We start from the raw sequence: 121,079 nt of genomic DNA on the forward strand, positions 1-121,079 counted from the left end.
TGTACATTCAAAGTGTTTATTAAAAGGTCTATAGCCTATACTATGCAGTAGTGTTAAAGTTATGGTATCATGTTATGTAAGAGGTGCGGTAACGGGTTGTTATCTTGGTTTTACAGATGCAGTGTTTGCTTTGCCCGCAGCTGCTGACGTATAATAATAATAAGTCATCAATGCTGAGGCATTATTGAGTCAAACACGAGAACACTCAGCCTCCTGCCACCAATCAAGGTCAGCATAACATAGACATACATGCAGAATTAGAAAGAATGACAGTTAAATGTAAGTTAAAATGAAGTTACTTTTCTTTATTTATTTTATGTAGGATCCAGAAAGCAAGAGCTTGATGAAGCTCTTGTGGACTTCATAGTGAATGTCTCCCAGCCTTTCTCTGTATCCAAACCTAAACCACCCAGCCAAACAGTTCCTGGTCACACCAGCCTCCTCTGTTCCCTGTGAAAGAGTATTTTCCAAAGCTGGAGAAATTGTCTCAAAAAAAAAAGAAACCGTTTGAGTCCTTCTACTGTGCAGAAATGACTTTTCTTGAATAAAAACACCTGAAGTAACACAGCACCCTCTTTATTACACCAAGCACAATGTCCAAAAACACTCAGTACACCAAAGAAAATATGAATGACAAATCAAAAATGTTCATTTATTTATTTATTTTAGTTATTTATTTAAAATGGGACAGTGGAATTTTATAAAACAAATGACAATTCAAGTTAAAGAAGCCAAAATTAGCCTAATGGCCATTTTTCATCTGTAATCCCCTACAGTTCATATTGTTTTTAAATTATAATTTTTTTCATGGTTTAATTACTCAGAATCTTTAATGAGTTACTAAAAACACATATGTACAACACGCATATATACATACATAAGAGCCATTATTTACACAAGAGGTGCATCACATTCACAGGGCTTCATTTGGTGCAACAATCACTACTGCCAGTAGATGTCACCCAAGGGAATTGAATGAACTTCGGGTAGTGAACCACTTTATGACACAATGGTTCAAAATGATTCTATGCTTCAAAAAGCCTCACTTTGACATCACTAGAAATTAGCTATCAATTAATCTACATTTAACTACAGTTAATTTGAACATTAACTCTTAAACTGGTTGCTTGTGAAATTCAGCATAAGTTCACAACCTAACACCTATAGGCTTACTATATAAAATCTTAGTATTCTGTTCTGTTGTACTCTTTTCAACCCAGTTGGTTAGCAATCCTCTGCATTTGGAAATAATGCAAACCAGAGAGCTTATATACTGAGGGAAAGTGGAGCGAGAACAAAGAACTGGGAGACAGGCTAATCAGAAGAGATACTGAACAGGTGTGGACCAGGGCTGCAGGAAGCGGGAGTGACTAATTGAACCTGATTACAGAGGAAAACAACAGAGACATGAAGAACTGACCAGAAAGTAAACAAAGAAACTAGACTATATAACAAAACCAAGAGAAAACAAGATCTCTAAGGAAATACAAACCAAACATATGAAACACAAAAAATCATGGAGAAACAAAACTAAACAGAAGGAATCTAATGAACCTGAATTAACAGACAACACCTGGCTGAGAAAAGTAAACAAAACACTGGTAGAGCAGGGGAAGTAACCTAACACAAACTCAAAGCTCTAGCACAAGCAGGACATTTAATCTGTCTGACCTCACCTCTGTCTCCTTCAGAGCACCAAGGTCCATGCAGCCTTTTGTGTCAGCGTGTGTAAGTACAAAATAAGCTAATATGTTCACCTAAAGTTTACTCTTTTTTTTAAATAACTCAGAGTTTTAGTCTTCTGGGAATTTCAGTTCAGTTTATTTATATGGCACAAAATCACAAAATGTTGTCTCAAGGCACTTTACGGAGTCAAAGCATCAAAACAGACGGATATCAGGTCAAGTACATTCAATCCACTTGTGCATTCTTCTCCATTTGTGGTTCTGGGGATGCAGAGAACACCTGAACCAGAAGACCTGAATAGTCTGGGAGGTTGGTACATTGACTGGGGTGATGTGCTCTACATTTCGTTTTCTCTCACACATTCTTTTTGTTTTTTCCTTCTTTAATGTGCCACTATGTCATTCAACAGGGATATTTTTGCCTCACTGTAGGACATTTTTAAGAATTTCTTTTTTTTTTTTTCCAGCACTAGCAGCCTTTATTTTTTCCAGTATATTTTCTGAAAGTCAGGAGACAGGAAATGGGGGTGGAGAGAGGGGGAAGAAATGCAGCAAATGTCGCCAGGGCCAGGACTCGAACCGGGACAGCCGCGTCGAGGACTAAGGCCTCCATGCATGGATTGCGCGTACATATCCTATGGTATGTCATGTGTCTCTGCATATCATATTGCTGATCATGGTTGGCCACCATGACCAAAAAATGCCAGGGCCAGCCCTGGTCTCTGCCCTGCTTCCAAATACGGTCCAATTACCACCAGCACTAGTATGGGGAGCACAAAACCTTTTTTTCAGACAAACCGATGATTGTGGATCTCTGAATTTGGCTATTCTTTATTCCAGCTATTTGTGAAGATAGGCTTCACTGCATCACTATAAAAATGACACACTCAGCAAAAAACACACAGCTTAAAATGCATTTATTTGGTACATTACTGCTGCAAGAACATGTGTTAAAGTACTGATAGAAGCTTGAAGAGATGTAGTACTGCAGCAGCGTGACAGGGTCTTGAGGTAATTTAAATGCGTGTGTAAATTGGCTGCTTGTTCAGTGTTTCATGAATTCATTCTTCAGTGCAGCAGAAACCGGGGCTTTTTAAATCGACAGAACCTTTCTTTGGAAAGGTACGGTTTTTCAGAAACAACTCTGCTCATCCCATTCAGATAATAGAAATTACAGGTAAAAAATAGCTCAAAGAATTATAAACTTTTAAATAACAAAAATCTGGAACACGAATAAATAAGCAGGGTCCAATTTGAGATTCTCACATTGAGATAATCTTTAGTTCAATATCACAGTGTTGACACAAACATTTAAAACAAATTATATGACAATATCTTATATGCTTTTATTTTAAAACTGAAAAACAGTATCCTACCTTCTGCCGCTAAATTATATAACATAGAGAGCGTAGTCATAATGCTGTGATCAATATTTTTGATTTTGATACATGGATTATAGCCAAAGTGGAGAATAAAAAACAACTCAATTTAAGAAGTAGCTTTCAAGTCCTTATTGCATTGAATATAGTGTGTTTTAAACTGCTGGACTTGTATGGCTGAAAATGTTAGCATTTTTGAAAGCCTCTGTATACCTTGATACAGGTAACAGGACCTCACCTTCCAATAAATCATGACACACTAGAGAGCACAGCAATCTGATCATATTTCAACATGGTCATATTCACACTTCCAGTCTACCCAGAAGCCCTCTCAGAATGTGTAGACTCCATGTTTACCCACAAATATGCAGTAAAAACTGTTGCATTTATTTGTCCCTCACAATTTTCTTTAGACTAGCTGCATCAGTCCCACCCAGTGAAGAAAAACATGACAAACATTAGTGATCTCTCCATCTTGTGAATTTCATGAGAGACTGCAAAACGATTCATTCTTCCTAAAAGGTCACATGACATTTGTGTTGAAACCTGCAGCGAAGCAAATAGTTCTCATCTCCAGAATCAATTTTGCAGTGTATAAAAAAGTAGGAAAGATTACTTCTGTTTGTACATTTTGTCAAATTTTGTGTTTCAAATCATTAAACAAATTTTACTATTGGAAAAAAAAACAACCTGACTACATACAAAAAGCCATTTTTAAATGATGATTGTATTTATTAAGGACAAACAGCTATTCAAATAAACCTTCCCTATGTAAAAAAAAGTAATTGCCAAAGGTGGATACAACTGAGATAAGTTTACTCTGTTACAACTAATTGAGTAAATAAAAATAAGTTCTCTTAGAAGTAGATTTCCAGCACCACATTTTTATTTGGCTTAAGTAATAATATTTTGAAGTGAGGTACCCTTACTCGGGTTACTTATTTTTTGGCTACTCAACCCATCTCTGATCATTTAACTGAGTAAAGAACAACTGAAACCAAACATGCACCAGACCCAGACCAACCCACAACCTGCATTGTTCTAGTATTATTTTATATATTTATATTTATATAGTGCGCCTTGCAGTTTATTGTGCAAGTGAATTTGCAGTTCATCTTGTCTGCTCACTAGAAGCAGTTTGCACTGTTCAAACATATATACTTTACCTACTGTAGGTATTGGTTTTGAAAGCTTTATATTGGGAAAAAGTGAGATTTGAAAATATGTTAGTTTGTTATTTTGTAAAGATGTTATTTATTTTTGTTCATTTTTATTAGATTTTATTTTAAATAACAGAATTTACAAATTATTTAATATTTTTGTCTGTTGCTTAACATTATTTTGACACAATTATATAAGCATTCTGATTAAAGATTCAATGAGTACTCACGTAGACCTTTCACCAAAAGTACGTTTTGGAGGTTCCTCCAGCTATTTCTCAGTGTTTATTAATTGATATCTTCTTTCTCACAAGCACATTTGATTAGAATTTCGCTTTTTATTTTTTTGTAATATTAGTTGAAAACAGTAGTTTGCTAATATGTGTGCACACATTTGGCAAACAGCTGTCATGTATGTTTAGATCAACAACTGTCTCTATTTTCGCTTAGATTTAAAGAATTGTCTGGAGGAGAGGACTTTTTATGATGCGACACCAGAAAGTAGAGGAATCCAGACTGCTGGAAGCAGCGGACCTGTCTCTGTAGAAGCTATCTCTAAATAAAATGATTATGTGCTTTTTTTTATTTTTAACATTTGTGTTGTACTTATAATTTGTTGGCTTGAATTAGTTCCCTAGGTATATCTACTGTTTGTCTTGGTGCACTCCGTCCCCACCCCCCTCCTCGTTTCTTGTAGGCTACCCTTTGTGTATACATTGTAAGGTGTGTTTATTGTTAGGGTAGTTTTTTTGTTTGTTACCTTTAGTTATGTTTGTCTTAGTTGAAATTTCATTTTGGGCCTTTACTCTAGATTTTTTAAATAATTCATTTTCCATGGACCTTTTGTTAATTATTTTTTGGGGAAAATTAAATTGAGAATATTTTTAAATACATTGGTCCTTGTGGATTACTGCATGGTCCCTGACATACTCTTGCTTATTTTGTTTTGTACTTTTTAGTTCTGCTTAAGTAAAAATATCAGAAAAAAATGCAACCCTTACTTGAGAACAATCTTTTTCTACTTCTCTAGTATTTGTCCGCTGAACCTGATAACTGACTGTGCAACCCTTGGCAGCAACTACTGCTATCAGCCATTTGTGATAATAGGTCTTTAACTTCACAGTGGAAAAACTGTGGCCCACTCTTCCTTGCAGAATTGTTTTAATTTAGCCAAGTTAAAGGATATTTACGTATGAACAGCCTACTTAAGCTCATGCCAATACATTTCAGTTGGATTCAATTCCATACTTTGACTATGCCACTCCAAATTTTGGGGGGAATTTGTTGGTTTAATTACCAATTCAGAAGTGGACTTGGTTCCATGACACTTTCATCACAAATCCCCCAGGTCCCGAAGAAGTAAAGCAGCTCCACACTCCCAAACTACCACCACTGTGACTGTGAGTATGATGGTCTGTTTCTGAAATGTTTTACACAAGATACAACAGGAAACACACCTTCTAAAAATTCCCCTCAGAACTATGACAGGAAAGGCATGTTTAAAGTCTTTTCTGGAGCTAATTATTAGAAACACAAACCAGTTTAGGAGTTGGAGGGAAATGACCCAGAATCTAGAGCTTTGGATTTAGAATATTAAAGGACACACAGAGGATGAGCATTTATGATGAATAATAAAAAATCACATCCTTTTGTGTCATTGCTGAGAGAGTACTGTATGTCCAAAGCTCATCTGTCACATTTAATTCAGGTTTCAACACTCTAACACAGTACATAATCTACTGTTTTACCAATTTATCAATGTTCATGTAAAAGAAACTGATATGAAATATCTGATATGAGGCCTGTAACATGGGACAGATTGCCTTACAACAAGAAGCTCCTGGGTTTGAATCTTGGCCTGTGATCTTACTGCAAGGAGTTTGCATGTTAGGCTCATTTGTCTTTGTAAATTGCCATTAGGAGTGAGCGCATAGATATTTGTTTGTCCTGTGGGTTTCTGTGTTGTCTTGTGATGGACTGGCAACCTGGGCCCACCACTGCAACCCTACTGCAGCCCTGCACGGATAAGTGGCTGAAGAGGATGGATAGAGGAATGGACGGATGGATGGAATGTATGTTAAATGTATGATAAAAGAACACCAGCATTCTCTCTGTGATGTTATTCCACCTAAGCCCTCAAAGGAAGTACAGTCTCTGTGGGTTAGATGTTTAAATTTTGGTCTCATCTGACCAGAGCATGTTCTTCCACATGTTTGCTGTGTCTCCTATGTAGCTTGTGGTAAACTGCAAACAGGGCCTCTTAAGGCTTTCTATTAATAATAGCTGTCTTGGAAGCTTCTAACAGCACTTCACACTTTTTTCATAATAAATGTGCTGCTCTTGCACGCCCCCTTGTGGTTGATGACATTATTAAAGTGAATCTGGGATACTAAGGATTGACGAATGTAATCTGAATATACAGGTCCTTCTCAAAACATTAGCATATTGTGATAAAGTTCATTATTTTCCATAATGTAATGATGAAAATTTAACATTCATATATTTTAGATTCATTGCACACTAACTGAAATATTTCAGGTCTTTTATTGTCTTAATACGGATGATTTTGGCATACAGCTCATGAAAACCCAAAATTCCTATCTCACAAAATTAGCATATCATTAAAAGGGTCTCTAAACGAGCTATGAACCTAATCATCTGAATCTACGAGTTAACTCTAAACACCTGCAAAAGATTCCTGAGGCCTTTAAAACTCCCAGCCTGGTTCATCACTCAAAACCCCAATCATGGGTAAGACTGCCGACCTGACTGCTGTCCAGAAGGCCACTATTGACACCCTCAAGCAAGAGAGTAAGACACAGAAAGAAATTTCTGAACGAATAGGCTGTTCCCAGAGTGCTGTATCAAGGCACCTCAGTGGGAAGTCTGTGGGAAGGAAAAAGTGTGGCAGAAAACGCTGCACAACGAGAAGAGGTGACCGGACCCTGAGGAAGATTGTGGAGAAGGGCCGATTCCAGACCTTGGGGGACCTGCGGAAGCAGTGGACTGAGTCTGGAGTAGAAACATCCAGAGCCACCGTGCACAGGTGTGTGCAGGAAATGGGCTACAGGTGCCGCATTCCCCAGGTCAAGCCACTTTTGAACCAGAAACAGCGGCAGAAGCGCCTGACCTGGGCTACAGAGAAGCAGCACTGGACTGTTGTTCAGTGGTCCAAAGTACGTTTTTCGGATGAAAGCAAATTCTGCATGTCATTCGGAAATCAAGGTGCCAGAGTCTGGAGGAAGACTGGGGAGAAGGAAATGTCAAAATGCCAGAAGTCCAGTGTCAAGTACCCACAGTCAGTGATGGTCTGGGGTGCCGTGTCAGCTGCTGGTGTTGGTCCACTGTGTTTTATCAAGGGCAGGGTCAATGCAGCTAGCTATCAGTAGATTTTGGAGCACTTCATGCTTCCATCTGCTGAAAAGCTTTATGGAGATGAAGATTTCATTTTTCAGCACGACCTGGCACCTGCTCACAGTGCCAAAACCACTGGTAAATGGTTTACTGACCATGGTATCACTGTGCTCAATTGGCCTGCCAACTCTCCTGACCTGAACCCCATAGAGAATCTGTGGGATATTGTGAAGAGAACGTTGAGAGACTCAAGACCCAACACTCTGGATGAGCTAAAGGCCGCTATCGAAGCATCCTGGGCCTCCATAAGACCTCAGCAGTGCCACAGGCTGATTGCCTCCATGCCACGCCGCATTGAAGCAGTCATTTCTGCCAAAGGATTCCCGACCAAGTATTGAGTGCATAACTGTACATGATTATTTGAAGGTTGACGTTTTTTGTATTAAAAACACTTTTCTTTTATTGGTCGGATGAAATATGCTAATTTTGTGAGATAGGAATTTTGGGTTTTCATGAGCTGTATGCCAAAATCATCCGTATTAAGACAATAAAAGACCTGAAATGTTTCAGTTAGTGTGCAATGAATCTAAAATATATGAATGTTAAATTTTCATCATGACATTATGGAAAATAATTAACTTTATCACAATATGCTAATATTTTGAGAAGGACCTGTATATAGATTCAAAGTGATGTTCCTGAGTGTGGTTTATTGGGTGGTCATTATTTAATATTATTGCATGACTCACATTAATAAAGCTATATTGCAAAGTCTGTACATTTTAAGATCCCTTTTATTTAAGGGGTATTCTAATTCGATTTTAAATAATTAAGACTATAGTTTTCTTTGACCTAGTTATGGTAGCAGAGTGATAAAGAGACAATACAATATGGAGTTTTGTGAATATTGTTGCTCATTAAGCATTGAGCAGTTTAAAGGATGTCTGAACTTCTTTTTACAGAAGAGTCCTTAAACCAATGTTCTACACTGATGAGCTTTTCTTCTGATTTTTAATCTTTGTTGCATTTGCTCAAGCTGCATGTTTTACTTTTCCATCAGCTGTGGAAAAAAGACAGGCTGTGAGTTGTCCCTCATGAGGAGATCCCTCTGTCATGATGGGGGCAGGAACTGAAGCCGGAAAGGTTTCTCTCAGATAATCTTTCCTCCAATAGCGACAGCTGGATAACTGCCTGATGTTCTCAGGCAGAACCCATCTGGATCTAACAGTCTCAAAACCAGTACCTCTCCCGGTTTTGTTCAGGATGGACAGGGTGCTGCTGATGTTTCGGGGATCAATGTGTGAGACATCAGAAGGTGTGGGTTTCCAGTCAGCCATAGCCATGAATAAATCTGACATCTGAGAAAAGACGTTCAAGATAGGAACCTAGTTTTACAATAAACTGGAACAGCAAGTGTGTTTCAAGCTACAGGACATTGCAAACCCTTCTTGTAGTTTAGTTCCACATTTTCCTACTTGAAAGTGTTTTTAATAAATACTTCTTCAGGCTCTCTGAAGGTCTTTCAAATGTTTTCTTTGGACCTTGTTTGCTTTTTCACCTGTTTATTGGTCCAAGAATTTAAGCATTCTTAAAAGATTACTGAAACTTGCAGCACAACTTTTGTAGATGCTCAGCTTTTAAAAACTAAATTAGGAAGATACTTTTTAATTACCTTAATCCCATAAAACTCTGTGCTTTCAGGATCGCCATCCTTGTTTTGATTGTCCATGACACCCAAAACAATTTTAAAATCTAAATTATGTTAGGCTCTCCTTCATCAATTTAAAACATGTCAGCTTACTTAGTGAAGAAAACTGGACAGTACAGATTCCGTAAGTCAAAGTTTAAATGATCATAGCAACACGTGTTTTTTGTTGTTCTTTCGCATAGAAAGCACACCTGACTCAGGTATCCTTCCGGTCCTTTCAACCCCCAGCTAGTTGTAGAAGATGGTCGCTAATATTGAGACTAGCTCTGCTAAAGGTTTGTTCCTATTAAAAGAGTGGGTTCTCTCCACTTTCGCCACATGCTTGTTCAGGATGATCAGCTGGTGCTGCTCAACTCAGTGGCTTCCTTAGAGAAAGGTTTTAATGTTCAACAGAATCTGAGTTTATTGCATTGCTGGGTTGAATTTCTATGTAACTGGGCCTGAATTTGACTACATAACAGGAATAGATTAGACTAACCTGAACCTAATTTGGCCAAAACTGGACTCGATATTTTTGGATATGAATCAAACCTGTTCATCTTGTACATATGATTTGGAAAAAGATAACAAAATTGAACTGTACTAAATTAAAAGTGAACATGCCAACCTATAAGTCATAAAAGCAAACTGTAGATAAAACAGAACAAGGAGCTGAATTTTGCCTTTTATTATTTTTATGTACAGACATATTGCACAGGTTAATGATTTCTAAGAGCACACAGTCAACATAAACAATCTTGCCTCTGATCAGGCTAAAACAAACTATCAGAAACCTTGTGTACTCTTACATGAGGGATACATGTTTTGTGCATTTGTTTTTGTGCGTGTTTCTTGTTCAAGGAATTTACATGTTTCTTTTCTATTTACACACCGATAAATATATATTTAGCAATGTTACAAACTGATAAAACAGCTTCAAGACACTTGAGCTCATCCAGTTATTCCACAGATTACACTGGAGAACAGGACACTGCCTTAGAGTGCTCATGTTGGTTTGTCCTGTCTGGACATCAGTGGAAATGGGATTCTTACTACTATCATACATCCTAATAGGTTTAATGACCAAAACCTCTCCGGCTCTCTGATTTAATTAACACCTCCTTGCACTATTTTTCTCCTGCAGTTATCTTAGATTTGACTGAAAATATAATGTGTAAAAACACTAAAAACGTCTTGCTTCTGGATCCTAATGTTTTCTCAAACACAGAACTGAGAATGCAGAGAAAGGTTTTCAACACAAGAGGAACTTCAACCTAAAATTATTTCTGGCTTTGACTACAAATCCTGCTGAAATCTTCTAGGGAACACTAAAATACATAGCTAGATTGATCTGGTACGAATGTGTGAATGGTTTGCAGGAAAAGAAGCGGCAGGAAATGAGGGGTGTCCACATCTCAAAGATTTCCTCACACCAAACATCCTCGTCAGCAGTCTATGTCTTTAGAGAAAGTCGGGGTTTCCGAGCCAGTGAGAGGAACGGGGAGGGATGGCGGCTCGATGACGCTCAGATGTTGAAGCTTTCTCCGCAGCCACAAGTGCCCTTGATGTTAGGGTTGTTGAAGATAAATTCACTGGACAGCTTTGACTCCACAAAGTCCATCTCAGTTCCCAGAAGGGTGAGCTGAGCCTTCTTCTCTATAAACACTCTTACACCTGAAAGAAAACATAATAAACCACTCAGATTTCAACTACAAGAGTCTGCAGCTTTCAATCGTGCACTTTGATCAGGGGGGTTAAGAGCACGACCCATGTAGGGAGGTCTGAATCCTTGACGCAGGCTGTCGCAGGTTCGAGTCCCGGCCCATTAACGTTTACCGCACGTTTACCTTCCCCCCTCTCTCTCTCCACACTTTTTCCTCTTTACTTACTTTTGTAAGATGTGAAAAATAAAGGCAGCTAATGCCTTAAAACAAACTTTTAAAGGTTTGATCATATTAGGCAGTAAATGCTTTCAAATCCTGCAACACCCTGCAAAAAAATACTAATTTTCTAGTTATAGTAGTTTAATATGGAATTTCTGTTTGTTTTATAGTTATGTCAATACTTTGTTTCTGTACACAATCTCTTTAACTTAAAGGCCAAAATGTTGGTGATTTTATTTATTCAGGGGAAAAAAAAGCTTATCCAACCCAACCTGGCCCCTCTTGTGAACTCAAACATCCACCACATTTTTAGTCGAGTTCAATTTCATCCGACATACCAAGGCCTGATTAAAGCCAGAGCTGTAGAATCAAGAAATCACTTTAATAGAACCTGTATGACTACATGAAGTAGGCTAAAAGATCTCAAAAAGAAACGGATCAAGCCTTGAGTGGCCCAGTCAAAGCACGGACGTAAATCCAATTGAGATGCTGCGGCATGACCTTAAACATGCAGTTCATGCTCCAATGTGACGGAACTAAAACGACTTTGCACAGAGTGGGGCGAAGTTCATTCACAGCGACGTGAATGACTCATTGTCAGTTTTCAGTTTGATGCCAGCTGTTTCCACCAAGGGGGGAACAGTTACAAAGAGCCAGGTTAGTTTAAATCGCTTTTTTTTTTTTTTTTTGCTTAAATCAATAAAAGAAAATTCAAAAGGTTGTGTGAGAATAAATTTGAATATTTTTTCACATCACTGCAAAATGTTGTATGTTGTCTTTTCCCTCTGTGTGCAACTGATCAACCAGAAAGGTATGATAAGTATGTGGTCATTATCATATTGATGGTTATATACATTTAATTGGTATTTGCAAAAGCCTTGTACTTGCAAACATTGTAATACTTTTAAAGTTTCTTTAAAACATTTCATAAAGTGCATATTAGTTGATTTAGATTATTTTGTCTATTTATGTATTTGCTTTATTAAAACATGCAAGGTAGGCGAAGGTATAATATCTGCAGCAACATGCTACATATTAGGACTCCACCGTATATCAATATTGCAATATCAGTATACACAATATGGATACTACACTTAAATATATGTTGACTGTTATATTCTAGGTCTGATAAATCCTGCATTAAAACTCATTGCAGGTGATACAACTGACACAGATGATAATGTTGTTAAAGGTCACAGAGTGTTTGAAGCTTCGTAAGGCTGGATCAGAACCAGGAGTGATATAAACAGGAAGCTTAACGATGAAGAAAAATGCTTACCATCTTGTAGGACTTCCTCATCCGATTTCTCTTTGTCCATTGTGTATTCCAGAGTGTAAGTCAGACCATTACAGCCGCGTGTTCTCACTCCCACCTTCAAACCAATCTGTTGATGAAGCAGCACAAACGTATCAACACACAAAAGAACAGGCATAAAAAACTAAAGGTCAAGACATTTTATCAAAGCAATCCTCAACTCAAAAAGTGTTGCTGCTCTTGTCTCTCTCATTTTGAACTAAAATCCATTACAGTCTGGTGAGTCACTGCAGTCTCCTTCCACAGGACATCTCTCAAGATTATTTTTCAAAGGATATCTACATACACTATAAACCGAAACCAGTTTATCAAACCCAACTCAACGGAGAACAGCAAAGATAAACTGTTTCTCTGTGAATCATTTTGTATACTTACGTATTCTGGTTTTTCCTGCAGCAGCAATCTGATTTTGCTCACAGCTGCGGGAGTCTATAGAAAACAAACACAGTGTCAATCAAAGTGTGAGCCACAGAGCTACAGTATGTGTTGGGTTCAGACAGAAAGCATCTGAGAGTCTACAGAACATCCAGAGAAACTAACAGCAATGGATACAAGACAAAGCTATGTAACAAGGTTTTCTTCTGCTACTTTGATACCTTTCATTTGACTAAAACGACATAATAACTTGTGTGAAATTCCAGCCACCACCTGCAGCATAACAAAATAACCTGCGTGGTCACATGTGGAAGGGATTTGGGACTCTGAGTTAAAACACATGGGCCACAAGGTGTTAATCCCTTAAAGCATGACCACCAGTCTGTGCTGCTGTTATTAACAATACAGACTAGAGCTGTGCAGTTTACTGTATTGCAATCATCACCGCAATACCACTAAGTACAATGAAGGAAAGGATGGCTTGGATGCATTTATTGGTCGGCCGTTTGTTTCGGGTTCCTGCGGTCGCGCTCTGCGAACCAGAAATATGCTAGTTGCATTGACTCTAGACACTTAAAAAAAGATTCGAGTGACTGAGACATTATAGAGTGTGTGTCTATGTGTGTTGTTGTTGGGAGGGGGTGGGTGGGGGGGGGGGGGGGGGAGTGAAATGTGGTTTAGTCCCCACTGATACGGTCGAAGCAAAGTTCAGCAATAATGTCATATCCGTTTTCCTAATATCTTGCAGTCCTAATAGACAAACCTAACTGTGTCACAACCTGCAGTTGTTTCATAAGTCAGCACAGAGTTAGAGGGGGGTTTAGGTAAGCTTATGGGTAAACATCCTAGTTGGCCTTTTAAGAAAAAACCAAAACCTGTATATACACTGTCGCTAACCTCATTAAAGCTGTCTCAAAGATGTAACCCCCCACTGCTGTTGGCCGTGTCACCTCTCACGGTGTAGCATTTACTTAAGGAGACTTTATCTCCTGAGGCCACTGGACAAACACATTATCTGGCTGCAGCACTGTTAGCAGAGCCCCTCAGCTGATCTTCTCCATCAGCTTTTTAACCCACCCATTTCAAACGCATCAGGACCACGCTAACAGTTTACTTTTCGCTCCATTTCATTCATGATAACAAACTGTTTGCTTGGCCTTGCAAAAACACAAATTACGTCAATGCAAATAAACCATCAGAGCATTATATTACGTATAATATTAAGACTTAAACTCTTTAGATAAAACAAATGACAACCTTAGAACATTTGGGGTTAGGATCATACTTATTAGGAAGTAATAAGGAACTGTATGTATTGTCTGTATTGTATTAACAATACTTAAAAACTGCCAGCGTCTCTTTCTTTAAAATATGAAGCTTTTAATTTACCAGATGATCTGCATTCCTAAACTTTGGTCATGTGGAGCGGGTAATTACCCAAAGAATAAGTCCAAGAAGCTGAAATGAGCTGCCTCCACAAGGTTGGAGGGTGGACTCGCTGGGTGAGGAGCTCAAACGAAAAGCACAACCCTTCCACTTTAAAAACAGTCAGTAGTGGCGTTTCAACAATCCCCCTTTTTTGGAATCAACTAAATAGTCTGTATGATGCTGTTTTCAAGCACCTGTATAGCAATAATTAGCTCATCTGACACATCAGCACGTGGTCCTGTCGCCCACAATTTCGGTATAAATTAAAACACTGGAAATAATTTTCATCCGAATCACATAATTTATCTATAATCTTTATTTGGAAAAGAAGCTGAGGTACAATGTGTTTTTACTGCATGACAGAATGCTCTCTTTAGCTGCTTTTTATGTAGAAATTATAGTTAAGTAAATTTCGGTTTAAAAGGACTTTCAAATAAAGCTCCTACTGTACTAGCTGCTGCACATCATATAAAAAAAAAAAAAGGTAGCAACAAATAAAAACCTTACGCATTCACAAATAAAAAGAACAAGAAATAAAAATGAGAAAACAAAATCAAACCGAGCAGCATAGAAAATAAATGTAAAAAGCAAAACAACAATCTGGGGAAACTGTCAGGCTCAAGTTATTTTAACCAATTTTTGCCTGCAGGACCATTAAAGTAGCATTCATCAAAGAACATTTGCTCAATACCTAATTCTGAGATTCTTCTTCACAGCCTTTTACATGTTTTAATGCAAAATAGAGGACATAAATTACCTCCGAGTTGTATTTAAATACATAGATTCATGATTTTGGCATCATCTGTAAGGTGTCCTTTAAATGTAGCTTTAAAAAAAAAAAAAAAAAAAAAGATATACAACTCTTTTGGGAATTGTATTAACAAATCTATTGGAAAGAATGCTTTCCTAGGAATGTGTTTTCAACATGTCCAAATGGAAAAAAGCCTCAGATAGAACAGGATTAATTCGATTATATCAGACGGTCAGGATAGGAAATGCCTCAGACTTTCCCCCTGATGGGCTGCAGGGTGTAGCTGGGAATAGGGAAGTCTGGTGTCGTTGTTTGACCTGGTCTCAGATAAGCAGTAGAAGATAAATATGTGCAGTTTTGTTTCTACTTGCCAAAAATGTGTGACCCAGACCTTGCAGATCCTTTGAAATGAGTGGTTTTATTAAAACCAGGAAACATTTAAGGCATTCCTTTGAGAGAGGTTTTGTTGAATAGAGTGGTATGTCAATGCTTGCAATTCCTTTTGCTAGTTTACAAGACAAAATATAAACGAACAAAATTTATGAAACTCAGGGGAACCTTCGAAGTCAGCAAGTAATCATAGATTTCCATAAAATAGCTCTTATTTTTCTTTCAAATTACCGTGAGGGATGCACTAAATGTCCTTCATGTTTTTAGCTAAATGTATTATAACATTTAAAGGCATATCGCTGCCCTATATGTTGAAGTTATAGATAAATTAATATGATTTGAGGGCCTTTGGTTGGATCAAAGATGCGTATCACTGATCGGCTACTGAGTTAGCAACAATGTAAGCGGGATAGTTTTGGTGTCGAGTAAATGAAACTTTAAAACCAAAGGAACTAAACATGTATACATGTATCAGCTATGATTAAGCTGTTTGCCAACAAACTAAATCGTGACACTTCAGCAAAGGAACAGCAGGGACAGAGAGTCACCGATGGCTAGCTAACTTAGCCAACTTACACAACTGACACCATGACCGTTAGGGTCTAACATCACACTTTTCGAGAAACGCACTCAAACAAAAAATGTGTTTTTCTTTTAATTCTGCAAACTAAGTGTTCAACTCACCAGTGTTAAAGCGGTTCTTGTTGGTAAAATCTTTCTTTTATTGACCGCCCGGACTGTCGCTCGCACCAAGGAGGCAGACATGTTGATAACTGTTAAATATCATAACATTGATTTGCGCAAGCGTGTATACACAAATGGGAATGGCCTTATAGGAATGCCGGAACATGATTGGCTAAGACTTTGACAGGCTGGTGAATTAACCAATGATGAAAGAGGGAGCGGTCCAGAACGATGAGCGTCAGTTTCAGTTATGTAACCCGTTTTTAAAACATACCACATGTTCTGTAACATCCTATTTTCATTTTACTTGATTATCTGTTGTAACACTGTGTTGAAAACTATTTTTATTTAATCTCTCGTATTCATACAGTGTGTTCTGGTTGTTACCTTGACGACACACCCTGTTGAACGCCATTTGTTCCAGCTTGTTTTTGGATTTTGTGCCGAAAACATAAAGTTCGGAACAGTGTGTACCCGTCACAATATAATTATGTCCCAGCCCCGCCTCCGTCCTCACAACAAGGGCAACCTAAAGAAAGCGCGATAATTATTTGATATCTAGTTTTAAACTTTTTAAACAATTAACCTACATATTAATTCTACACCACAATCTATACTTGTCCCAACTGAGTGACTGTTAGGAATAACCTTTATTAATATGCTCATAGCTGTTTTTCCCTTTTATACTATAGTGAAATAAATATAAGTTCTAATGTTTCCCTTTTGTTACAATAGGATAAGAAGCTCATAGACATACAGTACAAGGATAAATGGCCCAAGGATTGTCATACATGACCTGAAGCTGGGGCACTGGGGTTGATAGTGGAGCAGCTGGTATAACTGGTTGGATTAGAAAGCTACAGCACACTTAGATTAAGTATGGACACCCGCTACTACACAACCTAACAGATAGACACCACAATGGTGACACATACTGGTCCTTCTCAAAATATTAGCATATTGTGATAAAGTTCATTATTTTCCATAATGTCATGATGAACATTTAACATTCATATATTTTAGATTCATTGCACACTAACTGAAATATTTCAGGTCTTTTATTGTCTTAATATGGATGATTTTGGCATACAGCTCATGAAAACCCCAAATTCCTATCTCACAAAATTAGCATATCATTAAATGGGTCTCTAAACGAGCTATGAACCTAATCATCAGAATCAACAAGTTAACTCTAAACACCTGCAAAAGATTCCTGAGGCCTTTAAAACTCCCAGCCTGGTTCATCACTCAAAACCCCAATCATGGGTAAGACTGCCGACCTGACTGCTGTCCAGAAGGCCACTATTGACACCCTCAAGCAAGAGGGTAAGACACAGAAAGAAATTTCTGAACGAATAGGCTGTTCCCAGAGTGCTGTATCAAGGCACCTCAGTGGGAAGTCTGTGGGAAGGAAAAAGTGTGGCAGAAAACGCTGCACAACGAGAAGAGGTGACCGGACCCTGAGGAAGATTGTGGAGAAGGGCCGATTCCAGACCTTGGGGGACCTGCGGAAGCAGTGGACTGAGTCTGGAGTAGAAACATCCAGAGCCACCGTGCACAGGTGTGTGCAGGAAATGGGCTACAGGTGCCGCATTCCCCAGACCTGGGCTACAGAGAAGCAGCACTGGACTGTTGCTCAGTGGTCCAAAGTACTTTTTTCAGATGAAAGCAAATTCTGCATGTCATTCAGAAATCAAGGTGCCAGAGTCTGGAGGAAGACTGGGGAGAAGGAAATGCCAAAATGCCAGAAGTCCAGTGTCAAGTATACACAGTCAGTGATGGTCCGCGGTGCCGTGTCAGCTGCTGGTGTTGGTCCACTGTGTTTTATCAAGGGCAGGGTCAATGCAGCTAGCTATCAGGAGATTTTGGAGCACTTCATGCTTCCATCTGCTGAAAAGCTTTATGGAGATGAAGATTTCATTTTTCAGCACGACCTGGCACCTGCTCACAGTGCCAAAACCACTGGTAAATGGTTTACTGACCATGGTATCACTGTGCTCAATTGGCCTGCCAACTCTCCTGACCTGAACCCCATAGAGAATCTGTGGGATATTGTGAAGAGAACGTTGAGAGACTCAAGACCCAACACTCTGGATGAGCTAAAGGCCGCTATCGAAGCATCCTGGGCCTCCATAAGACCTCAGCAGTGCCACAGGCTGATTGCCTCCATGCCACGCCGCATTGAAGCAGTCATTTCTGCCAAAGGATTCCCGACCAAGTATTGAGTGCATAACTGTACATGATTATTTGAAGGTTGACGTTTTTTGTATTAAAAACACTTTTCTTTTATTGGTTGGATGAAATATGCTAATTTTGTGAGATAGGAATTTTGGGTTTTCATGAGCTGTATGCCAAAATCATCCGTATTAAGACAATAAAAGACCTGAAATATTTCAGTTAGTGTGCAATGAATCTAAAATATATGAATGTTAAATTTTCATCATTACATTATGGAAAATATTGAACTTTATCACAATATGCTAATATTTTGAGAAGGACCTGTAGTCTACTGATAATCACTGAGGGAGAGAACATCCATTGCATTGGAGAACCAGATATAAAATGTGACTTTCTATCGAGACTCTTCGTCATCCTCTAACAGACAACGACGGTCTGAGACGAGAGCCACAGCGCTGATCTCTGCAATCATTCCTCTGTCTTAATTTAGATTAAAAAGAGCTCAAACTTAGAAACTGGTTGAGAGTCGTTAATGTAAGAGTCTTTAGATAGTGTGTGATCGCTTCATGGGAACCAAGTACCAGAGGAGCTCCGAGGCGTCTGACCGCCAGCAGGGTGCGGTAACCCGGACATGACTGCTCAAATTCAAGGCTGGAATGAAACAAAATTCACGTACCCTTTGAAAAGACCCAGTTTCGGCCTACACATAAATCTGAATTAAACTACTACTAATCGCATTTTCCTAAATTTGACAACCAGTGAGGACCACAATATTTTTATTGCCTTTGCACATAAAAGCTCAGAAAATGTTCATTTAAAATTTACGCTTTATAGTGACTTTGCATTGGAGTTTGAGGACTTAACTGCATATTCCCATAATAGCACTAAAGGTAAAATACTTATGTTAGGCTATCCTAGCAGTATTTATAGGTATTTGATCTGCCAACTAAGCTCCTAAAAAAACAACCTGAAACTAATTAATTTTGCCTTGAAATTTGGGGCTGCAACATAGCAAAATCAGGGGTGTAAGATTTAAGTGGGCACCTGGAGAATGCTAGGAATAAACACGAAGTGAAACACTTTATGACACCTAAACCTTTGTCTACCAATATCCTAAAGTTCATGGTGCAAAAGGGAAAAAAAAAACAAAAAACTGTGACAATTGCAGAATCAATGTTCTACATTTTCTTGAATGTGAACTGTACCAAATAGTGTAGTTTCTATCCAGCTAAAGTGGCAAAAAAAAAAAGTATTAAATTACTAAAAGTTTTTTAGCAGTATGTTTGTCTTTTTGTCAGAGCTGCTGAGCAACATTTGTTAGTTTTACATAGACAATATAAATATCTAGTAAAAGTGCACATATAGCAATATCGGACAAATACACAGAGGAAACGCTCCACACAGAGTTGTAAATTGATGTTTAATTTGTTTTTTGCCAGACAAAATGGACTGCAAGCAAACCTTTCCTGCCTGGATCAGGATTCCTAAATTACATATCAAACCTTTGATCATTTGAGTCCATCAAAACATATAGAAGAAGGCTGGCATTAAAATAAACTTTAAAATTAGAACTGACCATGAAACCAAATATCATTTTTGTTTTAGGAACAATCTAAAAATGAAGGCAGAATTCCCATAATTAACGATGAATGAAATCTTTAAAACAAATCAAGCAGCAAAACAAATTGAAGGGGTTGAACCTTCACAGTGCAGCTAACAATCTGTGGCAATCATAATAAAAGGGAAGAGATTTTCAGGTCTATGTGTATGTGGAGTTTGCAGGAGGTAATACAGACAGCTGGAACAGTTGGTGTGTTTTTTCTAAAAATCCTTTCCAGTGCAGCTGTGAAATTTGTTCCCTCTACCGTGTTGTTGCACCGTCATAACATTTCCAGGCATGTGTGGAGAAACAGTGGAGGAAGTTGAGCCTCGGTCTTCTGGTGCACACCAGCAGGCAGATGAGAGACGGTGTAGCAGTGAAACGAAGAGAGCAAATTGCAATTTAACAATAAAATAAAATGTTGCCATTTTTCCAGCCAAACTTAATGAAGCATTCTGAGCTGGACAGAAATGAATAGGCCTCAGTGCTGAGCAGAAAACAGAACGATTTAAAATACGTAGTAAAGAAAAAAAAAGACTGCCACAGAAAAAAAAAATACTGCCAATAAAATCTTCATTAAACCTTTCTTAAATCCCGATAAAAATCTTAATCTTTAGAAGACAAGAACCACGTAAACTGAGCAACCTTTTATAGCATAGTGATTTTAGTTTGAAACTGAATGAAGACATGAGAAAAGATCATCAACCTTCCTTCATTCATTTCAGCACACACCATCTTTATATAATACCTTAATAGTTGTTTACCCTAATAGCTTTTGAGGGTATTTGGGGGGAGACGGGATTTGAAATGACCATTATTGGACTGTGGTGTAAAGAATAATAATAAAAAACAGAATTCAAACAAAGACACTGGACATGCGTAATGGCTGGTCTTGATAAAACAAAAGCTTTAAAAGCTCATCTGAGGAGGAAATACACACATAAAAGGCCCTATTTGGCTTCAAGTCTTGATGTCCAGGCTTTGGCTTTTTAATGGGCACCCAAAGGCCCAGTAGTATTCAGATTTAAGGATTTCCCCGAATTTGAGATGCAGTCTGTCGGGACAACAGCAGAAATCCTGTGCTCTGAGTATCCAGTGGCCCTCCTCACTCTTCTGGGCTTTTCCTGGGACCAGAACGACCTACATTTCGACGAGCTAAACTACCTAAGACAACACCACAAAGCAGATGTTAAGATTTTTGCAAGAATAATTTTAACAAGATAAAGGGGGAAAAAAAATACATGGCAGATGGACACATCACTCAGACACGTTAACAATGGCTTTATTTTCAAAAATCCATTAACAAATCCTGTTCTCTGACTGTAAAGAAAACAAATAAAAATAGCACAAAGATGCAAAAATGTAGGCAAAATAGAAGCATGACTGCGCTCCACAGTTTAGGGGAACATGGAGGAATCTGGGAATGGTGCAAATATGGACTGTTCTCATTCTCTCTTCTCACCAAACCTAAACAAAACAACCACCCACAATGAAAAAATGCAATATTAATTGTCCTTTTCAAAGACCATTCATTTCAAAGTGGATATGCCTGCTGGACATTTATTTGTTCTAGAGGGGAAAGCTGAAACAATTTGAATGTACATGGAACATTAATCTGAGCGGGTTTATTATGCAGGAAAACAAGAAGCATCCCCATTGAGAGGTCAAATGAAAGTCAAGGCAGCCAAACATCTAATGATTATGCACAGACTCTTCTGATTTCGGATTCTTCTTACTGGGATAGTTCTGTTTATTTGAAGTAAGGTTTTGTGACGCAATTAACCATAATATTTATAGTACACAGATATTAAATCAGCTTCATCAAGTGGAATCTTATCACAACCGAGTGGGAAAGGCTGAATGTCAGTAAAGTTCTCCCGAGAGGGCTGTTTGCTGGCCTATATCAGGGGAGTAGTACAAGCCATTTAACTCTTGTATTTTCTTTAGCATCTACACCTTTACAGGAAACTGTTAAATCTGTTGCTGTTTTAAATGTGGTAAAGCTGCTGGCTTTACAAGTTTGCCCAATCTTCTGTGACTCATCAGTCTGCTGTGTACATCTAAGTCCACTTAGAGCGGAGTAAACTTCAGGATGTTGCAACAGGCTGTCCAGCAGCATCCTGAGATGATATGTTCATCATCTCATAAGTGTTTGGAACTGATCCCAGCAGACTGATGAGTCACAGCTGATCAAGTAGCCTGATTTGAACTTACTGCAAAATGACATCTTTTGCCTTCTTCTTGCCTTCTAAAAGTGTATTTAAAAAAAGGCCAAACTGAATAATAAAAGTCGAGATATTTTATGTACAGTTAGCCTACACTTATATTAATGCCACATACACTACTACATTGCCAAAAGTATTCAGTGCCCCCCCCCCCCATATAAGCTTGAGTGACGTCCTATTTCTTTATCCATAGTGTTTAATATGTCGGCCCACCCTTCGCCCTATAGAAGCTTCAACTGTCCAAGGAAGTCTTCCACAAGGTTTAGGATTATGTTTTTGAGAATATATGGAATATGAAATTATTCAAAATGTCCTGGTATGCTGAATAATTAAGAGCTAATTTCACTGGAACTATGGGACCTCTGGAGAGCGACCTATTCTTTCACAAATGTTTGTAGAAGCACTCTGCATGCCCAGATGCTGGATTATTAAACACCTGCGGCCATGATTGGAACACCTCAGGTGAATTATTTGGATGGATGAACGGATATTTTGGCAATATAGTGTGTTTGGCGCACAAGAAGAGACTGGAAAGTCAAATACCTGCTTGCGGACTTAGAATTACATTCTGTTTCTTTCTCCTCCTCTCTTCCTGTGCAGATGAGCCCTGAAAAAAAGCCACAAGATTACACATCAGAACATAAAAATATTCTGCCAAAAATAAATATGGTTTTGAACTTATTTCAAGAAAACAAACCTGGTTCTCCTTTTCTCTTAAATGTTTAAGGTGGCCTGATGAGGAGGATGTAAGGTTTTCCATTTTCACATTACCTGCAAAATGACGATAATTTAAGAATGCAAGAGATATCTTCTCCCAGTTCATCAATATCTGGTGTAGGTATCTATTTTGTTTTAGAAACTTTAAGTGAAAGGTTGGTTTTGTTAACCTATGATGTAGGAAGAAGGTAAAGACAAAGTCATACTGTCCAGTGTATATGTCCCCAACATTGATGATGTGAAAGAACCCTCTATTCTTTGCCTGATCCTGGCTCTTATCCCCTCATACTTCTTGCTGGTTGGACCCCACGCTGAATCTTCTTCCAATCCTAACACAATGAGCAAGTCCGCTTCTTTAATAAATTTCTTTCTGTCTGTCTAACTATGAGGTTTGACATCTGCACCATCTCCATCCTAACGGGAGGCACTACTCTTTTTTTTACCAACATTGCACCACACTTAATGTAGGACTGCTGACTTTCTTATTGATAATCTGATTTACTGAACAATAGCTTTGAAGGTATAGAAGTTACCAAAATTATGTAAATTTTCTAAACCTTCATAATAGTGAGATCTTCCCTGTGGATCGGGGGTTGTTAATGTCAGAGAACTTCAGTTCTCCATTTAAAATAGCATACAATTATATATCCACTTGGGTAAAGTTGTTACAAGGAAGCATAGTTGTCTCTTCAAAGACAATTTTCTTTCAGCCTTAAAGATCACAGCAGTCTCTGATGCAGTGGTTTCTTCTTTATCTTTGGTGCACAGTTTCAGTTACATGACATTAATATCCTCCCTAAATCTTTGTATTTGTTAATGTAAATACCAGCCTCATTATAGAAAGGTACACAACACTGGCTGATTAAAGCTCACCAGCAAAACTCCAGAACCATTGGAGGCAGCCAACACGCTGCATTATAACTTGGTTTTACTTCTATAACCAAAGTAATTCTCCATCCTGGATCTCAATGGAGGTGAATCTTACCAAAGGTTATTCCACTGTAACGCTGCTTCGATGTTCACTTCCTCATTCCCCAAAGAAAGGTATTGATAAACCAGTTAACTAAACAAACTTCATTTATAGTTTCTTCACCTTCCTCAATCTCGAACGCACAGAATTCTGTTAGGACAGCAGGACACAACCCCCTTACTTGTACCCTGTGGTACAAGAATCTCATCTTTCCTTCAATATGTGAAAAGGGGAAAAATTCTCGCGGTAAGCTATGGAGGGTGTGGAGACTGTTTCTGCAACATTGTACAAATCTTCAAATCCAGATTCCATCCTCCAGGGCTTTTCAGGAAAGGGTTTATTCATACATGGATCTTATTCTAATAAACTGGCTGCAGATTTTGATTTATGTTGGGGAAAGAGTTTAAGACCAGATCATCATCTAGGTTAAAATTATAAAATAGACATTTTAAGCTTTGTGTTTTAGGGGGTGACCAGCTTCAGTTGTGATGCTAAGAAGTTTGTGCTTTGTTTCTCTATCATATGTACTTGCTGATTGTATTAATCATAAGCTAGTCTGCATCTTGTCCTTCCTGTTAGTTTATTTATTTTTTCATTCAATAAAAATATGATTGAGAAAAACGAGCCATCCAAGAACCTGCGGGGCTTCTGTAAAGGTGACAGTCCTTCTTGATGTGGGCGCTTGATCCACACAGGAAGCAGCAGCGCATCTCCAGTGCATCTCTTTTCTTCCAGTGTTCATTCTTGTACCTGACTGGATCCATGAACTCCTCGGCTGAATCCTGAAAGTGCTCTGGCCTGTTCTCCGAATCCCGTCTGTGCCTGGGTCTAAGAACAAAACATGCGATGAGTCATGTGACGTTCCAAACATTTGAGTTGGAAACACTGATCCATTCACACACGTGCTGGGATTATACCCACTTGTTCCGCATGGGGCAGTCTTTCAAAAAGTGTCCGATCTTGCCACAGACGCGGCAGCAGCGATCGTTGGGAGCGACTTCTCCCTCAGTCAGAACGTCTGGGTCAAAGAAATACTCCTGTGCACAACAATCATATAGTCACTGCTTAATTTAGACCAATAAAATATGAAGCTATGGTGTCCAGATTTCCAAAACTGACCATTTCACTGGGATACACTGGTGGTACAACTGTCACGGGTGTGCCAAACAATCTTCTTCCATTGATGAACGCCTTCATGATAAAGTTTGTCACTGTTTTGATGACAAAAATGCAAGAACTTAAAAAAAAAAAAAAACTGAGACAACAAAGTACAGTTTACAAAGAAGGTAACATAAAAAATAATCATACTTCTCCTGGAGAGACCAGCACCCAAATTATGATTCAGGTCAAATGGGTCTGGAATGTGAAGAGAGAGAATTTCAGGACCCAGTCCAATAATAAAATTTGAATCTTTCTAAGTGTTGGTAAAACCGACCTTCAATAACAATGTACTTGGACGTCCACTGTTTGTTGAACGTGGTGAGGCGGGCATGCTGTCGGATACAAACAACATGCTCTCTAAAGTCAAAGTCCTCTGTGTAGAAGCGGAGCAGGCCGAGCCAGAGCTCCCCCACGGTCTCCGTGTTCTTTCCATACTGTGGCCATTGACGAGGCTGCAGGTGGACGATGGTGACAACATATCACAACAATGGTACAAAAATGCCCACTTTACTCCTTTAAATGAACAAACAAAAAGTGCCTTGCTTCATTAATCATATCCTAGAAAATTTCCACACTTCGTCACAAAACTAAACTAAAAACTTAATGTATTATATTTTGATTTTATGTGACAGACCAACACAAAATAGTGTGTATTTGTGAAAGTAAAGGAAAATGATACATGGTTTTTACAAATAAAAATCTGTAAAGTGTTGCTTATATACGTATTCATGCCTCTTGTACCCTAAATAAAATATAATGCAACCAATTGCAAAAACCTAAAGACTTGCAGTTCTAATTACAGCGAGAACACTTTTCAGCCCTTTTTTGTAAAAAAATCATGTTTAGCTTCCACCTTACAATGTTTTGGAATATCACCTAAAACCCTAAAAACTATTTAGAATTGTTATTATTTTTTATTTATTTATTTGTACGGCCTTTTCAAACCAAAGTGCAACCAAAGTGCTTTACAAAGCATACATAAAAAGAAAAAAACATTTCATAAAAGGTAAATTAGCAAACAACCAACCATAGAAACAGCTATAAAACAATATAAACGCTGGAATAATGTGCCACCAAACTACTGGATATTAAAATCCTTTCAAAAATAATAAAGTTTTAAGTTTCGATTTAAAACAGCCCAGGTCAGAAGTAGAGCGTAGGTCAGGAGGAAGCTGGTTCTAAAGTCTAGGAGCTGCTACTGAGAATGCCCTATCACCCCAATCCACATGCTTAGTCTTTGGTACATTTAATAAAAACTGGGATGAAGACCTCAGGGATCTACCACGCACACAAAGACACAACAAATCAGATAAATAAGATGGGCCCAAACAATTTAAAACCTTAAAAACAAACAGTAGAAGTTTAAAATCTAGCCTAAAACGGACAGGAAGCCCATGCAAAGAAAATAAAACAGGAGTAATGTACTCTCTTTTGGTGGTATCCGTAAGAAGCCGGGCAGCTGCAATTGGACTAGTTGCAAACGACTGAGTAACGACTGACTGAGACCAACATAAAGAGCATTAGAGTAGTCAATTCTTGAGCCGATGAAAGCATGTATAGCCTTCTGAAGGTCGGAGTGGTTTAAAAAAAGCTTAACTTTGGAAAAAAGGCATAGATGGTAAAAGCTTGACTTTGCTTACTAAACTAACCCTCATCAAAAATCACTCCCAGATTTTTAACAGTATTGCTGAAAGTAAAATTTAAAGCACTCGCTAGTGGCAATATTACTGAATAGAATATGCTCAGTCTTTTGTTCATTTAAAAACAAGAAATTTTGGCTCGATTGTTTAACTGCAGAAATGCAGTCAAGAAGGTAATGTTGTAACTGTCACTTGGTTTTAAGGACAGATAGATCTGGATGTCATCAGCGTAACAATGGAAAGACAGGTTGGTGCAGTGTGATAATCGCTCCGAGTGGCAGCACATAGAGGGAGAAAAGAAGGTGGCCAAGGATGGAGCCCCGTGGCACCCCACACGACAGAGGCACGCTGGAGGATGCCAAGTCGTTGATCAGAACTGAGAAACTTCTATCAGTAAGATAAGATGTGAACCACTTGAAAGTTGAGCCACAGAGACCAACATACAGGTCCTTCTCAAAATATTAGCATATTGTGATAAAGTTCATTATTTTCCATAATGTCATGATGAAAATTTAACATTCCTATATTTTAGATTCATTGCACACTAACTGAAATATTTCAGGTCTTTTATTGTCTTAATACGGATGATTGTGGCATACAGCTCATGAAAACCCAAAATTCCTATCTCACAAAATTAGCATATCATTAAAAGGGTCCCTAAACGAGCTATGAACCTAATCATCTGAATCAACGAGTTAACTCTAAACACCTGCAAAAGATTCCTGAGGCCTTTAAAACTCCCAGCCTGGTTCATCACTCAAAACCCCAATCATGGGTAAGACTGCCGACCTGACTGCTGTCCAGAAGGCCACTATTGACACCCTCAAGCAAGAGGGTAAGACACAGAAAGAAATTTCTGAACGAATAGGCTGTTCCCAGAGTGCTGTATCAAGGCACCTCAGTGGGAAGTCTGTGGGAAGGAAAAAGTGTGGCAGAAAACGCTGCACAACGAGAAGAGGTGACCGGACCCTGAGGAAGATTGTGGAGAAGGGCCGATTCCAGACCTTGGGGGACCTGCGGAAGCAGTGGACTGAGTCTGGAGTAGAAACATCCAGAGCCACCGTGCACAGGCGTGTGCAGGAAATGGGCTACTGGTGCCGCATTCCCCAGGTCAAGCCACTTTTGAACCAGAAACAGCGGCAGAAGCGCCTGACCTGGGCTACAGAGAAGCAGCACTGGACTGTTGCTCAGTGGTCCAAAGTACTTTTTTTGGATGAAAGCAAATTCTGCATGTCATTCGGAAATCAAGGTGCCAGAGTCTGGAGGAAGACTGGGGAGAAGGAAATGCCAAAATGCCAGAAGTCCAGTGTCAAGTACCCACAGTCAGTGATGGTCTGGGGTGCCGTGTCAGCTGCTGGTGTTGGTCCACTGTGTTTTATCAAGGGCAGGGTCAATGCAGCTAGCTATCAGGAGATTTTGGAGCACTTCATGCTTCCATCTGCTGAAAAGCTTTATGGAAATAAAGATTTCATTTTTCAGCACGACCTGGCACCTGCTCACAGTGCCAAAACCACTGGTAAATGGTTTACTGACCATGGTATCACTGTGCTCAATTGGCCTGCCAACTCTCCTGACCTGAACCCCATAGAGAATCTGTGAGATATTGTGAAGAGAACGTTGAGAGACTCAAGACCCAACACTCTGGATGAGCTAAAGGCCGCTATCGAAGCATCCTGGGCCTCCATAAGACCTCAGCAGTGCCACAGGCTGATTGCCTCCATGCCACGCCGCATTGAAGCAGTCATTTCTGCAAAAGGATTCCCGACCAAGTATTGAGTGCATAACTGTACATGATTATTTGAAGGTTGACGTTTTTTGTATAAAAACACTTTTCTTTTATTGGTCGGATGAAATATGCTAATTTTGTGAGATAGGAATTTTGGGTTTTCATGAGCTGTATGCCAAAATCATCCGTATTAAGACAATAAAAGACCTGAAATATTTCAGTTAGTGTGCAATGAATCTAAAATATATGAATGTTAAATTTTCATCATTACATTATGGAAAATAATGAACTTTATCACAATATGCTAATATTTTGAGAAGGACCTGTAGTTGTTTAGACGAGACAAGAGGACAGAGTGATCCACAGTATGAAAGGTTGCTGTGAGATCCAGCAGCACAAGGACAGCAAGTGCAAGTGGGAGATTGGCCTAAAATTAGATAAAATCAGGGGGTCAAGATGGGGTTTCTTAAGAAGAGGCCTCACAACAACATGTTTGAAGTGAACTGGCACAATCCCATAATTCATATCCATGGTGTTAAAAACTTATTTCAATAACTTTGTTGGAAGAAAATCAAGAGGGCAATTTGTAGTTTTCAGGCGCTGCACAATTTTGCTGAGTAAAGAAAAAGTTACTGATTTGAACTGCTTGAATACAACAGAACCAGCAGGGGAAGCAGAGAAAACTAGATTAGTAGGAGAAACAAAAGCCACATTTTCAAGAAAAAAAAAGAAAGAAACTTCTTACAGGTAGTAGCCGAAGTGTCTAACAACACAGATGTAGATGCAAGTAGATGTAGATGGATGCAAGACAGAGTTAATTGTGTTAAATAACACCCTAGGGTTTTTGCCTCTTTAACGGATCTCTGGTAGTGAGTAAGACTGTTCCTTAATAAAACCAGAGATACACGCAATTTGTCCTTCTTCCACAGTCGTTCAGCTTTTCTGCAGTTCCTCCTGAGGTCACGTACATTACTGTTACATAACCAGGGCTCAGCTTTAGGTTTAGGATGCTTGAGCCCAACAGGGGCAATGGAATCCAGGACCTCTCGACAGGTGTCATTCAAAGACGAGAGGACGTTGTTAGGACATAATATGGTATATATACCAAATGATTTAACAAACGGTGAATCCATCAAAGAGTCTGCAAACTCTTCAGCTGTAGCAGAAGTGAGGATGCGACGTTGACAGGCTGTTACCAATGGTCTACTGGCTGGAGAGGGAGCTGCAAATTCAAAAATGACGGGGAAATGATCTGAGATAGCAGCCTCAGAGATTTCACAGCAAGTGATAGACAGTCCATGTGTGAAAACAAGATCCAGGGTGTGCCCAAGATGGTGAGGTGGTCCGTTTACTAACTGTGTAAGATTAAAGATGCCAGAAGCCTCGAAAACTCAACAGCCTCTGGGTCATTCAGGCAGCAGATATGGATAATAAAATACCCACAAATTAAAAGATTGTCAAATTTTGGAGTAAAGTCAGCAAGAAATTCAGATAATTCTTGAATAAAATCCTTATTATATCTCGGTGGACAGTAAACTACAGCACATAAAACAGGATGGGAGTAATCAACCACAAACACCTGTAGTTCAAAAGTTGTGAAAACATTCACAGGCCCTTGCACAACATACTCACCAGAGTTTTTAAATCATCAAAGAAATACACATTCCAGCCATCAACAAGCACTTCCGGCTTCGTTTTTCCATCATAAATCTGCAAGACAATCAACACTTGGTAAACCCGCTGATAAGCTTTGAGTTTCAATATTTTCAGTCAACTTCCCAAATTAAACAGCATATATGAAATCACAGATAAATGAATCATTCCAGTTTAAAAAGGTTAACGTGAACTTTTTTAACCTCTTGCAGCACAGGGATGACTGGTGGGTTTCTCTGCTGAAGGAAGAATAGCACCATGAGAGTGTAGGCATAGGATGAGAGGCTGCCACGTGAAGCATCTCCAATATCGCACATCTGTAATGGAAGGGGGGGTGAATGAGATACTGTATAATCAAAGACAAAAGATGCCTTAGTTGTGTGCATTAAGTGTGTTCACCTTTGCGAAAACCTTCATTATATAACAGAGGATCTTCACTCTTCTGTCTATGGCAGCATATGATGCTAGCAGGCGTGTGTTATGAAGGGCCTGGAGAAGAAAACAACAGCTTTCAATGGTCTGTCAATAATAATAATAATAAAGCTAAAGACAGGGGCAGATTCCTACCAGTGTGTTGTAGAGGCTGATGTCTCCCTCCAAGCCAGTGCGAATATGGTAAAATTTTACAATGGGTACTTTAGCTGTGGTGATGGGAAGGATGTTCTTCAGACCTGGCAACAGAAATTGCTACCATTCAGACACTACTTTAGCAACAGCCAGCAATGTGAACTTGTGTTGCTTTTTAAAAGGACAACTTTATAAATTCAGACAAAAATTCAACCCTTAATTTAAACTGTCTGGGAAAAAAAAATATTTAGGCTGGTAAAGGTTTTAATGCAACATTATTTTTGAGAAGTTACTGTAATTAGGTGAAAAGCTAAATTAGTTGTTGCCATCAAAAGTGAAATAAACACCGACTGAAATCTGGAAAGAAAATTAAGACTAAACAAGTAATGTAATGTGGTAGATCTAGTCTAATTACATCAGCTCTGTCATACCTGGGTGTTTCTTCAGCTGTCTTGCCAGGCCTTTAATGATGTTAATGCAGTCAAAATCCTGTCAGAAAAAATACATTAGAGATTAATTGATGTGGCGAGGCTGAGCAACATATCTGTCCGTCCGTCCGTCCATCCATCCGTCTTTTGCTTATCCGGGGTTGGGTCGCGGGGGCAGCAGCTTAAGCAGAGAGACCCAGACTTCCCTCTCCCCAGCCACTTGGGCCAGGGGTCCGGGGGAATCCCAAGGCGTTCCCAGGCCAGCCGAGAAACATAGTCCCTCCAGCGTGTCCTGGGTCTTCCTCCCGGCCTCCTCCCGCACGACCCAAATACAGAGGCCTCAGTCCTTGAAGCAGCCGTCCGAGACCTATGCTGCATGTCTTTCCCCTCTCTCCACCCCACATTCTGTCTGCCTACTTTGGAAAAATAACAAAAATAATGGCCACTAGCTCTGCAAAAATCAGCTAGCAAAAATATCACAAAAAACAAATGTAATGTATGCGCCTTTGTCCAAAATAAAAATAAAAAGTTCACCATGTAACCAAAATTTAATTAGCAGGTTAAAAGGTTTACAATAAATGCAAACAAACAAGACAAATACAAAATCTTAACAGCAGCGTATCTGGTTAACAGATAAATAACTTACATCTATGGTTTCCTTTCCCTCCAAAACCATGCAGATGTCGAGATCACTCTGTCTGAAGCCAAAACCATTTTTGGATGATCCAAACAGTTGTAGCCGAGCACCTGTGCAGCAAAAACGAAACGAAAAGAAAATATTTTCCATCAACAATCATACAGGTACACTCATGTGAAAATCATTCAATCGCCTGTAGACTTTGGCCATTTCACCACAGATCCTTTCTTTCTGTCAGACGGGTTGCTTCACCTTAGAATAATTTGATAGACAGAGGAGATCATGGTCAACCCAATGACTCGCAGGTTCTCTGGATGCAAAACAAGCCCAAATCATTATTGCAGCTATAGTTGCCTTTCTAATTGTCTTTACTCCTTGGAACTGTGTTAAAGCACACCAGCATGCCACAGATAAGCAAACTGACAAAAAACATCCTGTTTTCATAAAGCTGGCCACAGTTGCTGATAACCAATAAATTAAGTGTTTTAATTAGCAGCACCAGGCAGCTACTGTCCCTCTTAAACCCTATTGAAGTAATTCACTTTACCAGCAAACTGTCGTCTAACAAAGCTCTCCAAGTCTTGAAGGATGAGCTCTCTTACACCGTTTTCCAGGTCATCAGGGGCAAAGTCGCCTAAAAAAATAAATAAAAAAAAACAATTCAAAAAAAGGTTTGAACTTTTTATAATTAAAGGTTAAACACAAATCAATTTGCAGTATCTTTAACATAACAGTGAAGTCATTACTGCAGCTTAGCTCGCTTGTTACTGGATTGCATTTTTGCTTTTACTTTACCTGCTCAATTTCCTTTCATATTTTATTTGAACCTCTCTACTTTACAATGCTTACTGCAAGCAAGTACAGTAAAGCTCACCAAAGTGATATGCTTCCTTCAAACAACTATCGCACAGTACTCACTGTAGCATTGTTCACAAACTCTGTTGAGGACACGGAGAAAGTCTGGTTTTAACGGGGGCAGAGGGTCCAGCTCCACTTTCTTAAAATCCTCCGGACAGTCTTTCTTCAGATGTCCATCACGTTTGCACAAGCTACACACCACCGTGTGCGACTAAAAACGTATTATGAGTTTAAATCAGATTTTGAAGATTTTACCTGATAGATGCTAAAAGTATAAAATGGTATCAAACTTACCTTTCCTTTGGTAAAAGCTTGCTTGGTGAACTCATAAGCCAATGGGCTTTGCTGTTGGTTTTTATTTTTAGTACCTTCATTTTCAGTTCTACTCTTTGAAGATGAAGGTGAAAGCCTGACATGTGCCAGCTCCTCTTCCTCATCCAGAGAACCAGGTGTGTCCAAATCCGGGGCCTCCTCGTCAGACAGAAGTTCCTCCCCTGAAATCTCATCAACTGGGAAAATATCTTCATCCTCTGTTGTGAAGCTGTCCAAATGCTGTCGATCATGCGTCTGAATATCGACATCCAGATCGTCATCCTGCTCTTCCTCATCCTCATCTTCTGAGAAACTGCTTTTTCCCGGGTCTGCCTTTTCCTTCTCCTTCTCTTCGTCAGAGTCACTGCATTCCTCAACTTCCTCTTCTTCTTCAATGATGCAATCAGAGTCATCTGCGCCGTCATCTGCAGCCTGAGCTTGACTTGCACGTTGGGACTGAAGGGAGAGCTGACTGAAATTGGACAGGCCACTGAAAGCCTCAGTGTTGGCTCCTTGGTCTTGGCCCCGCTTGGCTTCTCCTCTGTGGTTAACAGCGGACGTATTGAGCGGAAGAGCAAAGTACTTATATGTGGTCTTGAGGCAGTGGAGGATGTAGTCAAACATTTGCTGGCTGTTCACAGTGCGGGCCACGTTTCTCTTTACAGCAAACGGGTCTAAAAACAAAAGAACAATTTCTTAGTATTATGTCAGGTTAGAGTAACAAACATTTACAAATAGTGGCACCTCTATCACTTTGGTGATAGTGGTGGCACCATCATGATTGGATATGCTTTTTCTTCAGGACGTACAGGGAAACTGGATAGCACTAAAAACTGAGTTAGAGGTTGCAACGGTCTTGAGACAAGTGTGGAGATTCAGCTTCCAGCAGGACGACATTAAACACGCAGCCAGAACTACAAATGGAGAGATTTACCCCAAAGCATAGCAATGTGTTAGGATGCTCCAGTCAGAGCCCCAACCTAAAACGAAGTCAAAATCTGACAACGACAAGACCCGGTAAAGACATACTTTAAAAGGATTTACAGCTAACACACTTTTCAAATTTTAAGTATAATTTTACTTCCATTTCCCAGTCATGGTCTATCACATAAAATCCGGATTAATTACATTAAAGTTTGTGGTAATAAAGTGGCTAATGTTCAAGAGGAGGGACCATTATCGCAAAAGACTGATTAATGCATTTTACAAATGAGAACAGCTAACTTTAGAGAGCTTCTGACCTTCGATAGCAATGCGTTTCTTTGGCCAGTCTTTCATCTCTCGAGAGAGGACAGCATTGGTTCGCACACCGATCACGTTGTCAGCCATGATGAATTCCAGCGAATAGAAGCGAAGCATTTCTATCCAGAGGAGCCCAACTTCCACCGCCGGACGGGTGCTCTGAAACACCAGTGGTACCTGAAAGTCACAGCCAATGTTGAATAAATATAACTAATAAATATAAACTTATCAGGTTTGGCAAATCTGTTATGCATAAAACTTCTGATGATGGAAAGGTTTATCCATCTTCAAAACTATTTTAAAATGAACTAACTGTACTTATAAATATTTTATATACCTTTCCCTTTATAGTGGAGCTCTCTGCTGCCAGGGAGGATTCTTTGGAGGAAGGGGCGATGTAGGTCCAGTGGATGTACCCGTCATCAGTATGTGTGAGATTGAAGGCTGACAGCCTACTCAGTGAAAACACCTTAATCTAAAGACCATAAGACCCAAGCTTAGTTTCTCTGGAAAGCAAATTGGAATAGCTAAAAATTGGGTGCAGATTTTATTTATTTCCCACAAGAAAGGTGAAGAAACACACACCCCCTGGTTCAGATAAGTAGGCAAGAGAGGCTCTTTACGCTTCTGCAAGTAGAAGATAACCATGAGGGCAAACACATATGGAGGCAACCCCCCTTCTTCGGGACGGTCGATTTCACAGATCTATATAAAAACAGAAAATAAAGGTAAGTTTTATCAATGTGAAATTCTGCAAGCTGTATCAGCTTTATAGACTGCCTGGTTAATCTGGGATAAACTGAAGACATACCTGTGCCCAACGTCTGAGGCCTAAGACCAGCGGGAGGAGAAGATTGTCTGAATTGGCAAGGGCAGACAGGTAGGAGGTGGTCTGGAAAGCATTTTCATTCCCAGCGCTCACTTTGCAGATTAAACCACTGTTGAGATAAATTATAGTTTGCTTTCACAAGAAATTTGCAACTTTTGGGTGGGAGGCATCTTGCAAAATCATCTATTTCCAGTTGGCTCTTTTTGTTTTGTTGAATTTTATAATTGCCTCTGGAACTTATGTAATGAGGTTCGATTCCAGACCTTGAGACCTTTGCTGCATTTCTCTCTCCCACCATGTCCATGTCCTGTTTGAATACTGTCAATAATGGCCACTATTAGTGCCAAATAATATTTGAAATAACAAAAAAAAAAAAAAGTTGCTCAAAACATGTTAAAAACCCTTTTTAAAGCAACAGTGATCTATAATCTCGAGTCTGCTTGGGTATGTCTCTATAGGCTTGATTCATTTGTTTTGGGGCATTTTCTCCCAATCTTCTCTTCAGATATTTCAAGCCGAGTCTGGGTGGATGGGCATGACAAGTAAAAGGCCATTTTTATGTCTTTCCAAAGGTGTAAAATTTATGATCTGCTGGGCTCTGGCTGGGTCACTCAAAGGCATTCACAGATTGCTCCTTAAGTCACTCTTTTGTTATCTTGGGTGTGTGCTTCTGGTCATTGTCCTGTTGGAACATGAATTGCTGCCTTAGTCATAGCTCCAGAGCAATCTGGAGCAGGTTTTCTTCCACATTCTCTCTATATTTGGCTGCTGTCATCTTGGACTTGTGCGGTTTTGACGCCAAGTTCTTGTTGCAGAAAAACATCCTGACCGCATGATGCTGCAACTGTCATTCATTAAAGAAGGGATGGTGTTAGCCATGTGAATAGCTGTAGCTATTTTCCACCAGACATGATGCATTGACGTCAGGTCAAATAGTTCTATTATGGTTTTATCATACCACAGAGTTCAGTGTCTTCTTGTCTGCCAATCTCTAAAGTGGATTTCTGCAAAACCCACACAAGCTGCCATACACATTTGGTCTCTTTACATTACAGGCATGATTGATGGTGTACATTAGCATTTGTTGACCCTCTGTATAGTTATATCTTCATGAGAGAGTCCTGCAATGGTGCCTAAGAAACCATTGAGTTTATGGTCACCTCTCTAACCAATGTCCTTCTTCGCTGATTGCTCAGTTTGGTCAAGTGGACAGATCTAGGATGGTCCTGGTGGTTCCAAACCTTCTTCCCCTTCCAAACAATGGAGTCCCCTATGCTTCAATGCTGCCATTTTTTCATCCCTCCCTATAGTTTTGCTTTAACACAATCTGGTCTCAGGCGGTCAGCTGATAATTCCTTTGACTTTACTGCTTGGTTTCTTCTCTAATATGCACGGTAAACTATGAGATTTTATCTAGACGAGGGTGTTCCATTGCAAGCCGTGTCCAATCAAGATAACTTACCATAGGTGGACTCTGGACAAGTTGTAGAAGTATGATTAGTGGAAACAGCATGCACCTAAGCTCAAATCTGAGTGTAATGGCAAAGAATAGTATTTGTGTTTTAGATTTTTTTTTTTTTATGAATTTGCAACAAAAAAAAAAAAAAAAAGAAAATCAAACCATTTCTTTTATTCGTAAATATGGAGTATTGTGTGTAGAATGTCGAGGGAAACATTTCTTTAATCTATTTTGGACTAATGATGTAGCATAAAACGTGTCCTTTTAGTATACCTTATGAATGCACTATATATATATATATATTTATATATATATATATATATATATATATATATATATACACTGCTCAAAAAAATAAAGGGAACACTCAAATAACACATCCTAGATCTGAATGACTGAAATATTCTCACTGAATACTCTGAATGCTCCTGATGAGACAGTGGATGGTCTCCTGAGGGATCTCCTCCCAGACCTGGACTAAAGCATCCACCAACTCCTAGACAGTCTGTGGTGCAACGTGACGTTGGCGGATGGAGCGAGACATGATGTCCCAGATGTGCTCAATTGGATTCAGGTCTGGGGAACGGGCGGGCCAGTCCATAGCTTCAATGTCTTCATCTTGCAGGAACCGCTGACACACTCCAGCCACATGAGGTCTAGTATTGTCCTGCATTAGGAGGAACCTAGGGCCAACCGCACCAGCATATGGTCTCACAAGGGGTCTGAGGATCTCATCTCGGTACCTAATGGCAGTCAGGCTACCTCTGGCGAGCACATGGAGGGCTGTGTGGTCCTCCAAAGAAATGCCACCCCACACCATTACTGACCCACTGCCAAACCGGTCATGCTGAAGGATGTTGCAGGCAGCAGATTGCTCTCCACGGTGTCTCCAGACTCTGTACCGTCTGTCACATGTGCTCAGAGTGAACCTGCTTTCATCTGTGAAGAGCACAGGGCACCAGTGGCAAATTTGCCAATCTTGGTGTTCTCTGGCAAATGCCAAGCGTCCTGCACTGTGTTGGGCTGTGAGCATAACCCCCATTTGTGGACGTCGGGCCCTCATACCATCCTCATGGAGTTGGTTTCTAACCGTTTTTGCAGACACATGCACATGTGGCCTGCTGGAGGTCATTTTGCAGGGCTCTAGCAGTGCTCCTCCTTGCACAAAGGCGGAGGTAGTGGTCCTGCTGCTGGGTTGTTGCCCTCCTACGGCCTCCTCCACGTCTCCTGGTGTACTGGCCTGTCTCCTGGTAGTGCCTCCAGGTTCTGGACACTACGCTGACAGACACAGCAAACCTTCTTGCCACAGCTCACATTGATGTGCCATCCTGGATGAGCTGCACTACCTGAACCACTTGTGTGCATTGTAGAGTCCGTCTCATGCTACCACGAGTGTGAAAGCACCACCAACATTCAAAAGTGACCAAAACATCAGCCAGAAAGCATACAGGTCCTTCTCAAAATATTAGCATATTGTGATAAAGTTCATTATTTTCCATAATGTAATGATGAAAATTTAACATTCATATATTTTAGATTCATTGCACACTAACTGAAATATTTCAGGTCTTTTATTGTCTTAATACGGATACTCAATACTTGGTCGGGAATCCTTTGGCAGAAATGACTGCTTCAATGCGGCGTGGCATGGAGGCAATCAGCCTGTGGCACTGCTGAGGTATTATGGAGGCCCAGGATGCTTCAATAGCGGCCTTTAGCTCATCCAGAGTGTTGGGTCTTGAGTCTCTCAACGTTCTCTTCACAATATCCCACAGATTCTCTATGGGGTTCAGGTCAGGAGAGTTGGCAGGCCAATTGAGCACAGTGATACCATGGTCAGTAAACCATTTACCAGTGGTTTTGGCACTGTGAGCAGGTGCCAGGTCGTGCTGAAAAATGAAATCTTCATCTCCATAAATCTTTTCAGCAGATGGAAGCATGAAGTGCTCCAAAATCTCCTGATAGCTAGCTGCATTGACCCTGCCCTTGATAAAACACAGTGGACCAACACCAGCAGCTGACACGGCACCCCAGACCAGCAGCTGACTGTGGGTACTTGACACTGGACTTCTGGCATTTTGGCATTTCCTTCTCCCCAGTCTTCCTCCAGACTCTGGCACCTTGATTTCCGAATGACATGCAGAATTTGCTTTCATCCGAAAAAAGTACTTTGGACCACTGAGCAACAGTCCAGTGCTGCTTCTCTGTAGCCCAGGTCAGGCGCTTCTGCCGCTGTTTCTGGTTCAAAAGTGGCCTGACCTGGGGAATGCGGCATCTGTAGCCCATTTCCTGCACACGCCTGTGCACGGTGGCTCTGGATGTTTCTACTCCAGACTCAGTCCACTGCTTCCGCAGGTCCCCCAAGGTCTGGAATCGGCCCTTCTCCACAATCTTCCTCAGGGTCCGGTCACCTCTTCTCGTTGTGCAGCGTTTTCTGCCACACTTTTTCCTTCCCACAGACTTCCCACTGAGGTGCCTTGATACAGCACTCTGGGAACAGCCTATTCGTTCAGAAATTTCTTTCTGTGTCTTACCCTCTTGCTTGAGGGTGTCAATAGTGGCCTTCTGGACAGCAGTCAGGTCGGCAGTCTTACCCATGATTGGGGTTTTGAGTGATGAACCAGGCTGGGAGTTTTAAAGGCCTCAGGAATCTTTTGCAGGTGTTTAGAGTTAACTCGTTGATTCAGATGATTAGTTTCATAGCTCGTTTAGAGACCCTTTTAATGATATGCTAATTTTGTGAGATAGGAATTTTGGGTTTTCATGAGCTGTATGCCAAAATCATCCGTATTAAGACAATAAAAGACCTGAAATATTTCAGTTAGTGTGCAATGAATCTAAAATATATGAATGTTAAATTTTCATCATGACATTATGGAAAATAATGAACTTTATCACAATATGCTAATATTTTGAGAAGGACCTGTAGGTACTGAGAAGTGGTCTGTGGTCCCCACCTGCAGAACCACTCCTTTATTGAGTGTCTTCCCCCTGTTGTCTTTTCCATTTGTACAACAGCAGTGAAACTGATCGTCAATCAGTGTTGCTTCCTAAGTGGACAGTTTGATTTCACAGCAGTATATATTCACTTCCTTTGCATTCAAGCCTGTAAAGAAGATCTGCTGGCACCTATTACCTTGAAAGGTTACATAAAGTGCAAAAAGAGTCACATGATGCTGTCCTTTTGTACAAAAACACCTGCTGCGAACAGGCCCAGCATCCAGAACTTGCAGAAGAACCAACCAACAAAACAAATTCAAGAAAGAAGCCACTGACAATCTTAAACGTCGGGTCAAATTCGATAACAAAGACTGGGATCTTTGTCAAGAGGATAATCAGAAACATTCTGATGTGGTTGTCGTCAAGCTTAGGGCTATTTCACAAAGATGTTCTGTCATCAAGATGAACAGAGTTGTCCTTAATCATGCCAACACAGATGCACGACCTCTTTATAAAGAGTCGGTACAGAGAAAATCTATTTGTATTCAACAACTGGAAGCAGAAAATACAACTAATTACACTGTAAATATTTCTTCTGTGGCTATATTCAGTCCTTAGTTGTGCCTGTAAAACCAAACATAGTCAAAGGCCATACTTGACTGCTTTCCCTGCACCACAGGACAACCGTACAAAAAACAGGAACGTGCACAAGAGACCGAAAAGACAAAACACGTCCCTGGCAGACAAAAACTGCACCGCTGTTTTTGCAAAGAGACGCATGAATTCAGCTTTACACCATAGAGCGGCAAGAAACACTGAAAAGAAAAATGTAAAACTCATGCTCAAGTAAAACAGAAATCTTGTAAAAGTATCTTTATGTGACTGGAGAACTGTTACTTATAAAACACAAAAATGGCCTGGCACTTTAGAAGCCAAATTTACTTGGCAAAGTATAACCCGTTAGGAAAATGGGGGAACTGCCAAATACGGAGAACACTTTGACAAGGCCCCAATATGAGCCAACGTCTTGCGTTTACATCTCACTCGATCCATATATTGGTACTAACCTCTTTCTTTCTTTACAGATGACCACAGGCACCCTGGCATGAAAGTCAGCTTCCATATTGAGAAAAAGAGCTGAAAGCAGCATGAAAGTTATTATTATTCTAGAGGGATTTCTTCATTAAAACATGGTTTGAAGAATAACGTGACTTACGGCTCACAGAGAGGGTGTCCTTAACCACCAACAAGACATCTGGCTGATGCATCTGTGAACAAATTCCAATTTAAAACTTTATACAACATAATATAAAAAATTAGATGATTGGGGTGAGATCTGTTCTGTAATATGGTAATATAAAATCTACTACATGCTTTGAATACAAGACTTTGTCATTATTTTTTTACAATTATTCAACGTGTCAGACATAGCAATAAAACATGTATTTAAAACGGTCCAACTCACACATGGCTACTTACGTGAGGTGGGTACTGAATGTCAATGTTGACATCGGAATCCTTAAATCCAAACTTTGTGCAAGATGAGCCATAAAGCCTGAGCTTTATTTCTACAACATGAGAAGATAAAAAAAAACAGACAAGCATAAAACTGGCACTAATTAGTCAAAAGATTTAAGTAGTTTGACAGTCTGTGACAGGGAAGTAGTTGTGGAAAAAAAAAACATCTTGTATATAATTATTTCAGCAACAAATGTAAGCTTTATCCTCAGACGTTTCACCTGGCAGGATGGAAATCAGAAGGTCTTGCATGATGGAAACAACACTCTCCCTCCTCAAAACATCCTGGTCATTCATCCCATGCTCCTGGACAACGGCCTTTAGAGCTTCAGTCACTGCACAGATGTGCTCGGGACCTGGAGGTGTGATCTCACCTAGCATCAGCTGCTCTTGTTTCTCCTTTGAGCACAAACACACAGAAGAAAAAAAGATGCTCACTCCTACTTTAAAAAAATACACAGTGCTTTGCCAAAGGATTCATACTCCCTGAACTTTCTCACAATTTGTCACATTATAACCCCAAACGTCATTGCATTTTATTGGGTAAATTATGAATGTTTTTTTTTTTACTTTAACATGTTTTTACAAATAAAAATCTGAAGCGTCCACACACACACACACACACACACACACACACATACACACACACACACACACACTCAAGTCAATACTTGTAGAACTGGAATTACAGCTACGAGTCTTTTGGGGTAGGTCTGTGTCAGGTTTCCACATCTCGAGACAAACATATTTGCTCATTAGTCTATGCAAATTAGCTCAAGCTCCGTCACATTAGATGGAGAGGACAATCTACAAACAGATTCTGAATTTGATTTACGTCTGGACTTTGACTAGACCATTCTAACACATGAGTGTGCCTTGACCTAAATTATTCCATTGTAGCGATAGCTATATGTTTAGGGGGTGCTGGAAGGTGAGCCCCGCCCCAGTCTTAAGTGTTTGTAGCCTCTAACAGATTTTCTACCTGAACCTGCTTAGGAAAAGCATCCCCACAGCTTGATGCTCCTAACAATATCTTTCAATGTAGGAATGGTGTGTTCAGGGTGATATGCTGGGTTTCCACCATATGCAGTTTTTTTGTTGAGACAAAAAAGGTCAATTTTGGTCTCATCTGACCAGAGCATCTTCTTCCATCTATCCCCTCCTCTGCAGCTCCTTCAGAGTTGCAATGGGCCTTTTAATTGCTTCTATGATTAATCCTCTCCTTGCCCAAAATGTAGATTGCACAGCAATGTCTTGGTAGGTTGACAGTTGTTCCATAGTATCCATTTCCCACCTGAACAGTGAGTTAGGGGCGCTCAATACGACTGCATGTCACACATTCAGATTTGTAAAAGTGTGAAAACCATGCATATATTTCACAATTATCTGAAACTTTGTATTAGTCTCACCTAAAATCCCAATAAAATGCATTGTGGGTTGTAGCTGTAACACGATAAAATGTGAAAACAACTTAAGGGGTCTGAATAGTTTTGCAAGGTACTGTACTGCAAACTGTCATTTAGTATTAGTACTTTACAAAGATTTCTTACCCGAACCCTCTTCTTGTGCCGTTTGTCTCTGATGTGTTTGAAAGCATGAGGTATTGACTCCAGGAGAATATCACACAAAGTGCAGGTGTAAAGAGCTCCAGGATTGCTATGAGAATTCTGAATCAAACAAAACAAAATTTTCTGGTAAAACGTTCTTAACTGTACCTCATCAATAGTTCAAATACTGCGTTCCCTGACAGTCATTACCTTTCTAAGGGGGTGTATCCCGTCTTGTTTAAGTTTTCTCTCTGCTTGCCGTATAGTTTGGAGCTCTTGAACTGAGACTCTGGACTCTTCAATTTCAAAGCCCTTATACTCTTCAGCCAAAGCTTTCTTCTTGTTTCTCTTCCTCCGTCTTCTTCCTTCAGAATAAAGAATTCATGTCAAAAATTAGTAATGGATATGGCTCATAGATGGTGTGTAGTGAGTTCTTACAGATTAAAGATACATTTTCGGAGTCACTGCTTCACGATTATTACCACATTTGAACAGATTTTAGCTTTACATTACTTTCTTTTTTTAGAAAGAGATATTTCAACAAGTGTCTCACACAACTATTTTCTAAAAACATCTCACCAGGTTTATGGGCAATGTCATCTGTGTCCTCTCTCCTACTGTACGCTCCGTCCTCATTTGGACTTTCTACCTGGGCTCTCCTCCTCCAGGACTGCTGCTGTGAATGCCCTCTCCAAATATCCTCCTGACTCAAATCGCTGTTCACTGGGCCTGAAAACCATCGGAGGTCGTCGGTCTGAGCGGGGCTTTGGCCACTTCTAAATCCAACAGGCAAGTAGCCCAGGGGTCCCAGGCCTCCCTTCTTGCCCTGCTGTCCTCCCTCCGATGTTGAATTATGTCCACGAACCTGGTCTTGCATTTTCCAACTTTCTTCCTTGTCTGCTGCTGTAGCTCCCCTCTCCCAGGCTCTTTGCTTAGCCCTACAGGGTCTGCCTGAGTTTTCCATTATTCACTTTTGCTAAAACTGCAGGATGAAATGTAATAGTAGTCCAGATTTGTTGTTGTGATGCACCAATGTGCAAAGAAAAGCAATACAATAAAATTCTGGAAATCTTTTAAAATAAAACAATACAGAAAAACACAACAACAGAATGAAAATGGCTCAGACAATTAAAACAACACTGCAGTATTCCAGTAGTGGGTTCTGTATCTATGGAAACTGACTTTTCTGTCTCGAGATTATTTTGGCTTTCACCAGTTTGTGTGATTTTGAGATGACGCGTTTTGCAATAATATTTGTGTGATAAAATAATCTATATAAAACCTACATCTAGAAGATCATCATAATCTCTAACTTTGACAGAGGTCTTATTTACAGATTTTGCATTAGAGAAAAATCTGTGATATTTAAACAGAAACAAAACATCCAATGTTCCTTATAAGCTGTTGTTTGAGATGAACCCTCACGACTCTACAGCGATCATTTAAAACTAAATATCAGCTTGAGCAAACTCCACGAATTTTGAACTTTTATTCTTTATCAGTCTGACTTCTGTAAACTAAGCGTAACTACTAACTTTTATTGGGAGATATTGACAAATGTAGCAATTTAATTAATTAAAATTCAACGAAAAACACAACTCTAAGGTTATCACATACCAAGAAACAATACATTAAGGCTGCTGTTTACGGATAGATTTCTATTAGGCAACACGGCTCAACATACGTGGCTAACTGTGAGTCATTTACCACTGACTGTAAGGTTTTGTTAGCTTAAGTTAGCAGCGGGTGTAGCATGAATTCCCGCTACCACTTCCTCCACTTAAAGCACACCATACTATTACACCTGTAACCAACAATTAACTGAAGCGTTGGTCAAATTTAACAACAACGTTAACGCCGCACAGTAACAACAATGCTAAAGTTAGCTGCTAATGTTTAGCTTGCCACTTAGAATGGCTACACAGCTAGCCCGAATGCTAATGTTACGTTTTGTGTTGCGTGTTTTCCGTCTGCAGCAGTGGTGAATCAACCATTTTGTTAAAAGACAGGTTAAAAGAATCCACAATGTTGTCAAAATACATTTTGTACTTAAACACGATACATACTTGTCAGGTTGTTCATGTTGTCTTGCTGTTGAGTTTGAAAGATGACGTAAAGGACAAGGGCAGACTTGTCTTTTTTTTTATTTTTTTTTTATGACCATTAAAGAGAAGAGTCAGTTCCGATTAAAAATAATCAAATAAATAGCATTTGCAAATCATGAAAGACAGGAAAGAATATTCCCGAGAACAGTAAAATAAAAAAAGTAAGCATGTCAGGGAATAATAAAACATTTATGTTAACACTGCAATAAAGTGAATTGGGAAACCACGAAAGAAGAAATAATGGTGTAATGAAATGCAATACAATAAAATTATAACAGAAAAATTTTTATTTTAGCAGTTCAATATAATAAACGACAAATGATTGCAGCAATAGTGCAAAATTAGGCAAATTATGTAAGAGCAAGTATTCTAAAAATTGTGCCATTAAAGTAAATTAAAAGAGCATAAAATAAAATACTAAACAATCCCTGAAAACAAATCACGCAAACAATACGTTCATTACTGATTTAAAGTAAAAACTGTTTTCATGATCTCTTCCAAAGTTCTTTTTTACACTTTTATTTTAAGCCATTCTTTTATTTCAAAGAACACGTTAGCATTTGAAAGGTTTGACCTAACCTATATTTACAAAGGTAATTAACCTAATATACTTTATAATGTGATTTATAGTTTCTCAAGTATAACTAAATTACACTTGGTAACTTTAGGACATTTTACTTTCCAAAATCTAAGTCTGTACTCAGTTACTTACTCTGCAAAACTACCAGTAGCTAATTTCACATTTTCAAGGGAATATTGGACGTTTATTTTAAAGTGGTGTGACTAAATAAATGTTTTATAATTAGTTCATGGTTTCTGTTGAATAAGCCTAAAATCAACAGCTGCTGGGATTACCATATGGTTCTAGGTTTGTTAATTAAAACCTACCCAGGTTGGTGCGACTCTGGTTGCCACGGCAACATAAGAAAGCAGACCTGCACGAGCGGGGAATACCCCGGGAAACGTGACGTCAGCACCACAATACAGTTAGAAGTTTATGCGCAACAGCCGGAAAGACCGACGAACAGGTAGACATGGTGTCATTCGGAAAGGACGAGTCTGTTTGCGAAACCGATTCTCAAAGAAGACTCACACCGCCTCCGCAAATCTCTCGGCACAGGAAGCAGAGATTCATGTCCAGACTGGGGGATTCTGGATTCGAGGACGATCTGGTTTCCTCTCCCATTACGCTACGTTCTCAAACAAATGCACCTCACCTGGGCTCAGAAGTACCAGAGTCCGCTGATGGACAGCTGTCCAACTGGTACCTGCAGTACGGAGACGTCGGTTTCAGGATCCAGAGGGAGAAAGAGTCGCAGTTTCATCCCTGCCTAAGCCTGGCACATCAACCTCAAGTAGGCTACAAGAAATATTGCCTATTCAGGCTGATGAATGGAAATCAAGAAAATATCTATAACTGGCTTATTTTCACTTGTTTGCATGCAATATTGTGCAATATGCAATAGCTATTTTTTAACTCTACATTTTTACATCATATTTGGTTTTAGTCAACTCCTTTTCTTAGAGAGATATTCACAATGCATCAAGAGTGTGTAGTAGAGTGTGTAAAATTAACAAGAACAAAGTACATAGAATTGGTAGGAGGTAACAGTATTGCCCCGTTACAGATTTCCTATATTTTTGCTTTTGAATTTAATCTCTCTAGAAACACCCCGATTTGGCTACTGTCAGAAATGTGAAATTGCTGAAATAGAAACCGTCTGACAACATGAAGTAGGTTTAAAGATCTCAAAAGGCAATACAGCCTGTCCCAATCTAAAAAAAAAAAATCAAACAATCCTTTATTTCTAACAATCTTGAAAAGTTTACAAAGCTATTTTTAATTAATTATTCTAAAAGAAAACTTTGACGAGAGTTGAACCTTCTCTGTTGGAAGGAGTGCATCCTTTTACATCTGGGGTAAAATTAACCCAACATTTAGGGACAAAACACGGTTATACAAACAGTCAAGTAAAGTGTGATGTCTGGGTCTGCTTTGGTCCTTCAGGACCAAGATGATTTGTCCATAATTGATGGAATCAGAAATTCTTCTCTCTGCAGTGGGCCAAAATCTCTCCGCAGTGATTCAAAAGAGTCATTCCCATTTATCGAAACACTTGATGGCAGTGGTTAGGATAACTTTTTCCTGTAGTAAATGGAATCTTCCTCTGAAAACTGCATTAGGTATTTACTCTGTCTGATATTATAATAAGTGTTTGATTTGAAACATGTAAGTGTTAAAAATTAGCAAAACAAGAAAACTGTAAGGCAAATATTTTTTTCATGCAGTGCATGATTTCTTTACGTCTGTTCTCTGATGAATCTTTGTTCTGCCCGCAGCTGACTGCAGATGCACGTTGTAAGCTGGTCAGCTGGCTCATCCCTGTCCATAAACACTTCCGTCTGTCCTTTGAATGCTGCTGCCTGACTGTGAACATCATGGACAGATTCCTGGCATCCACTCCAGTGGCCACAGACTGCTTCCAGCTCCTGGGTGTAACTGCACTTCTCTTAGCCAGTAAACAGGTCTGTCTTCAATGATATCTTTCAGAGGCTTATCCCTCTGACTCCATTCAGATTTTCCTATCTCTATTTTCTCCCTGTAGGTAGAGGTGCGCTATCCATCAGTCAGCTATCTCTTGTCTCTGTGCTGCGATGCTTTCACTAAGGAGCAGTTCTGCAACCTGGAGTGTCTCGTCCTCCTCCGCCTTAACTTCCGCCTTGCTGCACCCACCCTGGCCTTCTTCCTGGACTATTTTGGCAACCTCGCCGAGGCAGCCCAGCTTGTGACTAAGAACAACAGCAGTGATAGATTTTCAGGAGTGACTTCAGAGATAGTAAAGATCAGAAAGTGCAGTAAGCTTGCACAAAAAGTATGTGAGTTGACTCTAGCAGACTATGCTTTCAATAAATACCCACCATCTCTGACCGCTTGCTGTGCCCTCAGATTTGCCTGTGAATTACTGAAAACTGAACACACTTTTGCAGGGCAGGCAGCCATAGTATTGGCAGAAGACAAATGGGACCATCTCAGAGATGATCTATGTACGCAGTCAGTTTGTATCCAGTCATGTGAAAATGCTGCATTTAGTCCCGGGAAGTGTTTGATAGTGGAGGTGTCTCCAGGTCAGGACAACAGTCTGGCACAGGAATGCAAAGACAACCTAAAGCTGTTGGTGTCTCTGAATCAGGAGACTCTAAAGGTGATGTCAGTGATGTAACACATCACATTTTCCAAGGCTAAAAAAGCCAAATTCTAGTCTTTTAGTTTAGATTACTAGGAGCAAAGAATAATTATTTGGTTTCATAGACCTGAACTGCATAAATACCTCATGAACAGTCATGTTTGCAACCACTAAAGGTTTACTTGGTATTATATTTTTATTTATTTGTGTGTGTTACTAATATATTGTAGAAGGGAAAAAAATCTGTAACCTCTTTAATGAGGGATTTGGAACCTCTGCATGTTATTTATTGACTGTTTTAAGTAATAAAGTGTATGAAAAAAATTTGTTTGCTTTTACTTTGGCGGTGAGATGCAGAGATTCACAGTTCAGGTTGCCTAGTCTGTAGATAGGCTAACTGTTGATCCTGTACCCATACAGTTAAGCCTTTATGCAAGGGTGGCACAACGAAAGCAATTGTTAAAATAAAGCCATAAGAAGTCCCATTTAAGAGTCTATCACAAGCAGCAAATAGAATACAGCTAACGGTTAAACTAAAGTGCTCTGGTCAGATGAGACCAAACATGAACTTAGCCTATACGCAAAAGGAGTGACAGAAAAATGCACATTTAATCTAATAATGGGTAACACTATGAACACACCAGCCCCATGTTGAAACATGAAGGTGGCAGCATCATGCTGTGGGAACAAACCTGATCAGAGTTAACTGGAAGCTGGATGGACCTAAATACAGGGCAACTATGGAAGAAAAGCTGCAAAAGACTTGACTTTGGGATGAAAGTTCATCTTTCAGCAGGACAACGTACAACAGAATGATTTTAAATCAAAGCCTACTTATGTGTTAGAATGCCCTAATCAAAGTCCAGACCTAAATTCAACAAAGACGTTTTAGCAAGACTCACACACCTTTCAATTTTTTAACAAATTTGTGTGGTTTATCAAATGTAATCTCAATCAAATAGATGAAAGCTCAGATGACAGCTCATGGGATTATTAATATTTGTCATTGGATCTTTACATAAATAAGCGGCTGCTTGTCACACATTTAATTCTGGGAAAGTTAAGACTTCCGGCTGATACCAATCACTGGCGGGCTGGATTTGTCGATAAAATCCAGCAATTACAGAAAGAAGATACCTAAACACAAACGGATCAGCGAGTCGAATAACATGTCAGAAACGCAGATATATTGTTTGCTGATATTTAGAATAATCAAGGAAACACACATGGAGGTAAACTAATGAAAGAAAATGAAAACTAGTGAAAAGACTTTTCTAAAAGTAGTGTTTCCAGTAGCTATTGTTGCCTGAAGGTCGGCACGTCGTCGTTTTTGTTAACTGCAGTATTTGGAGACAAACTGTGCCAACACAGACCAGGCAATTTCGCGGCTTTGTCTGATAATCCATTACGCGTGGCAGCTCAGCCAAGTGCATTCAGCGCAATAAGGACCAATTGGCATCCCCCTGTTTGTTCATTAATTGAGACAGTGGTCATTGTTTACTGAGCTGCCTGCTCTTAGTGCATTTTTTTCCCCTTTCCACGTCGCTTTTCGGGCGCAACAAGCTTTGGTGTGGATTCGGGATGATTTACGTAAATGGATTGAAATTACGCACGATAGACCAAAGGACAGCATACTATAAAAGGAAAATGGCAAAAGTAAAATTATCCATTGTCTGCCTGTAATACACAATCTTTGCCATATAATTTGATGGTTACTGTAAATGTTTGGTATATTTTCATATATGTAATGTGCATAACTGCAATAAGACCTGACAGCATGTGGATGCTGGTCGCAGACGGAGGGAGCGCTGCAGTGCGTACCCGCTGGCGCTGAGATGGCGCGGTTCTGCGCGGCACCTTTTCCCAATTTTTGACAGAAAACCTGTAACTGCGCTAATTTCATCTCCGAGGACGCTGGCACTCCCTAGAGACCGAACGAGTGGATTTGATTGGGCCAGGAGTGGGAAACCGCGGCACAGAGAGACACAAACCGGGAGAAGGTCGACTATTTCAGCTACAAATTTAAATCATGTTCCTCTCAGTTTCTGACGGATGGAGCTGATGATGGAGACGCAAAACGAGAGGAACGCATTCGGTGCTGCCTGGCCCAACAGACTGGGGCAGTGTGGAAGGAGGGCAACAGTAAGCAAAGTCCTCTCTCTTCAGAAAGTGTGCAATAATGAATGGAAACTTTGATAACAGGCGTTATTCTTGCAGGATAAATTCCCAGTGCCACGAAGCAGCAGTCCTGTCAGTGGTTATGTTGAATTTCCCTGCATTGCTGACCAAGGTGATCCACGGCCCTTGATATTGCGAGCTCCAAACATTTTCAAGCTTTTTCATTCTTTTTTTTTTTTTTTCCAGCTTTTACAACAATTGAATGGGATGATTTGGAGTGCTCTGCCTCTGCAGTGACTCAAGAGAGAGACCCATTCGGCTCTCAGGTGAGAATAAAATCATTTTACACAATAAAATTACATTATTTTAAGCTGGTTTTAATATTTTCTGACTCTTGGTTTAGCTTTGCAACTGATACAAAACCGATACAAGAGATTTAATAGGGATGCTGATCTGTTAATGTTTGACACATGGGTGCTAGAATACTGCACAATGGTATTGATATTTAATCATGACAGACTACTTAACACTAGCACCTTACCTGAAGTTTTTTTTTCCACACAATGCCTTGACTTTGCTTTGACTTGGTGGGATTTTCAGGTACAACTTTCTTGGTTTCTTTATCGCTATCCTAATGATCACCTGTATTTGCTCACAGGTGAATGAGTCAGATCCAAATGAGCAGCACTATAGAGATTATGTGCTGGATTTCATTGCAGGTGAGGGAACTAAGTTCTGACAGTGGTATGACCCATGTTCTGATTACCCGTCCTCCAAATAACTCCTGGTCATTTCTTCCTTGGTGATCTTTCTCCTCGGTCAGATTCTAGTGCCACAGGAGAAAGCTGTCTGTCTGAACTTGTCCCATTTCAAGGGTGTGTTATACCCCCCCTAACTCCTCAGAGGGATTTCTCTCCAGAGGACAGCGTGGTTCACTCCACGGAAACAGCCCAGGATGGAGTTTCATGGAGGGGCATTGCAGAGTGTCATGGGAGACCACTGGAAGACTCCATGACCATCAACAAACAGGTATTACCTAATGTTAGGGTTATTTATATCATTGGAGACTTGATTTTCTTTCTGTGATGTATACAATGAAGCAAAGTTTGTGTCCACAGCATCTTGGGGCAGAGCAATTTACTAAATAAATATCTCAACAATCTATAAATTATTAATCTGAAAAAGGCAAGTTTTAAATCATGCTCTACTTTGGTATAACATCACATGCAGGCCTGGGACCGAAGATATACAGAGTTTATGACAATCTCTTTAGAGCTTTCTAGAGTTTTGTTTTTTTTTTACATAATTTTCCTGTGGACAATAGTCTAAAAACTTTTATGTTTATGTATAACTAACTATTAATCTATTTTAATTTGAATTTGTAAACAAATATTGAATGACAAGGGGACTAAAACTAGTTCTTGCACAGCCCTGCTCTGAATTAAAGTTATATAAAAGCCGTTGTGGTCTCTATGTAGAAATGAATTTGGGTGCCTAGTTCAGGTTGAACCCTTTACTCACCAGATTGAATCCTAAAGTGAAGTCAGTTTTAAATGTAAAAGAATATTAAAGTTTCTTATGTTAGATGTTAGGAAACCTTCCATGCAAAATTCAAAATAAGCAAATTTTTTATTAAGATAACTGCAAATCTAAAGTTTTATCATTTATAGTCTCTAGATTTATTAGTTGTTCTGATATTTCATTGACAGTTTGTCACTTATAACGTGGACAATGAAGGTATTTCCTACTGGTCTTATTCATCCATCCAGCCATTGTTTTTACCTATCTCCTAGGGTCACTGGGTCAAAGACTGGGTACACCCTTGACAGGTCACCAGTCTGTAACAGGGCAATGTTGAGATACACAGGACAAACAACTATGCACACACACACACACACACACACACACACACACTCTTCTAATGGCAGTTTAGAGAGACCAATTAGGCTAACATGTACGTTTTTGGACTGTGGGACGAACCTGAAGTTCTTGGAGAGAACCTGCACATGCACAAAAATCATGCAAACTCCATGTAGAAAAGCCACATGTCTGTGTTTTAAAAAAAAACAGGACATTTTTGCTGATATTTACATAGCTATAAAGGTGCTTCAGAAAGAATCAATTTTGAAGATGGATGCAGTGCAGATGGTTTGGTTTCATACAGTTTGTTGACCGTTTATTTGGAATACCGTGTAAAATGATTCTCTTTAATTCATCAGGAATGCACAAAATTACAAACGAGGAACGCGTCAGTTAAAGAACGAGCTTACTGTACGAATAACAGAATAATAAGGTGACTTTATTTTCAATGTTAAAATCAATCACACCCCCCCATTTGCCATATGCTGACGTTGCTGCAGTATTCTCCAAAAACAGAGGGGGCAGTATGCTAGATAACCAGTGGAAATATAGTAAAAAGGAGAAGAAGCGCTTCACCTAACACCAAAAATGGCTGTGTGCACTATCAAAAACATTACTTATCAACATGATTCTGTTTCTTGCAAAGTAAAGGATCTCAAGCTGTACCTAGATACAATTTCACAATCTTAACAATAATTAAAAAAAAGGTGTTAATGCATACAATCTAACTTTGTAACTCGCATTTCTCTTACCTTTTTTCTTTGTTGTTTTTGTTTTCTGTTACTTTCTCCCTTCTGCGCCAAATTACAAAACGGAGGTACACGACCAGGCACCACAACGCTGGGGACGGTGCGATTGCGTCACTGTTGGCGCGTGCACCCTTGTGCCCTTTTCTATGGGTCAAGAATAAACCTAGCTTAAACCTAACCTTAAGAAGCTGCTTACCTAGCTTGTGCTTTAGGCCAGCTCTGCAGCTCTGAAGATTAGTTGCTCTAAAGACCACATTTGAGACTGCCACATACAAATTTGATCACAAAGTTTTTCTTGCATGTTGTTGATGCCACAGCAAAAGGAGGAATTCCCAAAGCAAATAGCATAACGGAAAATATCTGGTAATATTTGTCTGCAGCTCCAGAAGATTCTTCACAGGCGACAGCAAGAACTGGACTCCCTTGAGGAAAAAAACCTGCACCTCAAGCAGCTGGCGAGTCGAGCAAAGCACCTTGCCTCAGCTCTCGAAGTAAGCTCAAAACCCATCTCACTAAGTGCATTTACAAGGCAGAAACATTTTTAGTTACCAGGGTAATTTTGGGGGGTAGTTGTAGTTTGGGGGGTATTTTTGTATTTTTGTTGGCAAACACACCATTTAAACTTAGCACTGGTAATATATCTGAAGATACTGATTAAAGCGCTCTCAACTGCCCAGGATTGTTAATCAGTCACAGATTTTAAGTTTGAATAAAGCAGACCTGCTCTTCCAGTAATTGCTGCCTGCATTTGTGTGGTTACTGGTCAAGACATCTCTCTGTAAACTTTAATAACTAAAGATCTGTGGATCATAACAAACATGTGAGTTAAAACAGGTTTTAAATCTATTTCACAGCTTAACCACTATAAAAGTGTCATAAATAATAGCCTAGGCCTAGGTAGATCAAAAAGGTTTCAGGGAATTAAGGAATCCATTGCTGAATCGCACCTTTATACAGCTGATATAAAAATCAAAACTTTTGATTGTTTTGTTTCTTTTAGAGACTGATGACAGTCAAAGATGGAGATGCTGGACAACCGGCAATGCCACGCAGGGAAGACACCTCTCTGAGTCCCTGGAAGAGGCAGCGCCTGGATGAAGGCTATGAAACAGAGTCTTCTGACTCAGTGGAGGACCTGCTGAGGGACATCAGCATGCACTGCAATGCTGTCCTGCTCAGCAGCTCTGCAGGAGCACTGCAGGAGTCAGAGACGATACGCATGTACGGTGCGTTCTCCAGCTTCCAGATGTCCACACCATACAACAGCACCGTGAATGTTGATGCACCAGAGGCAACAGAAGATGTCTCATCTTTCAGAACCTCCGTCAGAGAACACTGCACTATTCGGACTCAGGTGTTTCCTCATGGGCATGCATTTACATCAAAGACCCTGCAGGGGGGGTACCGCTTCCGCTGGGTTCCGCACCACAGCTGAAATCAGAGGCTGTTACAGGGGTTTTAGTAATGAAGATGCCATAAATCTGAAAAAGAATGGAGAAAGGTCTGGGTGGGCAGCAGCTGTTAATGCTTAATTCCTATTCTATAGTGATATCTGTAAATGATTAAATGATCTCTTCCTCAGATAGCTTGGAAGCTAATCAGTCAAAATCTTGGCGCTTTAAGGAAGCAAGACTGCCCTCTCTGCTATTTACATTCTGTTTTTTGTGTACACTACTCAGGATCTGTTTAATTTTGCCCTTTATTGTGTTTTTTTTTTTTTACAAAACTGGAAATAAAAATGTTTTGCTTTAACTTTGAAGAACAAACTTGCATTTTATCTAACTTCTAGTTCTTCAGAAATTTAGACTGACTTTCTTTGCACAGATTACATAATTATTTGGGCCAAACATATTCCATAAATCAAATTTTCAAACAATAAAAATGTCAACAAATGGAAATCATTATTGGTTTTGATGATAATCATGATTACATTTTGTACGGTTAGTAGTACTGCTTTAAAAATGGAATAACCTTTAAAACTGTATGTGGCAGCTTTCATGCAGTGTCTCTGATGCTAAGTTAGGAAGAGTATAAGTGTTAAATGTAGCTATAAGTTGGACTTATAACTGCAAACAAAAGTATTTTTACTAAGCTTTTATCTTTGTCTGCACACAGAAGGAAAAAGGTTAATAGTCTGCTGTTTGCAGCTCCTCCCAGCTGATTGGCAACCAATGGAAAGTAAAGATTCTAGATGTTTAAAACAATATTAAAAGAATCCTAGCTATGAAATTAACTTGTTACTAACTTTAAATATTTGATGGACTACCAGTATTGTAGCCCAGCATCTGCTTGGTTATCCTGGAAAGGGCTATCAAAACTATAGGAGGCTTTTGGCCTGAAGAGTTTCTAGAAACATTCCTCCAAGATTGTGGTCCAGGTTGACATGATGGCGTCATGCAGTTCATGTAGATTTGTTGGCTGTGATTCATGATTTGAATCTCCAGTTCCAGCACATTCCCAAGGTGTTCTGATGTATTGTGATCTGGTGACTATGGAGGCCTTTGGAGTCCAATAATTTGAGCTTTGAGATATGGTGCATTAACCTGCTGGATGTAGGCATCAGAACATGGGTGGTCATGCAGGGGTCGACATGGTCAGTAACAATACTCAGGTAGTCCACCTCTTGGGAATCTCCCCCAAACTTATGAATGGGCTTTGCTTCCACTCCTCTGATTGGTGTGGTTATATCTGATATTGTTTACCATTTTACCACATCTTTTCCCTCCACTCAACTTTCCATTAATAAGCTTGGAAACAGTACTTTGTGATACAGCCAGCTTTTTTAATGATTGCTTCTTGTGGTTTATCCTCAATGTGAAGGCATCAATGATGCATGCTGGACATATGTGAAGACAGTAGTTGCTTTTGGATTGAATTACTTGACTGAATTAATTTTAGTGATAATCTAGTTCACTGTGTTAACTGCCACAAAGGAAAGGGCAAATATATCCTAGCTTTGTTTTGGCTGATTGAGACAAATTTGACGGGTTAAGCCACCAAACAGAAGGAATTAAAGAGAGCCACAGAGACTGAGTTTTAAGGCAATTAATTTTTATTTCCCCTTTAAATATCCGAAAAAAATTGTCCTCGTTGAGAGCAAGTGGAAGCGAAGCCAATTCCCTTGCTTGTGTGCACAAACTTGGCAAATAAAGCTTATTCTCATATTGATTGTGATAAAACCAAACCAAGAAGGAGGCTGCATCTATTAGCGTGAAAGAGGATAGAGGAGGAAAAAAGCAATTCCTATGTATTAGGACTCTAGGTCAATATAGATTGCAGAATGTGTTTAAAAAGGCCTTGAGATGGACGCCTCGAAACAAGTTGCAATGAATAAAAAATAAATAAACATTAATTGAAAAGAATGCGTGTGCATAGTTGTTTGTGTGTTGCCGTGGGATGGACTGGCGACCTGTCCAGGGTGTACCCCACCTCTCGCCCGTAGACTGCTGGAGATAGGCACCAAGAAGTGGTAGAAAATAACTGACTGACTGACTGAAGAGAATGCGGTTTAATCGAATTAAATGGTAAATGGACTGAACTTATATAACGCTTTTTGAGTCATACAGACCACTCAAAGCACTTTACACTAGAGCCACATTCACCCAATTGCACTCACAAACACTCACACACCAATACGCAGATCGGTAGGCAACTTGAGGTTAAGTGCCTTGCCCAGGGGCACATCGACCTATGGTAGGAGGAAGCTGGAATCAAACCCACAATCTTCTGATTGCAAGACGACTACTCTTCCTACTGAGCCACAGTCGCAAAACAACAACGAATACTAAAACTAAGAATTTGAAATAAGAATTTAAATTTGGATTAAGCAACAGCAACGGTTTTAAAAGCGTTGACTATTAGTGAGTGACTGAGAGAAAAAAACAGAGGTTTGTGGCTGTGAGGCAGGAGCTGCAGCAGCGGCTGTCGCGCACTTCCAGGCTGGAGCCCGCGGTGTTTCAAGACCCACATGGAGGTGGCAGGTGGCGTGGACGTAGGCCCACTCGCGCCGTTTGGCCCCGTTAGCGCCACAAAACAGTTATTATTTCTGACAGCTGTGATTCAGGCAGCAGAATCATCTTTATTCGCCAGGTTTGACACAGACAAGGAATTTGACTTCGAGTCCACATTGCTCTCAGTGAAAACATCGGGAAAAATACAAAATAAAAGGGTGGTTTCTTTCTTTAAAATACGTATATATGCAGTGTTTCTGGAAAAGAGGTAGGCAATGCTGAATAGGTGCAAATATGCATGGCACTCTGACTGTTACGTGTTCATCATAGTGATAGCCCGGGGGAAAGAACTGTCTCTGTGGTTTTTGCAAATATGTTGTCAAGCAAAAATGCGCTATGTAGTCTAAACAGGTGTGGGGTCTACATAGATTTTAACTCCCCTTTTCCTGACCAGAGACCTGCACAAGTCCTGCATGGAGGGAAGGTCAGCCCCGAAGATCTGTTTACTGACGGAAGTGATTTATTTCAATCAGATTCTTTTCAGATTTAATTTTCTGACAGTAATTGTTTGTGTCCTACTGGCAAAATTAACCTACAAATAGGCAGTCAGTCAGATAATTAGTAGCATATATATATATATATATATATATATATATATATATATATATATATATATATATATATATATATATATATATATATATATATATATATATATATATATATATATATATATATATATATATATATATATATATATATATATATATATATATATATATATATATCGCAAAGACACGAGTTGATCGATTTAAAATCTATTTTGTAACCTATAAATAAATACACTGCCACTTTCTTTAACTTTTAATTCACTTTTAGTAACATTATAAATGCAATATTTGTACAAACTTCAGAATGAGTTAATCTAAACAGCTATTAGTTAAGAATTCGCTTATTTAAACATGTAAGGCATTGCTTATTGTAAATGTCTTAAGCAACGGAATTCCTTCCTTTAAATTTTCTTAACAACGTAATAATAATATAAAAATGCACGTGTGAGTTATCACGTGATAAAAGACCATAATATAATATGATATGATATTATATAATATAACTAACATAATATAATATAATAACAGATCCCACCGAACTTATTATGGCAATTCTGTTAGCACCTACTGCTTGTCCACTCTTTTTTAACACAAATAAAGATTATTAAATGAGATCATAAGACATTTAATCTACACTCTTTCTTGATAAATCCAATTTGTGAGGTGTAATATTTTTTCCGGCTAGAGTAGATTAATAAAAGTGAAGCAAGTTTGTTCTCGTTGGGCCTACAGCACGTTGCCGCCTCTTCTATTAAAGCTTTACCGCGTTGCTGTTTTTCTTAGCTTTGTCTGCTTATTTGTTGCAGTGGAAACAAGGACGCGGAGAGCATCGCCGAAGAAGTTGCTAAGAGGAAAAAAAGTGGACCCGAGCGCCAATGGCAGAGCAGAAAACGGAGCTTCCCGCTCTGCTGTCCGCCCTGCAGCACTATTTAGGAGAGGAGTCCTAGCAGTAGAGGAGACGACCACAGGTGCACCAGGGCAGGTATGACCCGGGTCTGCGCAGGCAGAAGGGGTCAAAAAGAGAAAGTGGTCTTTTTGAGAAGGGGAAATATTCACAAATGGATATCCACATAAGTGGGTAAGTAGATCGATTTATGGAATATGTGGAGTGGTAGCCTATGAGTGTAACTTATTTTATCTGTTGCTGCTGTTACTCCTTGGCAACAAATGCAAACTTTAAACAAACCACAGCTCTGCCGTGGTTCGAGACATAAAAGCTTTTAGATGACTTTCTTAATCGCGTTCAGTCTTGTTAGACCTGCTTTTACTGGTTAACTTTGCACTAAAACTGTTTTTGAAATATGAGCTGAATTTTTTCATTTGTCCTCTTTATTAGGAAGATGCCGGGAGATTTAATAGGAAAAAGAAGACCATGTCCCTTCAAGGTAAGATAAAAAAATAAATTACTATTAAAACTAAATCAAAATCACTATGATTACTTGATTGTGCAGATCTGAGGTGGTGGTGACAGTGTGGCAGTGTTCTGCTGCTGGCTGTTCACTCTACAGCCCTCAGCTGCACTCCTCACTGCTGCTATCAGATGACCTCAGGCATACCTGCTGCTGAAACCTGGATGCAAGATATGCCACAAGTCATGTTTGTTGGAGAAGGCCTTTCAGTTGTGGCTGGTATGGAGGCAGTGTAATGTTAGCTGACAAGTCCTTTGTCAGCTCACACGGCTCTGCTACCTTAACAGTTGCATTTACGTTAATTTAGCAAACGTTGGAGGACTTTGTACATGGATCTCCGGTGTATTCGGATGGTTTGTCGGCAGTGTCTCGTTAGCTGGTTGTGTCTTCAGGTACCAGCTTACCTGCTGCTGCCCTCCACCTGTCCGAGAAATCCACAACAGCTTGGCCCTGTGCAATTACTGCTTTTAGTTAACATGATGGTTAAATTAAGAGATGATCTTGTAGTTTCATATCTTATTCAGTTTTTCTGATTAAGGCACAATACAGAGAAATAATTGCAATTTAAACATGAGTAAGCACACCTCTTCCAGTCAAGGGGTTTTAGGTGTAAAAATATTATAAAAATTATCAGGCCTACCAGATTCTTTATTTACTTAAATCCAAGATCAAATGCAAAAACACAACACTGTCATTATTACCAAATATGAAGCCTGTAAAGCTGCGTTTAGAGAAACTAAGCTGCTGCTGAAATTTAAGAAAGAAAAGCAGCAGACAGGTGCCACTAATCAATGCATTTCATCCACTGATCATTAGTTTTGGCGGTTTGCTTGTAGGAGAATGTTAACACAAGACCAAGATGGAAAGACAACAGCAAATCTCTTCCATCTGGAAGAGTTTTAGGGCAATTTTCCATAAACTTCAAGTCTATCATTCTACAGTGAGAAAGATTATTAACAAGTGGAGAGAAATTAAGACCATCATAACCTTCAAGGAGGACATTTATGCCAATTTGTTTGTCTCCAGAGATCATTGAGTGCAAGAACATGCAAAAAGACCCTAGGTTGAGATTGGAACAGTAATTGCTCTTGTTAGCACGGTTGCCTTGCAGCAGTACTAACAAGTGTGTCTCCATGCAGCCATTGGAGAAAACCAAACACACCATATTATTTCAGTTGTCAGGCACGGTAGAGGATTGATCATTTGAGCTTGTTTTGCAGAACGAGAACCTGGACACCTTGCAGTCATTCATTCGGCCATGACCTCCTCTGCAAACCAAAGAGAGTCAATGTTTGACAGCTAAAAATTAAAATTGAGTCATACAAGTTATACAGCACTGTTGTATTAAAAAGGGTTGGTTAACATTTCCTTTAAAATTATTTGAGACTGCTAAGTCTCAGGTGGCTGTACAAGCTATTGAATAGAGATAACCCATTTTTCTATTTCATTTTGACTAATATCGATAGTGTTGATTACATTGTCATTTGCATACAAGGTTTTTTAAAATTAGAAAATGTTAAAAAACAGATCATTTATCTTATATCTTAACGTGAAATCCTAGAACTGAAAAAGGATGTATTTGCTTTCAGCAACTACAGGTCCTTCTCAAACAATTAGCATATTGTGATAAAGTTCATTATTTTCTATAATGTAATGATGAAAATTTAACATTCATATATTTTAGATTCATTGCACACTAACTGAAATATTTCAGGTCTTTTATTGTCTTAATACGGATGATTTTGGCATACAGCTCATGAAAACCCAAAATTCCTATCTCACAAAATTAGCATATTTCATCCGACCAATAAAAGAAAAGTGTTTTTAATACAAAAAACGTCAACCTTCAAATAATCATGTACAGTTATGCACTCAATACTTGGTCGGGAATCCTTTTGCAGAAATGACTGCTTCAATGCGGCGTGGCATGGAGGCAATCAGCCTGTGGCACTGCTGAGGTCTTATGGAGGCCCAGGATGCTTCGATAGCGGCCTTTAGCTCATCTAGAGTGTTGGGTCTTGAGTCTCTCAACGTTCTCTTCACAATATCCCACAGATTCTCTATGGGGTTCAGGTCAGGAGAGTTGGCAGGCCAATTGAGCACAGTGATACCATGGTCAGTAAACCATTTACCAGTGGTTTTGGCACTGTGAGCAGGTGCCAGGTCATGCTGAAAAATGAAATCTTCATCTCCATAAAGCTTTTCAGCAGATGGAAGCACGAAGTGCTCCAAAATCTCCTGATAGCTAGCTGCATTGACCCTGCCCTTGATAAAACACAGTGGACCAACACCAGCAGCTGACACGGCACCCCAGACCATCACTGACTGTGGGTTCTTGACACTGGACTTCTGGCATTTTGGCATTTCCTTCTCCCCAGTCTTCCTCCAGACTCTGGCACCTTGATTTCCGAATGATATGCAGAATTTGCTTTCATCCGAAAAAAGTACTTTGGACCACTGAGCAACAGTCCAGTGCTGCTTCTCTGTAGCCCAGGTCTGGGGAATGCGGCACCTGTAGCCCATTTCCTGCACACGCCTGTGCACGGTGGCTCTGCATGTTTCTACTCCAGACTCAGTCCACTGGTTCCGCAGGTCCCCCAAGGTCTGGAATCGGCCCTTCTCCACAATCTTCCTCAGGGTCCGGTCACCTCTTCTCGTTGTGCAGCGTTTTCTGCCACACTTTTTCCTTCCCACAGACTTCCCACTGAGGTGCCTTGATACAGCACTCTGGGAACAGCCTATTCGTTCAGAAATTTCTTTCTGTGTCTTACCCTCTTGCTTGAGGGTGTCAATAGTGGCCTTCTGGACAGCAGTCAGGTCGGCAGTCTTACCCATGATTGAGGTTTTGAGTGATGAACCAGGCTGGGAGTTTTAAAGGCCTCAGGAATCTTTTGCAGGTGTTTAGAGTTAACTCGTTGATTCAGATGATTAGGTTCATAGCTCGTTTAGAGACCCTTTTAATGATATGCTAATTTTGTGAGATAGGAATTTTGGGTTTTCATGAGCTGTATGCCAAAATCATCCGTATTAAGACAATAAAAGACCTGAAATATTTCAGTTAGTGTGCAATGAATCTAAAATATATGAATGTTAAATTTTCATCATGACATTATGGAAAATAATGAACTTTATCACAATATGCTAATATTTTGAGAAGGACCTGTATATCAAGCAACAACATTTAAATTCATAAGGCCAGCATAGGTTTTTCACAGCTACAAATAAAATGTGGGTGTGGTAGTGAGGTAAATGTATCATATTTTGCATATAAAAACTAAATAAGTCAAACTTAAAAACTTGAGGTATATTATTTTATTGTTAGGAAGATGCAATACATTTTAAGAGGCTCAAATCAGGCACTAAGAGTTGAAATGGCAGGCTTCATCTTAAAAACAAGACTGTAAACTTTAGAAAGATTGCAAAATGCACAAGGCAAATAATGTTTTTATTTAAAAAGGCACATCGAGGGCTAAACAACCTTTAGCTTTGGTGGTTACTGCCCAGAAGAATGACCAACTCTCACAATACACACTGACACTTGTGCATAATGTGTGTATGTTTCTAGAGCCACAGATCTCTTACACTTGCCCTGTGATCATACTTCAGGCATTCCTGGCTTTACCAGCACAGCTCCTTTTGATATAAAGTGGCAAAATGTCCCTTATCTACTAAGTATTTGCCATCATAGCTCCCCGCGTTTCCTTATGATAATTTCTCGCACCAGCGATGTGACCTCTTTTCGGACGCTCTCCATGGATTCATCTGTTCTCCAGAACCGGACCACCTTTCCTTCTTGATTCACAAGGAACTTCCAGAAGTTCCACTTTGGTATTTTCTGGACAGAATCTTAAAAAAAAAAAAAAAAAACCAACATAAAAAACAGTTTGAATGCATTATTTCTAAAACACCCCTAATGACATCATCAAGCAGGCTGTTGGCAAAACAGATGTCCACATAAAATCAAAATCATCTTTAAGCAAAGATAATTTTCTATTATTATAGATTATAATTATGCAGAAAACTATTTCTATATTTCTAAGCCCCTTTTTTTATCTGCTTGCATGTGTGTGGTGACCTTATCGGGTAAAACAATACAGACATAGTTCTGCTGAGAAGTTTAACTCACTCATCATGGATGTGAATGTTATTCATTTTTGGGTTTTATATTATTTAATTGAACAGTTTTTTTTTCAGAGTGGAATGATTATATGACTAGCTGAATTAATCTTATGAAACAAAAGCCAAGTGCAACAGCTTGAACTTTTTGTGGCTTTTCTCTAACTCACAGTGTTATAATTATATATAAAAGCACAGAATAGAATTATCATTTTTTTGTCCCTCAGTGGGGAGATTAAGGTGTCCCAGTCACAATGTACCATGCAACATGGAAGCATGCAAATTCAAACAAAAGTAAAATATAATCACAAAAAAAGGTATAAGAGACTGTAGAGTAAGGGCAAATAAAGAACAGAAGACAAAACACTATACAGTTATTAAAAATAGCATACTCAGGTTCAAAGAAATGTGAAACTAAGTAGGATAATTTCCTAAGTTTCTATTCAGGATGATCATTTAAAGCAAATTTACAAAATATGCATGAATGTTTGTGCTTAAAAAACAACAAAATGCTATTTACAGTATGAGTATGGAAAAACTGTGCAAATAAGGGCAGGGATGTAAACAGCTTATTGAGTTTGAGTTTATTGGGAAACACTCAATAAAATGTGATGGTTATAAGGTCTAACAGCTGCAGGGAACAAGGACCTGTGATAACGCTCCTTTGCGCACCTAGGATGCAGCAGTCTTTAACTGAGCTTTCCAGTTCTGCAACAGCTTCATGCATGGGGTTTGAGGCATTTTGCAACTGTGATATTATTTTTGCCAGAGTACGTCTGTCTCCCACCACCTGCACTTGCTCGAGGGGGCATTCTAGGACACTGCTGGCCTTCATGATGAGCTTATCTATCAGATTCCTGAAAGTTGTAAATAAGCTGTTTCTCCAACAAACTACACCACAGAAGATGGCTGAGGCCACCACAGAGTCAAAAAGGTCCTTAGCAGATGCTGAGCTGGCTCTTCCTGTAAAGACCATCAGTGTTGTGACCCTAATCCATTTTTTTTTGATCAGGTGAACACCCACGTACGTGAAGGAGTCCGCTATCTCATTATCTCTTCAAATATTTGGTTAAAGAAACAACACACTCCTGTAGCTGTCAACAAGCTTGTAGAATCATTTTGTCAGGAATTTTGACCATTCTTCTTGGGAGAATAAGTGGATTGAATTTTATATGGATGGTGTCCAGGATTTGACAAATTTGCAACATGGTTGTGGTCAGGACGTTAAAGAAGATAAATGTTAACCTGCTTCTATTTAGCTGGTAGGCTGATGTAAAGTTGAAGAGTTTGGAGGTAGTCTAACTTCTTGATTCGTTCATCCCCTTAGTGAAATATGCCATTACCACTGGCTGCAAAAAAGATCCTCAGTATGATGCTTCCACTACCATGCATGACAGTTTGTAAAGGGACATTAGGAGTGAAAGCCTCGTCTCGACCTCTCCCAACATTGTTTCTGTCATTGTTTGGAAATTTTCTCCAGAAGAGACTTGGCTTTTCATGAAGACAGCTAGTTGTTGGAACAGCAGCTTACTTCTTGAACATTAACATCCTTACAGTACTTGGTGATGTTTCGCAGTGGACAGGTGTTCAAGCAGACTCAAATTATTGCTCGTCTTGAGCCCCGCTGGTTCCTGGATTGTTTCTGAACATACTAACCCGTTTTCCTTCTTTTGAGGGGAACACAATTTGGTGTTCTAACAAGACAATGATCTCAATCACACATCAAAACAAATTGTAGAATGTCCCTTCAAATTAAATCCTTTTAGAAAGTTGTGGATGACACTTAAAAGCCTAGGTCAGGCTGAGCCAGAAAAGAAAACAATAAAATGGACTCTAATTCAGCGCATCATGGTGTTACAATATCCAGCGAAAATGATGCTGGAAGATTGTTGGTTATAAAAAAGTTAAACGTGCAAGGGAAATTGTATCCAAATATTAGTGGGGCTATCTGAAAATATTTCACAATCCTTTTTATGTTTCAGAAACTGCCCAATGCAAACAACCATTCTCACCTTCAGCAACCTTCATTAAAAGCTCTGGCTGAATGTCTGCATCTGTTTGACCCTGTATTTGGTTTAACCATGTGTAGGGCAGAGAAAATAAACACTTAATGCAAGTGGAAGTTGCGTGTTGTTGCATTTCACCCCGAAAAATACGGATCAAAACAATCTATTAAAGTCAACAACCGCTGCGTGTAACCTTCTGACCGGAACAGTAAACATGCAACATCAACTTTAAGACATTGCGTGCTTCCCTGCCAACCTGTGAGGAACCTGAAGGCAGGCTCGGCCTCTGTGCCCAGGATTTTGATCTTGCTGAAGAAGGGGAACGTCACGCCGTAGGTGGACTTGGCGAAGGCCTCGATGTCGCGGCTCGATCCGGGTTCCGTGTCCCCGAACTGGCCGCAGGGGAAGGCCAGGACGTTGAAGTGAGAGGTGCCCAGCTCCCGGTGCAGCTCCTGCAGAGATCTGTAGCTCGCCTCTGTGTGCTGGCAGTGATTCGCCACGTTTACAACTAGCGATGCCTGAACAGGAGGAAAACCAATGTGCAATTATAATAAAACAAAACACAGAATGTAATGTTAGGAAAGAAGGAATTAACGAAACGTTCTTTATACTTTCTAATGAACCAGGTTTGCAGAAATGTATTGTAAAGCCTGAGACGCCTGGTGATGATGTGGACGTACCTTTCCTCTATACTTCTCCAGGGAAACCATCCTCCCTTTAGCGTCTTTCACCTCAAACGAATAAAAGTCATTTTGTTTTCTGGGCTTCACCAGCTGCGTCTGCAGAAGGAACAAACACCCCACACCGACAGTCATACTCACCAGGACCCTTAACCTTTTTATCCTGGCGTTGGAGGACTTGGTGGGATAACCTCCAAGAGCCTCCATCTTGGAGGGGAGAGTTAGGAATCCTGCAGAAAAGTCTGGGCGGATCCGAGAAGGAAAGTAATCGGAAGTTAACCGGGAAAAACCCACACATATGAAACAGGAAACTCATTACCTTCAAAAGAAACAACAGTTTTTAAACGTTGCGTGGAGGTAAAAACTAGTGGTTCTAAAACTTGTTATACTAACCACCATAATGCCAGATATTTTAAAACAATAACAGCCTACAACAGGACTTAGACTTCACTTTGATCTATTTTTTTTTCATGCAGACAGGTGGGAAATGCTACGTTTTAGGTTCCAAGTAGCAAAATACCCTTGGAAATACCAGTGGTAAAATCAATGGTTCATCACAAAATCAGACCCCAGAATCTTGATGCAACTGTCAAATGCTTAAACTTAATAATTGTTATGTAACGCTTCCTCAAGGTTTCCTTAAGGTTATACTATGAAAAGTGCAGCAAACCTTCAGGGAACATTCCTTGAAGATTTCCTAAAGTTCAAACATTCAGGTGACCTTCATGTATCATTTCCCTAAGGCTCTCTCAACATTACGCTGCAAAGGTTGTAGCAAACCGTAAGGAAGCCTGTAGGTAATGTTCCCCAAAGAGTCCCTAAAGATCATTAGAGTAACAGCTAACCTTACATTAAGCTTGCACTGCTAACTTTTCAACTGTTTCTTCAGGGAACCTTGGCACAATTTAGCGTTAACATTTCAACGGACCATCAGGAAATCCTAGGAAAGACCCCCTAAAGGGTCCCTGAATGTTGTACCAGTGGTACCTAATCCAATTCTAATTAAACTTGCATTGTGAACGTTTTTCTGTAAATGTTCGTTGTACAGTTTCAGCTAACCTCCAATAAATGTTTACGTGGCGTTCCCTAAAGAGTTCCTGACAGTAACAGTTACAGCTAACCTTAGCCTCTTGTACACATTTCAAATAAACTTCAGTGAACTGTGGAACAATTTTATTAAAATGTTCCCTGAAAAGTTGCAGCTGGCTTTCAGGGAACATCAGATAGCGGTTACCCGAAGCTCACAAACATTCACGCAACTTTTATGTAATGTTCCCTGAAGGTTACTTACTGAAACTACCACCTCGCCTTCAGGAAACCTTTGCGGAGAATTACTTAAACATTCTCTGATAGTTATGATGTGAACCTAAACTAACCCCAAGAAGCAGTTAGATAATGTCCCCTAAAGAGTTACATGATGGTTGCATTGCCAAAGCTGCAATTCCTGAGAAAGCTGCCTCTAGATTTTCTGAACGGGTCATTTTAAAAATACAAAGGGGTACAAAATGAAATTTACCACCAACCTTCTGAGAAAGTTTACAAAACAACAAATAAAATGTAAACTTTTACATTTATCCGTGAGAGTTTCAGTACAATATATTAGATTTATTTTATTGGTATGATGTAATATTCTAATCTTAAATGTTGTGTTTGTATGAGCTGTAAGCAAGAAATCATGACCACTAAAATAAAAGCTTAAAAACATCAGTCTGTGTGTAATTAATCTATTTAATGTTTCACTTGGACTTTATTGAATTTATTGAATATGACTACATTTTGTCACAACAGAGAATTGCCCATTTTTAATAGCTGCACAATCAATAAAGTAATGATTGATATAAAGTTTATTTTAGTATTTTAAGTTAAAGACTTGTGGGATTTTCATATATGTCTTGATCATTTTAACAATTAAAACTGAATAAGAACAATAAGCAGACCCCAAAACACACTTTTTATCCACTATTGCATTATTTGCCACCTGTTGTAAGGAAAGGCCCAATGTGTACCTTCAGTATCTATTATTTTGAGTTATGAAGAAATCAGTGGAGGATGCTGGTCTTTCAAGGAGGGGAAGCTCAATTTCAAGATCGCTGATTCGCTCATTTCGCTGTCAATCAAAAATGGATTCAGCCTCAAACAAATCATCCAATCATCATGCAGAAGCTGAGCGTCCGGAACCAGCCGAGGCCAGCCCACTGTCCCATAGACCCCCAGAGACGCTGAGCGTCCGATGGGCGAAACAAAGCCCAGCATTTTTACTTCGCTATTGAACTCACTGTTTAAAGCTCTGTGAAGCTGCGGGAATGAGTGAGAGGAAAGCTGCGTTGTTACCAGTGATAAGAAGCTGATTCTGAACAAAAGTTGAGCGCGTTGTAGCGCATATTTAGTCAATGACATGTACACACAACAGTATATATTTGATCACTTATTTTTTAACATTTTAGGGGAAACTGAGCTGCCCTTGCAGTCTTAGAGTAATCGCCACTGGAAGAAATGTCTTTCTAATTTCCCTGAGAGATTATTTTTTCCTATAATTTTAATCACATATGTTACACGTTTTATTGTGAAATTCCCGACCGGAAACAAACGCGGATTCTCGGACTTTGTAGGAAGTTTTGGAGTGATTACGTCAGTCATAGTTAGAAATTAATAAAATATGTAATTTTTGGAGCAAAATATTTTCTATTCTTCTTCTCTTCTTCACAGGGCCAAATCGAGGCCGATGAGCTCGCATACAAACGCTTTAGGAGGCGGATCATCCAGAAGAGCAGCAGAGGAGGTCCAGCTGCGAGTACGCCTCTGCCCTCTGGGTGGCGCTGTGACCCTCGCTTTGAGTTTGACAGAGTCTGCCAGAGGCTGGAGCTCGAACCTTCACCGACAAAACACAAGCAAGCACATGATGTCCTGCAGAAACACATGCAAGGTGCAACACAACACTCTGCAACACCTTCTTCTTACGATAATAACGTAATAAATGTTATCAGTAAATCCCAGTAATTGCCACAATTTGGCATTATATTGCTTCATATTGTTTTGGCTTCCTGTTTTTGAAAATGGTATCTAAAATTGACACTAGAAAAAAATAAATATCATTGCATCTTGCAGCATCTATGCTGGCTTTAATCTGCTTTAAGGGTACAACTGAAGGTGTAAGACTCACACCAGTGCACATTTGTGCTGCAGACTCACACATTTGCAGTTCGTGATGTTAAAAATCTTCATCTTGACATATTGTTTGTAGTTTCATTTCAGTTCATTTTGGTTTACACGAAAATGCACGATCCCCATCTTTTTTGTCTTAGGTACAAATAGAGTTAGTAAATTTCTGTTTTGTAATCAAGGTTTTCTGTGACGTTATGTAGTTGAGTCTGAGTCATCTCTGGTGGGCAACTGCGGTCAGATGTTTGTGCCTTTTAACTTGCCTCAACAACACACAATGAGAAGCAGAAGATGGGGTGACACAGAAACGTCAACAAATAAGGTTTGTAATAAAGATGTGCACCATATAGCTATGGTCTTTCCTCAAGAAGTTGTCTCTTACTGAGTAAACATCTGAATTTGGTGTACAAGTTTAAACTGAATTGTTTGCCTGTTCTAGGAACAATGGTGAAGTTTAGGAAACTCTGTAAGAGAACTAATATTGACAGAATGAATACAGAAGAGTACACTCGGATCATGCAAACTATCTAAACATTGGAAAACATAGTTAACATGATCAGAAATCAAGCTCAACAAAATACCCAAAACCTGGAAAATGAACAGAAGTACAAAAATAGGCAAAACCAGAAGCTGAAATGATTAACTACACTTAACTTTGACTTTGAGGTCAATGCTCAAAAACCAAGAAACAAACCCATTTTATCTCTACAGATTTTGCTGGAAAAGTGACCAAATATCCAGCCAGAAAAGCTGCCTGACACTTCCTGAGGCTACAAAAAGAGTGTTGTTGGGTTACAACTGACAGACATTTGTTTAAACTGTATGTATAATTTTGACAATTGAGGAAAGTGGAGTTTTTTTGTTAAGTTAAATAGAAAGGTCCAAATAAATCATTAAAATTCCCAAATTTTTACATTTCAACCTATGATGTGTATTTAAACTTCTCAGCAGAACTGTATTTGTACTTTGTTTATTCAAAGACTGGGTCAGATCTGTTTTATTTAGTATTTTTATGCTGCTCAGTACCTAAAACTATCTCATCCAGCTGAGATGATAAACCTACACACATTGAAACACACATTCAAAAACATATTTTCAAATTGAATCATAATAAATTACGATTGCAGAGAGTGAAGTGGATTTGGAGAGCTGTACGTCAGTCAAATGAGAGTTCCCAGCAAACTGGTGAGTCATGAATTTGAACATTTCGGTGATTTGTTAAATTGATACTATCTAACTTCAAATCAGAAAACCACAATGAATAGCCTGATCGATCTACAGATTTCTTTTCTTAAACAACAGAAAATGCTGGCAGGGGCCTATGTTAAGGTTTTTAAATTTATTTCTTTAGATTGACCTGCATTATTATAGTGGCTAATCTCAAATCTTACATAAATGACTTATACAAGTTTTATATAAGTCCTATATAGATCTAAAAAACCTTGAGACAAGTAACAGGACATTTGAACAACATCTTGATAAGAAACACACAGGGTTTTATGTAAGTCGATAAATATTATCCATTAAGTGACAGTATATCAAATTATGTATGTAAGCATTGTTTTGTTGTTGCAGATATTGATGAGGGAACACATGATTTGAAGCCTTTTGCCAACATGAGTGTGAAGGGAAAGGCACAAATGACTTTGTGGACACCATCCCTGCTGAATGACTACTGTAAGAAAGAATACTTTTAACAGGGGGGTTTGGAAGTAGACATTTCTTAACTTTTGAATTTATTAATTCTTCTATTGATTACTCTTAAATGCTTAACCGTCTTCTTCTTATTTTTCATCTGTTTATTGTTCACATAAATGTTTTGAAGATACACGACTAAACTTCTTTGCAAAGGACATTTTCACATGCTGCTTTGAGTCAGATTTACATGTTAAGGAAATGAGATTAAAAGTGTGGTTTATAGATGGGGAGTACACTGTGGGTAATGGCACAATTTCCTCTTCTACTGAAACAGCGGTCATTTTTTCAATCTGCAGAAAGTTGTATGCGACTATAAATCAAAATAAGTAATTTCTTTCAATGCACTGCAAATTGTCCACATTGGACAGATCATTGTTTCTACTCCTAAAGATGCACAACACCTTGTCTGCATGAAACAGACTAATCAACCAAGCAATCAATCAATCAATCACAAGGTAGGAATTAACGAGGTCCATGATATACAAATAAAGTAGAAATAAAATGTACTCAAAATTGCAGGGCGAAAACATTTTATTTGCACATCCTTGGGTTTCAACAGCGGCACACTGGTTTTGTAAAAGTTTTCCTTTTTTGTTTACATAAAGGGCCACAAATCCATTCTTTTTAGGCCTGTGGTACTAGTAGTATCTAGCCTGGTCTCTAACCACAGTCTAACTGGATTTGCATTATGATTTTGCTCAAAGTGGGCCTTACCTCAAAGCTTAAAAGCTTAAAAAATACATCTAATTATATTTTAGATGTGGAAAAATTTAAATAAGAAATAGTTACGAATGGCTGTACTTTTGTTCTTTAAACTAGAAAAATAATGCTAAATTGTATTTTTTTTTAAACAAAAAGAACCTTTTAACCAGACTAACTAGCCAACTACAGGTGTTGTTTATGAGCAGAAAGAAGATGCTTTCTTTACCAATAACTAGCTGTTGTAGCATTGATTTTTCTTTTTATCTGAGCCACATGAAAGAGAAAGTTGCAGATGCCACCTGTGTATTTAAACTTCCTTTTCATTCATCTCATGTGTAGGTTTAGCTTAAAGTGACTTTTTGGGCCATATAACATGTGAAAAAACTAACTGTGGACAGACTTATATAGTTTGAGTGGTGTGACCGAGGATGTACTGGGAATAATATTTTTACAGCTACATTACTGTAGTTTAATGAAACCCTCATGAGTAAAACAAGAGTCTATTATGTGGAGAAAAGTTAAACTTACACAATCACTGCATAAATTAGAAGAGGCTCATGACAGTCTACCTGTAAATCTTCCAGGAGGGTGCCAGTTTGTTATGTCTCCAAGCTACTGATCTCAGACATCATTCCTCCTCATCACTGAATAAATCCCCATAGAAATCTTTACTGTATGCACTTTAATTATAGCAAGCCTAAATACATTTGGAAAAGAACAGTTGCAAAAATGATAATATATCCTCTTTTAAAAGTGAATTTAAAAATTGCTTCAAACTATTTAACATAATAATAGTAAAGCAGGGTTACATTACTTATTGTTGCATTGACCTTTTGAGAGGTTGGTCATAATCCATGAATATCAACTACATCAAAGGACATCAACAACAAAAAATGAGTTAAGGAAGGATTTACACACACCTCTGAAATACCAAAAAGATTAGCTATGTTGAACTACAGGCTGCTTTTTCAAGACATCCCAGAAATATTGAATTATTCCAGCAGATTTTTAGGGGTTAATTGTCTAGAATATATTATCTTAAAGTCCCATATAGATCTGATCATTTAGGACTTTTATAAAATAAATATAGGAAAAACATTTATATTTGTCGACTGTATGTATATTGTGGTTGCTATGATTGTAAATAACATTAAAATGATGCTTCTGTAAAGAGGGACTTCTGTTATCCTGTAATACCAAACTAAGTACAATCACTTTGTGTCAGTTCTTGCCAGCTGGGTGCAAATTAGCCTCTCATAGTCCATCTCTTATCTTTGTCCTTTCAGATGCCGATCTTCTCGACTGCAGTTGTGATGGGATGATTGCATTAGCGCTGGGTTCTGCTGTTTATCTCTGGAACTCAGAAACTCGTGCCCTGGTTGGACACTTCCAGTCAAGTCCAGATCCAGGTCAACCTCTCTGCAGGAGTCTGTCCATCTCCTGTCTGAGCTGGAGTGGGGATGGCAGAGCTCTCTGCACAGGGAACAGACGAGGGGAGATACAGGTGAGCTAAAAGCTTTAAAATCAATTGAAACATTTTTTGGTGGTCTCCATGAGGGGAAGTGTGAGACTTATTGTTCCAGGGTGACGGTTTTTGATGTCTCACTGTTTCCATTTGAGGTGTAGTTGTGGGATGTTGACCAAAAGCAGAATGTGTGCCGTCTTCAGTCACACGTGTCTCTGGTGTCAGCTCTTTCCTGGAAACAGCAGTTACTCAGCAGGTACTGGACAGTCATTTATCATTAGCAAAAAATTAGTTATTTAAACAGCTTTCTTCATTATTTTAAGACTGGCTTAGTGCAAAAGTTGGATTAGAAGAAAGTTATGTGAATTATGACGACCAATAATACATTGTTTTTCTCAAATCATATTTTTTGCTGTTATCTAACAGTGTTCACATTCTCACAGTGGCTCCACTCTTGGACACATCCATCACCTTGACCCTCGGGCTTCTAAGCCTGTTGTAGGGGCAGCTGTCCAGGAGGAGGGGATCTGTAGCCTGAAGTGGTCACCGGGAAACGAATGGCTTGCCAGTGGCTCCAAAGAGGGGCTTCTCCATATTTGGGACAGGGCCATTGCAGGGATCAAAACATCTTGCCAGCCAATTATAACAATGAAACAGCCCAGCGCTGTTAAGGTGATTTCAGTAAGAATTAAATAAAATAATAAAATTAGTCTTTTTTTTACTTTGCTTAAGTAGTCTGTTTTAGCTAAATCTGAATCTTATACTTTGGGGGTTAACTGTAGGGCTGCAGTTCTTAAATTCCTGGGTTCCTATCCATTCCTGAAAAGTCTTTAAAATAAATAAGTGCAGGAGAAAGAGGGAAGCCATGCCATGTCAAACGGAAGGATACAAAGTCATGTCAGTCATGTGTTCTTTATTTTTCCTGAGTCTTTGTCACTTTTATTTTGTATGTTTTTACACAATGTGCTGTCAGGCATTAAGATTAACAAACTGGACAAAAACAGCTTACTGAGGTTGTTGACTCCTCATGGTTTGAGAGATTCCACCTGTGTGGGTGTTTGCTTTGACTAAATCTTTGGTTCTACGAGTTCATTTGAAGTGACCTGCAAAAAGTCGGTTTTGTAGGTTACAATTTACAATTGATATGTACAAGCTTCTCTACAAGACACATATTCTTTAGTTTTGTTCCATATATGTCATGTTTACCACAAACTGGATGGAAATATGTTTAAATGATTTTATTATTACAATGACATAACCAGTAGTGGTATCCTTCTATACTGTGCTGTCACAGAGGTTATTTCCTTAAAAATTAAACTTAGCATTTGGCAGTTTTTTTTGTTTTTTTTTTCACTGAAACTGTTTTGAGCCGTTACCCCAGAACCATGGCAAACGGGATTTACTTGTACCCTCTGGGCCCTATTGACAATGCTTTGTGTTTATCTTTACGTTTTTTTTCTTTTTCTTTACTCTAGGCATTAGGATGGTGTCCATGGCAGAGAAATGTGATTGCTACAGGTGGAGGATGGAAAGATGGACAGCTTAGAATCTGGGACACTCAATTAGGATCCTGTTTAACCTCCATCAACACAAACTCACAGGTGCTGATGTTTTAAAGTCTGTCCGAAGCATTATAATTATTATGATTTACTCACAATAAATGCTTCATGATGTACTCCCAATAACTCAACTTGCAGATCTGTTGTCTCAGATGGGCTGAAAGGAAAAGATATCTGGTCACAGGTCATGGACTTCCTCATAACATTATCACCTCTTGGAGCTGGGAGTTTCCCTCTCTCTGCCGAATGCACCAACTTACAGGTCAGAAGATTAAAAAGAAACCTTAAATGTTCCTCTCCTGAGGTAGTCACATATTTCCGTTTAACACATTAACACCACCCTGATGAGAATGAGTGTACTGCATCATCGCACTACTGAGTAATATTACCATAGCAATCTGAAAGCTGCGGTTTGATGTCATCTCCCACCCAGACACGTCATTTTTGAGGCAGATCTCACTGACTCATTGTTGCTGGGGGTCTTCAGTGAAAACGAAACTATGACAGAATTCTAACAGTTAAATGCGAGGTCTCAGTTTTCTGTGGTATTTTAAGGGTGAAGACAGCTCAATGTGAAAAAAGGCAGACCCGCTTCTGTCAGATTTGGTCCTGGTTCGTTCAGCTGAAAATGCAGGGGTTCAGAGGGGTAAGCTCAGAGACAACCACCCTCTGAGAACATCCTCATTGAAGCCTCGTAATGGCCAGGAGCTGTTGATCAGTTGTTGGGTGTCTCCTTGGTCACATGGTGTATAAATGTGAACAGCAAGTAGAAAAGGACAGCTTCAATGCAAATTGTAATTGAACCAGATTCACTGATGGATCAGATATTTGTTGTGATTTTTGTAGTTAATCGCCTCATTTGAGAACAACATGTTATGCAATAAGTACTGAAATACTAACAGCTGGACAGATGCTTACAATGTTTGGCGAATATCAAATTAGGTTCCTCTGTAAAGGTTATGGTGCATTTAAGTGCAATCTAAAATTTTATTAGAAAGCAAAAACCCCAATATTTTGTGAGTAGTGCATCTAGGCCTTAATATTTAGAAGCTTTGAAATTACTTACCATGGTCTCATTTTTTATATCATATAAACCAGTGGTTTTATGGGGGTGTGTGCACGTTTGAAGTCCACAGTATTTATCATTATTATATAATAAATATTAAATCCTCGTAAATACAGTTATTAAAAACTTTACAAAGGAGTACATGTGCAGCAACTACCGTGGACTCTTTAACAATATGAGAAATTTTAGGAGCGATTGTGGCTCAGTCGGTAGCCATTTTGCAATCTGAAAGCTGTGGGTTTCCTCCTGCCACATGTTGATGTGCCCAGGCAAGGCACTTTACCCCAGGTTCCCTAACCATCTGCATATTGTTGTGTGTTTATGAATTTGGCTCTAGTGTGTTTTGAGTTGTCAGTATGACTAGAAAAGCTTTCTAAATGATGTTCATTTAGCATTTTAGCTGTCTTTTGTATATAAAAGTAAGTGTTTTTAATCACAAACAAGATTTTTGGTTATTAAAAAGATATCAGCTGACAGCTGATATTAATAATCAGCAGTCAGCTGTTCAAACATGGCATTGTTTGTCAGCCACCGTGTATAGTTTGAAATTTAAATCCCTAACAAGTGAAATATTTATTCAGATGACACTGTCATTAGTGTTCAGTCTCAGTTCAGGACAACTCAGCATTGTTATTGACATTAACAATCCAAAAAATCATCAAATTATCATCTGTAGTGTTCTGGGTGTCTGATAGTGTTTTGTTACATAATCCTTTCAGGAACTAACTGTAGACAAACAATATGTCATCACTGCGCTTTTTCATCCGAGGAAAAAAGGATGTGTCAATTAAAATGTCTTTTACGTGTTATGTTGCAACATGGACAATAAATAAATGCAAAAGCAACTCATGGATTTTAGTGATGAAAATGTAATTCTGTTTTTGTCTTTTAAGGTCATTCACATCGAGTTCTGCACTTGGCCATAAACCCTGGCAACGCTAACATCTTCTCAGCTGGAGCTGACCAGAGCTTTTGCCTCTGGGATCTGTAGTTAAATGTGAAAGAGACTGCAAGGTGGTTTCAGACTTAGAAAGTAGATATGGAGCATTAGATACTTTTATTGAATAGGTTTCAAAATTAGAAAGAAGCCAAGAAAAGGTGAAGATAGACCTGAGGGTTGAACAGTGGATATTAAACAAGAAACAATGTTTTTAAATGTTGGTGAAGAAGATAAGTAGGGAGATAACTGTGGGTGGATTTTTGTCTTAAAAAAGCATCAAAACTGAAAGAAGTAGTTTGAATAGTTTGAAAAGCTGCAATGTGTAATTTGAGGATGTTTGCTGTAACATAAAGACAAAATGAGGTGACAAAGTTGAAGATAGTCAATATACATTTACCAGGATGCATAAGTGTACGTGGATGAACAACTCGGTCAAGGAATTTAATAAACAAACTTCAGATATGCACTAGAAACAGGGCTAATATGGGACAACGGATGCTGAACATGGAGCTGCCAGGCCGGTGGAAAAGCAGAAGACCGCAGGTGAGATTCACAGACGCAGTGGAAGAGGAAACTCCATTTGTGTGATGGTAATTGTTTTTTCTCATCAGACGTGAATGAAATGGGTATTTGCATTCATTCTTCGTAAATCTGGCACATTTACAGCACATTTGTCCTGAACTAACTACAAGTAGGTTCCTCTATGGACTATTTAATATAACACAGACTTTATATTTTCTAGCAACACACAGTGGTGCAGTTGGTAGCACTGTTGCCTTGCAGTAAGAAGGTCCTGGGTTCGATTCCCAACCTGGGGTCTTTCTGCAAGGAGTTTGCATGTTCTCCCCGTGCATGCGTGGGTTCTCACTGGGTAGTCCGGCTTCCTCCCACAGTCCAAAGACATGCCTGTTAGGTTAATTGGTCTCTCTAAATTGTCCTTAGGTGTGTGAATGAGTGTGTGTATGGTTGTTTGTGTGTTGCCCTGTGATGGACTGGCGACCTGTCCAGGGTGTACCCTGCATCTTGCCCATAGACTGCTGGAGATAGGCACCAGCTTCCCCGTGACCCACTATGGAATAAGCGGTAGAAAATGACTGACATTTAGCCGCAAAGGCAGAATTTTATTATATTATAACAGAAAAACATCCCTGTTTGTAATTCATTTAATTGTGGAAGAAATACAGATTGAGCAATATTTTTGGCCTGTGATGGTTCTTTATCATAAGGATAACAAATCTGCTGCCACTTGAATATACAAATTGCATGTTTTTTTGTTGACAACAAAATTAGATCTGGAAACCAACGTGGTATCACCGCATATAACCATGAGGATAACACTTGCCTGCTGCTGTTCTGTATTGACTAAAATACAGTCAAACTCAATCAATTAAAATCTTATTGTAGAGTTCATTTATATCAATAACTCAATTCACTATTTGCACTGTGACTTATTTTATTATTGGCCTGTTTTCTCAGATTGACTCACAGAAAGTAGAGGGAAGATCCCTGGATGTAAGGTGGCAAGCCTAGAACACTTTATGCAAAGGACATTTACTTTTTAGAAAGAATAAGCAAGACCCTTTATTTAGGTGTCTTATGTTTTCATCAAAAAGTGTTGCAGCAATGGTGTAAAGATTGTCTTTAAGACATTGTAAACTAAAGCAACCTGTAATGACTATAGCATACCAGTGTTTACCTTGATTAAAATACAGCAAAACTCACACCAATTTAAATAAAAAGTGTGTTGTAACATGTATGTTAGCTCATTAAATGGTTTTCCTTAATAAATGATCAGGGATTAGGTCAACTTGCAGAAAGCTTTTTGTTTATTCTTTTTTCATAAACCTTTCAAGCTTTTCTACGTGCAATGTTTGCTCAGGTTAAGATTTCACAGTGACAAAGTACATTTAGGTCACCTTTTTGCTCACTGCTGGATCCCAAAATAGACTGCTAGGTGGAGCTACCTGGGGGTATTTTTAGGAACTCCCTTAAAAGCTCACCTTGTTCTTCCTGCTGTTCATTGCCATCAATGTTCAGATTATTCAAACAGCTTTCAGTGCTAACAGCCTGCTGATATGAATTCATTGTTTTCAGATTTACAAGTTTATAAAAACTTCAAGGTTTAGTAAACACTAGTTGTGGGAATAAGAAATGTACTAGTCTGTATTGTTGACATAAACAAAACAATTCCTGTAAACGCCCCCTGAACGAGATGATATTAAAACTCTACACACGCTAGTTTCCCCATACCTCTTGCATAATCCTGCAGCGTGACCTGATTTCAAAATTCCCAAGCAGGATAAGTTTTTGTGGTTGTTTTGGCTTTTTTCTTTGCTTAAATCAGTTTGTTTTAGCTAAATCAGAGATCACTGTATAGCATGTTGGATTTACTGAATGCGATATCATACAACTCAGAAAGTATTTTGTTTTCTCTTCTTTTAGTGGTATGCCATGGCTTAGCCGCAGGCCAGATCACCTCACGTTACTTCTTCGTCCAAAAACCCATGTCCTGGGACAAAGGCCGTGAGTTCTGTCAGAGCCACTTTGTGGACCTTGCCGTCTTGAGCACAGAGAAGAAATGCTTTGCTCTTCTCAATGGCATCCCAACAAACACAGCCAGCTTTTGGCTTGGTCTGCATAAGCAGAGAAGTGGCTGGAAGTGGACCAGTGGGGAAGAACTGAGCTACAAATTATGGTACAACTGCAAGTTTGAGGCTCGGTGTGTAACTTTGGAGGACATGTCCGAGAATAATGACAAGCTACTGGCTCGTTTTTGTGATGAGCAGCACATGGTTGTATGTCAGGGTATGAAATGTTACTACTTTAAAAAGCCATTTGTGAAAAATCCTACCCCAACTTTCTTGCATGAACCCGCAAAGACACAGATTTGTCCAGTTTACTTAATATATGGTACAAAATAATTAGACTATATAAATTTTTTTGATCTAATTAATTTAATTTCCTTTCAGGTTCTTGTATGGCACTTGCTATCTGAAAAGTTTCCCTTTTCCCTGTGGAAGATTTTAAAAAAGTGAAGCCAGTTATATTAGTACAAAACCTGTGATGTTTCTGAGTTATTATTACATGGTGCGAAACAATTTAGGTTGAACTGAAATTAAAAAAAATCGATCAGGTGAATCTAAGTTGGAACATCTCTGTACTTAAGCAGATGACTTCTCACTATTACAATGTGACGATATGCAGCTTCATTTGTGAGACGCTCTCCTACCCCCACACCAATGACTCCTCCCTCATGAGCATCAACATTTCCAACTTGACTGCAGCCACAGAGTACTTCATACAGGTGTGGAAATATAAATGCCTTATCATTAGTAGCTAAAGCTAAGATATATTTGGGATTTGCTGCTTATAGGTTGATTATTATTAGGAGTTTTTAGTTATGCTTTTGAGAGTTAGAAAAATCCTTAAACAGTAGCTTCTAGTGTGGTCACACAATGAGTGTTTATTATTCAAGGTTAAAGCTTGCAGGTGTTTTCTGTCTGTATCGTGAGAAGCCGGCAGTGTATTAGGAAGGGATGGTACTCCTCTCTCTGAAGATTCCTGAGAATGTGTGAGAAACTGAGAAGGGCTGCACAACAAATGTAAAATGTATATTTCCTCTGTGTGAGAAAACTGCACAACAAATGTAAAATGTATATTTCCTGTAGTATGTGTGTGTTCAATAAAAGAACGGTGCAGGGGAGAAAAAAAGCAGAAGTATTCCTGACTACACAGAGACAGCACCTCTCTCCCTGGCCGGGTGAATCAGCTTCAACCTCTAGTCCGTGTTTTGTTTTCTTAGACATTTAAGTTTAGTTCTTCTCGCACAGAATTAAGATGCTTTGACCAAATAAACGAACGCGCAGGAGTTTAGAAGGACACAACTCCAACACAGGTCTCTGCTGTTGTTGATCATCTTGGCAATGTGACCGGCAGGAAATTGATTCTTCAAGATTATCCTGCAATTTTAACATTTAAAACAGGTAGGAAGGATTTTAAGGGAATTAATGAAACTTGAATGCACACAGACAATTGAAAATACAGTGCTTTGCAAAAGGATTCATACCCCTTGAACATTTTGTAGCATTACAGCCAAAAGCAGCTTTGTGTTTTATTGAGTTGGGGTTTTTGAAAAACAGAAAAATGTAAAGCATGTTATGCATTTGTTTCAAGTTCTGCCACAGATTCTCAGTTTAATTTAGGTCTAGACCTTATCTTGGACAATTCTAACACATAACTTTTGTTTGATGTAAACCAGTCCATTGCGGTTCAGGCTGTATGTTTAGGATTATTGTCCTGCCGCCTAATGAAGCTTGTATCAGGTTTTCTTCTAGTATTGCTCTGCAGGCAGTTCCATTAATCTTCATATGATCTCTGGCTAGCTTTCCTGTTGCCCAATTTTTCATTGTGGGTTTTTTGTGTTCAGGTTGATGTGCAGTATTAGTTTTGTTTGCCACACATAGTGTATATTTTTTGTCTCACTTGGCCATAACATCTTCCACATACACTATATTGCCAAAAGTATTCGCTCACCTGCCTTGACTCACATATGAAATTAAGTGACATCCCATTCTTGATCCATAGGGTTCAATATGACGTTGGTTCACCATTTGGAGATATAACAGCTTCAACTCTTTTGGGAAGGCTGTCCACAAGGTTGAGGAGCATTTTCATGGGAATTTTTAATCACTCGCTTTGGGGTCTCTGGGGACTCGATAAAGCTCTATACAAAAAACTCATTAGTGAGGTAACAGACTGATGTTGGACAAGAAGGCCTGGCACTCAGTCACCCTCCTTATTCAACCCGAAGCTGTTCTTTTGGATTGAGGTCAGGTCTCTGTGTAGGCCAATCAAGCTCATCCACACCAAACTCTCTTACCCATATCTCTATGGAACTTGCTGTGTTCATTGGTGCACAGTCATGTTGGAAGAGAAAGTTGGTAGCATGGAATTCTCCATAGTCTCTTGCTATGCTGATGGATTTAGAGTTCCTTTCACTGTAACTAAGGGGGTCAAGCCTAGGTCCTGAAAAACAACCCCACAGCATAATCCCCCTTCCACCAAACTTTACACAATACAGTTAGACAAGTACCGTTCTCCTGACAACTGCCAAACTCATCCATCAGATTGCCAGATGGAGAAGTGCGATTTGTCACTCCAGAGAACGCGCCACCACTGCTCTAGTGGCCAGTGGTGGCGTGCTTTACACCTTTGCATTGCACTTGGTGACATATGCAGCTGCTCGGCCATGGAACCCATTTCATGAAGTTCTCGACACACTGTTCTTGAGCTAAGTTGAAGGCCGGATGAAGTTTGGAGCTCTGTAGCAGTTGATTCTGCAGAAAGTCAGTGACCTCTGCGCACTATGCGTGCCAGCATCAACTGCCCCCGCTCCGTCAGTTTACATGGTCTACCACTTTGTGGCTGAGTTGCTGTTGCTTACACTTTCTTATAATACCACTGACAGTTGATGGAGGAATATTTAGGCATGAGGAAATTTCACGACTGGACTTGTGGCATCCAATCCCAGTACCACGCTGGAATTCACTGAGCTCCTGAGAGCGACCCATTCCTTCAGGAATGTTTGTAGAAACAATTCACATGCTAAGGTGCTTCATTTTATACACCTGTGGCCATGGAAGTGATCGAAACACCTGATCCAATTATTTGGATAGGTGAGAAAATACGTTTGGCATTATATTGTTTTGGTTTTTCTGCTACATAGCTTGTGGAATACTTTAAACAGGACTTATTACAGCTTTCTTTCAGCAATCGCTTTTTTGCCACAACTAATAGTCGTCCTGTCAACAGATTATCCTGACTGAGCAGTGAATCTCTGCAGCTCCTCCAGATTTAACTTGGGTTTCCGGGATGCTTTTCTGAGTAATGCTGTCCTTGTCAGTTTAGGTCATTAAACCACTTCTTGGCTGGTTGGCAGTAGTGCCATACACTTTCCATTTTTAGAAAATAAACTGAACAGTACTATGTTAGGTGTTGAAAGCTAGGCACATTTTTGCATTACCTAATCCTGCTTTAAATGCCCCACAACAAAAAACATGTGTTATTTTTTGCTTGCTTTGTTTTCAGTTTATTCATGTTAGATCTGTAGTCACGAAAGACAAAGATGAGGAGCAGGCTGTAAATACCACCTTTGCTCCGGCAGTTTGTTTACATTAGCATGTGTTGGTAAAATGATAAAATAATAGCCTAGTCTTTAAACTTAAAAATACCACAGAAAAATTATCTCCCCGCTAAACAGCTGCAAAATGCTCATTTTGTCTCAGATAATCAAAATTACTGTAAACAAAGCTTAATATCAATCTGGGTTACCAGGACTGGCTGCTCAGTCAGCTCAGTCTTCCTGTAGTTGCTCATACATCCCACGCCCCATGTGTCTATACAACAGCATTACTAGCCTTCTAATCACTGCTGGTCTGTCTCTGAACAAAGTCTTGTTGGTATCCTGGCTATAGTTGTGACAATATTTGTTTAGTTTTGTTCAAAAGCAGCAAATTAAGGTCAAAATCGTATTCTTACTTCAAAAATACACAAAACACTGCAAGATGTGCCTAGAGGCTTAAGGCCGATAACATGAATAAAATACAAGGGGCACGAATACTTTTGAGAAGTACTATACCCTGGATGAAAGTGAATTTGTGTTCACAGGCATCTTTTCCCTTCCACAGCCACAGCTAATGAGATTCGCAAAATCTTCTCCATCATTTTGAAATTTCTCAATCTGACATTTCTGGTGCCTCTGTTTTGGTTTATTTATCATGTGCTGAAAAAAGGCAAGTGTCAGTTTTTCTGTCTATACATATCCATCTGAATACTCATGCACCAATAACAAACATTATTTCATCTCATCTTCAGATGAATCCACAAAGAAGGTCCAAGACAGATCATCAGTGGAGCCCTTAGCTCAAGACACGGTGGTTGAAAAACAGGAAAAACTCATATTTAGCCAACTGTGAAAAAAGTTTTTAATTTGAGGTTAAGATGTTATGGTGTTTGTATTTAAAGCTGTAAAAAAATCAAGATGTCAGTTTAGTGCTGCATTGCTCTTTACATTGTCTAGAGCAACATCAACGAAGTTCAGTTTTATTTTCAGTTTGGTTCAAACTCCTTACATAAACAGATATGCTGGATCATACATCAGAGGTTTACTTACATAAACCCTCTAAGCTCATAATCTCCTGTAGTAAATCAGCTTTCATCTCGCCATTGTTATAGAGCCCAAACTATATAATAGGAGCCCATTCTCTACCCATGTGCCTCTGTTCAAAAGGAGGCAGGCACTCAAATACCTCTTTTTCACCAACCACCAACGTGGTTCGGAGGCTGTTATGGTTCTAGACCATGACTTCAAACCAGCAATGCATGTTTCCACCAATGAAAAGAGGTTCCAGAGAGCAACTCTATTTCAACTTGGTGCCCACAGAATACTTGGTTTTTCTTTGAAAATTGCAACGTCACCCATTGGGCGGATCATATTCTAACAAATACAGTGGTGAAGATGAAGAACATACCGTATAAATATTAAATATATGTTAGCAAAATCACACTAAACACGCTTTGGATAACTACTCATTTCTGTTACCCTCACTGGTACTCAACATATGCAAATGAAAACATTAGGTATATCATTGTTCTTGCAAGGAAGTGCAGTCTCCTTTTCCGTGTTAACTGTAGTTTGCAGATGCTCTCTTTTGGCATTAAGGAAGGAAGCTCCGCTGTCTTGCCACAACGCTTTTCCCCCACATTGCATAATGCCCACTGTTGATGACTCATGCTTCGTTCCCAAAACTGGTGGAAACGAGTGTCGGTGCTCAACAAAACACCAGAGTTCGATGACACCTGAACCAAAACTGTTAAAGAACGAGAGTTCTTTCAGTGGAAAAATGCTAAAAGTCTCTACAAACAGTTGATCTTGTGAAAGAGAAGAGATTAGGCTGTTCTCTTGTATTGTAATAATATCAGATGGGAATGTTGTTAGAATGTACCACTGTCACTACTATATTTGCATTTTTTGCAAGAGATAAATTCAAATTTGCTAATGTATTTCAGTAAAACATTCTAAATGTGACATAATTTGCATGGATGGAGTTGAGGATGAAACTTTCACAGTTTATTTCATGATGGAGCAGAATTAGCAATATGATGTGCAACATACCGACAGTATCGTTATAGTATTGTGATCATATCACAGTGAATGTGCCGTTGAATAATGTTAAATGACTACAAAGTTGGTTTGTTTAGTGGCAATGACGTTACGTTTTTGTTAAATACTGTGTATTATTTCTGTTTTTTTTGTTTCACGGTAGAAAAGAATTAAAGCTGCATTAGGTAACTTTTGTAAAAAAACATTTTATTTTTACATATTTGTTAAAACTGTCACTATGTCCTGACAGTATATTATGAGACAGATAATATGTAAAACAATCAAGCTCCTCTGGCTCTTACAGTTTATCCACTTTGTTGCAGAGACAGTTAATGTTTGACATGTAGTCAGGTTGTTACTTTTGGCTACAAAATAAGCCTCTGTAGCATTTGTTAGCAGGAAACTAATGTCTGTATTTTAAATGTCAGTGATATGTGCGTTAGCAATAAAAGCCAATTGAAAATTTTAATTTTATGTTTTTGTTTGTGACTGTTTGCTTTTAGCGAAGTTGTTTGTTTCACACAAGGAATGTGATGACATGTCTGCATGTTTTATTTGCAGCCATTTTAAATGACACATCCTTTAGGTTTATGATTTGCGTTCTGGAACTGCATTCCATCAAAGAACAAAAAATAAAAACAATAATCGTTTCTAGTAGGCATTGTTGTGCATTTATCACAATAACTGTATATAATGTTCTATGTTTTATATGTCTGGCACTACTTTAATTGTTTTTACTGTTTTTGTTACACTTAAATGTTTTAGCCGATAGTGTGAACCAACTTTGCCCTATATAAAAAATAATTGGCCCCTAAACCTGATGAATGGTAAATTGACTGAACTTATATAGCGCTTTTCTAGTCATACAGACCACTCAAAGCACTTTTACACTAGAGCCACATTCACACACCAATTGGTAGGCAACTTGAGGTAATGCCTTGCCCAGGGGCACATTGACATGTGGCAGGAGGAAGCAGGAATTGAACCCACAACCTTCTGATTGCAAGACAACTACTCTTCCTACTGAGCCACAGTCACCTCAACTGGCTGCTCCACCCTTGGCTGCAGAAACTGCTTGCAATTGTTTGCCTTAACTGGGACTCAGTCTTTTACATCACTGTGGAGGAATTGTGACCAACTCCTCTTTGCACAGTGGGAGAATTTTCAGGCATTAGGAGCCAGTTTAAAGTCTCATCACAGAATCTCAATTGCACTTAAGTCCAGACTTTGACAAAGTCAAAAACTTTAGTTGTTCCTTCCTTTTTTTTTTACTACCCATCGCAGATTTAGATTTATTACTTTCAATCAACCAAAATGTTTGTGTCTAAAAAAATTTAAAAAATGGGACGAGCTTTTCTCAAAACAAAATAAAACAATGTAGACAAGAAATGGGAACAGAACATTCATATTCATAACAGTGCAGAAATAGATTTAAATGATTTTTATTCAACCAAAAAGTATAGTTCCTATAGGAAATGAAACCGGCCTTTCTTAAAAGATTATAAAAGCATGTAAGAGGTATATAAAATTTGAAAGAATTGATTAGCGTTTTTTATGTAGATGTCATTAAACAATGGCCTGTCCAAAGTCATGTCTTCCCTTCTCAAAAATGGATAAATCTGTATTGGTATTACTGAAATAAAATCCTTTTTACCAGCTGACCAGCTTTCTACGTTTTTACTCTAATATTTTTACAATTAATCATTGGTGATGAGCTCCAAGTCTATGTCATTGGAAGGCTTTCTTGCCATCGCCCTAATCTTTAGCCCCCTCCTTGCTATCACCCTAACTTTTAGCTGCCTCCACAGATCGATCACACTGAAAGTCAGGGCCCTGGCTGTGAGTGAAAAAAAAAAACCCCAGAAGAAATAGATAAGAGGCAAACCTTTTTTTCACACCATTGTATAATATGGAACACAAGTGATCATTCAAAACCTACATCCTACCAAAAAAATCTGACAACAGATTTAACTATTTAATGAGTTAGTTTTATGTTGAGATAACGCAAAATGGATCTTATCATTATCACTTTCTATTCGTTTTGTGATGGATTTTATGGTTTTTCTATACTCAGTGTTTGTCTGTTTGTTGTCTTTTTGTCTCGTTCAGACAAGCACACTACTTCAAGAGGTTAGATTTTACCCAGTAGGCCAGTGCAAAGTTCAATGGGAAAGAGGACCTAATCACAGGGGTGAGCAGGAACAGAATCCAGAAGCTGAAAATCAATCAACAGAAAGCCAAATACAGAAATTACCAATTAAAGACAACAAGGGCCACTAACATGACAAGGTAGGAAAACAACACCATGGATTTGATATGAACATGAAATCATCATTTAAACAGCATCAAATGAAGAAACAAACAAAGAGTAGGTTTGCTGACTATTGACTGTTGACAACCAGGTTAGAGGGAGGGAAGAAAGACTAGTTGAAACGAACCAAGGAAAAAAGTGGAACAAAACATTAAAAAGAAAATCCTTGACAGGGAAATTATACCTGAACCAGAAATCCATTGACTGCAAACCAATACTATCAGAGAAAAAAGAAATTGTTGGAAATCAATTTTTGTCAAACATAGCTCCTTGTACTTCTACAATCTACTCCAAAGAGTTTTCGCTTATTTCACAAAATGTAAACATAAAGTGTTGATCAAGGTTGCTGCATTAGTAGGATATCCATGATGTGGGTTCCACACACATCAATGTGGCTTGGTCATGAAGAATTTGAACATGGATGTGCTGGCCTCATGCCAGAGCTGAAACTAACAAGGCCCACCCTGAACTAGTAGTGCTTAATTATCTATTGCAAAGCAGCAGCTGCTATGAACAATGTGTCCTGCTGTGAGTGTGAGTCTAAGCTAAGCTGAAGGTCTTTGTTTTTTTGACTTCTGTGCAATTTGACTTCAAGACTTAAGTGCTCATCTCTGGCATGCACTGGAATCCCCACAGGAAAAGGACTCCCAGCTGGATTTTACTGACTTAGCTGTGCTGGTTGCTGGGAAACTGAAGGAATTTAAGAGTATTTTAGGCTGATGTTGAATACATTGTGTATCTTATCAGGTTGTGAAAAAATAACCACCTTGGTGTTATATTTAGCAACCAGGAGGCAGAAGACATTATGTGATTTTTTTTTAATATGGTTTGAGCACCTCATGCTGGTACATTGTGTGGCAATAGAATGAGACTTTGTTTCAAAAATCCTTTTTTCATTTACAATGCATACAAAACTTTTATCATTAGGGCAAAAAAGAATTCATTCAACAGGTACATCTAAAAAAGTTTGAATATCATGAAAAAGTAAATTTTTTTTTGTCAATCATTCCAGAAAGTGAAACTCATACTATATATTATATAGATTTATTACAGACGAAATGAAATGTTGCAAACCTTTATTTTGTTGGGACCCAGCCATGGAAACAACATTAAAAACTCCAGAACACTTTTCTGGAACTTTCAAAATAAATTGCATTTAACTGACTTCCAGCAACTGAGGAAAGGGGGGTAGCAGCAGACTTCCCATGATGCCTCTGTCTGAATAAGAGCACACCCTTTCCAACTAGCCGACCTCTTCCACTGTTCCTCTTTGCGGGACCGGGATCGGAGAGGCAGCACGCTGATGTCTCTTTGCTGGCAAAAAGACTCTTCAACTGGGTCCAAGAGTGTCATAAGATCACGCGATCATATGCACAAGTCAAGTACGAGTGAATAACTGTTGGTGTACCCAGTATTCATTCATAAAAAGGGAAAATTAAGGTATAAGCATTGCCTGACTTTCTCTCTGAGGCCTGAAGAAGCAAACGGTGTTCCAGAGAAGCCCTTGCAGAGACGCAGTCTCCCAGTCTGGAAGGAAGACAACAGAGACCGCATCACAGTGTTAACGTGCAGTGTGGTTGGCGGACACAACGAACAGTTCTTCATCCACAGCTGCGGAGGTTAACTGTAGCTAACCCCTTTTATTCACACTACGAGCCGCACCTTCAAACCCCTCCGCAGCTAAAGAGGTTAGTTGACTAACCATTGTTCACTGTGGATACATTCTTCAAACTTCATCGTCACCCGGACAACTCCTCAGCATGGTCAGAGGTTAGGTTTGGGCAGAGCAGAATAATATAGAAGTGATTTAGATTGAAATGATCTAAACGTTTTTCATTTTATGAAGTTTGGTTTTGTTTGTGTTGAACTCAGCTATCTTGGTGCTAGCAGAATATCTGCAGCCATGTTCAGTTTTGTGTTCTTTTTTTGTGTGTTTTTAAAGTTAAGACAAACTTTATTTAAAGGGTGATTTTAAACACAGAAAATCGGCCATAACGCACCGTCCGCGCTTATGCATTTTAACCCTTTAATTTACAGTATTTTAAAGGTATGTGTTGATTCTGGTGCTAAGTTATCAGCTTCTTTTGTTAGCTCAACTGCTAACCGGTAAGAACACGTGCTTGCTACTAAAGAGTATTTAATAGAAAGGTTGTTAGTTTTCAAGCTAGTGAATAATAGTTCCTAAACATAATTTTACTAAATCTGATAACTAAGTAAGCAACATTAAGCCCCATTTCTCCAGAAAGATTTGGATCTTTTCCAAAATACTCCCTTAATAATATTTCTTCAAATATTATTTTAATAAATAAAGGCAGCTAATTAGACACTGTTGAGAAATGGTCATCCAGAAGGTTGGTTTTATTCAGCAAATCATTCTTTAAAACATTATTTTATTAAAATGATATTTTATCTGATCTTGCATTGTGAATGGTTGTCTAAACATTTGCTGATTATTGCCTAATTTAGTTCCAAGACTAACTTAACTTCATTTCCAGATTCTTCAAGATAATCCTTGGTTCTCAAACATAAACATTGCATGGTAATGTTGGATCACTTTTGGTCATGATTTTCAATCATCTTTAATCAACTTGTTTATATCGTACATAGTCTATTAGTCTTCGTTATTCTTTAATTCTGCTTGGTAGTTTAGTTGGATTGTTTTAGCATAGTATAGTAAAGAGTTTGTTGATTGAAATATGTTTGACTTTGAGTTGACTTATTTTTGTTAATAAATTCTTGTATTTTAAGAAATTGCGTGAATTCAGTCCATGTGCGCAGAGTTAATGCTGTTCAATAATGTCAGAGCTCGTCTCACACCTTTCTATTTTGTCCTAATACCATCGCCTTACTGGGCTGGTATTCACAGGACAACCCTTAACAGACCGAAGTATTATTTGATAAAATATTAAATAATCTCAGATTCATAATCCCAACAATTTTAAAAGAAATGTCAGGCTTGTTAAAAGCATGTTTATTTCCATAAAATCAATCCTTGGTGGGGCTCTTTTTGCATGAATTACTGCAGTGTGACATAGTAGAGATCGGTGTGTGCTACTGCTGAGCTTTAATTGAAGCCCAGGATGCTTTGATAGAGCCCTTCAGGTCATCTGCATTGTTGGGTCCGTTGTCTCTTATCTTCCTCCAATACTCCATAGATTCTCTATAGGGTTCAGGTCAGGCGAGTTTCCTGGCCAATCAAACAAAGTAACTTCATGGTCATTGAAAAAGCTTTTGGTAGCTTTGGCAGTGTGGGCAGGTGCCAAGTCTAGTTGGAAAATTAAATCATGATCTCCACAGAGCTTGTCAGCAGAAGGACGCATGAAGTGCTTTAAAACGTCCTGGTACAACCCCTGGCAAAAATTATGGAATCACCAGTCTCTGAGGATGTTCCTTCAGTTGTTGAGTTTTGTAGGAAAAAAAAACAGATCACAGACATGACAAAAAACTAAAGGCATTTCAAATGGCAACTTTCTGGCTTTAAGAAATACTAAATGAAATCACAAAAAATAATTGTGGTAGCCAGTAAGTTACATTTTTAGAACAAGCACAGGGAATAAATTATGGAATCACTCAATTGAGAAAAAAAATATGGAATCATGAAAAACAAAATAACACTCCAACACATCACTAGTACTTTGTTGCACCATCTCTGGCCTTTATAACTGCTTGCAGTCTTTGAGGCATTGACTTAATGAGTGACAAACAGTACTCTTCACCAATCTGACTCCAGCTTTCTCTGATTGCTGTTGCCAGATCAGCTTTGCAGGTTGGAGCCTCGTCATGGACCATTTTCTTTTAACTTCCACCACAGACTTTCAATTGGATTGAGATCCAAACTATTTGCAGGCCATGACATTGACCTTATGTGTCTTTCTTCAAGGAATGTTTTCACAGTTTTTGCTCTATGGCAAGATGCATTATCATCTTAAAAATTGATGTCATCATCCCCAAACATCCTTTCGATGGATGGGATAAGAAAAGTGTCCAAAATGTCAATGTAAACCTGTGCATTTATTGAAGATGTAATGACAGCCATCTCCCCAGTGCTTTTACCTGACATGCAGCCCCATATCATCAATGACTGTGGAAATTTGCATGTTTTCTTCAGACAGTCGTCTGCATTAATCTCTTTGGAACGGCACCAAACAAAAGTTCCAGCATCATCACCTTGCCCAATGCAGATTCGAGATTCATCACTGAATATGACTTTCATCCAGTCATCCACAGTCCACGATTGCGTTTCCTCAGCCCAATGTAACCTTGTTTTTGTTTTTTTGTTTCGGTGTTAGTGATGGCTTCCTTTTAGCTTTTCTGTATGTAAATCCCATTTCCTTTAGGCGGTTTCTTACAGTTCGGTCACAGATGTTGACTCCAGTTTCCTCCCATTTGTTCCTCATTTGTTTTGTTGAACATTTTCTGTTTTCAAGGCATATTGCTTTAAGTTTTCTGTCTTGACGCTTTGATGTCTTCCTTGGTCTACCAGTATGCTTGCCTTTAACCACCTTCCCGTGTTGTTTGTACTTGGTCCAGGTTTTAGACACAGCTGACTGTGAACAACCAACATCTTGTGCAACACTGCGTGATGATTTACCCTCTTTAAGGAGTTTGATAATCCTCTCCTTTTTTTCAAGTGACATCTCTGGTGTTGGAGCCATGATTCATGTCAGTCCTCTTGTTGCAGCAGCTCTCCAAGGTGTGATCACTCCTTTTTACCTGGACACTAACGAGCAGATTTAATCTGATGCAGGTGTTATTGTTTGTAATCACAATTTGCAGGGTGATTCCATATTTATTTCCTCAAAATTGAGTGATTCCATAATTTATTTCCTGTGCTTGTTCTAAAAATGTAACTTACTGGCTACCACAATTATTTTTCGTGATTTCTTTTAGTATTTCTTAAAGCCAGAAAGTTGCCATTTGAAATGCCTTTAGTTTTTTGTCATGTCTGTGATATGTTTTTTTTTTTTTTTACAAAATTCAACAGCTGAAGGAACATCCTCAGAGACTGGTGATTCCATGATTTTTGTAGATGACTTTAGAAAACACGGTGAACCAACACCAGCAGATGGCAAGGCAGTCCAAATCATCACTTGCTGTAGAAACTGCACACAGGACTCCAAGCAACGGATTATGTGTCTCTCCACTCTTCCTCCAAATTCTTGGACCTTGATTTTACAAATAAAATACAAACTTTACTTTCATCTAAAAACACCTCCACCACAATGCTACTTTAATTCCAGTGAGAACTGATAAACCTAACCATGCCATTAGGGTGGATCAGATCTCATTTCCTGATTACAGGTATTTTGCTGTTTCATGCATTTCCTTGGTCAGACCACATCCTCTTATGAAGAACACATAAAGAGTAGTCGTGGCATTGTTGGGGACACATTCATCTCCAGAGCAATAGAGCATTGATAGACAGAAATGTTGTGTCTGAGGGGTTTTTCTTTCATTCTCGCTGCCTTTGTCCTTATCTTCAAATCCAGTGAGTAATATTTTCATAAGTACTGTCATTTTCTTATTTGCATTTGTGCTGTTATGTAAATAAATATATTTTCATATTTTGTTGTGATAGGTTGTGGTTCTGAGATTATTGATGGGAAAGAAGTGGTGCCCCATTCATTGCCTTTCATGGCTCTGCTGGAGTCAAAAAGTCCAGTCTGCGGAGGAATATTAATTGATCCAAAATGGGTTCTGACTGCTGCACACTGCAAAGAGTAGGGACAACAAAATGTTTCTTACTTCTTATGCATTGGATTTGCTTTTCAAGCAACATTAGAAGTAGAAATCACAATCTGCTGTTACATTGGCTGGTTCTGTGCAAATCTTGTTTTGCCTTGCTCTCCAAACCAAATTAAATCATGTTTAGGTCAGTAAAAGCAGACCATCGGTCTGCACCTATGAATGTTATGTACTGTGCAATTCCAGAACTAGCGTTTCAAACTGAGTAGATGGCTACAGAAGAGTGCTTTTCTGTTCTTTCAACCGCAGATTAAAAAGGTTAAAAAACAAAGGCTTTTATTGCAAACTGCATTATTAGGTTTTCTGACCAGATGACTGAGTAAGCAAGCCCTAGTGAGCTCATAAAATATCAAACTTTTGTAAAAGCAGTAGGTCAATGCCCTAAAGTATCTCTGTGCTTGCAGAATGTTAGACACAGTTTGTGTCTAACATTCATACGTTGGACATCGATTTATGAGCACAAGTCAGAGTCTGCAAAGGAAGGAAAAGGTCATTATCAGGTACAAATGTTACTCACTTCAAGAAACCTCAAAAACCACAAGACTTTTTAAATTGTTCACGCTGTGTTAAACATTTGCGTTTGAACTTTAAGTTTCATTTTCCAATTGAGCAACACGTTTTGAGAATAGATTTGTAACAATAGGTGAAAACAGGAAACACTTCAGTTTAGCACAATATGAACTATATGCTGATTAAATTAACTTGTTCTTTTAGTATGTTGTAAAAACAGAAAACGGCAGACTTTTCTGTGTGGTGAAATGATGCAGAATTCATGAACAGAAAAAAAAACAAAGTCAACCATGATTAGGTGCAAGGGAAGCCAAAAAATTCAAAAGATAATCTGCGATTCATAAATCTTGGTATATAAGAGTATACACTTATTCTGAAAGGGGGTTAAAGTAGATTAATTTAACTACATTTACATAGTAAAGCATCACAGTCTCATTATTGTGCAAGCTCTAATCTGTCAGGTATTCGGTCAGTCTAACAGTATAATGTGTTGCTGTTCTCGCAGCATTAAGACCGTGTTGCTGGGGGTGCACTCAATCAAGGAAAAGAAGAAAGAACAACCGTACAGACAGGTCCTTAAAGTGGGGAGAAGTGTTCCTCATCCTTGCTATGATTCCAAAGAAAAAAGCAATGACCTCATGTTGCTCAAGGTAAGTTTCCTTTGCAAAATGAGTGAGCTAATGTTCAATGTAAAATAAAACTATTAATTTTAAATATTTAAGATTGTGATATTCAATTTCCCTTTAACTTCACAATTAATTTGACTTTCATTTGATTGTTCTTTTGTTAAGTTCTTGTAACAAAAAAATTATCTTAATGATTTCCCATTTTCTTTTATTCAATGTTTTAAGACATACAGAGGTCCTTTTTACCATATTTTCATAAAAGAATTTTTAGGTCTGTATCTATACTGAAATTATTACTTTTTTGTTTTTTAGCTGAAAAAGGCAGTGAAGCAAACCAAATGGGTGAGCAGTCTCAAGCTAAATAAAGTTGTCCAAGAGCCAAATGCCGGTTCAACCTGTATGGTGGCTGGATGGGGAAAAACCAGCACAAATGCAAAGGTCATGTCAGATGTTTTGATGTCGGTCAATGTGACTGTGATCAACAGAATGAAGTGCAACTCTAAGGATTACTACAACCTTGATCCTTATATAACTAAGAACATGATATGTGCTGGGTCGGAAGGCAAAAACAATGCTGACACTTGTCAGGTAAGTGGGGCAAACAGTCATTTACACAAATGTAAAATGTGGCCGTTACCATTAAAACGCTGATTACAGATTTCTCCTCTCTGCAGGGAGATTCAGGAGGGCCAATATTGTGCAAAGGAGCTCTAGTTGGAGTTACGTCTTTTGGACGTGATTGTGGGAACAAAGCCAAACCTGGAGTGTATGCTTTCCTTACAGAAAAGTATCTTAACTGGATCAAGAAGACAATGAAGACATCTGAAAATGAGTGAACCTCAGTTCTGAATTGTGCTGTTTTACTCTTTCAACCGCTTTTTTTGATATCCCGCTTTAATTCAAGCTGCATGATGTTACTAAAAGATGTATGTGCATACAACAATAAACAAAACAAAAAAACGAAACCTTTAACTTGTTACAGGAAGCCTTGAAAACTGTTTCTGAAAACTACTTTAAAGGATAAAAGGTGGCCCTGCACTGTCAGATTGGCCAATGCCAATTACCTCTGAGTGTGTGTTTTCCTTTTAGGTCACTAGATGGTGATCTCTACTGCAGCTAGTGCTCTACTGTATCTGTAATGAAAACGTATAAAGATTTGAAGAATGTTTTATCACCATTGATTTTAACTTTTGACTTTAATTATTTTTATTTTCCACATTTTGCTTTTGTTTTGCATAATGTTTAGGACATTTTTGAAATTTTAAAACATTTTAAAACAAATAAAGGAAACAATTCTGTAGGATGAGGAACTGAGGAAACACAACTGCTGAAAAAGCACAGGAAGTAAAACAAAATTGGAAAGACATAAAACTGCTACAGGTAAATCCTCAAATAGTAAAAGGAAACTGAAGAAATTTGGAGTATTTGCAATAAGATTAGAAAAAGATTCTGGTAAAATGCAATCAAATAGATAAAATAATATGAACTTGCAAATCGGACAGATTGTTTTTCAAAAACAGTAAAGGTTCTTATAAAATCAGCTCTAAAGTTCACCTGTAGCAAAAGGCTGAGCTGTTTGCTGCTCATCCTACTTTTATTCTGGATTCTTGCATTGCTGGGTTTTGGATGTTGCACCGTTTGTCTGGACAGAAATTCTTAAGCTTTCACAGCTTACCAGGTTTCTAATATATTAATGTGCAGTGGTTAGCTTGAGCCTAAATTAAACCGTTTTTCAGTTTTATTTTCCATTTAGGTTTTCAGACAAACATTCAACTGCAGTGAGACCAGAGAGCCCCATTTTGCTAATGCAAAAAGCTTTACCTCAAGGTGCGTTTTGCCAATTTATTTGAAGGATGAGGTCAAACCACATCCTTTGAGAAACACACATAAAGGGCCAGGGTGAGCATTATGAAGGGCACATTCATCTCCAGAGATAAGAGAACATGTTCTCTCTGAGGGGTTTTGTTGCTTTCATCATTGGTGCCCTTTTCCTTATCAACTCAAGTAAGTCATATCTTGATCTTGCTGTGATTTTTCTTGGAAAAAATTAAATATCTTCTTTTTATTAATATGTATTTTTTGTACCTTTTGTGTGGGGTTGGATCTCTTCCTGTGATAGGTCATGGTTCTGAGATTACTGGAGGGAAAGAAGTGAAGCCACAACACTCTCTGCCCTTCATGGCTTTGCTGAAGTCTAAAGAACAGTTCTGCGGAGGAACATTAATAGATCCACAATGGGTCCTGACTGCTGCACACTGCAATAAGTAGGAACTAGGAATTCTTTAGAATCTTGTACATTTAGGTTTCATGTTGTAATATTACATAACAATTTCAATGGGAAAAATGTCACTGGAGTTACATAAACTACTTCAGCATAATTTCTGTTTTATTATATTAATAATATTTATTAAAGATTTATGTAAAAATAGTGTGCCGCTATACTTGTAATAGGATGATGAGGAATAGGAAAAACCAGGGCAGCTCATTCTGGTCTAAAACTTAATGTATTCAGATAGCTCACATCTTCTTTTCTTTTCTCACTATAAAGCTTTGGAAACAAAGACTTAAAGTAAATCTTACATTTACTTTAGGCTGTTGTGTATTTCCATTTCTACCAGCAACAACCAAAATACAGAGTCCAGGTTCCCACTTTCCCATTTAGCATGCAATATGCCAGTGAGAATGTCAGTGAGAATGACTGGTTCAGAGCTGCATGCATCAGGCAACCTTTACATGGCTTACATTTTTAGGTCAGACATTAAAGGCCAAGCACGAGTTTCTGCAAAGGAAGGAAAGGATGTGACACAATAAGGTACAAATGTCACTCATTTCAAGAAAACACAAAAGCCACAAGGCTTCAGAAAAGAGTTCTCTGTGAAACATTTATATTTCAAAATTATGTTCCATTTTATAAGTAAACAATAGAATTTAACAAAATATTAGCATCAACCCATTAAACCTTTTCCAATTTTGTCAAATTATAACCACAACTTTATTGTTATTTTATGTGTTAAAATAACATAAGGTTGTGCATGAGCTCAAGGAAAATTCTACATACATTATATAGATTTCCAAAGCTTCTCAATCCATCACCTGAAAACAGAATATGGCACACCTGTAAACCGACCAAGACGTTCATCTGAGCTGCCAAAGAAAACAATCAGACAGATGCCAAGTGGCCCATGGTTTCTGTGGAGAAAATCAGTTGGTCAATGCTCAGGTGGGAGACACTACGCCAATCTGGCCTTTACGGAGGGTGGTGAGAAGAAAGCTATTTTCTAAAGAAAGCCATAAGAAATCCTGTTTGCAGTTTATTCCAAACCCTGTAGAGGAATGAGGAAAAGGGTGCTCTGGTTGGATGTGACCAAATCTAAACTCCATGGCCTACATGCAAAAAACTGTGTGGTGGATAACGAACACTGCACATTATCCTGAACAAACCATCTCTGTCATAAGATGGTGGTGGCAGCATAATGGCGTAGGAACAATTTTCTTCACCAGGGAGGGGAAACTGGTCAGAGATGGTGGGAAGATGGATGGAGCTAGGGCAGCCCTGGAAGAAAGACTGCGGAAGGCTTCAAAAGATTGGGGCAACTTTGAGCAGGACAGCAACCCTAAACATTACAGCAAGATTTACAATGACATGGTTTAGATGGTTTAGATCAATATACAGTATATTACTGTGTTATGATGGCCTGTGGCAAGACTTAAAAACCCATATTCACAGACGCTTTCAATCCAGTCTGTATGACCCTGAGATGTTTTGCAAATAAGGATGAGCTACAGTTTCCATCTTTACATGCACAACGCTGGTAGAGACATGCTCTAAAAGACTTGCAGGTGTAATTCCATAAACAAGGTGCTTTAAAGTATTAATTAATGAAGCAGAAGATCATTGCATCCATACTGTTTCAGATTTGTATATGCTGCTCTTTTGTCAGCCCTTGTTACTTAAAACTTACAGACCTATTACAGGAAAAAAACTGTGCATTTTTAGGGTTCTTAAGATAATGTGTAATAAATGAATCCTAAAATTTATTGCATACCACATTTATGGTCATTCACCCATTATAAGATGAATTATATTAGATTGGTCTCTTGTAATAAAGTAGTAAACTCTTATAGTATCATGATTGTGCACACTGTCCATAAATCTAACACCATATTGTGGTTTTGCTCTTGCAGCATTAACACTGTGTTACTGGGGGTGCACTCCATCAAAGACGACAACACAGAAAAGGAGTACAGGCAGGTCCGTAAGGTGAAGAGACGTGTACCTCATCCCTGCTTTGACAAGACTGAAAAAGTTAATGACCTCATGTTGCTCAAGGTAAGATACTTTTTATTACAATAAGAGGGATCTTATGACCAGATGTGCTCAAGAAAAAATACTAAACTTTTAAAATGTGTTTTTTAATTCAGTCATTAATAAAGTAAATTTGTCTCAAACCGTGCTCTTCAGTCAAATCTGTAATTTGTCTTCATGCACATGAGCTCAAATAATTGCTTGAACCGGGTTTAAAATTAAAACTTTTTCTCATCATGAGCAGTGTCTATTAAATAATTGATATTTAGTGATCTTTTTTTCCTTTCAGCTGGACAGGCCAGTGAAGCAAACCAAATGGGTCAAAGTTCTCAAGCTAGAAAATGTTGTCCAACAGCCGGCAGCTGGCTCCCTCTGTCTGGTGGCTGGTTGGGGAGCAACCAGCGCGAACTCTTGTGAAATGTCAAATGTTTTGAGGTCTGCTAATGTTATTGTGATTGACAGAATGAAGTGCAACTCTCCAAAACATTACAACCTTGACCCTTATATTACTAAAAACATGATATGCGCTGGATCCGATGGGCAAAACACAGCTGACACCTGTCAGGTACGTGAGGCCTAACAGCCTTTTAGCCAAGTACAAAAACTGTTATTACCTTAAAATGATCGTCACGTTTCCTCTCTCTTAGGGTGATTCAGGAGGACCAATATTGTGCAATGGAGTTCTTGTCGGAGTCACATCTTTTGGAGGCAGGTGCGGATCAGCTGAGGTGCCTGGAGTGTACGCTTTCCTTTCAGAAAACCATCTCAACTGGATCAAGACGACAATGAAGACTTCTAAAACTGAATAACTTTTCTCTTTGACTGATGCAGTTACATTTTTCTAACCTCTTTTTTGTTGTGCTGTTTTTAATCATCCTGTACTTTCGTACTTTTAAGAAATATTTAAATGACAAATAAAAGAGACAAACTATAGACTGCACATCTTTGGTGGTCATATATTTAGCCATATCCGCCTACCAACTTCCTGTGTGTGTGTGTGTGTGTGTGTGTGTGTGTGTGTGTGTGTGTGTGTGTGTGTGTGTGTGTGTTTGTGTGTGTGTGTGTGAGTGTTTGTGTCCGTCTGTGGTGTACCTTAAGCAACCGACTCCTATTTAGTTGCAGTATGCAGTAAGTTTAGGCTAAGTTTAAGCTTAGACTACATTTGGGGGTTAGGCATAGATGCAGTTTCGAAATGAATGAAAGTCAATTCAAAGTCCTAATATGGCTAGAAGATGCAAACTTATGAAGATGAGGAAACTCCTTCCAGTCAGTCAGTGCCGTGCCTTATACAGGTCCTTCTCAAAAAATTAGCATATTGTGATAAAGTTCATTATTTTCCATAATGTCATGATAAAAATTTAACATTAATATATTTTAGATTCATTGCACACTAACTGAAATATTTCAGGTCTTTTATTGTCTTAATACGGATGATTGTGGCATACAGCTCATGAAAACCCAAAATTCCTATCTCACAAAATTAGCATATCATTAAATGGGTCTCTAAACGAGCTATGAACCTAATCATCTGAATCAACGAGTTAACTCTAAACACCTGCAAAAGATTCCTGAGGCCTTTAAAACTCCCAGCCTGGTTCATCACTCAAAACCCCAATCATGGGTAAGACTGCCGACCTGACTGCTGTCCAGAAGGCCACTATTGACACCCTCAAGCAAGAGGGTAAGACACAGAAAGAAATTTCTGAACAAATAGGCTGTTCCCAGAGTGCTGTATCAAGGCACCTCAGTGGGAAGTCTGTGGGAAGGAAAAAGTGTGGCAGAAAACGCTGCACAACGAGAAGAGGTGACCGGACCCTGAGGAAGATTGTGGAGAAGGGCCGATTCCAGACCTTGGGGGACCTGCGGAAGCAGTGGACTGAGTCTGGAGTAGAAACATCCAGAGCCACCGTGCACAGGCGTGTGCAGGAAATGGGCTACAGGTGCCGCATTCCCCAGACCTGGGCTACAGAGAAGCAGCACTGGACTGTTGCTCTGTGGTCCAAAGTACTTTTTTCGGATGAAAGCAAATTCTGCATGTCATTCGGAAATCAAGGTGCCAGAGTCTGGAGGAAGACTGGGGAGAAGGAAATGCCAAAATGCCAGAAGTCCAGTGTCAAGTACCAACAGTCAGTGATGGTCTGGGGTGCCGTGTCAGCTGCTGGTGTTGGTCCACTGTGTTTTATCAAGGGCAGGGTCAATGCAGCTAGCTATCAGGAGATTTTGGAGCACTTCATGCTTCCATCTGCTGAAAAGCTTTATGGAGATGAAGATTTAATTTTTCAGCACGACCTGGCACCTGCTCACAGTGCCAAAACCACTGGTAAATGGTTTACTGACCATGGTATCACTGTGCTCAATTGGCCTGCCAACTCTCCTGACCTGAACCCCATAGAGAATCTGTGGGATATTGTGAAGAGAACGTTGAGAGACTCAAGACCCAACACTCTGGATGAGCTAAAGGCCGCTATCGAAGCATCCTGGGCCTCCATAAGACCTCAGCAGTGCCACAGGCTGATTGCCTCCATGCCACGCCGCATTGAAGCAGTCATTTCTGCAAAAGGATTCCCGACCAAGTATTGAGTGCATAACTGTACATGATTATTTGAAGGTTGACGTTTTTTGTATTAAAAACACTTTTCTTTTATTGGTCGGATGAAATATGCTAATTTTGTGAGATAGGAATTTTGGGTTTTCATGAGCTGTATGCCAAAATCATCCATATTAAGACAAGAAAAGACCTGAAATATTTCAGTTAGTGTGCAATGAATCTAAAATATATGAATATTAAATTTTCATCATTACATTATAGAAAATAATGAACTTTATCACAATATGCTAATTTTTTGAGAAGGACCTGTATATACACAAATATACACTGGGGTGCACATATACATACATTTAAACAACCCAGTGTTTTTAATTAAAGAGACTCGTTGGATGACACTTAAAATATTCAGATTGGTTCCAAAGAAGCAATAAATCAACTGAAACTTAAAGGTTGGTACCGCTGGACTCCCTGCAAATGGGTCCATCTGTTTAAAGTGGCCTAGGCACTGTGATTGCAACTACACTGTCTTATTTAAATCCTATTTTGTACTTATTTTTACTGTGTTGTTTAATATTGTGTCTGTTTTTATGTTAAACTATGTAAAGTGACCTTGAGTGTCTAGAAAGGCACCTACAAATAACAGTATCCACATGTAACTGGTGGGTTGCCAGTTCAAACTCTGTCAGTGTGTGAATGTGTGTATGAATGGGTGGATGGCTGATTGAAGTGTAAATGCTTAGGGGTCCTCGGACTTGGTAAAGTATACAAGTGTGGGCCATTTACCAATTGCAAATTTTTAAAATGTATGCAGTCTTGAAATGCAGCTGTAAGTCATAACAAAGGCCGCACATCTGAATCAGAACATTGCAAAGCCTTGCAGGCTCCTCGGCTCTTAGCTTTGTGTTCCCACATATATGCAATCACCAACTCTTGGGTGTGCATGATATTTAAAAAAACCCACCACGCCACGGCTGACTAACTTGGTTCTGATCAATACTGGTAAATGTCACCACAGGCTTCAGACAGCCAGGGTGCAGCAGCTGATTCTGTTCATTTTGCTGACTCATGTATTTCCATGTTCAGACCACATCCTTTGAGAAAACGCATTAAGGGCAAGGTGATTGTTTTAAGTGGTCCATTTCTCCCCAGATCAAGTTCAAAATAAGAGAAAATGTTCTCTCTGAGGGTTTTCATTGTTTTCATCCTCTGTGTCTTTCTCTTTACAGTCAACTCATGTGAGTAATACATTTTTAAAAGCAGTAATTGTTTTAAATATTGCTTACATTTCTTTTTTAATGTTTAATTTTTCTGCTGTTTTGTAAAAAATATTATTTGGGTATCTTCCTATGCTAGGTTATGGCTCTGAGATTATTAATGGGAATGAAGTACAGCCCCATTCGCTGCCTTTCATGGCCCTGCTGCAGTCAAATGTACCACTCTGCGGAGGAATATTACTTCATCCAAAATGGGTCCTCACTGCTGCACACTGCAAAGAGTATGAAAAATACTATTTTTATGATCCTATGCATTTGCTTTTAGTTAGCAGATCCCAACAATATTTATAGTTGATAACAAAAAGCCTGTTTTGTGTGATTTTTGTTCATCTTTCTCTACTAACAAATTTCAACAATGTTGTCTGTTTGGTCAAACATTCTGACTTTGTCTATTGTGTAATTTAAAAATGAATACAGCAAGCTGAGTCACTGAAAGCATCTTTTTCTTGTTGCATCTTTATATTTTCTTCTGATGATTAACAATAAGAAAGATCCAAATAGCTATTAGAGTTCAAGTGTCCTTTTTTAACTCAACAGCTTTAAACCAAACATAATGCATGCATAAGTTTTTGTAAACGTGCTTTAGAACAACTTCTATCTGCTTACAAAGTGGCAGAAACAAAAATTTAAAGTCCAGCTCACTTGTCATGCATGGGTTGTTGTTTCAAAAGTGCATCATGCACGCTACATATGACTCACATTTTGTCTTAGACACCACAGTCTATGCACATGACCATTTCTGCAATCTACTATGTATACAAAGTTAGGTACAAACGTAACTCACTTAAAGAAAGCACAAAAGCCGCAAGGTTTCAGACAGAGGTGTTCTCAGAGAAACATCTGAGTAATACAATCACAAGTACAAACTGATTTTGCATGATGAATATAAATACATCCAAAGGTCTAATCAGTGCTACACTATCTGTATGCAAAAAGAAACAGCAGGCCTTGCAGTCTGATGTAATGATGGGGATCTATGAAAGAAGACCATGATAAGGTGTGTCATAAAGGCATTTTCCCAAAGAGAACTATGGACCGACACTCTGCTAATATCCGATCAAGTTGATACATTCAAGAAATACTGTCTACACAGCTGTCTTTTGCCATGAAGGCTTTTATTTTTCTTGTAGATCAACCCTAATTAAAAATTAGTTGTACGGCAATATTTGGTCATTGGCATAAATATTCTGGAAAAATCATGCAGAATGCTGCTGCATCCGACATGTTATTGTCGTCTTACTTTTTAGGACGACAATAACAAGTTTTGAGTGCTTCCTCGACTCTGTGCTTTTCCTCACCCTCCATCCCCACTTTATAGAATCTGTATGAAATATTAAGAGCATGGTCGCCAATCCATTCCATTAGTTGTCCATTCAACAGGTCTCTGTCAGACGTTTGTAATGCAATTCTGCTGTGGCAAGAATCATATTCTTTCAGGATGTGCAACTGTAGGAGGGGGTCAGTAAAGACGCAGATATTTGGACAACTTTTGTATATGGCGCCAATTTTTTTCTAGATAATTCTGACTATTAATGCTATGTCAGCTGCTGTGTTTTGTTCTTTGTTAGACATTTCTGATTAATACCATGTGATAAAGTAAACATAAATGACTGAAACTGAAGAAAAACCATGCAGTCCAACATCTAATCATTCTTAAATCTTGCATTGTGATGTGTTTTGTTGTCAAGTTTTTATATCCTGCTTTTAAATCTACACATTTTTTAAATGGAATAGTGTGTGGTTCGCTTTAGGTGTGCATGGTTATTGATTGGTTAGCACTGGAAAGCTATCTAATCAGGATTAGGTGACCACAAAAAGTGAATGAAAGCCTTAAGGTCATTTTAAAAATACTTTTTTAACTTCCTGTAGCAGCTATCTGTGCCGCAGTATTAATGCTTGCACAAAAACAAAGGTTTTTGTGCAAGCATTAAAACTTGAAAGGGGACATATGCTTTTAAATCCTTCCTTTGCACACTTAAATCATTCAGTTGTGTCCTAAATAAAGTGGAACTGCAATGCTTTGGTCTGAATTCCCTGTTATTGTAGCTCCACAATATTGTAGCTCATTTACCCCTGTTCTAAGGTGCGTCTGAGAGCAACTCGTTTTGGTGCAGTCTCTTTAAATGCTCTAAAGGCATTTCACACCCCACCTCCACTGATGTGGGTACATTGCCATGAAAAATTCAATTTACCAAGCTGTTCAAAGAGGTTCTGATGCAGGGGGACGGTGTAATGAATTGTGTGGGTTAATACACCCAACAACCGAACCAAACTTATACTCTTTCAGCGTGGCATACTTGAGCTTGGACTACAAAATCGCAGTGAGAAATAAAAATGGCGGATAGGCGAAACTGATCAGCCGGAAGTCCATGACCTTGTTTAGCTCTTCCGCAGGAAATACTGAGACGTAACAGTTGGAAAAATGCTACAGATGATAAAGAAACCTGAACGGACTAAAAAAGATTTGGCCCAAACAGAATATAAAGATTTCTCGGCAATGCCTGAAGAGACTGAATTTAACTTTTCTGCACTCCTACATACTCAAAGTACGCAACAGAATAAATTTAAAGGATAAAAAAGTGTATTTTGCATAATATGTTCCCTTTAAAGTGAAAATTTGGTTTTAGTTATGTTTATTATGTATGTATGGGAAGAAACTTGTGCCATCAGAAACTGAATTTGAATTTCTCAGACTGAATCTGTATTTGTGTAATTTGAAATTAAATGCATTGGTTTGAAAATGAATTTCACTTAATTGAAACTGAATTTATTGGTTTGAAACTTAATTCATTTGCTCTGAAAATGTATTTTGTTGAATTGAAAATTCAGTTTCACTACTTTTACTTTCAGTTCTAAAATTCAGTTTTTTGTGTCACACATCCGGGTCCTTGAAGCCACAGATTAATCAAACACAGATTCACCGATTCACGGATATCATTCACTATTGCTGTGTCCAAATTGAGGAACTGCATTCTTTGAAGGATGCATTTGTTGGCTGATTACGTCATTGTGAGGCAATGAAGTGTACAGCTTCGCAGGCTCCTCCAAATAGGGCCGACAAATGCGTCCTTCTTTTCCCCAGATATGAAGGATGGGTCCGGTGTATCTTTCGTGGGCCACCCTATCCCATGATTCATTGCGGGTCAAAGTAGATTGTGCTAACGGAAGTAACAAAGCCTGGAGGAGAGGGAAAAGCTGTGAACAAAGTTGGATATATTGCGCTTTCTGTGAAACAAAATGAACTTGTTTTTAGACTAGAATGTAGCTGTATAAACCTGAAATATCTGCTCGATTTATCAAGATTTCGCTTAATTCCACACGTGCTCCGACGTGTTCGGAGACGTCCGCTTCTGCTGCCCTGACACCGGACTCACAGCCGGTTCGCCTCGCCTCGCCAGCGCACAGCTGACCGGGGCGTTGAGGTGCGATGAACCCAGAGAGAACAGCTGACTCCCGGCACGTTGTTTTTAATCTCCTGCTGGGTTTCCCCAATTAATGGAAGTTAAACACAGATATAATTCAGTCAGATGATATCTAATGTTGATGTTTGGTTTTATTTTTATGCTCTACAAATAAACTGATTTAAACGTTGTTCCTAAAGCTAATATGTTAGTGTTTAAATTGTTAAATTTTTACAAATTGATTTATATATATATTTTTTTATCTATGAACACAAAACTTTAACAATTTAAATGGCTGAATAATGAACAAGATTATAAAACAAGAAAATAAGCCATTAGGGCTCCATTTGTTCGGCTTCACAGCTCTGTGCTTCACATCACTGTTGCTAGGCAACATAAGTTACGCTGAGGTAAAGGCAGGGGAAACGCAGACTGACGTAACACCGGCCGCACCATGCTGATCTGGCATGTTTAGCTAATAGCTACAGGTAGCATAAGTGCTGCTGTTTGGCGATCATTTGTTTACATGATTTCTTGTACAGGTCCTTCTCAAAATATTAGCATATTGTGATAAAGTTCATTATTTTCCATAATGTCATGATGAAAATTTAACATTCATATATTTTAGATTCATTGCACACTAACTGAAATATTTCAGGTCTTTTATTGTCTTAATACGGATGATTTTGGCATACAGCTCATGAAAACCCAAAATTCCTATCTCACAAAATTAGCATATCATTAAATGGGTCTCTAAACGAGCTATGAACCTAATCATCTGAATCAACGAGTTAACTCTAAACACCTGCAAAAGATTCCTGAGGCCTTTAAAACTCCCAGCCTGGTTCATCACTCAAAACCCCAATCATAGGTAAGACTGCCGACCTGACTGCTGTCCAGAAGGCCACTATTGACACCCTCAAGCAAGAGGGTAAGACACAGAAAGACATTTCTGAACGAATAGGCTGTTCCCAGAGTGCTGTATCAAGGCACCTCAGTGGGAAGTCTGTGGGAAGGAAAAAGTGTGGCAGAAAACGCTGCACAACGAGAAGAGGTGACCGGACCCTGAGGAAGATTGTGGATAAGGGCCGATTCCAGACCTTGGGGGACCTGCGGAAGCAGTGGACTGAGTCTGGAGTAGAAACATCCAGAGCCACCGTGCACAAGTGTGTGCAGGAAATGGGCTACAGGTGCCGCATTCCCCAGGTCAAGCCACTTTTGAACAAGAAACAGCGGCAGAAGCGCCTGACCTGGGCTACAGAGAAGCAGCACTGGACTGTTGCTCAGTGGTCCAAAGTACTTTTTTCGGATGAAAGCAAATTCTGCATGTCATTCGGAAATCAAGGTGCCAGAGTCTGGAGGAAGACTGGGGAGAAGGAAATGCCAAAATGCCAGAAGTCCAGTGTCAAGTACCCACAGTCAGTGATGGTCTGGGGTGCCGTGTCAGCTGCTGGTGTTGGTCCACTGTGCTTTATCAAGGGCAGGGTCAATGCAGCTAGCTATCAGGAGATTTTGGAGCACTTCATGCTTCCATCTGCTGAAAAGCTTTATGGAGATGAAGATTTCATTTTTCAGCACAACCTGGCACCTGCTCACAGTGCCAAAACCACTGGTAAATGGTTTACTGACCATGGTATCACTGTGCTCAATTGGCCTGCCAACTCTCCTGACCTGAACCCCATAGAGAATCTGTGGGATATTGTGAAGAGAACGTTGAGAGACTCAAGACCCAACACTCTGGATGAGCTAAAGGCCGCTATCGAAGCATCCTGGGCCTCCATAAGACCTCAGCAGTGCCACAGGCTGATTGCCTCCATGCCACGCTGCATTGAAGCAGTCATTTCTGCAAAAGGATTCCCGACCAAGTATTGAGTTCATAACTGTACATGATTATTTGAAGGTTGACGTTTTTTGTATTAAAAACACTTTTCTTTTATTGGTCGGATGAAATATGCTAATTTTGTGAGATAGGAATTTTGGGTTTTCATGAGCTGTATGCCAAAATCATCCGTATTAAGACAATAAAAGACCTGAAATATTTCAGTTAGTGTGCAATGAATCTAAAATATATGAATGTTAAATTTTCATCATGACATTATGGAAAATAATGAACTTTATCACAATATGCTAATATTTTGAGAAGGACCTGTAGATGTTCATTTGACTTTGTGATGGACATCCGCTAAGCTCATGTAGCTCCACTGCTCCAGCTCAACATGATGTAAAGGAAGTTTAACCTGATGTGAAACATAAATCGATGAATCTAAGGATTCTCCTCTTAAAGCCCAGGAACATGCAAACTCCATGCAGAAAGACCCCCAGACAGGAATCGAACAGAGAACCATCTTGCTGCAAGTCAACAGTGCTACCAACTGCACCACCGTGCAGACCCCAAATGCATTTAATTTCAAATTACACAAATACAGATTCAGTCTGAGAAATTCAAATTCAGTTTCTGATGTCACGAGTTTATTCCCATATGTATGTCTACAGTAAAACCCTTTTTGCATCTTTGTTTATAAAGACCCAGTGTACCATGCTGCTGTTTGGTTTGAAATTGCAAGCTTTTTTACACAATTTAGACTGCAAGTGATTTAGACAATAAAAACTAAATTTCTACAGACATTTAAAAAGTCAGCACCAGCAATATACATTTTTAAAGCAAACTGTTTCTGGTAAATTACTTCACCCTTTAGCACTAGCAGCCCTCTTTTTTCAGTCATATAAGCTGAGTAGCCAAACTGTCATCATTGTACTCAGTCTGTGCTGTTATCCTAAATGTGAATAAGGCATTATTCTTCTGCTCTTGCAGTGTTAAGACTGTGCTGCTGGGGGTGCACTCCATCAAGGAAAAGGAAAAAGAAAAACAATACAGGCAGGTCCAGCATGTCAGCAAACACATCATCCATCCCTGCTATGATGAGGCTGAAAATGTCAATGACCTCATGTTGCTCCAGGTAAGACATCACCACACCAAATAAGAAAATATTCTAAATTACTCTTATAGATCACAAATGCAAATAACTGAATTTATTGTTGTAGAAACTATACCGTTAGTTCCAGTTTATTTGCAGTGGTCCCAACTTTTTTTAATTTTGTTGGGCTGAAATCATTACTTAGGCCACTATGTTTAACATTTTCTATATTTTAACTATTGTGACAAAGCAGATGTCATTGTGCCACATACCCTCAGTATCCATGCTACATTTTTCAGCTTGACAAGCCAGTGAAGGAAACCAAATGGGTCAGACGTATGAAGTTAAATAAAGCTGTGGAACAGCCAGCAGTTGACTCCATCTGTACGGTGGCTGGATGGGGAAAAACAAACAACGTCGCCAAAAAAATGTCTGACGTCCTGATGTCTGTCAATGTGACCGTGATCAACAGAACGCAGTGCAACTCTCCAGATTATTATAACCTAAAACCGTATATTACCAGGAACATGATATGTGCGGGGTCAAATGGAAAAAACAACGCCGACACCTGTCAGGTAAATTGGTCCTAGAAGCCTGTTATCTTCAAGATTGATGTCGATTTATCCTGGAAATGATCGTCACATGTTTCCTCTCTGTCTCCTAGGGGGATTCAGGAGGACCAATATTGTGCAACAGAGTTCTAGTTGGAGTCACGTCTTTTGGAAAGTTTTGTGGCTTAAAAAAAAAGCCCGGAGTTTACTCTTTCCTTTCAGAAAACCATCTTAACTGGATCAAGAAGGCAATGAAGAAATATAAAACTGAATAACTCTTCTGTTAACATGACTGTCAAACTCTTAACCCCCTTTCTGAGTGCTATGTTTATTCATTGTTAATTTTGCTATTAACCTGTTGAGCTGTGTGTTGTGTGTTTATTTTTTGTTTGTTTGATCACAAAAAAAATCAGACATAGTAACAGTTGAAATAGTAATTCCACTTGAAAAATATTCTTTTATGTCTCATTTTTACCAAACGTTTGCATGTAAACCTTATAACTGTGGAGCTATACTTGATTTAAAACCCTTAGGCATTTCATACAGTTAGATAGCAAACAATAATATAAATTTGAAGCCTTAATTCATTGCAGTCAGAAGATGTGTAAAGGATAGAAGCTTCCCTTTGGCAACATAAAATAAATGGGAGCAATGTTACAGACAGACACCTTCCACAACCCAGAGAAACCCTGAAATACACAGGGAACACATGAAAACTCCAGTCAGAAAGACTGCAGCCTGCCCAGAACCTTAAGATCAGAACCATTTTAAATGGCCAATGTCTTTGTCTCATTATTGGGTTTCCTTCACATCAATGAGCTGACAACAACATACTATATTTGTCTCTCTGCAAAATCTGCATGCCTCTTTCAAATCTTTGTATTCGTAATATTAAAAAGTACTCATATTATTCAACAACTATTTGAGTGTGTGTGATAATGATGGTGTGGTCACAGAGTAGAGTTCTAATAACAGCTCAGCATACCCACTTAAATTGTTGCACACCACTGTCTGACTGAAAAATTGGGGTTCAGTTTTTCTTCTACTTTGGGCAGACAGTCTGGTCCCAATTTGGTTTGGGTGTTTGGTTTTTATAAGTTACTTATTATTACTTTTCTGATCTACAGCCACTGAACAATTTATTGCCACTGAAAAAAAAAATTCAGACATTTTTCCCAGAATTTTGACTTTAATGCAGATGAGCACCTGAAAGCAACTGGGAGCAACCAGCTTTAATGACAGAGATGTGTGTTGTGCAGGAAGATAACAAACGGTCTGGACGAACATGTCGGATTTAAGTGATTTTATGTGGCCCAAGATGCTTTTTCATCAATGAAAGAGCATCTTAGTAAAGCAAAACATTTTCTGAATTATAAAGCACTACACATTCTTTACTGTTCGCTGATTTTACCATAACTGAATTACTGTGTAGAGGTTTGGGGTAACACCCACAGGACTTCACTTTCATTGTTATGCACACTCCATAAGAGGGCCATTAGGATGTTTCATAAGGTCGGTTATCAAAATCACACTAATCAATTTTTCATTAACTCCTGCTTGCTAAAATTCTGAGATCTGGTAGTAACTGCACAGTTTATGTATGTAGCCAGAAATAAACAGTTACTAGATAACATACAAAAACATTATGTTAAGAGAGAGGGCCGGTATAATTACAGGGAATACCTTAATTTGAAAACTATGTATGTTAAATGACTATTTTATCAGTTAAAATGACTAATAACACCAGTCTACAATTAATGCAATATAAAATTGCTTTACAGAGTATACTATACAGGTCAATGGATGTTCAGGATGGGTTTTGCACCATCTAATACTTGCTTACACTGCACAGGCAATGTACCTGACAATTACATCCACGCACTATGGTTATGTACACATGTTCAGAGGTTCTGGCACCTGATATGTGAAGACTTATCAAAGTGTCTGAGATGTAATATTTCACCGTCCCCCTCAGTTTGCTTGTTGGGCAACTTGGATGATGTCACCATAGAGACAAATTCAGCTCACATGGTTTGCGTTTAGTTGGACCATCATTTATTTTTCAACAGGACAATGACCCCAAACACACCTCCAGGCTGTGTAAGGGCTATTTGACCAAGAAGGAGAGTGATGGGGTGCTGCGCCAGATGACCTGGCCTCCACAGTCACCGGACCTGAACCTAATCGAGATGGTTTGGGGTGAGCTGGACCGCAGAGTGAAGGCAAAAGGGCCAACAAGTGCTAAGCATCTCTGGGAACTCCTTCAAGACTATTGGAAAACCATTTCAGGTGACTACCTCTTGAAGCTCATCAACAGAATGCCAAGAGTGTGTGGAGCAGTAATCAAAGCAAAAGGTGGCTACTTTGAAGAACCTAGAATATAAGACATACTTTCAGTTGTTTCTCAGTGTTTTGTTCAGTATAAAATTCCACATGTGTTAATTCATAGTTTTGATGCCTTCAGTGTGAAGCTACAATATTCATAGTAATGAAAATAAACACAACTCTTTGAATGAGAAGGTGTGTCCAAACTTTTGGTCTGTACTGTATGTCACCGGGGTTTTGGGCTGGCGCATACTCTGGCATCCGGCACCGGCCCAGGGGCCTTCAGTGCATCGGTGGGCGTAAGGGGCTCCTAAACTAGCAGGTAGGTACCATCTCATTGCAGGTGCTCTATCCTTCAAGGAGTGCACTCTGCTGGCGGGGCGGAGGATCTGTGGGAGGGAGCGGGGCGGAGTCAACCTGGGTGTCTGATGTCTTATGTGTTGTGGGAGTTGTTAGAATGTTGGGGTGGGTGTAGGTTTTCTTCTTGGATGGAGGTGGGTGGTTAGCCTTTGGTGGGGATGGGCATTGTTTGGACCTGGGTGGTTCTGGTTCGGATTCTGGTTCCTGTCTAGATTCCGGTTCCTGACGCCAGTCCCGGTTCTGTCTGGGAGAGGGGGGTCGGAGGGGTCTGCATGGATTGGCGGGCGGGCTGGCCGGGGCTGATCTCGGGGTGGACTGGTCTCGGCTTATTGTTGGGTTTTGTTTTGGCTCTGTGGGCTCTCTACCTTTTGTGGGCTTTGGTGTGGGTTTTCTTGCAGGGCTACTTCCGCCAGGGGCATGGGGGTCGGGCATGTTCTTGGACCTGGATGCTATGGGTCTTCTTCTCACGGGGGTGCAGTTTTGCAGGGGGCTTTGTTTTTGGAGGGCTGGTGGGGGCGCACTTGCATGATGTGGGCTTTGTGCATGGCTTCTGCTTTGGGTGCTCATTGCTGCGTTCTGTCCTCCGCTGTTTGGCGTGCTGTGGTGTCGGGGTGGTGGTCCTGTGCGTGGCGCTCTGGCCAGCGTCGCTGGGCTCGGCAGTTGCATCAGGCCTCTCTGCCTTATGCTGAGTGGTCCTGCTGGTCTGCTCTTTTTTCTGTGGTGGGGCCACACTCTTGGTTGATGCTGTGCACGCTTCTGGCTGGTTCCTTTTTGTTGGGGGTCGGTGGCTCCTTTGGGCGGGGTACTGGGTGTCGGGGCTGGGGATCGGGGTTTGGATGGTGGCAAACCCTCTTCCCCACCCATTTTTCTTTTTAAATGCACACTACAACAACATGCTGCATCTGGTGAGGAGGTCTTGGCTGGGCGGAGTGCAGTGTTGATTGAGATGTGGCTTCACTTTGATGGAGGGGTTGGCCAGCTTGCTTGGTGCAGTGGTTTGTGCTGTATGGGAGGGTGGGTGTCTGGAGTCTTGGGTATCCTCTGGGGTTTGGGTGTGGGCTTGGCGGGGTGCCCGGTCCTTGGCGTGATGTGGTGGCCTTCTTTCAATGCTTCCTTCTATGGCTCTTGCCCTTGGCCCTTGGTTGTGAGCTCGGTGCTCGATGGTGTCTGCCCTGTTGCACCTGTGGGCGGGGGCTGGGACAGCATTGCGTGGGGCCCTTGAATTGCTGTTGCGGCGCGCTGTGTGGTGGGGTTGGGACGTGGCGAGGGTACTTGGAGCAGGGCTGTGTGTGGAGCTTGCACTGTGTGGGTGGTGCTTCTTCAGCCTTTCGGGGTTGAAGCTCTCCTGTGGGAGTGTGCCCATGCGCTGTGGGTTGTGATTTGTGGCATTTGGGTTCGGGGGCATTTGTTCAATATCTGTGACCTGGTTGGGGGTGGCCCAATGGGGAGATTCATGTCGAGTTCATTGGGGGTGGAGGGCTCCTGATGTTGGGATCCAAACTCATTGGGGGTTGGGACTATTTTATTTGGTGGTGGCTCTGGTTGGCGGGCTTGTTGGGACCATGTAGACCCCTCTTTTGTACATGGCCCCCTCCCCGGATGAGGATGGGGTGGTTGGAGACTGGGCTTGGGATGGGGGGTCGGGGTCCGGGCCCGGGTCGCTCAGGCTCAGGCACGAGCCCGAGCTAGCCCAGACCACGTTCAGGTGCTGGGGCGGTCTGCCTGTCTCCCCAGGGGGAAGGGGACCACCTCCTGGGTCTGGGGCCTGGTTGTCCCTTAGGGTCTCGGCACCTGGACATGGGAGTATAGAGGATATCTAGGGAGTGTGAGTGTACGACGTCCATTGTTGTTTGTCTTTACGTTGGGTGCGTGGGTGTGAATGTTTTTATGGGTACGCATGAGGGTGGGAATGTATGATTGTGACTGTGTGTGCCGGCTTTTGTGTCAGGTTGGGTCTTGGGCTGCTCCCTCTCCTGGATCAGTTTAGGCCCCCATCGAATGTGGGGCCTATTCCCTCCTCACCACATTACCTGCCGCTGGTTGATATCTCTGTCCGCCGGTGTACTTGTGGTTCTCAGTATCCGGGGCTGGCTGCTTTGGTGTGCGCTGGCTCACTCCTGGTGGCTGCTTGCCGGGGCCTGGATCCCTGGGCTCGGTCGGGCCTCTACTTTGGGAGTGATATGTCCCGGGGTCTCGGGTCTCTGGGTCCATGACTGGATCTGCTCAGGCATAGACGGCTGCCGGCAGGGCCTGTGGGCTCGTCGCTGCAGCTCCCTGGGGCTTCTGCACTGTGGCTGCTGGGTGGTTCCCCTGGGATTCTCCCCTGCTCTTCTCTGGGGGGGTTACGGTAGTCCCGGCAGTGGTTCTCCTGTGGTTCCTGTGCTCTGGGGGCCCTTTGGATGTCTGTGGCTAGGATCTCCTCTGTATCTATCCGGGGTCCAGGGGGGCGGGTCTGTGGATCCTCACACTCACTATTGCATATTTTTATGGAGAAACCTTTTATGCACTAATGCGCTCACACTCAGACCCAAAGGTGTTTAGATTCAGGTGTTAACAGATACACAAATGTTCTATATTGAGCTGCATTTACCACTAAATACATCTTGCATTCATAAGTACCGTGCACCTTTCGGTAAAAAGGCTGGTAATACAAACAGTGTAGAAGCAAGTAGGGTGTTAATGTAATCTTGTATTCTCTTCATCCATCTTTCTTTCCTCTATTCTATTCTCCTCTCCCTTTTTCCTTTTACCCCCTCTCTCTCTTTTGTGCTTCTTTTTTTTTTTCTTTCCATTTCTGTCTCCGTGTCCGTAACAATTTAAAGAATCCCAAAGCAGTTTCTACTAAAGTTTCTTATTATGAATATCAAACAGAGCTTTAAAGCATAAGCTGTAATGCTCCACTTGTGAAAGAAAATCTGTTGGGCTTTTTCTTGGCACTCAGACAACAAAAAGTTAGATGTTCTCCTGCACAGCTCACATCTCTGTCATTTAAGCTGGTTGCTCCTAGTTGCTTCCAGGTGCCCATCTGCAATGAAGTCAGATTTCTGAATTTTTTGTTTTTTCAGTGGCCCTAATACTCTTCCGTACTGATCAGTGTTTCTCTGCCAGTTAAGTCTATGTTTATTAGTTAATTAGTTGGTGTTTCCCCTTTTGTTTCAACAGTGGTCTGATCAGCCACTATTAAAGCTCCTTTGTGTTTTATTTGTCAGGTCAGTTTGTGCTTGAGTAACTTATCATTTTACATTTTTTTTTTGTCATTTTTGAAAATGAATAAAAAATTGTATTTGTAAACCTTTAGTGTCTTTCTGGCTGTTTTGTGCAGTCCCTGACAGTATAAAAATACATGACGCTTTATCTTCTTAAAGATGCTGATAAAAGTTTTTTTAAATAATATTTTTATAATTTTCTGTCTGGCTGTGGGTCTCTATGGTTGTATACATGCTTTTTGCTTCTCTTAGTTTATCGTTTCATCTGTATGTCTGATGTTCTTGCTCCTCTGTGGTTTTAAATGTCTTATTGTCTGTTGTTGCATCTGTCTAAGAGACCTTCTTGCTGCTCTTTGTGGTTGAGAGCATATTCTGTAGAGACTTTCAATGCATGGCTTTAGTAGCCACCAGCACTTGTTACCTCTTTGCTATTTTAGCTTTACACCACAGCTTTTAATGATTAGGTTACTTAGTTTGGTACATTGCTTTGCTGCTCACAGTTTGTCACGTTACAACTACAAACGTCATTGTATTTATAAGAACTCTATGTGATAGACCAAAATGAATTCTGAATGTAGGAAAAATTATGCGGGGTTTATATTTTGTGTTTTACAGATGTGTGGTATGCATTTGTATCCCCCCCAAGTTAGATATACAACTTTCTGAGATGTCTCCACCGGCTTTGTACATCTAGAGGATGATATTATGCCAATTTATGAGGATTTGCAAGTCCTATTAGGCAAAGGGGTTGGTAGAGTTGTGATCTTCATTAATCAAAACAAATCATCTGAATCTACTCAAGATTTTGCAAAATCCTACTCTCTGTAAAGGATTGAGGTCATAATACAACCACAACATAAAAATCCAACTTAATGTCGTGCAGAAATTATAAAGCTGGAGCAGCTTTGCATCAATTTCCTACAATCTGAGCCTGAGTGACACTGAGGGTTTTCCAACCAGACACTAGGTGGTGTTCTCCTACAGGTAGAGTATAGGACTTCCTGTTTCGCTTGTTCACAATTAGGTGGCTCATAAAACTTCCTGTTAAACCAACTGACCCGCAGCAATCAGGAATTGAGGAAATATTATATGCGCTATTAATTTAAAATGCATCTTAACAGCAAGTTCAAAACCCAAAAACAAAGTTTATTCAAAATTAAATTTACTTTTGTTTTCTAATAAAACTTTGCTCATATTAAGTTATTAGGTAAGTTGGTTCTAATCTGTTCTGGGCAGTAGACAACTGTTTCAGTGGCACATTTTCCTCCCATATTCTTTTTTATCTAACAACAACTTTCTCTGCAGAAAAAACTTACCACCAGATTACATATTACTAGTGTTGTTTGATGCTGCTTAATAAGGAGGCACAGCACTGTGCATAAGTTCTGTGCATAACTTCTGCCTCTAAGTTTGTCTGCAAGGCAACCAATGTAATGTTACAAAATAAAAGCCTGTGTAGGAAATTTGAGACAAAAACACAACGAAATGTTTCCTGGCAAGTAGCCATAGCCCTCGAAAATGTAAAGTGGGGGAAAAAAACACTAACACACCTATTAAATTCCAGCATGTCCTTTATGTGAGCTCCTCGTGAAATATCACTGACCAGCCATGTCCCTGTGTGTTTACACTGTCTCCATGGTCACCCACAAAACTCGCAGGCCCACCTCAGTGCCACCGAAACTTCCAAAGCTCACCACACCCAAATTAACAGATTTTATGAGACTGTTGAATGCATGAGTGTTCCAGTTTTTAGTATGTTTTATTTGCCATTTCTACCACAGAAACTTGTTTCGCACACAACACAAGCGATGTCAGGGTAAATGTTTACCTGGATTTGCATCACCTGTGTTTGATGCCCACCTCACCTCACCTTGCCTTTTCCCCCGTCAGTGGCGCAACACAGCACAAACACAGCGTCAAACACTGACGTATAAAAGTAAGTGGAAGTTGATGTATTGGGCAAGTGAGTCATTCTTAATAGCTCCTTTAAAGTGCACATTCTGTTTGTTTCCGGTTAAACCATGAAATGATTAGACAACAATCTTTTTCGTAACTTAAGCATTCTTGAGGAGCTTTTCATGTGGAGACAGGCAGACAAAAATAAACTAAAGACACTGATGAAGAAATATGCCGCCTAACATACTTCTCATCTCGCTTTTTGTCAGACCTAAATGTTCATGATTAAACAAGTTTTAAAATCAGATAGAGGTAACCTGAGGAAATACAATAATTTGTTTTTAAATTATTACTTCATTTATCAAGCCAAAAAAAAAACCACACAATTTAAACCAACCTGGTCCAATATAAAAAAAATAATAATCAACCCCTTTATTAAACCATTAACTGAGATTAACCATGTTTTTTTGAGAAGCTGAGTTCAATTTCCCACTAAGGTCTGATTACTACCTGGACCTGTGGAATCCAGAAATCAACTTGAATTACCTAAGTAGAACCTGTCTTACAACATGAAGTAGGTTAAATGATGTCAATAAGCAGCACATCATGGTCTCATCTAGGAAAATTCAAGAACAGATGAGAAACAAAGTTATTGACATCTATCAATCCTGAAACAGTGAGAGCCGTTATACACAAATTAAGAAACCATGATAGCCCTTCCCAGGAATGACCGGCCCACCAAAATTACTTCAAGAGCGCCTCAACGCCTCTTCAGGAGGTCACAAACATCTAACACACTGCAGGTCTCACTTCCTTCAGTTAAGGAAAGTGTTTTGTGAAGACAATTGACCAAAGTGCAGACAGGAATATGTCACTGGAATACTGTGTCGAAAGCTTATTAAAGAAAAAGTGTGAGGAACTGACAAGAGAAGAACAAAAGAGCATCTAACATAGTAACATATGAGAACCGGATGAGTAAAATGAAGGTGCAGCTGGGTGAGGATCTAAACTGAGAAACCTGAGGGAAAATGACTAATTAATAGAAATTAACGCACATTGATCCAATGGTACACAAATGGGTCTAACTAAACCAAATGTTGAAGACTAACACTAAAGTAAAAATCTAAACAAATACGCAAACAACCATTAACATTTTAGTGGTTAAAATTGAATACCCTTCAAAATCCTTTCAATACCACATGGGACAATATGAATTGGTTTGTTTGCAAGTATGAAATGGATTTAGGTAGAGACGAAATGGTAACACAAATCATAACCTCTTCCCCATTTATTCCAACGGTCAGCAAATGATAACCAGGGTATACCTGTAGAAAACATAAGGAAAACCTACAGGCTCCACCGAGAGGCACCAGTCACATCAGCATAATATGAGCAACTGAATTTGACAGTATTATACTATGTTTATGACTATTTTGCAATGTATCTACTTAAATCGTTTTGGATTGTATTGGAATAAACTGTACATATTAAACTGGAACGTAATTGCACCTGTTTGCCTTGCCCATTGCCTTGAGATGAAATTGGTTCTTATTTGTTGCTATAGAAAAACCCAAAGAACTTAGAAAATTTCAAATAAAAATGTCTATAAAAAACATTGTCATGTTCTTTGTGGATTAGGATTGTTTGGGTGTCTGTAATCCCAGACAGACTCCATGATGATCTTTGCTTACCATCTAACTGGGAAGACTTCAAAGGAAGGTAGATCTTTGTATCTCTGATTAAATATTTTTGATTAAATCTTCCTGGACTGAAATAAATTTTCAAACATCTTACAAATTTGTAAAGAGAGACCAGACAACAGTTTTGGAGAAACCTTTCTCTCAGTTCTAATTTTTGAGTCTAGACAAGGTTTTGTCTTAGATAAAACCTTGTAGTTTGGCATTAACACGCATTGCCTACATCATTTACTGATTTTCTTGATGTGGAATACTATCCCATCCATCGAAACAATATCTCAGAGGGAGACTTGTGGGTTTCTTTAATTGCTGTATTCTGTCAAGATGCTAATTGCTGTTAACAAGACAAGCAGAACTTTTTTTTTTCTTGAACAGAATCAGATATTTTGTATGAACGGTTATATGAGGTACAAACCAAGACAAGTGCAAACAACTGCTGAATATAAAATCTATCTTCACTGTGATGCACAAAGAAGCCATATTGGATTTGGAGGCCAAGTGGAGGGGCGTCTTAGTTCATTTTCTAGTTGGGAAAATAACAGAATTTTTTTAATTGCTCTGGAACTTTGACTTGAGATTAAGAAAACAATATGCTGCTTTTTAAACCAAAGAAATTAATGTAAGGGTTTACGTTTTTCATTTTAAAAATGTATTTCTATTTTCCTTAAAAGGCTTCGGAAGTTGCATTATTCAACCATTAATCTATCTTCTGTACAGATTACTGCTCAGGGCTGCTGGCGCCTATTTATGAACAGGTGAGAGGCAGGGTACACGCTGGACAGGTTGCTAGTCAATCAGAAGGCCAGGGATTCAAACCCAGAACCTTCTTGTTTTAAATCATCAACACTTATGCAGTTATGCACCACACCTAAAATTTATGTTACTTACATATTTGCAACTATTGTTTCCATTAATGTTCTCCTTTACCCAGTATTTTCTCTGCTTACAAGTTACATTGGGCATTATTTTGTGTTTAATCCTGTCTCCTTCTTCTTCTTCCTCATTGACAAACTATATAGTTGACTAACTACATATACAGGTCCTTCTCAAAATATTAGCATATTGTGATAAAGTTCATTATTTTCCATAATGTCATGATGAAAATTTAACATTCATATATTTTAGATTCATTGCACACTAACTGAAATATTTCAGGTCTTTTATTGTCTTAATACGGATGGTTTTGGCATACAGCTCATGAAAACCCAAAATTCCTATCTCACAAAATTAGCATATCATTAAAAGGGTCTCTAAACGAGCTATGAACCTAATCATCTGAATCAACGAGTTAACTCTAAACACCTGCAAAAGATTCCTGAGGCCTTTAAAACTCCCAGCCTGGTTCATCACTCAAAACCCCAATCATGGGTAAGACTGCCGACCTGACTGCTGTCCAGAAGGCCACTATTGACACCCTCAAGCAAGAGGGTAAGACACAGAAAGAAATTTCTGAACGAATAGGCTGTTCCCAGAGTGCTGTATCAAGGCACCTCAGTGGGAAGTCTGTGGGAAGGAAAAAGTGTGGCAGAAAACGCTGCGCAACGAGAAGAGGTGACCGGACCCTGAGGAAGATTGTGGATAAGGGCCGATTCCAGACCTTGGGGGACCTGCGGAAGCAGTGGACTGAGTCTGGAGTAGAAACATCCAGAGCCACCGTGCACAGGCGTGTGCAGGAAATGGGCTACAGCTGCTGCATTCCCCAGGTCAAGTCACTTTTGAACCAGAAACAGCGGCAGAAGCGCCTGGCCTGGGCTACAGAGAAGCAGCACTGGACTGTTGCTCAGTGGTCCAAAGTACTTTTTTCAGATGAAAGCAAATTCTGCATGTCATTCGGAAATCAAGGTGCCAGAGTCTGGAGGAAGACTGGGGAGAAGGAAATGCCAAAATGCCAGAAGTCCAGTGTCAAGTACCCACAGTCAGTGGTGGTCTGGGGTGCCGTGTCAGCTGCTGGTGTTGGTCCACTGTGTTTTATCAAGGGCAGGGTCAATGCAGCTAGCTATCAGGAGATTTTGGAGCACTTCATGCTTCCATCTGCTGAAAAGCTTTATGGAGATGAAGATTTAATTTTTCAGCACGACCTGGCACCTGCTCACAGTGCCAAAACCACTGGTAAATGGTTTACTGACCATGGTATCACTGTGCTCAATTGGCCTGCCAACTCTCCTGACCTGAACCCCATAGAGAATCTGTGGGATATTGTGAAGAGAACGTTGAGAGACTCAAGACCCAACACTCTGGATGAGCTAAAGGCCGCTATCGAAGCATCCTGGGCCTCCATAAGACCTCAGCAGTGCCACAGGCTGATTGCCTCCATGCCACGCCACATTGAAGCAGTCATTTCTGCAAAAGGATTCCCGACCAAGTATTGAGTGCATAACTGTACATGATTATTTGAAGGTTGATGTTTTTTGTATTAAAAACACTTTTCTTTTATTGGTCGGATGAAATATGCTAATTTTGTGAGATAGGAATTTTGGGTTTTCATGAGCTGTATGCCAAAATCATCTGTATTAAGACAATAAAAGACCTGAAATATTTCAGTTAGTGTGCAATGAATCTAAAATATATGAATGTTAAATTTTCATCATGACATTATGGAAAATAATGAACTTTATCACAATATCCTAATATTTGAGAAGGACCTGTATGTACAGTCTTTTTCATCTCTTATATTGTCCTTCCGGCTCAATGCTCATTAATTTGGCTGTATTTCATTCAGAGAAAAAGCCACTAACGGATCGTTTGCTATTGTTACTCTGTGTAGTTAGTTTTTATTTAACATTGTACTTGTTATATATTTTGTGTGTCTGGTCTGTCCTCTCAATTCCCACTGGGTCATGGGAAATGGCTCATACTGAGCAGACTTTGGCAATTGGTATTATAAATGGATGATTGGATTTACATCAGTAAATCATGTATCATAATACAATGTAAATTTTACATTGTATTATAGCTAGGATCAAATCTAAACATATATAACTGGATTTGAATACTAAACAATAAAACTTAACACAAACATAGTAAATACTATGCAGATGATACTTAGGTATGCTTGTACGTTCATCCTAAGAACACCAGTCAGTCAGTCATACCTAAGAATTGGCCTAGTTGACTGAGGCCCCGTTTACACAACATTGTCTGACAAAAATGAATAGGTTTAGTTGTGTTTCTACTGTTCGTATACACCACGTTTTCTATGAAAATGGCACAATTTAAAAAATGGTATAACAGTATAATAGTAATAAAAACATTTCGGTCTACATTGTTTTGTAGATGGGAAAAATGTAATATTTCTTATGAGGAAGCTCTGGCTAATGTGCAGTATGACTGAACTCAGTAGAAATTATTGTGCACGCACAAAACTCACAGAAGCTGAAGATATCAACAATAGCAAAGGCGGATCGCAGAGTACTTACATGTGCTGCTAACTCTTTTGAATCTAACGACAGTTCTCCAACAAAGTGCTGCTTTATTCCCTGTTTTGTAAGCAGGAAATGTCTCCAAATTTTCATAATACTCCCACAAAACAGTATGCCCTTTTTTATGTTTTTTTTCATGAGGTTTAAGAATC

The 121,079-nt window shown here is 39.3% G+C and overlaps 10 protein-coding genes and 2 long non-coding RNA genes across 16 annotated transcripts in view; 8 read left to right on the forward strand and 4 right to left on the reverse strand.

Annotated features, from left to right (window-relative positions):
- LOC124878646 overlaps nt 1-554 on the forward strand; it is an 854-nt gene extending 300 nt beyond the window's left edge. The window contains exons 2-3 of the long non-coding RNA XR_007040833.1: nt 117-228; nt 323-554. This is a non-coding gene — a long non-coding RNA (uncharacterized LOC124878646). The remainder of the gene's footprint in view (nt 1-116; nt 229-322) is intronic.
- Nucleotides 555-9,938: 9,384 nt separating this feature from the next.
- isca1 (iron-sulfur cluster assembly 1) lies at nt 9,939-16,230 on the reverse strand. Its single transcript, XM_047380483.1, has 4 exons — nt 16,092-16,230; nt 12,839-12,892; nt 12,428-12,533; nt 9,939-10,939 (listed from the first exon to the last, which is right to left on the reverse strand). Exons 1-4 carry the CDS (start codon nt 16,170-16,172, stop codon nt 10,791-10,793), a joined length of 390 nt encoding a protein of 129 aa, XP_047236439.1. The 5' UTR covers nt 16,173-16,230; the 3' UTR covers nt 9,939-10,790.
- Nucleotides 16,231-19,670: 3,440 nt separating this feature from the next.
- On the reverse strand, nt 19,671-44,477 carry tut7 (terminal uridylyl transferase 7). Of its 2 annotated transcripts, XM_047381515.1 has the most exons (29): nt 44,365-44,477; nt 42,878-43,280; nt 42,509-42,663; nt 42,302-42,418; nt 40,973-41,150; nt 40,713-40,801; nt 40,450-40,501; nt 40,301-40,370; nt 34,817-34,943; nt 34,591-34,710; nt 34,343-34,480; nt 34,005-34,182; nt 32,746-33,437; nt 32,512-32,662; nt 32,141-32,227; nt 31,603-31,703; nt 30,960-31,017; nt 30,529-30,632; nt 30,361-30,450; nt 30,165-30,278; nt 29,941-30,018; nt 25,217-25,394; nt 25,090-25,137; nt 24,901-24,992; nt 24,703-24,818; nt 24,419-24,609; nt 22,792-22,865; nt 22,638-22,701; nt 21,136-21,336 (listed from the first exon to the last, which is right to left on the reverse strand). In XM_047381515.1, the coding sequence occupies exons 2-29, from the start codon at nt 43,260-43,262 to the stop codon at nt 21,158-21,160; spliced, it is 4,026 nt and encodes a 1,341-aa protein (XP_047237471.1). In that variant the 5' UTR covers nt 43,263-43,280; nt 44,365-44,477; the 3' UTR covers nt 21,136-21,157. The 2 variants fall into 2 exon arrangements, with proteins under 2 accessions (XP_047237472.1, XP_047237471.1); XM_047381516.1 differs by lacking the exons at nt 21,136-21,336; nt 44,365-44,477 and adding an exon at nt 19,671-21,033 and having other exon boundaries at nt 42,878-43,356.
- Nucleotides 44,478-45,344: 867 nt separating this feature from the next.
- On the forward strand, nt 45,345-47,912 carry LOC124878328 (cyclin-O protein A). The gene is made up of 3 exons (XM_047382213.1): nt 45,345-45,758; nt 46,744-46,929; nt 47,010-47,912. The coding sequence occupies exons 1-3, from the start codon at nt 45,438-45,440 to the stop codon at nt 47,622-47,624; spliced, it is 1,122 nt and encodes a 373-aa protein (XP_047238169.1). The 5' UTR covers nt 45,345-45,437; the 3' UTR covers nt 47,625-47,912.
- A 1,456-nt stretch (nt 47,913-49,368) lies between these two features.
- On the forward strand, nt 49,369-50,016 carry LOC124877581. The gene is made up of 3 exons (XR_007040569.1): nt 49,369-49,730; nt 49,806-49,878; nt 49,953-50,016. It is a non-coding gene; the product is annotated as an uncharacterized LOC124877581 (long non-coding RNA).
- Nucleotides 50,017-50,340: 324 nt separating this feature from the next.
- LOC124877609 (multicilin) lies at nt 50,341-54,067 on the forward strand. Its single transcript, XM_047380944.1, has 4 exons — nt 50,341-50,425; nt 50,530-50,735; nt 52,696-52,806; nt 53,316-54,067. The coding sequence occupies exons 1-4, from the start codon at nt 50,341-50,343 to the stop codon at nt 53,748-53,750; spliced, it is 837 nt and encodes a 278-aa protein (XP_047236900.1). The 3' UTR covers nt 53,751-54,067.
- Nucleotides 54,068-57,747: 3,680 nt separating this feature from the next.
- LOC124878629 (cell division cycle protein 20 homolog B-like) lies at nt 57,748-79,451 on the forward strand. Of its 3 annotated transcripts, none has more exons than XM_047382696.1 (13): nt 57,748-57,954; nt 58,213-58,261; nt 67,794-68,010; nt 68,450-68,568; nt 69,374-69,431; nt 69,822-69,923; nt 71,933-72,150; nt 72,273-72,367; nt 72,555-72,792; nt 73,587-73,712; nt 73,809-73,932; nt 75,630-76,266; nt 78,119-79,451. In XM_047382696.1, exons 1-12 carry the CDS (start codon nt 57,935-57,937, stop codon nt 75,725-75,727), a joined length of 1,464 nt encoding a protein of 487 aa, XP_047238652.1. In that variant the 5' UTR covers nt 57,748-57,934; the 3' UTR covers nt 75,728-76,266; nt 78,119-79,451. The 3 variants fall into 3 exon arrangements, with proteins under 3 accessions (XP_047238652.1, XP_047238651.1, XP_047238653.1); XM_047382695.1 differs by having other exon boundaries at nt 75,630-76,219; XM_047382697.1 differs by having other exon boundaries at nt 72,555-72,783; nt 75,630-76,219.
- gpx8 (glutathione peroxidase 8 (putative)) lies at nt 61,583-65,379 on the reverse strand. 2 transcript variants are annotated; one of them, XM_047382699.1, is made up of 4 exons: nt 65,229-65,379; nt 65,088-65,138; nt 64,664-64,925; nt 61,583-62,131 (listed from the first exon to the last, which is right to left on the reverse strand). In XM_047382699.1, the coding sequence occupies exons 1-4, from the start codon at nt 65,292-65,294 to the stop codon at nt 61,968-61,970; spliced, it is 543 nt and encodes a 180-aa protein (XP_047238655.1). In that variant the 5' UTR covers nt 65,295-65,379; the 3' UTR covers nt 61,583-61,967. The 2 variants fall into 2 exon arrangements, with proteins under 2 accessions (XP_047238655.1, XP_047238654.1); XM_047382698.1 differs by having other exon boundaries at nt 65,088-65,360.
- Nucleotides 79,452-91,533: 12,082 nt separating the features above from the next.
- LOC124878190 (granzyme A-like) lies at nt 91,534-94,092 on the forward strand. The gene is made up of 5 exons (XM_047382024.1): nt 91,534-91,636; nt 91,727-91,868; nt 92,909-93,053; nt 93,342-93,617; nt 93,704-94,092. Exons 1-5 carry the CDS (start codon nt 91,576-91,578, stop codon nt 93,863-93,865), a joined length of 786 nt encoding a protein of 261 aa, XP_047237980.1. The 5' UTR covers nt 91,534-91,575; the 3' UTR covers nt 93,866-94,092.
- A 131-nt stretch (nt 94,093-94,223) lies between these two features.
- On the forward strand, nt 94,224-98,250 carry LOC124878189 (granzyme A-like). The gene is made up of 5 exons (XM_047382023.1): nt 94,224-95,033; nt 95,149-95,293; nt 97,215-97,359; nt 97,625-97,900; nt 97,983-98,250. Exons 1-5 carry the CDS (start codon nt 94,973-94,975, stop codon nt 98,142-98,144), a joined length of 789 nt encoding a protein of 262 aa, XP_047237979.1. The 5' UTR covers nt 94,224-94,972; the 3' UTR covers nt 98,145-98,250.
- A 2,804-nt stretch (nt 98,251-101,054) lies between these two features.
- Nucleotides 101,055-108,942, forward strand: LOC124878308 (granzyme A-like). Its single transcript, XM_047382190.1, has 5 exons — nt 101,055-101,118; nt 101,237-101,378; nt 107,371-107,515; nt 107,773-108,048; nt 108,138-108,942. Exons 1-5 carry the CDS (start codon nt 101,055-101,057, stop codon nt 108,297-108,299), a joined length of 789 nt encoding a protein of 262 aa, XP_047238146.1. The 3' UTR covers nt 108,300-108,942.
- Nucleotides 108,943-110,697: 1,755 nt separating this feature from the next.
- On the reverse strand, nt 110,698-111,573 carry LOC124877610 (serine/arginine repetitive matrix protein 1-like). The gene has a single exon (XM_047380945.1). It carries the CDS (start codon nt 111,571-111,573, stop codon nt 110,698-110,700), a length of 876 nt encoding a protein of 291 aa, XP_047236901.1.
- Between the last annotated feature and the right edge of the window lie 9,506 nt (nt 111,574-121,079).

Source organism: Girardinichthys multiradiatus, chromosome 12 (genome assembly GCF_021462225.1).
Source record: "Girardinichthys multiradiatus isolate DD_20200921_A chromosome 12, DD_fGirMul_XY1, whole genome shotgun sequence".
NCBI lineage: Eukaryota > Metazoa > Chordata > Actinopteri > Cyprinodontiformes > Goodeidae > Girardinichthys > Girardinichthys multiradiatus.

Bases quoted from the DNA above. Each gene is read 5' to 3' on its own strand.
- LOC124878189 (XM_047382023.1), top strand. From the start codon at position 94,973: ATGTTCTCTCTGAGGGGTTTTGTTGCTTTCATCATTGGTGCCCTTTTC. The intron at 97,360-97,624 runs GTAAGATACTTT...TTTTCCTTTCAG, and splicing joins ATGACCTCATGTTGCTCAAG to CTGGACAGGCCAGTGAAGCA. The intron at 97,901-97,982 runs GTACGTGAGGCC...CCTCTCTCTTAG, and splicing joins ACACAGCTGACACCTGTCAG to GGTGATTCAGGAGGACCAAT.
- tut7 (XM_047381515.1), bottom strand. From the start codon at position 43,262: ATGGAAAACTCAGGCAGACCCTGTAGGGCTAAGCAAAGAGCCTGGGAG. The intron at 24,819-24,900 runs GTCAGTTTTGGA...TGTTGTGCACAG, and splicing joins CAGTGTATCCCAGTGAAATG to GAGTATTTCTTTGACCCAGA. The intron at 22,866-24,418 runs GTTCTTGGATGG...GTCATTTTGCAG, and splicing joins CCTTTACAGAAGCCCCGCAG to GTAATGTGAAAATGGAAAAC.
- isca1 (XM_047380483.1), bottom strand. From the start codon at position 16,172: ATGTCTGCCTCCTTGGTGCGAGCGACAGTCCGGGCGGTCAATAAAAGA. The intron at 12,534-12,838 runs GTAAGTATACAA...CTTCATCAACAG, and splicing joins TGCAGGAAAAACCAGAATAC to ATTGGTTTGAAGGTGGGAGT. The intron at 10,940-12,427 runs GTAAGCATTTTT...GTTTTCTTTCAG, and splicing joins TGAGGAAGTCCTACAAGATG to GTGTAAGAGTGTTTATAGAG.
- LOC124878308 (XM_047382190.1), top strand. From the start codon at position 101,055: ATGTTCTCTCTGAGGGTTTTCATTGTTTTCATCCTCTGTGTCTTTCTC. The intron at 101,379-107,370 runs GTATGAAAAATA...CTGCTCTTGCAG, and splicing joins ACTGCTGCACACTGCAAAGA to TGTTAAGACTGTGCTGCTGG. The intron at 107,516-107,772 runs GTAAGACATCAC...TACATTTTTCAG, and splicing joins ATGACCTCATGTTGCTCCAG to CTTGACAAGCCAGTGAAGGA.
- LOC124878328 (XM_047382213.1), top strand. From the start codon at position 45,438: ATGGTGTCATTCGGAAAGGACGAGTCTGTTTGCGAAACCGATTCTCAA. The intron at 45,759-46,743 runs GTAGGCTACAAG...TTCTGCCCGCAG, and splicing joins GCCTGGCACATCAACCTCAA to CTGACTGCAGATGCACGTTG. The intron at 46,930-47,009 runs GTCTGTCTTCAA...TTCTCCCTGTAG, and splicing joins TTCTCTTAGCCAGTAAACAG to GTAGAGGTGCGCTATCCATC.
- LOC124878629 (XM_047382696.1), top strand. From the start codon at position 57,935: ATGGATATCCACATAAGTGG. The intron at 68,011-68,449 runs GTGCAACACAAC...GACGTTATGTAG, and splicing joins CCTGCAGAAACACATGCAAG to TTGAGTCTGAGTCATCTCTG. The intron at 72,151-72,272 runs GTGAGCTAAAAG...TTTGAGGTGTAG, and splicing joins ACAGACGAGGGGAGATACAG to TTGTGGGATGTTGACCAAAA.
- LOC124877609 (XM_047380944.1), top strand. From the start codon at position 50,341: ATGATCACCTGTATTTGCTCACAGGTGAATGAGTCAGATCCAAATGAG. The intron at 50,426-50,529 runs GTGAGGGAACTA...CTCCTCGGTCAG, and splicing joins TGTGCTGGATTTCATTGCAG to ATTCTAGTGCCACAGGAGAA. The intron at 52,807-53,315 runs GTAAGCTCAAAA...TGTTTCTTTTAG, and splicing joins ACCTTGCCTCAGCTCTCGAA to AGACTGATGACAGTCAAAGA.
- LOC124877610 (XM_047380945.1), bottom strand. From the start codon at position 111,573: ATGGGTGGGGAAGAGGGTTTGCCACCATCCAAACCCCGATCCCCAGCC.
- gpx8 (XM_047382698.1), bottom strand. From the start codon at position 65,294: ATGGAGGCTCTTGGAGGTTATCCCACCAAGTCCTCCAACGCCAGGATA. The intron at 64,926-65,087 runs GTACGTCCACAT...CCTCCTGTTCAG, and splicing joins TGGAGAAGTATAGAGGAAAG to GCATCGCTAGTTGTAAACGT. The intron at 62,132-64,663 runs GTTGGCAGGGAA...TTTTTTTTTAAG, and splicing joins TGCCTTCAGGTTCCTCACAG to ATTCTGTCCAGAAAATACCA.
- LOC124878190 (XM_047382024.1), top strand. From the start codon at position 91,576: ATGTTGTGTCTGAGGGGTTTTTCTTTCATTCTCGCTGCCTTTGTCCTT. The intron at 91,869-92,908 runs GTAGGGACAACA...CTGTTCTCGCAG, and splicing joins ACTGCTGCACACTGCAAAGA to CATTAAGACCGTGTTGCTGG. The intron at 93,054-93,341 runs GTAAGTTTCCTT...TTTGTTTTTTAG, and splicing joins ATGACCTCATGTTGCTCAAG to CTGAAAAAGGCAGTGAAGCA.